At 39.6% G+C, this 121,896-nt stretch overlaps 6 protein-coding genes across 8 annotated transcripts; 4 read left to right on the forward strand and 2 right to left on the reverse strand.

Annotated features, from left to right (window-relative positions):
• The first annotated feature begins 4,063 nt into the window (after positions 1–4,063).
• On the forward strand, positions 4,064–6,791 carry zgc:171242 (uncharacterized protein LOC100126807 homolog). The gene is made up of 4 exons (XM_051423386.1): positions 4,064–4,087; positions 4,684–4,839; positions 5,015–5,107; positions 5,496–6,791. Exons 2-4 carry the CDS (start codon positions 4,735–4,737, stop codon positions 5,814–5,816), a joined length of 519 nt encoding a protein of 172 aa, XP_051279346.1. The 5' UTR covers positions 4,064–4,087; positions 4,684–4,734; the 3' UTR covers positions 5,817–6,791.
• Positions 6,792–19,183: 12,392 nt separating this feature from the next.
• Positions 19,184–30,440, reverse strand: prodhb (proline dehydrogenase (oxidase) 1b). 2 transcript variants are annotated; one of them, XM_051422903.1, is made up of 14 exons: positions 29,982–30,438; positions 28,860–29,068; positions 26,472–26,506; positions 26,235–26,384; positions 25,973–26,037; positions 25,759–25,875; positions 25,506–25,579; positions 24,942–25,023; positions 24,508–24,600; positions 23,874–24,020; positions 22,669–22,844; positions 21,759–21,857; positions 21,533–21,621; positions 19,184–20,457 (listed from the first exon to the last, which is right to left on the reverse strand). In XM_051422903.1, the coding sequence occupies exons 1-14, from the start codon at positions 30,345–30,347 to the stop codon at positions 20,267–20,269; spliced, it is 1,893 nt and encodes a 630-aa protein (XP_051278863.1). In that variant the 5' UTR covers positions 30,348–30,438; the 3' UTR covers positions 19,184–20,266. The 2 variants fall into 2 exon arrangements, with proteins under 2 accessions (XP_051278863.1, XP_051278862.1); XM_051422902.1 differs by having other exon boundaries at positions 26,235–26,506; positions 29,982–30,440.
• Positions 30,441–34,426: 3,986 nt separating this feature from the next.
• Positions 34,427–52,945, forward strand: scarf2 (scavenger receptor class F, member 2). The gene is made up of 11 exons (XM_051422808.1): positions 34,427–35,118; positions 37,194–37,252; positions 37,350–37,451; positions 38,075–38,594; positions 39,133–39,351; positions 39,596–39,724; positions 40,067–40,170; positions 41,579–41,693; positions 41,994–42,091; positions 47,702–47,857; positions 49,068–52,945. The coding sequence occupies exons 1-11, from the start codon at positions 35,009–35,011 to the stop codon at positions 50,303–50,305; spliced, it is 2,850 nt and encodes a 949-aa protein (XP_051278768.1). The 5' UTR covers positions 34,427–35,008; the 3' UTR covers positions 50,306–52,945.
• A 9,233-nt stretch (positions 52,946–62,178) lies between these two features.
• Positions 62,179–64,371, forward strand: selenoe (selenoprotein e). The gene is made up of 4 exons (XM_051422435.1): positions 62,179–62,354; positions 62,678–62,754; positions 63,023–63,101; positions 64,031–64,371. The coding sequence occupies exons 1-4, from the start codon at positions 62,250–62,252 to the stop codon at positions 64,172–64,174; spliced, it is 405 nt and encodes a 134-aa protein (XP_051278395.1). The 5' UTR covers positions 62,179–62,249; the 3' UTR covers positions 64,175–64,371.
• Positions 64,372–64,726: 355 nt separating this feature from the next.
• On the forward strand, positions 64,727–76,682 carry zgc:112294 (transmembrane protein 17A). 2 transcript variants are annotated; one of them, XM_051422451.1, is made up of 6 exons: positions 64,727–65,038; positions 65,467–65,573; positions 66,253–66,366; positions 66,649–66,910; positions 76,367–76,399; positions 76,510–76,682. In XM_051422451.1, exons 1-5 carry the CDS (start codon positions 64,912–64,914, stop codon positions 76,387–76,389), a joined length of 633 nt encoding a protein of 210 aa, XP_051278411.1. In that variant the 5' UTR covers positions 64,727–64,911; the 3' UTR covers positions 76,390–76,399; positions 76,510–76,682. The 2 variants fall into 2 exon arrangements, with proteins under 2 accessions (XP_051278411.1, XP_051278410.1); XM_051422450.1 differs by lacking the exons at positions 76,367–76,399; positions 76,510–76,682 and having other exon boundaries at positions 66,649–66,985.
• A 7,856-nt stretch (positions 76,683–84,538) lies between these two features.
• LOC127376463 (calcium-binding protein 7) lies at positions 84,539–107,999 on the reverse strand. The gene is made up of 5 exons (XM_051423383.1): positions 107,080–107,999; positions 90,920–91,063; positions 90,669–90,781; positions 89,136–89,286; positions 84,539–87,426 (listed from the first exon to the last, which is right to left on the reverse strand). The coding sequence occupies exons 1-5, from the start codon at positions 107,186–107,188 to the stop codon at positions 87,296–87,298; spliced, it is 648 nt and encodes a 215-aa protein (XP_051279343.1). The 5' UTR covers positions 107,189–107,999; the 3' UTR covers positions 84,539–87,295.
• Positions 108,000–121,896: the final 13,897 nt, after the last annotated feature.

A 121,896-nucleotide genomic window follows, 5' to 3' on the forward strand; every position in this document is an offset into this window, starting at 1 on the left:
GTTAAAACATGGCCACTTTGGCCGCAAACACCCTTATCCATGCACATATTCAAATTGCCTGTGCACATTTAAAACTTGGAATGCACTGCGAAGTCACCTGTGTAGATCACATTTTGATCAGACCTCTCAGATATCAGTAGATTGCACAACATTCAACTGCCACCATTGTTCAAATAGCCACATTGCTTCATTGAAAGAATTTTTAACTCATGTTAATAGCCATCTAAAAAAACACGAAACTATATTTTGCATTTTTGAGAATTGTTCCTTTCAAACAAATATTTACGGAACATATCAAACCCACAAGAACAGAAAACACAGGACATATACACTGAATGATTTAAAAGCTGGAATTGTGAAAAATGCCACAGCAGATTCATTAAATTGTTCTTTTGGAGGAGCATGTCTGACAGATAGTAATGAGTCACTTGACAATGCTGAACTTGAAGATAATGAACTGATCCCAGAACCTGAGGATGTGCCAAAAGTTATAGAAGAGAAATTGGCATCTGTCTTATTAAAGTTGGAGAATTGTTTCCATGTACCAGCCTCAGCTGTTGATGAGCTGTTAAATGAGTTGCATTATTTAGTTAATTCTGCCCTGGTGCCTGTAGCTAACAACATTCTTGCTGACTTCTTTAGTAACCGTAATTTGCAGGTTGACCAATTACTCATCAAAGAGTTAAAGTGCACACTTTCTTCATCTAACCCTTTGTCAAAAGCTTTAGGAAAGGAAGGGCCGTTAGCCACTGCATTTAAGCGGAAGCAATATTATAGAAATCATTTTAATATTGTTGATCCAGTTGAGTTTATACTTGATGCAAAGGCTAATAGAAGTTTTCAGTATGTCCCTTTGCTAAAGGTTTTACAGCAGCTACTTAATCAAAAGGATGTGCTTAGCAAGGTTATCGAAAAGAGAAGACTCCAACAGAGAGTGAGTGACCAGCAGCATTACAGATTCTTTGAAGATGGCCAGCACTTTAAGAATAATGTATTTCTGTCAGGAGAGGAACTAAGAATCTCTCTCTGTTTATACATAGATGATTTCGAAGTTTGCAACCCCTCGGTACATCACGGAAAACACACAAACTGTGTGCTGTCTATTGGATTTTGGGAAATTTGCCCCCTGGCAGCCATTCCTCTTTGGCCTCAATAAACCTGGCTCTCCTATGTAAATCTGATGATGTAAAGATCTTTGGCTATCACAGAATATTTGAGCCACTACTCCAAGATCTTGTTACCCTAGAGCAACAGGGTGTTTTTGTCTCACATCTGGGTACATTTGTGAAGGGGACACTTCAGAGTGTGGTAGCAGACAACCTTGCAGCACATGGAATAGCTGGGTTTGTGGAAAGTTTCTCTGGCCAGTATTTTTGTAGATTTTGCACGGCTCAGCGGGAAGAAACTCAAGTCAAAGAAGTAAAATCAGGTGCATTTACCCTCAGAAACAAAGAACTTCAACAGTTACATGTTAAGACTGCACAGGCAAAAGGAGGTACTTTTTTTGGTGTGAAGAAAGCTTGTATTTTCACAGAGAGACTTTCCCACTTCTCTGTCACATCAGGGTATCCCCTGATGTTGTCCATGATCTTTTGAGGGCATAGTCCCTGTTGAGCTTGCACAGTGCTTGGGGCTTCTCATTTCCAAGAAGTTATTTTCACTTGTTGACCTTAATAATCACATTAAAAACTTTCAATACAGGTGGGGTGACAAAAAAAATCGCCCTCACTTGTTGCCACATAATTTTGCATGTCGCAAAACAATTGGTGGTAACGCACACGAGAATTGGTGTTTGTTAAGATTGTTACCATTTATGATTGGTCATTTGATCCCTGAAGATGAGCCAGCCTGGAAAGTGATTTTAGACTTAAAAGATATTGTCGAGCTGGTGGTTGCACCTTTCCACTGTGATGAGTCTGTGGCATATTTAGAGTATAAAATCTCAGAGCACAGACAGCGATACCAGGAGGTATTTCCAGGTCACAGACTCCTACCAAAACATCACTTTCTGGAGCATTACCCAGAAATGATAAAGCTGTTTGGCCCCATTGTAATGTTTTGGACAATGCGTTTTGAGGCCAAACACAGTTTTTTCAAACAGGTTGTCAGACACACAAAGTGTTTCAAGAACATCACACTGTCTTTGGCAAATAAGCACCAGCTGATGATTGGCCATCACATATATACAGGGAGTTATGCAAGATCAGCCTTTGATGTGACACATGTCTCGTCAATTCCTGTAGATGTCATGAAAGAGGATGTGGCGCTTCATCTATGTCAAAAATACCCTGATCTCACAACAGTTACTCTAGCACAGAGTGTCTCTACCAATGGCATACAATATAGAAATGGAATGATTATTGTGCATGGATCAGTTGGTGGATTGCCTGAATTTGTGGAGATACTTCAAATGTGTATATTGGAAAACACATTGATCTTCATATGCAGAAAATTGGCATCATGGTACAGAGAGCACTACAGCGCTTTTGAGATACAAGCATCCTCAGCAACAGAGATTGTGTTGGCTGAATTAAGTGAACTGATTGACGACTATCCCCTGGTTGACTACAAGTGTGGAACCCGCCGAATGGTAACCCTTAAAAGATACATACACGTGTCTGGTAATTATTCTTGATTATTATTTGATGTTGACCGTTTTTATGGGAATACAGGTTAAAATGATACACAAAATAACTCTTCAAAGACAGCTATTTTTATACAGGAACATGAGTGCCTCTTAATGTGTCAGAAGTAGATAAAGGCTTTTTGTGGCTTCAGGAGGAGGTTATTTGAGCCAGAATGAACACTACAATGACACTACACTGCACTATCATAAAATAATGTTGACGACGACTTTGTAAATTTATATAAAATCAAGATTCACAATAAACAGTAAGCTAATTTAGAAGCAAGTGTCTGACTTTTGTGCGTCATTCTGAGGGATACCTTCTTTACACTATCCCTATGCTTTTAATCCTCATGATAGTCATACTGATGATGAATGAATGCTGTCTGCTCAGACTTCTATTACATACGGTTTTAATAATTTTTTTCTGCTTTTTCTTCAGAATAACCTGTCAAGCAATATGGCTACACCGGCAGTGCTTCGCATCATCCTTGGACAAAATGACTCTTCCAAAATAAGCCTGCCTTCAGGAATACCAGATTCTGTTGAGGAACTAAAAAGTGAGATAAAGAGACAATGTGAGGTGGCAGGAGACTTCAGACTGCAATACAAGGACAGTGACTTTGATGAGTTCATAAACCTGAAGTCCACCTCAGACATTCAAAACAAAGCTACTCTCAAACTGATTTACCTCCCAAGTGCTTCGTCTCTAACTAGCCCCTGCCTGTCTTCAGTGGAACCCAGTCTGGATGAGACTGCTTCCATTTCATCTGTGGACACTGACATTCTCTCATCCTCTAGCTCATCATCATCGTCCCTCAGATGTGAGCCATGGCCAGATGTCTTTCCTGTGCCTGAGTTCGTCTATGATGTCGAGCTCCAACTCCAGCGTGCTAATACTGACTTTCAAAATAATGGTATCCTCTTCAGTCCAAGTCCAAGAATGAAGTCAGACATTCTTGAAAGTTTGGCATCCCAGATAATCAAATATAAAGCTTATCCGTGCAATGCTGAATTTGATGCAGTAGCTGAAGCACTCTTGAAGAAACACCCATGTTTAAAGGAGCAAGGTTCTGTTTCTGGCTTTTATGGGTGGAAAATAAGCTTGAAATATAAAATGGCAAACTACCGCACAAAACTGCGCAATATCGGATGTTCCGAGCTGAATGTGAATTCCTTCAAGCGTAAACAAGGTGATCCACGCACATCTCCAAATCAAGTGAAGAAAGCTAGAAGAGCAGAAGTGAACTACTGTCCAGATTATCCAACAGGACAATCCCAAGAGAGCCTTGAGGAAGAGAGACTGGCATTATTGTCCGAAGTAAGAAAGAGCAACAACCAACAGGTGGTTAAGGAGAAAATGGAGAAGACATTTGCTTACAGGCGGCATGAAGTGATTGAAGAAAAGCCTTTCATTGCTGAATTCAAAGAAGGTGGCCAGCTCTTTTCTCTGAGCAGGAGGTCAGTCATAACTAAGTTTTTACATTTTAGGGGGTGAAGGGATGACATTAAAAGGAATCTTCACTAGGGCTGCAACAACAGATTATTTTCATCAATTTGATCATAAAAATTATGTCTTCAAATGTCTGTTTACTCACAACACAGACACTCAGAGTAAGAGGGAAACTGGACAATTTTGGCATTTTTTTTGTCTGTAAAAAAATCTCAAGATTATTTGCTGCTCTAATCTTCACCCAAAGGTGAAAATTAGAATTATGAATTTATTAAATGCAAGGTGAACTGTCTTTATTCATGTGATGTAATTTTCCAGAAAAGCATTGTGTCAAATTTGTTGTACTGCAAGCATGTGGTGGTCATTGGAACTGGGTAACAGAATCATATCTGTGAAAATTATAACTTTTGGGAAAAATAACTAAGGGATATCCTTGTTGTAGTCCTATATTGCATTAATTTAATGATCCACACAATACCTGATCATGTGACAAAATTTTCATCTTAGGAAGTCACAATAACATTTAGTTAGTCCAGTAATTTGATTATTATTGCCTTTGAGCTGTATTGTGTTGATATTTTTATACTTTGTTAAATGTCTGTAGGTAGAAGCAGAGTTTACTCGCATCACCACTGTACCACTGAGATCAAAATTCATGCAACAGCTGGATCATCATTCTACACGGCTGATTACAATCTTCAAAAGAAAAGGAGGAGCAGCAGGGCGGAAAATAAGGACTATCATGGCAGACTTGGATAAGGTACTTTTTATTTAATTTATTTTTTATGATGAAGACGAACCAGCTGGCCACTGTAGGGCGGAAAATTAGTAGTCTGACCAGTTTGGCTGAGCAGTGATGATCTGTAGTGGTAATTGCTGCACAATGCAATACCAATATAACTACTCTTACACACTTCCCTTGTTCTCTGCTGTAGAATGATGCTGTTGAAACAAGAAGAGCCTGTGTACTGAAAGCACTAATGGTTTACCTCAATGAAGACCCTGAAAATCTCATAAGAGAGTACATGGTAAGTATTTTGGCCTTTGGTTTCTACTGTACTTTCTCTCCAGAAACTGAAAATGTGATTGTTATTTTAGAAGTTTTTGACAAGTCCATCACACAGACGAATAAGATATCATGCAGGCTTAGGGTACACACACAAAACTTCTTAGCAGGCAGTTCCTTAGTGTCTTGGATCCAAACATGACATTTATGGACAACAAGAAAAATGCATCAGATTGCCTGACATTCTAACAGACAGAAAGATTTGGGACATGCTTCCATAGTAAAATTCCCTCATTGAAATCACATTAAAAGCAGTTTGTGAACTACTGTCTTAAGGTATTATTGGAGGGTGGATGGATAATAAATGGTGTGTATATTGTAACTGAAGGTGTATTTGTTCTGTTTTTGAGGATGTTGAAGACAACCAGGAGGCTATGGACCAGACAGTCCTGGGAATCTTTGCCATAAAGATGGAAGGTGCAGAGTCTTCAGATGGCCTGGCAGATGTTGGAATAATCATTGAAGGTGTGGAAGTGCTCCATGACCTTGATAACACTGCAAATGCAGTCGCCATTTTGTTTGGCCTCATGTACTCACTGGACCTGAGCTATCCAACAAACCTGAAGTACACATTTGAGGTTCTGCAAAAACTTGTGATGGAACTAGATGGCAACAAACTTTCAACAAAGGCTCAAGTGCTAAAGAACAAACTATTTGAAGGAACATTTTAGAGTGTAGTGCTCCTGAGCAGCACAGAGGAAACTTGGAGGACAAATTCCATCCCAAACCATCTGGCAGAAAACTGATTTTTGGATCTGCATGTTGAACTGTGAACTGTGAAGAGTGGATCAGATGCACTAAATGTTTAACAGAGTTGAGAAAATGTTTACAAAAGAGACAATAACAAACTTGAAAAACACAAATGAGAAGTTTGAATTCACGTCAGCTGCAGAAGTGGAGATCAACAATGTGAAATGGAGAGTGATGGGTGAATATTGAAAGTTGTAGCAAGGAGGATGAGAGAAACAAATCGAAATCGTGTTTATGGTGCTGTGATCAAACGTTGACCAAGTTCCTGTTCATAAGATTTGGTACTGTCTGTTGAAAATGTACGTTGGACTACTTTTTTTATTTTTCCTTTTTTTTCCTTTGTGATTTAATTTTAGAAAACACTGCACTGATTTGTTTGTTTTTTTACCCCTACAATGCTGAAGTGGCAGGGAGGAAAAGATAATTTTGAAGTATTTTTACTTGACATTTGTTCACTCTATTCATGTAGATGGTTCTACATGAATAGGATGGATCTTTAAAAAATCAGTATCTAATGTTTCATTGTACAGTGTTCAGTAATTGTGAGGGGAGAAAAGCCATGTTCATTCTGCCTGCTTCTTAAAGAATATAGCTTTAAGTTTTGGTTTGGTTTTGTAGGTCCTGTAAGAGATTTTTGTTTTCATTGGGCATTTTATACAAATTTAACTGTAAACAAAATTGAGTATTTTATAGCATAAAAAACATTTTAATATAAACATTTTTATTTAGAAATGGGGAAATAAAAATAAGCTATACATGTTGAAAAATGGTTTGTTTGATATGCAGGAGCAATTTTAAGGTATAACTCACGCAAATTCAAAGTTTGTGGTTTAAAATTTGTTTGTTTGTTTTGTTTGTGATTGTTGTAGTTTTCCATTGGCAATAAATAATATTTTCACAGAACTAAGGTATTGTAATTTGATTTACTTAACTACATTGTGTGGAAATTGTTGACATAACTAGGTTTAGTAAGTCCAACATTATTCACTAGCTTGATAACAATGAAAACTATGTAAGTACTGATTATTCAAGTCAGTTTAGTTGGAACTACAAGGGGTTGTTCAATTAGTGTTACTCAATGCAGCTGAGTTACACATAAATTAGTGAGTTAGGTCAGTGTAATGAATGCCTGTTTAGTTAGCTGAACACTGCCTGATCAATTAAGGCTAACTTGACCAGATAATATTGAAGTTACTTAATACAGTCTTGTTGGTTTCACATAAGTTCATTATTTTCTCTGTAATTATAGTATTAAATTAGTTTGAACACAACACAGTTTTGTGGAAATTGTTGACATAACTATATTAAGTACATTGAACAAATTATTTTTTGAGTGCACAGCATTTGGTTCTCGACGTACAAACCATTACTTTATTTGCAAAAACCTTCAAAATAAAATGTATTTGTAAAGAGGATTTTCTAATACCTAAAAGCATGAAAGACCACTCAAATAGTAACTATAACTTAACTATCTGACTGTGTCAAATCAAGCTTTTGTGGCAGGTGATCCAAACTTTTAAATGGTACTGTAGGTTCCAAAAGTGACAAGGGATTATGTTTGTTTAAGTTAACCAGATAACTCAGTCCCCAGGTGTACAGAGAAGACAATATAAAAGCTATCATGAGCTAGGTTGACTCACCATTATGTATATCAACTGACAATAGAGAGAAGAAAGAGAAATGTTCATTTATAATCAAGAAACGTATACTGCGTAATAGATTCTGGTACATGTGGCAGCTGGTAATGGCAGAGAGGGACTCATTTCCGCTAGGTGTTACAATTGATGAGATTAGTGTGTGTGTGTGTGTGTGTGTGTGTGTGTGTGTGTGTGTGTGTGTGTGTGTGTGTGTGTGTGTTTATGAGTATGTGTGACAGGGGGAGAGAGAGGGAGAGATGGTATAAGAGGTGGATGGATTAGCGTAAACACTGTATACTTTTGTGTGCGAACGAGTTAAGAGAGGGAAATTGAAAAACAAGTAGGTGAGAGGAATGTGTGTGTGTGTGTGTGCGTATGTCTGCAGAAAACACAGAGAGAAAGGGGCCCTTGCTGAGCCAGAGAGGTAGACACCTTTCTATATCTCTTACACCACCTCAAGGTCGGCTGAGGTTGGGACTGCTGAGGCTGGAATCTGCGTCGACTACCGCCCAGCCAATAACTGCTCTTTCAATATAATATTTTTTTTTTTTTTAAACTTTCTATCAGCTCTGTGTCCCGCAATCCTCTGCAGTGATTAAACAACTGAAAGGGAGCGTGAATTGGGATGATGGGATAGAGAAGGAGATGAATTTATGTCTGAGCGTGCGTGTCGGTGAATATTTTGGGGACTGCTGCGGTGTGTGGAAAAAGACACCGAGGCAGATCCGCAGACAGAGACAGATACGACTCAATGGTCGTGAATGCCTCTGTTTACATTTAGAAATAGTCTCAGCCCCACCTCATCGCTCCTTCCCACTGGAGGTGCACCGGCGTCGGGAGAAATTTGTTCTTTGTCAAGGAGAATTACAAAAGGGGGTGAATACAACCGGATAAGTGCTGAAACACGTTCCTTCTACAATTATCTCTATATGTCATTGTCAAATGAACTGAGATAATAACTATTGTTGCAGCCTTCTTTGTGCCCTTTGGGTTCCTTTCTATTCTTGTGTGCCACATAACACAACAAATCAACATTTAAAGACTTTTTTTCCCCGTCTATTTTTCTGCATTTAAAAGGAGAGCAGCAACAGCTCCAAGGAAGTATCCCCTGGAGCATTTGTTTCTATGCTGATGGTATTGCATGAGTGATTGAAGTTCATCCATCAGATTCAGTGCATTAAAGCATAAGGATGTCTGAAAGTTTCATTGGCTACATGCCTTGCTGTAAAAAAGTTCTCATTAAGCTTTGTTGAAAGCACATGAAAAGCATTAGTAGTATTTCTCTGTCTTGCCTGTGTGGGCTGCATGGTGGATCTTATTATTCTCTGGGCTCGCAGCAAGATAATCAGAACTCCAACAGTTTGAGATGACACTATTCACAACCTGCCACCTTTCCTCAGTCAACATTAAAATGTAGGTGAAATGTGATTTGATGTGAATCATGAATAATAACATGGTTGTACTTGTAAGGACTATATTTCAACTTGCAATAAGAACTAGATGACAGCCTTCAGCTTTTCAAGATTACTTTTTGACAAATAGTAAAAAAACAGGGAAAAAGGTTCACTTTGTTGATGTGACAAAAGCCTTGCTATGTGGCATATTTCATAGTATTTATCCTCCTCCATGCTTCTGATGTGTAAGTTGCCAGTTTAAAATGGAATAGTAGGAATATTTTTTGCACAAAACTGAACCTAAGAACTCCTGGCATGGTCCAAAATAAAAACAGGAACCAGATCATGACAGTCGCATTAGTCATAGTTAAAATTGGATGATGATACGTTCACTGTAGTCACACAAACACTGAATTCATGCTTTAATGTATTTGTGCTGCTAGTTCGGCACACAAATATCTTCATCTGACATTTTGCCTTTAAACCTTTGAATCATTGTTGCAATGTTTTCATCACCACCTTGCCAGAAATGGGGACAAAACAATAATAATATAGCTGAATTCACATGTATGTGCAGTTCATTTAGAACATGCAGCATTTACATCACAAAGAAACAACAAATTCAATGCAAGGAGCAAGATCAAGGGGTGAGGTAGCTGTAATGCCGACATGGGACACAGAAGACTGAGAACAATGGGTGTGAGGGAGGTCTGTGAAAGTGAAATTGTTTTCCAGAGACAGATTTGTAAACCGCTGGAGCAGCTTGTAAGCAGCTTTCACTCAGACGAAACAATACCAACAGCAGCATCCGTCTGCCTGCTTTCGAGATGTGTGCTTTCTATGGATGAATGTGTTTGACTTGCAGCTAATATTTTTGTGTTATCTTGCATTTTTCCCGATGGAAGTAAAGCCTCCCTGCTATCCAGTCTCATTTTATGTACAGTACGTGCCCTTTGCCGCTCACTGCAGCCCACAGTGTGTCTCAGAGCAGTGTGGGTATTAGCAGTGAGTTACTGGAGGGAGGTAGAGGAGCCATGTGGGGCAGGCAAGGCTATAATGATGATCTCCACCATGAGTGATAATGAGTGCTAAGGTAATCCTCGCCTGGGACCACGCATTCAACCACACAAACTAACAAACACACAGTTATGCTTGCACACAGCCAGGGACAAAATGCCACCAAGACACCTCACAAACATACATCTAGAAGCCCCCCGCACTTTGCCTGTGTCTTATCAGTCTGGGTACAGAGCAAGCAGGGAAATCAGAGGCGCACAATCTTGCCCCCAGGAGCCAAACTTGTGCCCCCCCCAAAAGGCTGTTATGATGATACTCCCCCTCCTCATCCTCCTCTTCCTTTCCTAACAGCTTTATTCTTTTATCACACAGGCAATCAGACAGATAGCGGTGCTCTGAAATCCTTCCTCCAGCACATCGATGAGGACCATGGTACCAAGGACCTCGCTAATGCAACCCCGGAGCCCCGGGCTTGTTAGCTGGAGCCATCTCTGAAAGACAAGAAGGGGAGATAGAGGAAGAGTAGAGAGGAAAGATGAGTAGCAGCACGGCTGTGCTGTTGTGTGTGTAGAGCACAGAGAGAAGACAGTAGAGTGCAAGGGTGTTTTTACAACCGTGTGTGTGTGTGTGTGTGTTGTGCGTGCAGAAGAGACACTGTAGTACTTCCGTAGATAAAAGGAAGGAAAAGCGAATCTCTCTCCCATGTGTCATAAGTCTGTCCCTTTGAATGAGAGTTAAATCCATCAAGTCAAAGTGGAAGAGCTCTCCCTCCCTCACCCCCTTCCTCGTGCTTATTCTCTCTCTTACTTCCTCTTCCTCTTTGATCTGATTGTTTCTCTCTCGCGCGCTGGACCAAATCAATCTGCCACCCACAGATCATGTCATCACGGAAAGAAGACCAGGACACGTGTGTCTGAGCCGGCCCGCATGACACTTAATGGTTATTTGCGCATGCCGATTTGTGTGTTTATGTGTGTGTGTGTGTCCCTCCATAAGCACGACAGCAGTCTTCCTGCTATGCTTATGAATAAAGATGATATTAATCCTTAAAACATGGAGGAGGGGATTACTCTGTTTACTACGGTGCATGTCTGTGGAAATGGAGGGCTCTCACCCAGTGATGGTGGCATGTTTGGACTTCCAAGAAGCTTTATGAAATGGCAGAAAAGAGCGGAAAAGAAGAAAGAGGAAGAAAAGTGTTTCTCAGGGCGTGCATGCTGGCTATGTGTGGGTGCGTAGCTGCCATATGTTCTTTAGGTAATTTATGGAAAATAAGAGACGTATTGGGTATTATGGCTCTATTTTTAACTTGCCAATATTTCTTCTGTCTTCTCACAATCCTCATCATGATAAGAGAGAATATGGGGGGGGGGATTTCAGAGAAGCCAAGCAACCAATCTCCCAAAATAGGTCAGTTTGAAAGCACGATGAATTTTCATACAGTCTTTTAAAAGGACTTTTTAGGACTGAGGATTGTGGAGGAGAAGATGCTGCTGAGGATCTCTTTCTCACACACATACACACAGCTGGGTCGAGGTTCATGGAAGGGCCGTGAAGACTACTACTGCCCCCTGGTGTTTGCTGCAGAGTTAACATGTTTTTTTTACTTGGGCTTGATTCCAGAGGCTCTCCTCTACTGAGCATTTGGCGAGGCAAGAACGTGTGGGTTCAGTTTCCTCATATAGGCATCGTGATCGTGGCTTCAATGAAGATGTGGGTGTCCAAAACTCTGAAGGAGAACGGATGAGATGTCCATTTTTTCCCCTTCACACGCCCTCTTTCTGTAGCTCTCAGAGTTGGAGCCTACACAAGCACATGGGAGAGGGAGAAATCAATGAAGATGTGCCAGACTTGGCTCTCTTATCCAGAAAATCAGGTCTCTTATAGGCTGCCGCCTCACGTTCAGCCTTAGGTTGTGTAAGAATAGGGAGGCGCTTCTCTGACTCATCATCCCGAAATAAAACAAGCAATTATTCATATCCTGTTTGGAGAAGGATCAAATAAGTTAATACTGCTGACACTGCTCTCAGCTCACCTCCAACTGCTCTTATTTTCAACCCTATTCAATGTATCTACTGTATACCCTCTATAGCATGTCTCTTCATCCCAAAATCTGATTACATTGGGAAACTGGACCTGTGATTAAAGTGTCCTGTGTCAAATTAGTTCCATTCATTCAAGACACCTATGTTATCATTTCATTTATTCATCACCTTCTGAAAAGAACAGCTCAATGCAATTGTATTTTGTCCTTTTTAAAGCTATTTTATTGAATAAGACTGCCCAGTTAAGCATTTATAACTCACTAGAGAGGAGAAAAATGCAAGAAAATATAAAAAAAAACTGCCATTGTATCACACAGTGGATTACATAGTCAGATCACGTTTTCATTAAAACCGAAATGTGTTGTACAAATTAATTATACCAAGGAAACTGAAAGTATCTATAATCAACAGTTTTATACTTATACTATACTTAATAACATCTTATGATATTTTGCATCTTTTTTCTATACTGTAATATAAAGACACTGAAAAGTATCATACAATTGGTTTCAACTCCTATAAAGCTTATCAATTATTGCTTTAAAGGGTCAGTTCACCCAATTGATTTATTTATTTTTAATTTCCTGTATGGTGATATCTGATTAGGCAAGTTTTTTCCAGGAGTTACCTGTCTCTGTACACTTTCTGCTGTGATTTCTGCTGCATGCTTTGCACAGATGGATTTCCATTCACCTCTATTTTATTGGGGTGAAGGAAGAAAGCACAAAATACATCTCAAAATCTGAACAAATAAAACCACAAATATGTGCATGACCAGATAGCTTCTGAGGAAGGTGAGAAAATATGTTTTGTGGTGCGGGTGAAGCTAAAACAAATGCTAGTGAGAAAGAGAAAGATAAGAATATGTACAATTTGGAAGTGACTCGGAACTATAAGGTTCAGTTTAACATGGTTTACTTTGGTTTAGCTCTGCTGCTTTCACAAAAGCACCCCAGAAATATCTCCAACAAATCCAAACACCAATCTGGTCGATCACTGTTTGTCCGCTCTCGGCAGTTCAGCAAAACCAGCTCGGCTGCTATGCTCTCTCTGCTTTCATCTCAGCATCACTGGTTGGGTAAATTTTCCTCCTACCGTTCTGGCATTACAGTTGGATCCCCAAACCAAGGAGCATCATGCTGCGTTTGCCTAGTAACATGCTGCTTTCTATAGGCATACACACACACATATCCAATAACACGCATACATAGAGATGGACTGAAAGCCACAGGAGAACATGCAAGCATAATCAAATGGACAAATGATCACACACAGTGTGCATAACAGTGTTTGGATCTTTATGTGTGCATAAACAGTATAAGGAAAATTGTCATCCTAATGTAATTTATAGAAAGACCTTTGTACACATAGAACAAATTCAAGTCTGCATAACTTGACTTGACAAATTGAATGACAAAAGGCCTGTTCATATCATTTTCTGACACGCTATCTAACATTTTATGTTGAAACAACAGGGGAAAAAACACAGCAGTTACTTTAGGGTAGTGTATAGGATATATATAGGGTATACAGGTGTTACCTATGATACAAATTAAGGAACAGATTCCATTTAGTGTAGCAGAGCCTTTCCATTGAGCAAACATGTCTGACTCCAATGAATGAATGGAACACCTGTGTTTATGTCAAAATGGCTGCAGTGAAACTATGTATATTTATTGATTGTAATTTATATTGATCCTAGTTTCATTGACAATGAAGACTTTTTTATTTCATAAATCAGTAAAACAAATACTCAGAGGGGATAAAGAGGGGATTCCTATACAAATTTGGGGGTCTGTGCATCTATTGTGGTGGTCATTGACATGGAAAGGGTTTGGGACTGCCTGTGATACAATATCTGTTTGTGTGAGTTACGGATGGTTAAGGACACTGAAATGTCATGTTTAAAGGCATATAAACTAAGGCATGGTTAGGTTTATTCAACAAAAATACTTCATTAAGGTTAGGGAAAGGTTGTGGCTGCGGTTAATAAAAGCAAATGAATTTTGCACGTCTAAAATGACATGAAGTTGCAACACATCTATCCAACTCTCCGGCTCCCACATCCTTCTTTATTGCCTTCTCACATAGTCACACAACCGTTGGCACCGGATGTAAAAATGTAATTCTTAATTATTTTCTTTCTTTCTCGTGAGTGCCACCTTGTTCCATTGTGTTTGAGTGAAGGCACACATCTCTATGGCCAATATCGTCAAAATTTGTCAATTTAAAACAAAACAATATAGATGGATAAATAGTATTAGGATTACTCCAAGAAGATTTATGTGTTTTATCCCGGCTGCTGTGTAAACAACATATCCATAGACATACAGTATATAGGCAGAATTGAATTCACATGTATACGCACCCAGGCACAAATAAAAACTCAACAAATCGCATACACATACCAACATGGTTTTCTTCCCCAGGCATCAGGTAGCCAATCCATCCTGTGATGGGGAATTGTTCTTTTTCTTATTAAAAGAACAGGTGGCCATGAGATAGCAGTCTCATTTTTCACCGCTGCTGCACTCCATGAGTCCAAACTAATGATCAAAACATTGAGCCGCTCCAAATCATCTCTCACCCAAGACTGATAGATATGAGAACTGATGGGAGGAAGAGTGTGTCTGTGTGTGTGTGTGTGTGTGTGTGTGTGGGTGCAGGTGTGTTTGGAAGAGCCTGTATATACTGTCAACGCATGAATGTGTGACTGCGTACGCATTTATGCTTCCACTTTCTGAATGTTTAAATGTGCACGTTAGGTTATGCATTGGCGCCTTTGTGTGTGCGTGTGTGTGTGGGGGCAAAGGTAGCAAATCTAGGCCTTCGGGGTAAGTTTTGGAACAAGGATGTTTGGCCAGCGGCTGTGACGGATCGCTTGCTATGCTCCTTTTCCACACTGGTGGCATTCTCTAAGCAGTTTCCTCTTCAACACCCACCCTCTCACACAGAAACCTCCCGTCTTCTTTTTTTTTATCTAGTCGTGCCTCATTCGTGCTGCACCATGCTTATAGCTTTCAAAGGGGAAAACAGCATGCATCTCAAAGAGAGGAGATGAAAGAGGTTTAATGATCTATAATACATGGGCACCATTCACTGGCACAGAACAAAAGGTTTAGGTGTTGGGGGAGAAACGGCCGACAGTAAGAAATCGAGACAAGATTCAGTTTGTGTCATCCACCGTTAGAGGTGAAATTGAGGGAGAGGATTGGGAGGCCTCTGTCATGGCCATTGTATTTTTAATTCTTTCTGGACAGCTTAACTCGCCTCCAAATGAGATTACTAAAAACACAAACCAGTCAGTGATGACTGACTGACTGACTGACTGACTGACTGACTGGAAGAAAAATAAATTAATTTCAGGGATGTGTGAGGTGTGTGATATGTTATTTGCATTTTTCCCAGCTCTCCCTGTCACAAAACCTGTGATAAGTGACAACGCTCTGCCACACAAATCCACTCAGGAGATTTGGCAGATGATTTCAGTGATTTGTGTTTGATAGCACAGTGATGACACCGATGGAGGTGGCACGATGTGACACTTTGGTGTGTGAAATAAAAGTGTTTTCCGTCATGCACACTTGACAGCGTGCAGGACGGAAAACACAAACTTCACCATCTCTCCCCCCCCGGCTCTCCCTCGGCTTTTGATCATTTTGTGCTACGTTGTGCCACTCTATTTGGGCTGATGAGATTAGTCATCGCCTGTCCCATCTGTTGTGTTTACGACTCATTTGTTTACTCGCTGGTTCACATCAGAGCTTACTGCGGCCAGGGGAATTCCTTCAGTGCGGGGCCGGGTCCAGGCTCTGAGGTCAACTTAGCTCAATGATTCATCACATTTCTCACTAAGTAGCTGTGATGAACAACACAGATTCCCTTCATTTCTGATCATAATAAAAGGCAAAGTCATGGGGAAATGCCACACGACACAGCCAAAGGGGGAATTGCATACAAAGTTTTGACAGTGCTGTTTGGTCAGCTCAACCAACTATTTCACTACCTGTGGATCTACTGCGTTGTTGACAAACAAGTGCTAATTTGCCATGTTTGACAAGTCAAATAGTTTGCAGCTATTGTAGACAGCAACCACATTCAAACATGAATGTCGCTTGACAGGACGGGTGGTGATGTGAAGCAAGGCTGTAATACTTCAACATTATGCAGATGAGCATTACAGTCACATGGTGAAATTCAGAGTCAAATAAAACTCTGATGAAACCCAAAGTTGTCCACCATGATGTTTTAATGTATGCCACACTGGATGTAAGCTCGTTCTCAGAGCTGTTTCCACAGGCTCGTGATTTGTCCATCCGTCCCTGCATCCATTTTTTTAAAAGCCTTGTAGTACTCGTGGATCACAGCAAGCTTATGCTATTCATGTATTTTGTTATATGAGATAATCTTCACACATCAATTGCTTTTACAAGTTTTACAGCCTGAAATATCATTAGCAAAGAGCTAATCCTTGGTCAGAGGTCACATTCTTCATGTGCAAAACAGCCAAAGCTTCTTCAGCTTCAGGCTACAGTAGCTGATTCAGACAACACCCCTTCTACACACAACAAAGAGCAAACTACTGTTAAAGACTTGCATAACAACCTTTTTGATGGAGCGACTGAATGTTCCTGCTTGGTCTACAGTGTGGTTGTAGTCATCCAGCCTTAGTTTAAATTTCTGTCTGGGTATCACATTTATTTGGTTAGTCTCTAGCAGTCTGCTCTCAGTGACTTCCTGGAGTCTTGTAAAGCTAACCAACTGCTGGCTGTAGCTTCAAATGTATTGTACCTGTACAATAAATAATACATACATAGTAGAAGATAGAATTTAGACTATAGAGTATTTCCAATTATTCAGGAACTATTTGTGGGATACTTATGAATTTGCGCTGAGGCCTAGTTTCTGGTTTGTTCCGCAGTTGTTCTTTGGTAATTACTTGGGATTTTCTGTGTACCTTGTAAAGTGCTGCCAATTATTTTACTGGGGGAATGTCAGTGTTTCGCAGAAAGTTAACAAGCCTTTCTCCTTGTTGGACATTTGAGCCGAGTTACCCTCAGATGTTGTTATAAAATATTGACAACATGTCTTGCCGCATTTTCACTGATGCCACTATACTGAGTTATACTGTGCTCGTCATTCTGACTGGCCATGTAGAAATGATGTTGCGATTATGTTGCAATGTCAGGAAATACTGTCTGTTGTTGAAGGTCTCCTGGTTTTTGTCACTGTCTTGAAGTTATATTTATACAGAAGAACCCAATGACTTAAACCTCTCAGCCAACCTGTTGTCATGCAGAATGCTCCTCGTTACTGATGATAACTGAAAAAGAGGCAAAACTGGTTTTTCCTGTTAGGGTGCAGCCAAAAGTCAGTCAGCAGGCATTTAGTGAGTGAGTACTGCTACCATTGCTACATTCATATCTAGGAGTACACTGATAAGACTGTCGCTGATTACTCTGGTTCCAATTAAAATGGTTGGTGAAGTGAATAGATCAAATCGCTAATGTAAATGGTTAGGCGGGGTTAAACAGTAAACATTGTGTTGACGGATGAAAACCCTTTCAACTTTTGCAAGATGGTTATTACGAATCAGCCTTTACTGCATACTGCATAATGATTTATCTTTAACACTTTATTATAAACATACAAATCATATACCTTTATATCTGGAGTTAGCAGGATTTCTATTACATAAAACTATAGATACCAGTATGTTTATTATGTAAATGTTAGTATCTGACAACCAGTTTGATTAAAAACTCTATGAGAAAAAGTACTGTTCTGCTTTCAGAGAAGCTGAGCACATACGTGGATCTTAAATAGTTTTATGTGACTGGAATACAGCTGATTTGGTCACATATCTATTAATGTATGAAGAAACTAATGGTGAGCAACAGGAATTCACGATACATGCTGCATTAATTCATGCATTAAATAATCATGAGTCATGCATTAGTTCAGCATTACTTAAGTATATGATTTGTGCTACCCTAATTATGAAGTGTTAACGATTTGGGGCTTCTCAGCCCTCCCGGAGTGAAATAAAGTTTGAACATTATCATATTACTGAGGGTATGATTACAATGGTTGAACCGAATGGGCCCAGTTTTCTGTTTAATGCACTCTGAGCCAATAATCTCTGTTTGCTGTCAAACGATAAAAATGCACAATACTCCTGGGCAGCTCAAAGCCATCATACTCCTACTGTCAGTTCATCTATTGGCACACAAACACTGATTAGAGATTGCTTGCTGGAATGCAGCAGAAAGCCAATCCATCCATTGTGCTACAGAAAAACAAAATCTTTTTCAGATTTCTAAACCTAAAAAAAACACTGTTCAGTATGTTCTCAAATCAGGGCCTGTCACGGCATCTGTTGCTGTGCTTTGAAAAGCACCGGAACGCTGTGTGGTCCCACTGAAACCACAAAGCCAAGGGCACAGCCAAACAAACAATCCAAGATGTCAGACCATGTGGAAGCAAAGGCCGAGGAGCCCAAAGAAATCGTTCGTTACGTATGCCATCCTTCACGTCTTACATAACACAAAGTCAACATTCATTACGTAAAGTAAATTAGCCCCGGCTGACTCTATTACATGCCTGTGTGCTTTAATGTAGGGAGAAGTGTCCCATAGAACATGCTGAGCCAATGCTGGTTTTGACTGACTTGGAACTTTTGTAGAATTTTTCACACTATATATTGTGTCCTCTAAATCATCTTTGCAGCTGAAGCTAACCAGGAAAACTCCAGCGGCCTGTGAGAAGGATTTTGTTGGCAAATGTATACCCAAAGGCACATCTTACATCAAACGTATGCTTGATTCTTAATTAAACCAATAGAATACAGCAGCAGTGACAGCTCTGTGGTGCTTTGCCTCAGTAAAACTTAACAGCCACTAAAGTTTCTTCTGAGTAATGATTAATGCATCCAATTTCTGTGATCTGTATTGAGCGTAGCATCATGGGTAATTAAATGATGGTCTACAGAGCACTGACTTCTCTCATAAAATGACAAGGCCATAATTATCATGAAGCTTGGTTACCCTCTGACTCAAATACTAATTGTGTATCAATAACCGAGCGGAGGATGTCACAGAATTAAAGCCCCAAACAATCCAAGCTGTACAAAATAGCTCACAGCTACAACACTGCAGTCAATAACATCCGGTCCTTCTTTTAACAAAAAGTTGACTTTTGATATTCAAACAATGCATATTTATTCATTGAGCAATTTCACAGGTCCATAAAGTGAGACATGTAAAACCAACAGACGGCATTACCTGATTCAAACATATTTACATTGTCAGAGGTAAAAACTGCACAGTGTTGAACCATCAAAACGCAATAAGACCAAAACCAACCCTCTAAGTTATTATTTCCTTGCATATTATCTTGTCATGAAAAAAAAAACAACAAAAAAACCCACAACCCGCCAGTCTTGCAGGCGTCTGTATTAAAAGGAGATTCACTCACTGAATACCGAACGCCGTATGTTCTCTTGTAACACCTCAGTGACCAAGAATATAGCATCCTCCAGTAAATACAATAACAAAAGCATTGCGCACTCTTAGAAGAGGGATGTGCTGGATGGAAACCGTTTATACTTTCTCACTGATTCATAAACAGGCATCATTTTCAAACCAGCAATACAACTTCAAACAAAGTACAGAGAATCCTCCTTGGGGTACTGTGTGGCTGTCCAAGAGTCAAAAAAACATAATATAGGAGGAGAATATTGATGTTTCCTTTACTACCATTTAAATCAAGCCTGTTATTTTTATTATTGTTATCCCTCTCCAAGATAAATAGGGTGATAAAAACAGACGCCCGCCACGGTCTCGTTGACATTTTAGGGAGTCCTTTTGGAGCAGTAAAGATGCCCACTTGATGGATACCAGAGCTCTATAGACAACGGGAAGACAAAATGAAGGATACTTATGGATGCAGAGGCGGATAAGGAAAAGAAATAGAGAGAACATGGGCAGTGCAGAGAAGAAAGGATGAGGGGGTGAAGGTGGGTAACATCAGTGAAGAACAGAATGAAGAAAAACAATAGTGGGAAGACAGAAAAAGAGAGTGACATGCCGAAACAGTCCATCAGCAAGAAAACTCCAGGACAGGATAGAACAGGTGATGTACAACCAGGGAGAGCTGTGCTGAGGGAGAGACAGAACAGACAGCCACAGCAGCAGCCGTCAACCAGGGAAGATGAAAAAAAGTGGGAAAAAAAAACTTGACACGTTGACACACTCCTTTTGTTTCTTCTTCTGTGTTTTCAGTACGCTGGTCTGTAGAGAAGCTCCCCAGAGGCAACTCTGCGTTTCAGCTCCTGCCACAGCAGCTCCCTCTCCTTTTGGGCACCCTTCATGAAGCCTCGGTTCTCCTGGGCCCTCCGAGACAGGTAGGGCATCACCTCATTCACCGGCCCGTAGGGGACATACTTATAGACGGGAAATCCGGCCTGGCCTGGGGTTGAAGATGATTTGATGGGAGAAAACAAAAGAAAAAGGGGGGCTTTGTAGCATGATATGGATGAAGATGATAAATCTAAATGCATTAGAATATTTCATAAACGTTTTTCATGAAGAGACTGTTAAAATCTGATTTTTGATTGACTACTTGGAATTTCAGGAGCACATTGTTTTAACAGGTTTTTTCTAAACTCCAGAGAACACATCACAACTGAACTTCATCTCAACTGGCTTCCTTCGCTGAATGATTGCTACAATCCTTCTAATCAGTCAGGTTTCCTGCATTTGCACAGACACCCTCATTTTTCTGCATTTGAATCAGAGGAGCTGCTGTTATCTGCCAGTCAGGCTCACAAACTGTGACTGTTTTCGCTGGGGCTTTCTCTTCAAATCCAAGGAAATGAATGTGCTTTTAACTAATGCACAAGCACTGGCAAAAACATCAGAACATGATACGATAAAACAAAAAAAAAGTCATGAAACGATTTTCCTAAGCCTCAGCATACCTGAAAACAAAATTGCAAAAACTGAACATGGCACCTTTTATTAAGAAAAAAGATGGATTAAGTGACAGACAAATAATAAAGATCTCAACTCTAATGTGCTTTATTTCACAAAACAACTTCAAAGATTCAACGACGGCCAAGAAACACTTGTCGGTTTACATCAATACTGGTCAAGGCCGTTTCAACTTGAGCCTCACATTGACAGACAACTGCCTGCCGCCACAGTGTCTGTCTTTGACTGACAAACAAAGTGGTGAGAGCCAGCAGCAGCAGCACTTTGTTAAGACAGCTTGTCAATACCGAGGTGTCTCAGTTCATATGTCCTGTTATAGGCAGCAGACTGACTTCTACATGTGCATCTGATGCACTCCAAGTGGTCTGTGAGGTATGTATCTGAAAGGCCTTTAAGAGACACAGGTGACAGTTAAAGGGGAGCGCAGCACATACAGATCAGATCAGATCCGGCAGAGGCTGAACTTAACCTGTCAGATCATCCTCACGTGGGGGAGCAAACATCGGTGGCTTCTTATTGAGCTAGAGCATGTGTGTGCGTGTTTTTCTCACCCAGTGGAAAGCTGATCTGATCACACATGCCCAGTAGTTGACCGAAGTACACCTTGTTCTCTGTGGGTAAGAGACCCAGCTCATTCATTCTGAAAGACAGAGAGAGAGAGAGAGAGAGAGAGAGAGAGAGAGAGAGAGAGAGAGAGATAGACTTAATAACTTAGTTGACATATATGTGTGTATATATATATATATGTATATATATATCTAAAAGTTGAAACCGTACCTCTTCAAGGTGTGTTTCACTGTGTCCTCATTATGGGAAGCCACCATCACATTGGCATTCCTGTTGAGTGCAATCTCATCCAGCACATAGTCCAGACACCTTACACAAACGCACAGGAAGGCAAATTAACTATTAAACTGTTCACTGTATACTATTAAAATATAATATGCAATATAGTGTATGCATATTGTGGCTTACATTGCATCATAGCCCATCCAAACAAATCTTTCTCATTAGCATGTAAGATTTATCATGTGTTGCAGGACAGTCTTTACACAGCTTAATGGAAAAATGTCCCAAATCACTGAACATATTTACCACAAATCTGAACCAATCCATTCAGGAAGGACCTCTGCCTTCTGCTCTCCTGCTAGTGTAGCTGTGTTAATATGCATGTACTTAACTCACCACCACACCAACTCATGCTGTGCTGTAGCCCATCAGCCAAACTTTTTGTCTGTCCTAAGTTTATGTTTACCTCAAAATCTAATTGAATACTTGAGGGTGGTCTTTCCTCTTTTTGTGAAAAACATATTGATCTCCACAGGGTGATTTCTTTGATTGTTAAAATTGTTACAACACAGCACCCCTGGAGCTTCTGGAGTTTGCACAACTCAACAGGGTGGAAGCTTGCTGACATTAGATGTTGCACCCAGAAACTCCAATTGAAGAATCTAATAATTAAATCCCTGTGCTGTCCATTGCAGCAGGTTTGTGCCTAGAAGGTGGCCAGTTTAAATCTGGGACCCACATGGTAAAATCAGAGTGGCACAAGTTCTTTCCTGGGTAATCTTTGAACATGACATTTATCTTTAAACTAGCATAAGGATATAGTAAAAGCAGCTTCAGAAGAAACTTAGCTTGGCTAAAAGAGTCGTCAGTTAATAAACAAAACAAACAAGCCTCTTGCCTGTGGTACATCCAATTGGTAGTCTCATAATCAGGGTTAATAGGGTCCTCATAACCATTCTCTTTGGCCCTCTCTCGCTCCTGATACATGTAGGCCCCACGCACCAGCTTGGCAGCGAAATGCCAACCCTCACGTCGAGACAATTCTACATCCATAGTTACACTGTCATAGGCTTCCTGCAGAGCAAAAAAAGACGATCATTCACACTTTAGCAAAGACTAAGCATAATCAAGTCCTTCAAGTTTAAATACAAAAATGTTGAATATTGAGCTCAGCACATTTCCCATTTTTACCAACTACTAACTAGTCAACAATTACAGAACCAAATGATGTGTTACTGCACAATACACTGACACTTACATCATGTATCAGCCTATTTATTCTACCTGTCAAAGACTAGGCCACCTATCATAACCAACGACAAAAATAAGTATTAAATAAAAATTATATAAAAATTAAATGAGAACTTGCGTTACGTTAAATGGTAACGTCAGCAGCAAAGCAGTGGTGTATTATTACAGACAGTAACTACATGAGACAAGTGGGACCCACAATGACCTATATATTTTATATATATTTATATTTTATCCGACATATAGTATTTGTTATCTTTATTCTACAGTACTGCATGTATTAGCTGACAATATGGTAAGCCAATGTACTTTTGAGAGAATAATAATAAGGTTGAAAAAAGGATGTTAATCGCATGAATGACACTCTACTGTGACTTAAACAGCTTCTCATTTGAAATGGTGTATTTAAAAAAAAATAAATAAATAAAGCATCAAACTTCCCTCTAACATTATCCTCTGCTTCATGACGCTGTTATATCCTCAACTCAGCTGACTCATAGTAATCTCTTTACATGTTGACATCTGGAGTAACAAGCTTTGTCGTAGTGTGTTCTTCATCACAGGAATAGACCTTTTTCACAGCAGCCATTTCGACATGAAATAGTAGGGTAAACAAAAGTATAACTAATGATTCTAATTAAGGTTGTCTTTCCAGTGAGTCAACATTTACAATAGTAGCCCCCCTGACTGAAAATGAACTAGTATCATTGGTAACACCTGTGTTTACCCTACTATTTCATGTCAAAATGGCTGCTGTGAAAAAGGTCTATTATAACTGTTGTGTCTGCATGCACATAATTTATACTTTTGATCTGGCATCTCTGGTATTTTTCATGAATTGTGGATTCTGACCTTTAGGTAGCATTGGTAGGTGTTGAAGATGACAGGTTTTTCTTTGTTGTAGGTCCTCTGCATCTCTAATGTCAGTCTGCTGATAGCTGGCTGGAGGTAGGTTTGCTCTGCATCTACCATCAAGCGAACGCCATTCTCCATGGCATGCTGGAATAAAAAACAAAATAAAATGTATATAGTATAATATCGCCTAAGAGTATTTATTATGCATTAGTTTAACTAAAAATGAATTGAATTGTATACCTTAGATTTGTTTTTGTTCTTGTGTTACAGTTGTTGCAGTGGCAATGACAATGTATAATACAGATTTCACACAAAAGGTAGTACCACTTCTGTATTGACCTGAAAATTATCTATTCATATTAGTAAGTGTATGTATTCTGTTCAAATGATCATGATAACCAAGAAAGCACAGCTTGCTATGAATCATCACTCCACTGCTGTGGCATGTTAACTAATAAACATGGATAACTCAGACAACAGACATATTTAACCAATAAACATGCTGCAGTCGTGATAAAGATGCCACTCTTGGTTCAACTATAAGTGCTTGTGCCTTGCAAATTAACAACAAATTGTTACTGTGTGTTTATTTGTGTACAGTGATCAGCCCTTGTAGTAAATGCGCATTTACCTTGACTAAGACGTCCATGCGCTGTAAAATCCTCTTCATTTGGTTCTCTTCCTCTATAGTGAACATCTCCAGCAGAGGCTCCAGCTCACCTAGCTGGGCAAACAACCCAGGAGAGTGCACACTATGAGATGCTAATGAACCCAACATCACACAGCATGATACCTATTAGTGCTTCTCACTTTACCCACCCTTCAGCTGTCTTTAGTCCAAGGTCAAGAGATAACTTGCCTAAACACTTAATATTTACAAGGGCTTCTTGACAGCAAGGAATCAATCATGTAATTTAAAACATTTACTTTTAAATTACATCAGCTAGTAGCAACTAAATTATTGTCTCCTTTGAGTCTGGTTCTTGAATTATATTTAAAGAAATTCTTTAAACTGCATTTATTTACAGTACATTCCTCTCTCTTTCAGTGTTTCATGCTACTGACCTCTACATTTGGGATGACCAGCAGGTCCGATATATTTGTTCTATGATCTATCAGGCTGTTCCAGTCGAGCATGTCAATGGTTCTGTCATAGAAAGGTAAAGTACTTCAAGATTAACTTTAATACAATTGTAATAAAATAGTTTCTCGCTTTTTATGAGATTTATGTATGAGGTGTGTTTCTAATTCCTGTGTTGTTTTTGTATATTATGCCTCAAAATGAATTATACTCATACATTTCAGCAGTAAATGTTAGCAAATCCAATAACTTATTACTTTAAAAAACACATATATTGTACAATACTGAGCATGTGCTATAAAGTGAACTATGAAGATGCTCTATGATAAATGTGTTTTGTTATGCATGTTGGGGGAATAGTGGTGATTGTTCTGTGATGCATTGCAGTCCACCAGAACACAATTTGTTCTTTTTGTCCTGCATTTTATAATTGAATGAAGTTTCCTCTAAATTGCTTGGAATATAATGAAATATTTTCAATTTGTGCAACACTGACATTGTTTCACATATATTTCTTGTCTATTTTGTTCATATGTGTTCATGCTTACCCTGAAGATTCCTCTTTCCTCCCACTAAACCAGTCATAGAAGTCTCCTTTTGCACCCAGTTTGGTCAGGAATTCCTAAATGAACATGAAGATCTAAAGTACTAAAAGGCACATAGTCAAGCAACAGCCTCATATTGTGTATGGAACAAGAATGTGAAATTGATCTATAACATTGGATGTAGCATATGGTAGAGATTACCCATGTACCACTATAATTAAAGTTCACCAGGAGAACAGATGAGGAAAAACTCCACCTGCATTTGTTTCAGCTCCAGCCTCTGCTCTAAGGCCTCCATGCCATCTTTTCCCTGCTGTGATGCCAGGAAGGAGAAGAATCGCTGCCATTTCACCAGGACTTCTGAGAACTGAAGCTTAAAAAAAAGAAAGATGTCACTCCACCACACCCCTTTCACGATAGTATTAGCTAAACTAGTGCATTGACTTTTTAATCACAGTCTTGGTGCCTACCAGAAACTGAGGTCGTCCAAGAGCAGTCATTTTGACGGCAGAGAAACCGTCCATTGAACTCCCACCTAGAGGTCAAACATACTTATTTTCAAAATAAATCAAATGCATGTTTAAAGACTGCATCTAAGAAATTTTGTGGATAACAGAACCAGACCACCTGTCAATTGGTTGAGGGGTTACAACATTAACACAACATTCCAAAACAGCCATATTGTGAAGTTGTATTACTGATATACAGTAGTTAAAACTTTTGTAACCTTACCAGATGCTTTGATGCATTTGATGAAGGTCTCCATATGCTGGTCACATTTGGCCTCATCGGCGTAGAAATAAGTGCGGGCTCCAGTCACTCCTTCACGATGATCACCGAACTGTTTGTGCGCTTTATATTTTTTCTCTCTGTGGTCCCCGCCTGGGGGGGAAAACAAATTTGCATGCCTATTACTTCTAATTACATCATATACTGTGTCCACAAATGAGAACAAACGAGGCAGCTTACCTATGCTCTCTTTCTCTGCAGTGGATACACATGAGCTGAATTAGGAGAAATAGAAAAGGATAAGAAGAGTTCATTTGGGCAACGTTAAAAATGTTTTTTTTTAAAAAGTTGAATTTAGGAACTTGTATTCTTTCTGTGAACATTTTGGCCTTGTGGCAATAGCATGCCAGAGGCTGACATTGTGTTTAGTGACCCTATATAAGCTGAACTGTCCTGCTGTCATCTTGCTGACCCTCCAGAGAGGGCAGTTGTAGCATCACATCACACTTGACCTATTTGCCCCCTCATCACAGGGGACTGGGGAGCTCATGTAACCAAACAGATGACTAAACACTAAGCATGGTACACATCAGAGATGTCAATAGGATTCGAAGCCAGGAAAATAAAGGGAGTTGTCTTCTTTTAACATTAACGTTATTTTTATTGCAGGAGTCTGAATTAAATTGCAATGGAATCCCTTTGACACTGACTGATTTATTTAGTGCCTTGGGCCCCTTAATTAATATTTCAAACTAGTAGGGTGGAAACAGTTTGTCAGTTAATTCATTCAAGTCAAACAACAGAAAATTTTTATAATCGAACCATGTCTCAAGTAAAAATGCTTTTCAATATGTGAGGATTTGCTGCTTTTCTGTTTTGCATTATTATAAACTAAACATTTTTGGACATTGATTGGATAAAACACGTTACTACTAAGACGTCACCTTCACAATGACTAATTTTTCACTTGCTTCTGGCATATTTTAGACTAAATGATTAATCAATTAAGTGTAAAAGTAATAGCCATATTGATCTATTATGACTACAAACAAATCTCAGACTTCTAGCAGCATTGAATAGCTGGGATAAATAACACTGGTTCCAGTTTTTACTACACAATGATTTAAATTCTGTTTCAAACATTTTCTGTGTTAAACTGCCAAAAATGTGAATTGTGTTAGAAGCACTGATTATTGGTAATCTTTTTCATAAAAAGGGACCTTTTAATGGAACTTGACTACTGACACAATTTATTGGTTATTGGCAGCTGTGTTTAAATAATGTCAGTAACAGCCTTCCACATCCTTAAGTAAATCTTAACTGTAAAATCAGGTGTATATATTTTGAGTTAAAATGACCTACGTGACTACAGCTTGAAATTGTAAGTATCATGCTCTCAACATCAAGCCAGGACTTGCCTCTCTGTTCCTTATATCTTCTTTCTGTTGCAAGGAACTGACTAATGTTGTTGTTGCTATCTTAACAGATCACTGGAGCTCCTGTCAAACCCTGCTGTCTGAGATCAAGCTGGCTTAATGTGCCTTGTCCTACTGCTTTACGGTTTGAAGGTGTATGTTCACCAAACAAAAGCTTTCTAGGCTAAGGTTTGATACCGCTTTGATGTTTCCAAGCAGGCATCCCCAAGACAAAGTATATCAAAGCTGTGCAGAGATATCTTGTTACTAGTGACACAGTATAAAAAAACTGAGTAAGTACAAGAAGGGTCGAAAAAGTCATAGCAAAGGGCTTGCATACCTCACCTTACAGAATGTGATAACACAATGACACAATTATAGAGGGCAATCTGTCTGACAAAAGATGACATTGCAGTCAGCTGTCACTTTATGTCAACAGACTTAAACACCAGATACTTAAATATACTGCCTAACAGCCCTGTTTATTCACTGTGCCTGACCTTCAAAAGCCTAGAGATATTGTTTGAGTTTACCAAAGGTCAGTATTATGCTTAGTAAATCTGACAAGGGAATTTGTCTTTTTCACTTCAATGACATAGGCATCAAATAACACTTTAGCGATTTACTGATTCGACTATGAAGCAATTCCTCAAAGAGGCAGAAAAGTACAAATTTTATTTTGGACTATGAGATGTCCTAATTACTCACAATGCATGAATGCACAGATCTACAACTTAAGTGGCATTGCGGCTGCCGCTGCCTAGATGGACTGCTTGCATAAGGTTTGTACTGTCATCCAGTTTACATCAGCTAATAGCTCAGATAGCCACTGCCTTGTGCTACTCATGTGACAGGATTCCTAACGAGTGAGAAATTCTCTCCAGCCTGCCCATCCAGAATGAGGGGCCATGACTGAGCTAACAAATCATGTTGTGAGAGAGTGTTTACTTCCTGGTTGGGAGGCATATTAAAATAAACCTATTTTTGGCATCAAACAATGGGGAAAATACTCTGTAATGTACCCTGTCTATATGTCAGTTTACATTATTAAATTAAAACAGCACAAGATCTGTGCATTTATGTGACCATTTTTGATCTTGTGATTTTATGTTTTTACACCAATAGTTCGGCTAACTTTAAAAAAAAATCTTGAAAACATCTTTTTTGTATGTGATATCTACTGAAATGTATGAAAATATTGCAGCTTTCATACTCCATCTCTTTCTGCTCCGCCTCCTTCTGGGTGATGTCTTCCTCCACACTGTAGTCCAAGACAGAGCCAACGCCAAAGGCCTGATTCTTCTGGATCAGCGGCCTGATGGCCATGTGGTCCTCACCAGCTACAAACTGGCCATAAAATGTCATCTTCATGAACTGATTGAAGCCTTTTTGGCCCATGATCTTCTTACCTAGATCCATTATCTGAGCAGAAAAGGAGAAGACATTATAAACCTTTGATTTTTGACAGGTATATTATGTCCCTATAATTTAAAAACAAGGCTGTGTCTAGGCATGTTTCTGAAGGCAACAGGTCAGTTGGTCTTCCATAAGCAAAAAAATTCAAATGTTCTTACCCTCGAGCTATAAACAACACATGGCATGTAAGGCTAAAACAGGGACAGAGAGCAGCTACACTGAAAATCAGTCATACAAGATTAGATTACTACTTCACATTTGGTGTAGCTATACTTGCTCTCACAACCACAACCACAGCCAAGCTTTCCATAGATTCCACTGATTAGATTAGGACTGATAGGCAGAGTCCATTAAAGCACTGTACCGCCATGCATCGCAACATGGGCTGAAAGAAATACCCTTTTATGAATGAATAATTGTCGCCAATCCATTTACGTCCTGCTTATCACCAGATGAACATTAACATTATAACTTGATCTGACATCTAACTGAGGTTAGGTAACATGGCCTGCAGAGAGGTTCACTTGCAGGCTTGGAAAAACAGGTTGTAATTTGAGAGGTGGGTGTTACACATAAGACAGAGGCTCATGCCGTCAGCCAGCAATAAATATAGAGTTATCTGTGTGTATTAATACGGAGTTTGCCATTTAAATGTGCCTATCTTAATATACTGCTTGTTAGTCAGTGATAATAACACATTTTTTGGCGTCTGGTCAAGTGTAAAACCTATTTTTGTTTCTATGGCGACGGTCCTTCTACCCGCGTATGCAATAGGAAAAAAAATGTCATATAAGCGTTAACAATTATACCACCCTTTAATATACTGTCAACATAAAGTCGTCTGAACAAGTAAAATCCCATTAACAAACAGACTCCATGCTTAAAGGCCGGGCTTCACGGTAAGACAGCACCTCATTACCTCTTTATTCTTATCAACCAGGAAGTCATAGGAGCAGAGTTTAAAAACCACCAAACTTCTGAGCAGCTCTAATGAGTCTTTACTCTTATAAGCCTCCCGTGTCTGGTCAAAGTCTACGGAGATCTCATTAGCAGTAGCAGTGGTGGTGCCTCCTCTCCCTCCTCCGCTCCCCGGCTGTCCGGGACACTCCGACCGTGCCGAGTCATGTCGAGCGCCGCCACGGCTGCTGACATCGTCCTGCGGCTCCGTCTGGGTCACCGAGGTGGAGGTGACGGTGGACCGGAGTCTTCGGCTGGAGCATACGCGTTTAAAGGCAATGTCCGCCCCTGCCCGTGTCAGGGCAGGCACGGTTTTTACATGAAACATCAGCCTTGGAGGAGGTGGATGTCAGCGGAGCGGTTAAACGCAGGTCATTAGTTGGCGCTAGCTGAGCACGCTACAGTGTAAACAGTGTGATGTTAATGTAACATCAACATCACTGGATTGGCGCAGCTGTGACGCGAGAGTTTCCTACTGGTGCACATCCAGGTGTACTGTAAGACCTGACAGTAAAATTCATCGTTGAAGAAGAACAGTTTGTCGGTGTCATTTTTGTGTGGCAGCATTTTTTAAGCAAGCCTGCAGGCCAATTTTACCAATGTACAGTGTATGAAAGCTAAAGGTACTATAAGTAAATAAATCAAGAACATGTACTCAAGTACAAATGTAACGTAAGCACACATTTTTGTGTTGAGCTGTAGTTAACATTACTTTGATTCAGTTTGCTATGATGGAATGTAACTAAGTACATTTAATGAAGTACTACACATTTGAGGTACTTTAAGTGAGTATTTCCTTCTTATTCCTCTTTTTTCCTTACTTCTACTCCTCTCCAATTCAGAGGAATACTTTTTTACATCTGGCTTTAGTTGCTGGTTACTTTACACACAAACTACTCAATTGATTCATGGAGAATATAATCAACAGAGGAATTCATAATGAGTTATTAGTTGTAAGAGTTAAAATACAATAAGTAATAATTATAATATACGGTATATACATATATTAATAATAAACAGTCACAGAGGATATTCTTTCTGGATGGAGTACTTTTTACATTTAATTTTTTGTAATTATACTTACATACCTTTTAGTATCATTTTGAAGGAAGGAGTTTTACTTGTAACTTGTGTTTTTTTTCAGTACTTACAACTATCTGAATACTTTACTTAACCTTAACTGTAACGGTATAGTAGCTGTACCTCAGTGAGGATAGATGGATGGATAGATAGATAGATAGATAGATAGATAGATAGATAGATAGATAGATAGATAGATAGATAGATAGATCACAAAAACAAATGGAATAAGACATAATTAAATAATACTATATACTAAAATAACATAACTATGAGTTAGAGTCTGGTCAGAATATGCACTGTATGTGCCCAGTAATAACCCACTGTACATTAGTACAGACATTCTCTACAGGTAAACCAATAATATATAAGGAATAGTTTACTTTAAAATGGGACATTTTTTATGCTGAGTACTCTTGTGAAGTACATTTTGCTGATTAGATTATGTAACCTACTTTTACTTGAGTTACATAATATAACAAAGTAGGTTTGTTCTTTTACTTGTAATTGTGGCATTGCTACTTTTACTTAAAGGACCTAAATTAATTCCTGATTGTTTTCAGTCATTTCAGAAACCTTTCTGACATGGAGACCTTGCCACTTTGAGATTGGCTGAAACAATATTCATGTAAGTCAGTCACATAATTTGCTCTCACTTGGTGGTGACACAAGCAACCAATGACACTTTTTAACATAATCTCCAAGACAAACAATCTCATGCTTGCAACGTAGGACTCGCAATTCAGCCCTGGAACATTTTTGACATGCACAACAAAGCACTTTAATTTTGACCATCTGAATTACACTCACAACATCACAAAGCATTATTTATCATAAATTATAGTTGTCTAATGTTAAACCGTATATAAAAGACCTGTCAAACAAATTAGGGTCATAGCAATTTTCTGTTTTGTATTTTGGCAGTGGGTTTTGTTGACATATGGATCACAGGTTATGCCAGTAGAATTAAATTACAAACATGGCATAACATTTTATAGAAGGGTAATGAATGACTTTATTTCAGACAGGAACCTCTTCAAAGCCCAGGGCTGGAATGAGATGTGCTCCAGTGAGACCCCAGGCACATAGTATTGTGTAGCTATTAGTAGAAAAAAGGCATCTGATGTAATGAATGAAAAACATGATATTTCTCTTGGCTCCATCCTACAGCTTTCAATGGTTAAGAGGCCTTGTTCTTGCATTTATTTAATGCAGGAGGTGCCAAATGCTAAAATTACTCTGTGTTAACAGATGGGGGAGCCATTGTCTAACATGTAGTTATTACACTGTTCCCCCCCCCCCACACACACACACACAAAGGTACACACACTCTTCCCAGCCATCAATTAAAAGCTGCCGTATGTTAGTGTTTACTGTTCTTCAAATCATATATATAAATTATATATATAGCCTACATTCTGTATGACTATGGCAGATGTTTGAAATACGCAACTAGTGATAATTCTGACAATAGTGGTCATTTTCAAGACACGATGGAGCTGTTTTTTCATACTAATTGTCTATAATAAGTTGTTTTCTTTATTTCAAATTATTTAAAATGAGGCTGTTTCATAACCTAGGCCATTAAAACAGACCCTGTTGCACACAGGCCTATGTAAATTTGGTGGCTCACGCATGGCGCATGGAGCCAAAGATAGAGTAAGGAATCAGGAATGTATGGAAAGCCAGGCAGTTCAAATATACATGACTTTTGCGGTTGACAACGCAACCAACGCATTGTCAACGCATTGATATTTCACATGCGTTAACAACACGTTGAAAATGCTTTTAGGACGTGGGTTGCCTACAACTACATAAACATTCTCTGTATGTTCTTTGTCTTTTTCTTCATTTGTTGTGTATCCTGTACATATTAAGATTCAATCATTTATTGTCACATCAACAACAGTTGATTGGTATTTGATTTCCTAAAGTTTCGAAAATGTATGGTCATTGGGGTTTCTGAACATTTTCAAGAACAGGAGAGCTCGCTATCCAATCACCAAATAATGCAATTCTTACAGAAATCTGCAATGGTTAATGGCTGATTATCTGTTATGGTAAAAGTTGAAATCCAATCAATATCATCATAAATAAATAAATGTTATTCCAATATTATACTATCTGTGCAACAGAGTATGACAATAGCAATGCACAATATAACAGTCAGGTAAGTACAGTAGGGAAAACGTTAGCTGAAGAAAACGCTGGGACTGTAATTAAAAAAGTATTTAGAATTGAATTGAATGTTTAATATTTCAACATATTGAAAGTATTTGTTAGACTATAGCTTGTATCTTAAATTTTTGCACTAAGCACCTAGCTAAAATCTAGACATTCAACCTGCCTGTCATTATTTACCCATTTCATCTTAATAAAGAGTATAGTCAAGTATGCGCCCTGATGGTTATAGCTCTAAATTAAATTAAAATGCTGAATTGATTAATGGTTTTTAAGCTATGTATTAACGAATAGGTTTGTTTACCCATAAAAGGCATTAGTACGGAGCCCCTAAAGGGTATGGAGCCCCTATATAGTGCGCACTAGATCCCGTGTTGTGGCGAATCAACACATGGCTAATTTTAATATTCAAATGAGTATTAAACTAATTTGTCTGTAACTAACAAATAAATGTAAATTAATCTGTAACCTTTTTTGTTACAGTCCGCATTTAAATGCCCTGTCCTGCAGCCGGACCTTCATTTGTCCTCCTTTTGAGAAAATAACAAAAACGGTCCGCCTTTTGACACATTACCTTGTTAGCTTAACACTTATTGGCTTAAAATGTGTGTGTGTGGTGAACTATCAACACATGGCAAATTTTAATATTCAATGAGCCATGTGTTGATTCGCCACAACACGCGATCCTCTAGTGCGCACTAGATCTGTATCTAGTGCTCACAAGATAGTATCTAGTGCGCACTAGAAACGTTTCATTTATTTATTTTTTTTTCCTATGTCCCTTTAGGGGCTCTGTACATTAGTGGTGCAAAAGGGGGCAATTTAAGTCATAAACCTGCAATCCAAAAATGTTATATACGTAAAAAAGGAAGTAAATGACAAAGAAATAGGAGGATCCAGAACATGTTAACTAGTGGTAGGTGACCCCTAACCCCCCTGCTTTAACCTTAGTCCTTGGCAGCCAGCGGAAATTTAAGACACTCACCTGTATAAACTTGACAAGTGGCCTAGAATTATATTAAATTGATGCCTGGGATCACACATTGTCAAGGTCTTGTTTAAGTGTTGTCAACACTTCCTCAACCTGTGAAGAATGAACCCGCTAACAACACGTTGAAAGTCATGTATATTTGAACTGCTTGGCTTTCCATAGCATTTCCCTCCTGCCACTCCTGGGAGCGCAAGAGCGGACAAAAGTTACGGATTAAGCGCTTGTCCTCCAAGAGGAAAAAGCGAAAGGCAGCTAATTTGCCGTAATCTTTTGTCAAGATTATCATCGATCTACACGTTTCCAGATGCGTTGAGGACATTATGTTGGACAAAAAGTTGTTTTTATTCCATTATGAGTCTGGACTCATCAACTATGAATGATGGCCTCCTTTTTTGATGGAATAAACGGCGCACTGCAGGAAAACAACGTTTACCAAGAATACTGTGATTTGCGAGAAGTTTCGGTTTTATGACTTTTTTTTTTTTAGCTGTTCAGTTGGGATTGCTGTCTCTGGTCACTTTTCCGCTGCTGAGTTTCTCGATGGCGTAGGTGGTGGCAGAAGTTTTTTAATCACTTTTTTTTGCTTTTGGATTTGATATTTATGCAGACAGGTCTTCAGTATGCGCTTAAAACAAAGTGAACTGTTTAAATCCCAGTGAAAAGCCATCAATCATCACTTTTGGAGAAGGGAAATGCGGAGTAAAAACGGCGTCTAGAAGGATGCTGTTGCCTGTACAATGGAAGTGAAGAACTCTTTCGCTGTTGTTGCGGTGGTTTGTCTCTTGTTTTGCTCCAGTTTCAGCCAAGACCTCAACCCTAAAGGCAAGAATGTATGCAAAGCGCCTGGGTAAGCATCAGTGCCAAAGAAAATAGGATTTTGTCTACTATTTGTGTATTATTTGTGAATGCAAATCAATTTGTTTGCGCGTTTTCCTCGTGAGCTTTTTTATTTTACTTTTAGTAGTCTGATTGCATTGAACGTAAGTGGTATATCTCATTCCTCAAATATTTTACATGTGCTTGAAGAGTAACTGGGTTTAAACAGAGGACAAGACTTTAATAACTTGATAAAATGGGCATTGGTTTGCTGTGTTGGCCTTACGCGCGAATAGCGGTTCTCATTAAAATGAAATAGTCGTTGTTGACTATGAAATCAACCATTAACTTCACTCTCTAAACTTTTCATTTACTTTTACATCAATGAATCTTATTTAGACTGTGATATTCGACATAGTATCTCACTTTGAAATGTCTTTTCTACTTATACCGTGTTCCCTGTCTGCTGTATAACAGGAGGCGGAGTCCACTGAAGTAAGCAGCTATACAGATGTGTACATCTGGAACAGGAGTTATTATATTGCTCTATAGGGGGCGCTCTTACTGGCCTTCACAGCATTCGTGGCACCGTTTGATAACATTGCGATTCACGTTTTAAAATTAACTTCTTGGTGAGTTTGAGGAAGTTTTTAAATAGTTTAAAGGAATATTTTTTTTTATTTACAGTTGATATTTCAAAAAGTGATACAATTATATTCGAGGAATCCACATCTAAAGAGCCCCCTCTAAAAGGTTAAGATATCCAAAAAGCATTTCTTTATGACCTCTAGGATATAGCTGGGCCTGTGGATATCCCAGACCACAATTGTTGACTGCAGCATCCAAGCTTGTTGAATTGATGTCTTTGAAATGTAGTTCAGGGCTCGCTCTCCACTATGCTGTAAAAGATGTGTGATAAGAAATCATGTGCTTGTAGTTTGCTTAAGTAGGCCTATCTCTTGTTTCTTGTTACATAATTTCCTTTACAGACTTTGGGACAGATGAGAACGGAAACTAAATAAGTGAAAATGAAAGTTCTTAGAGCAAGACTGAACTGCTTTATGAAGTCTGATATATATATAGCACTGGCCTCCACTGCTCTACAAGTTTGACATTTTGCCCTCCTTCCGGCATTCATTGTAGTGAACTCACCAGTCATTTGTTTTTCCCATCATGCCCATTATGTCCTTATTTCCTCTAACTTGAATGCGATGCTTTCAGCACTGATTCCAAAAAAATTATTTTTGAATCCATGAAAGAGCAGCTATTGAAGTCCTTGGCAAAGGTAGTTGGTACATTATTTATGTAATAATGAAAGGCAAACAGGAGTGCAGCTGTACACCAAATCAGTTCTGCTCAACATTGAATGCAGCCTTTCTTCTTGAACGCTGACATGGATTGGAGGTGTTTTACAGATCAACATCCGTACATGTTGACTGGAACACCAAAATATGGAGCAGCACAGTTTCAGAAACATTGAATCCAGAAAGGCTAATTTAAATAAAAAAATTTAATCTTCCTTTCATAACAAGTGAAATCATACAGAGGTTCGACCTGTGATCTCTACCACGCGCCTATTTTGGCAGGATAAAAAGCAGCATTGCTCCCTGCTCACTGACTGAAAGCAAACTGCCATCTTCAAACAGTTAAGGGGAAGCTGACGTGTTGCAGGGGCCCCACAGAGGTCACAGGCGTGGGAGGAAGAGGAGACGCATCCGTCCTTTCCTGACAGGACTTTAAACTTGGCTGCAAAATATACTCTCTGAATATTCACATTCCTCCTTCAGTTCCCAGAGGCTTGGGAGATGTAAAGAACCTTATCAACTATGCAGATTCAGGGGTTAAGGACTTTAAGGAGTGTATGTACTGTGTACAGATGGGAATGACCCCATTCAGATAATTATACATGCATGTGCTAAGCATATGCGTCATGTACAATGCCCTGCATACGTTTGATTTGGCATCAGCCACATCAATAAGATGAGATCAAAGAGGCATGAGTTGGATGTTGGATGCTGCTACTTTGATATGTGTTTGTTTCACTGTATTTTAGCCAGGTTCTTCATCATTCCCCTCTCATTCTAAACTTCATAAACTCTTTTCCAGATCATCAGGATTTTTGTGCTGCAGTGGATGGGGGCAGCTAGGGGATGAATGCCTGACACGTATGTACCACACAGAGTGCTTACATATATCAGTACATATCATATAGCTCATTGTGCAAGCCCGTTGAATAATGTGGCCTATTCTTGTTCACCCAAGCTCTCTGTGAAGGCAACTTCACCTGCAAGGAAAATGAGGTGTGTGTCAGGCCGAATGAATGTCGCTGTCGTCATGGATACTTTGGAGCTAGCTGTGACACTAGTAAGGGATTTTTTTCATTTACTATCATCATTACTACCTTTTGACAATGGTGTTTAATAGTCAAATTAATTGAAAATATTTCACCTGTAAAATACAAAGCTCTCATTAAAAATCTAAAACTACAGTTTACTGCACTTGAAGTAGGTCGGTTGGTCCACCACTTTGCTCTAGTTGAAATATCTCAACCTTCATTGGTACTGATATCCATGGAGTCCAGGGGATGAATCCTAATGACTTTGGTGATCCTGTGACTTAGCCATTAGCAGGTTGACATTGCCATAACATTTGGAAAAGACATTCATATTCCTCTCAGGACAAATAAGGTGATCCCTTTTCATTTAGCATCACTATCAGGTCAAAATTTTTATTTTCTCAATAACTGCATTCCCATCAGCCATAGCCTTATGTTGTGTTTTGTGCAAATTGGCAGGTGTTGTAAAGATGGTGACACTGTTCCTGCAAAACATCAGAATGTTAGCATTGCCGTTGTGATTATGTTACAAACAGCTATGCCTAAGTACAGCCTCACAGAAGCACTTGTACACTCTTATTCATGTTTAAATATATTTGACAAGTCAGAAGAATATTCCCCATTTCCTGATAACTGCACTGTCTTTTAACAGAGTGCCCTGCCCAGTTCTGGGGCCCTGACTGCAAGGGGAAATGTAATTGTTACCCCAATGGCCAGTGCGATGACTTGACCGGTGAGTGTACCTGCAACCACAATCGTTGGGGACCTAACTGTGAGAATGCTTGCTTATGCCAAAAGGGCAAGTGTGACCAAGAGACGGGCAAATGCACATGTCACCCTGGCGTCTGGGGTCCCCAGTGCAACAACAACTGCTACTGCAGCATCAACTCCATCTGCGATGCCATGACGGGGCGATGCTTGTGCAATCCTGGTTGGACAGGGAGGAACTGTGCAATCCAGTGTAACTGTAACAATTCACCATGTGACCAGTTCACGGGACGCTGCCAGTGCCGGGAGAGGCTGTGGGGCCAACGGTGCGAACGATACTGCCAATGCATCCACGGCAAGTGCAATCAGGCAGACGGTTCATGTACCTGCACACCAGGCTACCGTGGGAAGTTCTGCAGGGAACCATGTCCTGCCGGCTTCTACGGTCAAAACTGCAGGAACAGGTGGGGGAAAGATCTTGGCAAGGAGCAAACATTTTCACTTCAAAAACCAAAGAAACATGCAGTTTTACAGACGTCTAATGTTCAGTTTCCTTGTCTGATCCATATTGTGGTGCGGTTTTGTGGTTTTGATAGGAAATAAGATTTGATATATGCTGCAGCTGATAACCCTTAAAATATCGGAACATGTTACTTAATGGAGCAATAATAAAGTGAGATTTGGGATTTGGTATTCACATTATCCCATAATCATCAGCCAACATGTAAAAGCAATTTAGGTTAAGTGCTTTACCTTCCATGGACTGTGCTGTTCTCACACGATACAGTTGCTGAAAAACCAGAAAGAGCAAAGTTAGAGTTAAATGTTGTTTATTTCCCTCTTTACATGGATCGTTAGAGCAACAATTTAAAGCATATACAATATTTTTTATCATGTTTCAGATCCTTTAACAGCTTCACTCCATTTAGATGAAATGGGGACATTTTTGTGTGAACAAGATGAAAGAGAATTATTTTTTCTGCTTTGCTCGGCTGACCACAGGTGTGGGCACTGCAAGGGCCAGCAGCCCTGTAAGGTGACAGAGGGACGCTGCATCACCTGTGACAGAGGCTGGAATGGGACGCGGTGTGACCAGCTCTGCTCCAAAGGCTTCTTTGGCGAAAACTGCCAGGAAGTGTGTCCCACCTGCAAAGATGGTCACCACTGCGACCCCATTCATGGCAAGTGCTCTCACTGTAACCCTGGCTGGATTGGAGACAGGTAAGAAAATACATACAGTCCAGCGTAGAAATGTGTAGAAGAAACATGCAATGTTCATATTTTGTTGTTCAGTCAGATCATTTTTCCCGCAGAGCTTTATAATTTTAAAAGTTAAAAACATAATGGCAGAGCCTTTAACTAGTAGCTACTGTAATAACATTTTCCACACTGTGATAATGTCTATGACTCACACTGCTAAGCTTGAAAATGACTGTAATCATGGCATTCCTTTTGTGTGTGATAGGTGCGAGGTGCGCTGCCCCAATGGCACATATGGCGAGAATTGTGAGAACAACTGCAGTCACTGTTTTAATGGCATCTGTCATGTTGTCACGGGAGAGTGCCTGTGTGACCCGGGGTTTTATGGCACCTAGTAAGTCATAAGACACCTCATACCCCCAAAAACTCATGTTTATGCCTTCAGCAGTTTTATAGTACACAGGCTTTCATATTACTTTTGTCATATATTTATATATCTTGGGAACTGAATGAGCGAGCTTGTGTTTTGAGGCATATTTTTACAGATACTGATAAAGAACACTCTTGGAATAGAAAACTGAAATTCCTACAAATTTCCATCACAGGAAAACTTTTGCCTGAAAGAAAGAACTGATCCCATTTATCATTTTCTCTCTTTCTTTGTCCTATTTCATACATCTGTCACTTGGAATGAACATTAAACAGATGTTGTTTTTGTCTTTTTTCTGTACTCAAGCTGCAATATGACCTGTCAGCCTGGCCAGTATGGAGTGAACTGCAACCAGACTTGCTCTTGCCATGACAAGAACTGTGATCCTGTGTCTGGTGCTTGCTATCTCCGTAAGGAAATCTCTCTTTTTTTAAGAGCAAACACATTCTTTGTGGTTATGATTTTTTAAAGGGTTTTTGTTTGAACAGCAGCAGAAACTAATGTTTTCTCTAAATAATGTACCCTTTCAGAGACAAAAAACAGAAATAATACCAACTCTCTGAACTGTTTATTCAAAGAGCCAGATGCCACTAGTGCAGCCCATGTATTAAATGTCTAATAGTTGGCTGTACACACTGAGTACCAACAAACACATCTATTCAGGTCAGTGTGTGTAGTGGGAGAGTTAACATAGCGAGGCCTTGATAGTGTTTCCAGACCCAGACCGGTGTCCTTTTTATGGCTGTGTTTGTTGGCTCTGTTCCTGTCCAGCCAGAGAGAGAAAGAGGAAGAGAGAGAGATAGAGTGTGAGAGAGAGAGAGAGAGAGAGAGAGAGAGAGAGAGAGAGAGAGAGGGAGGGAGAGGAAGGAAGGAAGAAATAAAGAGGGGGATGGAGAAAATATAAGAGAAAAATAGAACTTGGAAGGGAGACAGAGGGAGAGAAAAGTGGACTGTTTGGAAAGAGGAGATCATTGGAGGCAGGCAGGGAGAATATGTTGTATAAGACACAAAGGTAGGAGAGATTTTTGGCCATTGTGGACAGTGGACATTATCAGCAGCGGCAGATTGGTCATTGATATCATAAGACCTTGTCACTTTTACTTTACACACAAACAATTTTCTGTTCTTTATCCAGCTGTAAGCACAGAGCAATGACAACATGTCATGCCCAGACTGCCCAACCATCCATCTCAGCCTTATGTGACAGTGTAAAGACCAGAGGGCCACCTCTACTTACTCCTTAACTGATGGTTTGATTCTCTTCTGGTGTCATCTGCCCTTGCAAGCTCCAAATGCCATCCATACTTATGCAATACAGCACTTATTATCTTTGGGGTGTGTCCCACTTGAAGAGGGGTGCTAATAAATCAACGCTGAGTTATGGTGAGGGGCGTGTAGTAAAGAGGAGGTGGGGGGGGGAGTCGCTTGCAGGAAATCAGCAATGAAAGGGTAAGTGGTCCCATGTCTTGAGGGAGATAAGATTAATAGTGAATTATTTGGAGTAAATTTCAGCCTGTTGCAATCTCATTTCCCCAGAGATGCTTCATGTCAAGCAGAGATTCAAAATCAATTGTTAATGCAACACCTCGCTTTATCGTTATTATCGAAGCTAACGGTCATATTAATAAAGATTATACAGCTAACTAAGCCGTCTTCTGAAGTCATTTGAATGTATAAATCCTAATAAGTTGCCATATGCCAAGGTGTCTAGTGTTAGTGATGACAGAGAGAGAGGGTTGTGGAAATTAGCATACAGAGTTTTGCTGTGCCAATGTGGCAATGTGGCACACCCAGAATTCCCTGCATCTCTTCTTTCAGAGCCCAACCAGCGGATGGGTGTGATTGCGGCTGGAACCCTGGTCTCATTTTTACTGATTGTCCTGCTCTCGCTGCTGTGCTGCTGCTGCCTCTGTCGACACAAAGACAACCACAAGTGAGTGACAGATAGGTGTCTTCACCTTCACGATCCTACTAGGAGGCTTGCCCTGGTTATGAAAATATTTTCTTTTTACTCTCTCTCCCAGGTACAAGGTTGTTAAATGAATAAATGCATATAAATTGTATTTTAAGTATTTTTATATGTTGACATTACAGTGTGAGTAGCAATGTGAGCAGCCCCTGAGTTCTCAAAAGAGGCACAGGGCCAGGTTTAATATGCCTCTTTTGAATGATTCATTTGGATTTCCATGGCGTCATCCCTTTTCAGTCCTAACCAAGACATCTCTACCAACAGCAAAAAAGCCAAGCGGATCCTGTGTGGACGATTCAGCCGCATCAGCACTAAACTTCCCCGTATTCCACTGAGGCGACAGAAACTGCCCAAAGTAGTCGGTAAGTCTCATATTCCACCGCAGTGCTGCCAGCGGCTGCTGTACGTAATCAACCTCTCTGGGGCTTTGTACAACACAGTCTGCTAAAGTGGCATCACTCTTAGCTTCATTAACTGTCAATGCATAATTAGGTCTTAATGTAATGATATTCAGATTTTAACATACCAGGTGTCGGATATTATAAAAACTGGTTTTACAGGTTATCGCTGCTTTGATCTCTTCATCTTAACACAACAGAGACAATAACAGCAGTGAATGGCAGTCAGGGTGAGCATTTTCCTTCAGTGCTACCTTAGTCTGCCTTTTAGATGATGAATAGGGTTGAAAAGTGTATGGTGGCTGCCAGGCGAGTATGGGGTTTCATTTGAAAGGAATGCACTGGTTTTAGAGCCCCTTATTATTCTTGGCACTCTAAAATGCCATGTGTTCATATTATTACAACCCTAAACTGGGGCTTTTTTTTCCCATTTTCTTTACTCGTTTCCATCATCTTCTTCCCCAAGAAATTTTTTCTTGGGCTGAAGAGGAGGCTGTGTTATTAAAAGAAGGCCAGTGGTTGTCGGGGGGCCCGGGGTGGTGGTGAGTGACGTGCTATCAAAGGCTGTACTGTTTGGGTGGACGCTGCAGCACTGCTGCTCCATGTGGAGGTCTCGTGGTCTGTGACAGATCTGTCTGTGACCTTTTTTTATTGTAGACAGAAGAGATATGCTGATATTTTAATCCCCACAACACGGAATTTAACATGGCTGTTTTTCTTCAAGGTTCATAAACAATTTTAAAACGTAGAACAAATATAAAGATTCACGTTTGTGGAAGTCATTTTGCCTATTAGGGATTTCACTATATAATAATATATATGATCACTATACAAATAATTATTCTTGCAGTTGCAGGGTCAATGTTTAATTTTCATGTACTGCATCAGAACATCAATATTTATGTGTGCCTCACACATTTTTGTATGGGATTTTCAATATTTTCGAGACATGGAGTCTATTTCTCTAACTGTGCTAATGTTGTAATTTATTAATTGAAGTAGAAGATTAATAATGTTAAGCTAACTACACTGACAGACTATAAGGAAGACATTTGCACTAGTGCTAAAGCAGTTAGTCAATTCATTAATTTGTCTATTGACAGAATGTACAACAATTTTCATAATCAATTTATTGTCAAGTTATTTATAATGAAAATATACATATATGTGCATATATATATTACATTTTCTGTACAGCAGTTTCAGCTTAAGCATTATTATAAAACAATGTAATTTGATTCTTTAATGGGGCTCTGAAAGAGTTAAAACATGATGACCTGGTTTCTCGATGTCTGAGCAGCATGTGCCTCCTCGGCTATCCAGCTGATTATTTAAGCTAGAATCTGTCTGTATTATGCCTCAAAATACAACACTGGGACAGAGTTGCCTTTGTCATCACGGTTTGGGACATTGATATGCTTGTTTGTGAAGAGCTTGACCATGAAGCAATGTGCCAGTCCCTGAGGCATAAACTGCAACATAATCCTAGTCAAATGCCTTTAAAACAAATAATCAATTTCACATTTTTACATTAAGACATGTGTTTGCACTGCAAGCAAATGAACAACAATCAATGTTTAGGTTTTTACAGTTTAGATTTCTACATTTTCAGACAACAAATAAGACTACCATGTAACAATCAAATTTAAGAACAGACCTCAATACCCAGTCAAACCTATTACGACTAGCCTCTCTTGTCCTTCCTGGTTTGTCCTATCCAAATTGTTGCTACTCTGCTTTCTGTTGGGCTACCCACAGAAGTGTGGTCTGCCAACATTTGGAAACTCAAACTCTGACTGGGGCTACACAGTCCTGCACACACACACATTCCAGAGGGGGCCCAATGGGGCTGGAAACAGGAAGTGGTCAAATTTACCCCAGCCCGTGTCAGAACTGTGATTTATCCACACCAGGGTCAATGGCAACAGATGTGGCAAGACAAAATGAAAAAGGAACGGGGAGAAGTAGGGAAGGAAGACAACATTTACTCTTCTGTTAGCATAGTTAGCCTCAGAGAATTAGCTACATGAACACACTGTCACTTATTCGCTTCTTGGCAAAAACTAAGAATGTTTGCTTGTAGTTTGGCATTCCATTCTAAGTATATTTACTCCACGCCCTACAGATACACGTCTGTCCGGCATTCCTTGCATCTTCTGTGTCCAAATGCTTTCCCATCAGTGAGGACTGAGAGCAGCACCACCTGCTTTTTTCATCTTTATTTATCCCGGAAAATGTGGCTGGGAATACAAGTGTGTTTGCAGCAGGTCTCAACTTCACATTTGTGCAGTTGTGAGCTGCCTAAAAAAAAAACCTTCTCACACTATAAAGTCACTCTTAAGTTCATTAATAAAGATGAAACAAAGGGGAAATGGGCTGCTTGCCTTTTAGTGAGAACCAACAAGCTTCTGCTACAGTTTAACTTAACTTTATCAGTTCATTTTACAAATATTTGTAAATAAATGTGGTCAGTGACTGGTTAATAGGATCTGAGTTGGCCATGTTGGCTGTCACTCAGTGTAGTGTATTTGTTTTAGACTGCATGCAGTCCTGTAACCCTGACATATGCTATTTCAAGGTGAAACATATAGTTTCTTCTTATTGTTGGCACATAATATCCCCATTCTATGCCCAGATTTCCCAGGCTAGATCAGGCATTTGAACCTACTTGTCCATTTAGACTACCTCACACCCCTCACTCACCCACCCCTTCACTGAGCAACTGTGGTGGCGCTGGAGCTCTGCAGCTGGGATGTGTCAATAATGCCCCGTTGTGCATTGGCCTCTATGTAGGGAGGGATCACAGTGGCGTCCAGTCTGCAGAACAATCTGGCCCACTAGACCCACAGTCTGGAGGGCCAGATTGCAGAGCTTTCAAGGGCAGCAGTTGTTCATCACTGCATACAAGTAATGTCACAAATTCCCATGTGTTTTGCTTGTTGAGTAACTTAACTGAAGTCTTTGCATAGGTTAGCTGCTCTACATTCCTACAATCTACATCCATCTGCCTGCTGCTGCTGCACAGTAAAGAACAAGGGCAGAAGTGAAGACTCTGTCTTTTTTCATTTATTTATTCCTGTCATTGCATTTGTGGAAAATATTTTTTATCCACACCTATGGATAATTGTTTTGCTTGGTTCTGTATACAATATATATATTGTTATTCATCTACCACATCCACGCAAAGCTGATTTCTTTTTTACAGTTAATCCACTCAGAATAGTAGGGCCATGTTAGACTTGGAGTTAGTTTTGTAGCCACAAAAGTCCAACATTAACTACACCTGTTGGGAGAGCAGTTTGGCATTATTCTGGTAAACAGGATACCCTTGAATAGCCACATACAGTACATGGGTGCCCTTGAATGGTCTCTTCTACATACATATTGAAACGCTTGTCATTCTCGGTCTTTGTTTCCCCATTTTAACTCACATCTGTACTTGCTTATTGTAGACATGTTGCACCTGTGTTGACATTATCCACCCTATGTGTTACACAAAGACTTTAGACTCCCAAACTCAAACATGTAGGTCAGAGGTTAAGATGACTTGTTTTGGAAAAAAATCTAAAAACATATTTTTACAGAACATAAGGTTTTAGATCAATGTAGCAATACAGATTTATCTGATGAGTGCTATTTCTTAACATGCAAACATAACTTTAAAACAGATCTTCTATCTGAGGTAGTAACAGGCAGTAAAAATCTATAATTTATAATTTGGAAAACTAAAAACTTCCTCAAAGAAAAAACAAATCAGGGTTGTTAAAAATTGCTTTGTACAAACATGTCAGTACAAAAGAAATTATGTGGAACACACACGCATCCTCTCATCCTCTCGCATGACCCACCCACCTTTGATTTAACCATGACTAAATCTGGTTGTTGTTTGAGAAAATGTTGAAAGCAGTTGAAAGCAATAAAAGCACACCAGAAAGGCACATGATGTGAGGCAGATGAATGGACAAGGGAGGCAAACGAGACGTGTTTAGTTTACACTTTATGGTGAGAGGAACGTCTAAACAGATCATCTGCATATGTATTTGATTGTTATTAAGGTCAAGATTTTCTTGTTTTGTTGCATTTCAAAAGTTCATGCATATCAGACACTAACAAGCTGTAGTGAGAATTAAAACCAAGCTGTGTGAAATCTGAGTGACATAGGCTTCTGATTCTGCCCTGATTTTACAGATAAAGTACAAAGCAAATGCAGTTTTTCATCTGATAGTGCTTCTACAAGTCACCAAGTCTGCAAAAATCCGGCCGTAGATCTCTTAAAGTAGCCCATCTTTTTAGTAACAGTCAAACAACCACAGCTAAGGAGCTAGGATTTGTTCCTGGCCAGGGTCCTGGTACAGTTAGGGGATTTCTTCCATGCAAGGTTTATCTAAGGTCTAAACTAGCGGATGGACCCATGTGTCATCGGGCATGTAAACAAGAGCATCTGATGTGGTCGGTCACGTCGAGTTAACGCCCAATACAGTTTAGGCCAAAACTGCACTGTTCACGCCAGATGGGAAGATCAACCGCAAGTATCCCTCAGAAACCACAGCTGTCCTGAGACTGAAGGGTCAGCAGAATGCTGCAGCGTCTGAAGGGAAGGAAGGAAGAGGATTGAGAGAGAGGGGGTGGGGGCGACTGTGAGAGAGAAACATGACTCGACCTACATATCAGTAAGAGGGAAACATGACTCGACCTACATATCGTTGAGGGAGAGGATTCAGTGAAAGATGACTAAAGAACCATGTGGCTCATTTTGCTCAATACCCAAATACTAAAAAAAAAAACTACAATAAAAAATATCATGACATTAACATTGCAACAATATTATACTGTAGTTTTATTCTGATTCTCAATTACAGCTAGAAGGTGTACAGACTACCTGTTTCCCCTTGTTTCCAGCATTTATGCTCAGCTAAGCATATTCTTTTTAACTTTGTAATTAATAAGATGAGACTGGTGTCGGTCTTCTCATCTCAGAAAGAGGTATATTTCCCAAAATGCTGAACCATCCCATTAAAAAGGAATACTTATTTTTCAAGCTATTTTGCTTTATTTACAATGTATATACTAGCATCCAGTAGATTGAGAAAATAACAATAGAGTAATAAATCACATACTTCTTAATGCATAAATGTATTCATTTATTTGGTATCTATATAATATCTGCACCTTATTAGCTTTATGTGGTAATCTTTTAAAGGGCTAATATATCTCTTGATTCAACAACACAACAAGGAGCTGCTGACCCACCTAAAACAATGCATAGTCTTGGGTTGATTGAGAATTTCTGTCTTGTGTGATGGTCAGAATGCTGTGTTTTGGCATCAAAATATAAAAATACTTAAAGGGTTATACATGAAAATATCTACGTTCACTTTCCATAATATTGGAGCCTTTGTTAACTCTCATGCAAAACTAATAAAACACAGTTTTTCCACAGACTAACTTAAACCAACATTTTCTACAACTCTGCAGCAGTTGTGAGAGTGAGTGAGAACAGACTGTTGTTCTTGTAACACGGTATAATACCCTCTGGCTGACCTTTTGGCTTTTGCGTTTGTTTTCTGTTCTCAGTAGCCCACCATGACCCAGAGAACACCTTCAACTGCAGCTTCATCGAGCCTCCTTCAGTGGTCGAGCAGCCCTCCCCCTCCTCCTGGTCGTCCCAGGAGTCCTTTTCTTCCTTTGAGAGCGGAGATGAGGGGCCAGTTTACTGTGTGCCCAATGAAGGTGAGTCATCGTATGAATAAATAAACTGTTTAGTTATCTGGAATCACGCACATAAATACATGATTTGTCTTCGGCATGTAGGAGCCTTTTCACATACACACAAGTGCTGATAGACACACATTTCTGGAGAAGTCAAGATCCCGAGTGTGGTTGTGCAGTGACTCACCCACTTCTGTAAATCTCATTACAGAGATAATTTCTATATCATATGCCATCTAGGTCCAGATTTTGCTTCCAGAACAAGGAGAGTATAAACAGGAAATGGAATGGTCAAGTCAGCATATGGCACAAATCCAAACAGTGACTAACTCCTTGAAGTTGGGTGGAAAACACCCGTTCATCAGTTTCTATAATGGAAGTCTGCTAGTCAGGTTTTGTTTGGGGATTTTTGTGTGTCGTGTGATTGATGGATTTCTAGGGCTCCCTTAGTAGTTTGATTCAGTTCTCATTCTCCCCATGAATGGTTCAAGGACTTTGAAACAGCTGATTTTAAACTTGGGCACAAAATAATTACTGGAAACATTGTGAAGGGTTTTCAAATTAGAGTTGCACCGATAGGATCTGTTGCATTGGAGCTGCTCCAGTCTCAAGTATGTGTATACAAAATAGCAAATTAACTGGTAGATATAATAACATGTGTTAGTGCTTTTCTGGTTGGAAGAAGTCTCCTTGCCATTTGATTTCCACTTTATTATTGACAATGTAACATTTTTGAATTATTGTGTTGTATTCTCAATTTTATTTATATAGCTTAAAATCACAAAAAAACTATTTGCCTCTAAGGACTATACAATCTGCATAGCATACATATACATATCTGTAAAACCTTTGATTCAAATGAGGAAAAACACCACAAAATGAAATATTAAACTTATTTTATTAATATACACCGTCCACTGTGACTACAAGTGGCAATGACAGGGTAATGGTAAAATCTAAAACAGTGTAATAGTAGCACAAGTAGGGAATCATGTTGGCGAACTGCCATAGTAATATCAGTCACACAAGCAATATCTACTGTATTGAAAGTTACCATTATTAGCATTGAAGCCAAGGTTAGTTTTAGCTTATGAATTAAACTTTACATTTGTGAGAGGAATGTGTTCAATCATACGTCACATAATCTCACTTTACTTGATCAATGTGAATTTTGAATATTGAATAGATTCTTATTAATGCTAAACTAATGCCATCTTCCAATGATCCACAGAATCTGTGAACGAAAGCAAAGAGAAGCGCAGTCCCAGCCCAGCAACAGAGAGGCCAGAAGCTATCCTTAATGAGGAGGATGCAGGGGAGTACACCTCCCTGAAAGACACCAGTGTCGCAAAACCAGATGGCAATGAGCAGCCCCTGCTCAAGTCCTCTGATAGTGAAGGCTCCACAAGTGGCTCCGAGTCCACTACTGCAGCCGTCTACGCTCGCATCGCCCGCCTCTCCAAGCAGTCCAAGGAGGACGATGGCAGTGCCAAGGATGGGGATGGCACTCCTACACCAGAGGCTAAGCGCAATGGAAAGCCACCACCATCCCCTGGCAAGCCCAAACCTCGACCACCAGACCCATCCACTAAGCCCAAGGTATCGTGGATACATGGAAATACTACAGGGTCTCCCCAGCTAGAGCAGCAGGGACAGGGAGGAATGAAGGCACTTGCAGTGCCAAAGGAGAAAAAGAGGAGCTCCAGCGATGGCTCAGCCAAGAGCGACGAGCGGCAGAAAATGAAAGAGAAGAGCCGTGAGCAACAGAAGAAACAGGAGGGGAAGGAGGCAGAAGTCAATGGCTCCCCCAGCAAACAAAAGCCTCTGCGAGGTAAGAAGTCTGGGGACGAGCACAGCAGTCCCAGTCACATGGAGCACATTAATGGTGTGGTTCAGAATGCCCTGAAGAAGATAAGTAGCTTCCACAGTTCCTCATCTGAGAAGAAGAATGCTGATAGTCCAAAGGAGACCCCCAAGGATGCACCCAAGAGCCCCAAGGTCATTCACCCTCATATGAACTCTGAGGCTGCCACGCTCCTGGCTGCTCAACTTAAGGAGAAAACCCAAAGCATCAACAGGAACGAGGGCACAGGTCTGACGAAGACCAATGGTCTTTCCACACCCAAGGGACACCGGGAGAAGCCAACACCTCCGCAGAAAGCCAAGAGGACCCCTTCCGGTGGATTGAGCCAGCAGGGCTCCAACAAGCCCCTGCTGCCTACCTCGAGCAGCCTCCAGAAGATGGTGGCACCCGTCAGCACCGACCTTGGGACCCCTGACGCCAAGAGCCCGGAGAAGCAGGACTTGAACGGCTCAAGGGCAGGGGACTCAACGTTGGACCAGACACCAAAGAAGACTCCCATAAAAAAGCCACCCAGGAAGAAAGGCAAGGAGGGTACTTTGGATACATCAGAAAACAAATCACCCCAGCAAAAGACAGCCATTATGCCACCACAGGTAGTTAAATAAGTGTTTTTAAAGACAAATGGCTGAAGTTTGTGAGGAATTTCAAAGAGACTAAAATGGATTTGTTGGAAGGTGAACCACATAGTTTTTCAATCAAGGAATTTTAACATTTTTTTCTGTGTGAGTGTGCTGTGACTCCAGGACCAGTAAAGAGTGAGAAATGCTTTTAAACGGAAGGGCGCAGTTGAGTCATATTGGTGAGTTATATTATAATGACCTCTATACACCATTGTATTTCATTTCAAGAGTCCTTTTTTGTATAACAACTATGTATCAATCTCACACCACAACCTGTGGCTAAGCCAGACACAACTGTGAGAACAGTGGTGCACAGACATAATCCATAGTTCATTCATCTCTATTCATCAGCAGTATGTCCACCACTATATTTATACATGGATTGCTTTTGAGGTTGCATAACTGTAATTTGCTATGCAGGTGTCAGAAAAAAATATCTATTTTTTATGTACGCTCTCCAAAGGTACTAAAGGTACTTAAAATAAGAAGAGAATTAGATCCCCTGAGGATTGCAAGCTATTTGTTGTTTGTTTTGTTGTTTTTTTCTCATTTCTAAGGACCAACATGCTCAAATACAGCTTTATACCTGAAGCCACCCTAAATTAGATATAATCCTCATTCTTGATGTCAAGGCTATTCTTTGCAAATGAGGGTCTCCTTAATTGTCAATGAAGAGCATCACTTTTATAGTTTCAGTGTGATTTATTGGAGACAAAGAAAGCACCTTTTTATTTTCCTCCTCTGCTTTGCTACTAGAATTAGGACTTTCAGGTTGATATACAGCGTTATTTGGAAGCTTCTCTTTAATCAACAAGGTTGACACCCCACAGTATACAAGTTATGCTACATTTAGGACTTAGTTTGGCTTCTTTGCTTGTGAGTCACCTTTAATTGCTCACTGACTTTAGCGTTTGGTTTCAAGGCTCTTCTCTAAAGAAATGTTAGATTTTTGGATTTAAGTCTTAACTCTCTTTTGTCCAACTCTGTCAGACATGGTTTGTTGAAACCCAAACAAGCTCTTTGATCTTTTTGTAAAAAAAGGCTGTTTAAAACCTCTTTCATACTTCTGCTAAAACCAAATGACCATAATGTGCTCTTACTGTACGTTTTATTCAGTCAGTTAAACCACTAAACCAAAAATGAAATCCCAAGCCATCCTATGTCCTCGCTTGATGTCATGCTTATAAATCACTTTAAACTCACTTTCTTCCTCTGTAATACAGCAACATCTGTAGTTCCCCTATGCTGTATTCAAGAAAATATACTACAGGACAATAACCTCCCTGTAGATGGAATAGATAGTTTTGTTAAAGTAGTGGCTGTTCGTAGCATTCTCAACAGATCAGACTACAGAAAGAGACTGCCATGTGTCTTTATTTGCGCTTTCAGTTTAGTCGAGAAACTAGGTCAATAATGCCATTAGAGCTATTCTCATTCATTTGTTTATGCCATCAGGGTCTTGTGAAAAAAATAAAATAAATAAAAACTCTCAAAGATGTTTTTCCCTAAAGGATTATATTTTCTAAAACTAGTGGATGAATGCTGTAGTAATAGGGTGCTTTAATTTCATTGTTTTAGGGTAAGACTATAAGGCTAAATGGTACCATGCCTCAAGTGTTAAAATGTGCCTCAACTGTTGATCAGTTTAAGCAAAAGAAGCTATGTTTGCCTAAATGTTGTTTCACATAATAAGTAAACCAAAAAACGTGGTGGGGAGGAATACTTTAACTGTTTCTCAAAATGAAAACCTCTTTATTTCAGTTATTGGTGGATAGCTTTTTGAAAATAGCACTCAAAACATGAGCTATGTCCAACAAAGTATATATGCAATGTGCTATTGCCCTGTTTTGGGCTGAAGAATATTTTACATTCACAGGTAATTTGAAAATTGTCTTGGTTTTATTTGTTTTTTTCAAGGTACAACACATTTCTTTGGTTATTTTTTCAACATTTCCTACTTGTATACATTGTGTACTTTTTATTATCTTTGTAAGCTGTGCTTATATGACCTTTTTAGTTCTTCTGTTTTCCTTGGTGTCAATGAACTGGCTTTCATGTTGTATTTGCTTTTTTTTGGTATGTTGCTTATTTTTGGCTCTGAAGCAAACCTGCAGTATGAATACTCTCCTCCTGTAAAGTTTACATTGGCTTTGTAATTGTTCTCTGTTGATGTTATTGTTTGTGTAACACTTAACTGCATGACGCAGAGTGTAATTATATGGCATTAATAGCTGCACAGGAAATCTGTAACCTTATTGTTCCCTACAGTTGTTATTATTGCCTCCCATGAAAAATAAGTAATTCAGAAAGGATTGTACAATACTACTATGATACCACTGTTGAAACAATTGCATATACTTAAATCCATAACATTATGTTATTATGAAGTTGCAATTTTTATCTGACTGGCCCGTGCCTGTTTTTATAGGCTTACAGTGCATTTTTGTAAAGAGGGCCTGAAAAGCTGCAAAACGTTACCAACTGTAAGGTATATTTTGTCTGTTGTGGTTTGTTTTTAGCAACTTTGATTTCCATTTGTGTATGGTCATTAAATTGATGTGTCCTCATTTACTTCTTTGGAATAAAAAAGCAATACATGTAGCTAGTCAAACCAGAGCTTAAAAATCCGTCCTCACTTAATTGATTTAGAGTGACAGTCATCATATGCTAATCACCAAGACCCCCTTCATTCTCATGGGGGCATGACCTATTCTTGGTATTTTCTCCCAGTGTCTTATTCCAGCGTACAATCAACTACAACAACAATATGGGGGAAAGGGATGTATTAGGTAATACACTGCATAAATCTCTTATTGTATTCTTCGCACAGATTGATTTGAGTACTCATTGATATTTGAACCTTTCTTGTGACTTTGTGCTACTGGGCTGTCGAGTCCTTGGGACAAGGCAGGAGTCCTCCAGAGTCATTCAGTCAAGCGGCTCTTCAAAGAGCCCCAGGGAACCAGGGAACTGTTACTTTGGCTCTTTTAGGATGGGGGGGACAAGAGCTCCTTTCATGGGGGAAAAAACAGTGGAAACTCTGTGCTAAGGAGTTAATCACGCGCTGCATTAGTGTCCTCTCTTTACGGGGAGAAGAGGGGTATGGCAGGACTGGGCCACAGGGCAATGAAGGAGGACGAATGGATGGATATAAGGATGGATGGATAGGTCATATGATGGTTAATTGGAACCAGAGCGTGAAGTGACTGTTTTTGATTCCAAACTTTTGACATGGTGTTACTTACTGAATATGTGTAATTAATGCTATAGAATAAGTTGTATTAAGATTTTTCAGGACTGAAGAAGTTGAGTCTAATTAACATTCCACTTTTGTCGCCTTGTCTTGATGGTAATAACGAATGGATGGTTAGCTGACTTTTATAGATAATTCTAAAAAGATAAAAACTATTGAAAGGTTTGCCCAACATGGACTGCTTTTCTTTGATCAGACAATTTAATTAACAATTTCCACATTTCGACAGCAAAACATTTGTTGTCTTTTTAGCTACGCTAGCAGCATAGCTCAAGGGATGGCAAGGTTGGTTCACCACTTTGGTCTAGACTGAAATGCCTTAACGACTATTAGATGGATGGCCATGCAATGTTGTAAAGACATTCATGTTCATTAGAGGATTAACCCTGATATCTTTGGTGATCCTCTGACTTTCCGTCTAGCATCACTATGAGCCTGACTTTTTCGGGGGGGGTTCTTATTGAAATGTCTAAATACGTCTTGGGTCACCTTAAAGTTTATATTTGTAGATTTGAGTGGAAAAACTTAATGGATTGCCATTAAATTTGGTTTACAAATTCATAATCTCCACAGGCTGAATTGTAATACTCTGTTGTTCTTCTAACTTTTCATCTAAACTAAACTTTTATTTATGATCATGTACCTGCAAAATGAAAATGGCAGTCCCATCAGCCTCAGCCATCAGTTTTCTCGTAATTAGCATTCTAGCATGCTACATTTGAACATGGTAAACATTATACTGGCTACACATCGCTGTGTTATTATTGTCATTGTGAGCATGTTAGCATGCTGATGTTAGCATTTAGGTCAAATAGCCACTGTGTAAAGCCTCACAGAGTGGCTAGACCGGCTGTAGGCTCAGTCCCCCCGAAAATCATCCAATTTTTAATGTGACAATGGCTTGAAGTCTGATTCATTGCTAGGATGGAAAGGAATGTTGACACAACTGCCTCCATCTGCCCATCATCAACTTGCAAATGAAGAAGATTCTCAGCTGAGCATACCAACACATGTTCTCTGACTTTTTATCCTTGACATGTTGTGGGAAAGTCACAGCTTGGAAATGTGCATTGCGTGTCACCGCTGTGCAGCATTTCAGGATAAACTGTGTTGATTGAGCATCTGTACGACATGTGATGGATTTCTGTTCATGATGCTTTTGAATGACTTTAAATGGGAGAGGCATTTGTATGATAATGGAACTTAGCCTTTTCATATTCCCTCTGCATTAGCTAAAATTATTTTGCTCCATTTATTGACTTGGTATTGAAGACGTGTGAAATATAAATTCTCTTTGGCATTGCAACTCAAAAGAACACAAAGGAGCGACTATACAGGATAACGCAAAGCTTGGTCAAAAAGTCAGGGTTAGGAGTGTGGGAAGGGGGTTCAATGGCATGTCGCCTGCCACTCTAAACATGACTTGGAGCTGGGGCGCACTCAGTGTGCCAAGTCTATAGAAACAGCAAGGCTTTATATGACTCGGCCTATGAGGCCTATGAGTCAGCCAAAAGCCCTGGACCCAGAAATCCTATTCCAGTCCCTGGGTTTCCATGGCAATGGGAACAGATTGGAACCACATCTGGTAGCCATTTCAGTCCCTGCAAGGAGAGGAAGAAAGAAATTTATGAGTGAGGGGGAAAAAGACAAATATTTTCTGCAATGCAAAGCAGAAAGAAAGTGGAGTCGAGTTACACTTGAAAGGGGTTGAAAATATTAATTCGGCCGTGGACTCAGTCAAGAGCAGTTTTTCAGTGCCCATGTAGGTTCAGGATAATGGATTAAGCTTAACTCCATTTGAGTTAAAATCTTGTAAGGGGCCTTCAGTAGAAAGCAACTTCTGTTAGCATGCATGAATGGATATGCTTAAGAAACAAAGTCAAGATTTCATGTGGTCATAGAAAGCTATTTATCTGTGTGAATCCTCTTACTAGGTTTTGAATACCTATTGCTGAGATGTTATTAAAAGTTATTTCTTGAAAAACCTCAGTGTAACAGAGAGTCTGAGGTTTTGACGTTTACAATTGGAAAGTAGCTTTTTGTTCTCGTCTTCAAACCACCGACTGTTTCACTGTCTGACATAGATGTGTGTTTGTTGCAGCATGATTTCCTAAAATGCACTCATTTCCCTGGCTGATTCATTGCATCAGACACAGCCAGAAGAGATTTGAATATGCTGTTTTCATCTCCTATCCCTGTCGACGCGCTGTCTGCAAGAAACGCTGTCTAATTGCAGTCCTCCTTACACGTTAAATGTTGTTTCTCAGCCCTGTGGAAATGCAGTAACTATGAAATGACATTTACTGGAAATGGAGCTGGTTGCTTTTCTTGAGCCAAAACCACTGAGAACTGAGGTCAGCTTACAACCAGAATGGGGAGGAGAAACAGCGCCAGCATCAAATGTGTGTTTATAGATTTCCAGTGACATCTACGCACTCTGCGATTTAAGACTGCCATTATATTAGACCCAAAACTCTCTTGTTGTTGCAGTGAGCAAAATAAAAGCCGCTCTTAATGCACAAATTAAGAGCAACCACACAACATGCTGAACTCCCACATAGATGCTCAGACTAGCTGGTGAAGTGCTGAAACTAGGTCAAAAGAGCTGAAACTCAGTCTCAGTTTGGGATGGATACACTCATTAGTATTGCACTAATACTAAGTTAATGTTTGTACTATTTGCTTTAGTTCCATCCACTCTGCTGCATCTGTGACATTTTAAACTACTTTGAGCCAGACTTGATGCATCATTATTTTAACAGTGTTAGGACATAGAGCTTCTGGAAGACACATACAAACAGTTTTCATCTTAAAAAGTTCTGTAAATGTGGGATACAAATGAATATGTATAGCCAGAAATGTAATTAAGCCACAGTTGCTCTCTCTATCCAGATGGAGATTAGTCTATCACTTTTTTTCCTTTTCTTTCACATGGAGGGGTGTGCAAACAGTTGTCTGGGACTTCAAATTGCCCTGGATTTTCCCCCCTTTGTCAGCATAATTCTGTGGAACGAGTGTATCAGGGGAGAAGATTTGGATGGCTAATAGAAAGCAGATCAGTCAGATGCTCTTTCTTTCTTTCTTTTACTTTCTTTCTCTCTTCTCCCTATTTCTTCTAAACCTTCTCTCATGTTTTTTCTCTGTAGCCTATTTATCCTTCTCCCTCATTCACTTCTTCCTCCCCCTCTCCCTGTCCTTTATTCCCTCACACACCCATCCATCCGCTATCTGTGCAGTAAAGTGGGACTTCAGACTTCATAATGTGGCTTGAGGTTTCAGCTTTCACATAATTCCACAGGCTGACCCAAAGTTTTTTCTTCTTACTCACTCCAACCTGGAGCAGCAGAGAGAGAGAGAGAGAGAGAGAGAGAGAGAGAGAGAGAGAGAGAGAGAGAGAGAAACTGCTGCCTTATTCAAGATATTGGGACGGAAAATGATCACAAGACCAAATGTGTCTGCCCAAACCCATGGAAAATAGGCAGATGGCTTATGTTTTTATGCACTGGACCCCAACTGTCCCGACAATCAGTCCTGTCTGCAACCAACGAGCTGTAGTTTACAACAGCTTTGTTGTTTGAGACGCAAACTTTCACTCCAACTTTTTCGCCCAAACCAGTAACAGCAACACATGTCGGTGCAAAGTTACTCGCCTTTAGCCTGCAAGAACATTTCCCCGCATCAGATTTGCTTTATCATGTCTTTGTGACTCCGAGGCCAGGTCAGGATTATTTACACCCTTCTTATCAGTGGCTTATTTCCACATATATTCACTGTATGCGGTTGCAGTGCACTGGTATATGAAGTGTTGACTGTGTATTCACTGTCACCGCGGCTGTGTGATGGTGTGTACGCGACCCTCACAGCCCTGTTCTACTTCACAGGACAACACTGGAGCCATTATGGAGAGCCATGTGTTTCTGATTACCCAGGCACAGATTAGAAGGGAGGGGAGCAGCGGTTGTTGTCTGTTTACCCCCCCCCCCAACACCACCCTCCTCCTCTAATGTGGCCTGAAACTGGACATCCATCAGTGCAAATCCCTCTGCCGCCTTTGCAACCCTTCCCACCTCTATGCCAAACCTTCACTACCAGGCCTATCTATCACCATATTCTTCATTTAAATATGTAAACACTGGAATCTTTGTCAGTGACCTACATATCATGCCAAAAGCACCAAGCTGTCACTGCTGTATTCCTGAAAACGCGCTCTTGTTGCTTAATCATAAACACTGTTGTGGCTCCAGTGTGAGACCGCAGAAGACAGTGTTGTTTCTTTGTTGTTGCTTCAGCAATGTGATACTTATTTGACCTCCACAAAGAAATTCTCTTTTGATTTCCCTCTAGAGAGTTCAGAGGTCAGGATCAGCTTCAGAACAGTGTCCAAGAGAGTGCTCATTGATACAGCAGGAGGACTATGTGTCAGATGACCCAAACAAAAACAAGCAATTTCTTCACATCTAAAACTAAATATGCTGTTTAATGAAATCCTGAAAATCATCAATCAGAGGTGATAATCCATGAAAATCTAAGTTTAATGGATAATTTATCAATCAGACACCGTTGCCAGTAATTTTAGCATTTTATGTCAAAGGAGTTTGAGTTGCTGCAAGGTATCTTTTGTTGCCGTTGTTGTTTTTTTGTTTTATGTTTTGGTCTTTTCAGAAGTGGTCTTTATCATTGCTGATGCAGCCAATTTTCCATCGTCCTTTGTAACAAGCCAGATGGTGATTAAAACAGCAATGTAAAAGCTTTGTCCCTTCAACCATGTGTTTGCCAATTTCATCAAAATACTTTCTTCATGAAAGGTGTCCTAAAACATGACTAACCCTAACCTAGTCCACAAAAAAACAACAAAAACTAGCAAAAGCTTCTTCCAGTTCAACAGATCAATAATCTTGGTGCAAGTTGTAATTGTAATTTCAATCAGCAGTAGAAAGCAGTTATTGCTTAGAAACAATCACCTTTATAGGTATGATTATTGGGATAGTGAGTTGGTGCCAACTGTTGGACCATGTGGTGGAAGACATATTAAGATCTTTTATGTAAAGAAATATTTCAACATATGCTTTCTTGCCAAGCGTTAGATGAAAAGATCAATATTACTCTCTTATCAGTTAAATGTCAAGTTGGAGTCAACAGCTGGTTAGCTTAGCATAAAGACTGCAAACCAGGACACAGCCTGATGGAAAGTAAAATCCACCTACCAGCAACTTCAGAGCTCACCAATTAACAGGTTACATCTTGTTTGTTTAGTCTGTATAAAACGCAATCATGTGTAATAATGGCAATTCGGATCAATTTACATGGGACTGATCTGACTATGTAGGCTGTGATCTTCATTAAAAAGCAGCAATCTCCTCTCACCTTCATCATCAACATAAAAAAAGACATTGCAAACAAGGTCACAGGCAGCAAACCATCCTCATCATACGTGCCTGTACAGCACAGATCCTTGGCCAGGGCCAGTAGCGTCTCACAGCCTTCTGCGGCCTCCCTGTGTCGGGAAAATTGGAGCCACTTATTTTAGGTCGTAGGTTCAAGTCAACCGCGGGCTAAACTCAGTGACGTTCTCATTTAATCCATGAGCTGTAAATTTGCTTACAGTGGCTGTCACGCATAGACATCTCACTCCATTAGGACTCCACTCGAGTCAGGGCCGAGAAAGCAGCATTGTGGCAATAAAATTGTGAGGATTCACAATTTATAGAAAGAAAAAATATATATATTTCTAGGTACAAGCTCCCCGTGAGAGAATAATACAAGGGCAACACAGGAACGTTTGTTAGTTTTGTGCTGGACAAACTAATTTTCCATGTAGAGGAAATTATGTTTTGCACCTTGAACCCCAACCTCCACAGGGTTATGTCCACTTCTGTACAGTATACAGTGGAGCCCACTCATTAGCATTGTATTCTTATTGAATGAAGTCCTCCACATGGCCTTCACTTCTTTCAACAGTGCCTCTCTTCTTTATGAGAAGATCGGAGCACAGCAGGCAGACAGGCAGCAGGCTTCCCCCCCAGTTGCCCCGAGGCTCCAGACAGATAAGCACAAACACACACACACACACACACACCCACACACACGCACACAGATAACTGTTTATACTCAAACTCATACTTTTATTCATCTCCCTGGGTCATCGTTAAACAGAAAAATAGACACTGGAGCCAAATATTTCTCACCAATGACGTGCACGTCATAAGAGAGTGGACACACAAGCTTAATGTCCCGCTGGCTGGTGGGCAGCATCCGGTGCTTTGGAGAAACAGGAAGTGTGTGTGTGTCTTTATAACAAGCTCTCTAAGGGAGGCAGGATTACAGTGAGGTGTTTTAGCTTTTGATCTTTTACCAGCTGCAAGTGTTGCCATTTGCAACACTCTGACTGGAAAAGTTGCTCAGTATGAGTTCTGTAAATGTTTTCATCATCTACTTCTCTGTTCTGGTTATAAATTACTGCATTTTCCTCTTTGTCAGCAGATTAATAATAACAACATCCCCCTTTTGGCACACGCCACATGATGTAAACTGAATTGCAATTGTGAACACATATGGTATGCATCCACACATATAGACTGAGGAGTCAGCCCCAGCAAGATCACCCAACCTCCACTAGTCATTGTGTTGTTTTTTTTCCCCCACTCTCATCAACTCTTTCTTTCTCTAAATCAACTCCGGGCGAACATACATTGTAAGAAACAGGACTGGAACTTTAAAACACAAAAATGCAAAGCTCCAGCAAGAGAAGAGTACAGGCTTGCGGATTTACGATGGCTTCCAAGGGGAGGAAACCCTGTTAAAAAAGGGGGATTGTTTTACTGCCATTTGACACATAATCTCAAGCAGTACATGCAGAGCACAGGACTCTGAGCTGCAGAGCACTCTGTGTCTGGAAAAGATAGAGACAGAGAGATGGTTTTGCTTCAGCATTCCAGGCAGGAATGGTTTATTTTTGTTGGAAACATAATTGTCTGTGGCCAGGATTTGGAAGCACATTTTACCCGCCAAACTGTCAGAAAGTGCACATGTGGGTGTGACCGCCCTCTTGTGGTGACCTAACGTATTTGCTTTTTCACAACACAGAGGAACACGGAGTAAACTTGGACGGGAGATATGTTTTCCTATTCCAGGGTGTTAACACAGTGCAAATGTGCTGTGCTGTCATGAGGTCTGATTTCATACACAAGTACACAATGGAATTAAACACTACTTCTCATGCAACTACAACACAGTAGGAAAGAAATAAATGAGGGAAAGAAAGAGAGAAAGAAATTCCCTGGAGTGTTGTTTGTATCTGTTGCTGATGTTTTGGCTTGCAAAACTTATTTAGGATATACAGAATGTAACAGTAAAAACATGTGGGGAGGCATATTTTTTAACTTTGGAGATATTTCCATATTTCAAGTTTTAATAGAAATTTGATTTTTATCAGTCTTCTTATCTAACTCTCGAAAAGAAACAAAATAAGCTTATTTAGTGTTGAACTATTCCTTAGTTAGTGTATATGTTAAAAAACACACATAATGTTCAAATGTGCGTTCATAAGACTTCCATAAGAGTTTTTGTGTTTTGCTGTTAAAAGAAGTTTAGGATTTACAAAGGTTTATTTACATCAGTTAAGAAGTAAGTGTTTAATGTTTGTTTGTGAATATGAGATCCCATATATATACACATGTGACATTAAGGGTGATATTTTGATTTCACCCTGCATCAACAAGTGTGTAGGATTTAGTGGCATCTAGTAGTGTAGTTCCAGAGAGCAACTCCCCTGGACAAAGGAGAAACTACAGTAGCAATGAAACGTGTGAACAACATGAATGCCCCTATGTGCCAGTGTTTGGTTTGTCCAGGTCACTGTAGAAACATGGTGGTTCAACATGAAGGACTCCATGGCAGGCAATCCACAGCGTTTGTAGTTATAAAAGGCTTAATCTAAGGTTACAAAAACATAATAATCTATACTCAGGTGATACACTTATGAAAACATATGTATGAATATTATTTTCCATTTCTGCCAATAGATCCTCCTAAATGTTACACACTGGACCTTTAATATATAATCTCCCACCAGAAACTATCCCCTGACATTAAAAATACCTTTCTTTTTAGCACATAAGTCTTAAAAGTTTCTCAACAATTTTTTTTAAGCAAAGGGACAAATTAGGATAATTGCAAGTGTCTTTTTCTCCTTTTAAGGACACCTGTACAAATCCAGTTGAGCTAAAATGTGCTTTTCAGCAGCTATGAAAGTGTCGCTGGCTATCAGTGGCCATCAACCACCTGCAAGTTAACAGTATGGGAAAAAGTGATAAGAGCACAGATGTGCTGTGGTTTCTGCAGACCCCCAATGACATCTGATGTGGAAGAAACTATAGACTATAAGGCCAGGGGCCTTTGGGAATCCAAAACAGCCTAATAGCTAAGACTACAGCTGAAGAATAATATCTATGTAGACCAGTTGGCTAACCAGGGATCTACTTCTCAAATTAACACATTTCTGATAGAAAAACCACAAGAAATAGTAAGAAGAACAAACACAGGAGTGGCACTGCTCCCCTATAGGAATGTGTCATGGTCTTGTCCACCCTGTGAAACTGTCCAAATAGATTAAAGGGTTGCATATTGTTGGTAATAACTTAGTCAAAAGCAGTCAAAGATACTTATTTATCGTACAAAATGTGGGCCTTCTTGGTGCTCACTCTTGCCCTTACTGTTAGGGCATCGGACACCAACGAGACAGCGGTTGAAGAAAAGCTTGTTATAGCCAGAGGTAAACTGCTGGTGAGTACAGACAGAAATACTTTTAAACTTCATTTGGATACCTTTTCATGATTATAATATAAAAAAGCTTCAGGAATGAGTGACATCAGTGCAGAGTCTGAAATTAAATATAGTACACATGAGAAGAGGACAGGGGACACAGTGACAGCATTCAACAAGCAAATGGGAAAATGAGTAAGATGAGGGATAAGTGCTGTCATGTCAGTATGTATTCTGCTGAGATACGAAACCTATTTCTGGCACCTTTGATCACACAAACAACGAAGTGCACACATTGCTATTTGTCATGCTGTTTTAACAACTGTCTGTTGTCATCCCTGCAGGCTCCCAGTGTGGTCGGATGAGGCATAAAGAAAATGCCCGAGCTCCATCATTTTCTCCTGGAGCGCTGGGCTTTGTAGTATCCTTGTGTTCCTCAGGCTTTTTGGTAAGACCTGTCTTTTCCCCAAAAATCCCCAACACAGATTTTCTCATGACCTCTTTCATAAACAAAACAATGTTCCTAACAAGTTGCCAAGTCCAGTGCCAGCTCTGTGAGCTTTCCAAAACTCTTGCTCTTCCAAGTTAAAATCACGTTGAGTGAGTCTAAAAATAGCAAAACAGATGGATGTGCTTTATTCCTTCACTGCCTACCTGTTGTTTCCCTTGATCCGTTCTTTCCTGTGTAGCCACAACTTGGAATACGATTCATCGGAGGAGAAGAATCCGCGTCTGATATTCTATAACGAAAAGGACGAGGTTGTAAAGGTGAGATGTGAGTTCGGGGATCTTTTTACTCATCCGCCTTGTGATGGGGCTTATCTGGGGATTGCAAGAATGTCAAGACAGATTCATGTAGGGAAGGTTTAAGACTGCTGCATCTGATATCCCATCCTCTCTCAGATACCAAGTCAAGACTGAGTGTGTTTGAAAGACTGAGACTGAGTTACATAAAAAAACAGATGACAAGAAAAAGGGAGAAAGTATATAAATTAGGGTTTCTGACAGCCGAGCACTGAAACAGTATAGTTGGTATGAATGTTGATATGAATTTCAACAGTTTTATCTCCTGAAATTACAACTCTCCCACACACTTATATTTTTGTCAGCGTGGAAAAGCCCCTGAACCTGCATTTAGGCCAGCATAGGACAATAAAACTCCACTGAAACCAATGAATTTCTTTGGCATTCGCCTCTTCTAAGCGCACAAAGAGCCACTCATGTGATTTAAAAGTAAACTTTTTACATACTTTACTGCTTTCTTGAGGTTTTCACCTTTTATTTTCCCTTATGAAGCTTATGTAGGAGGTTTTCTTTTGTCACATTGGTTTTCATTTACTGTTTCATAATGTGGGCGCCCTTTGAGACAGTAATTTGACTTTAAACGAAGAATTATTTCGGAGGCTAAATTAAAATCTTAAATTAAAATTATTGAACAAATAAATGAAAACAAATGTGCAGGAGGAGCCTTTATATCAGCACTGACTAAACAAGTTTTCATAAAAATCCAATTTTGGTAAGCCAAACAAATGTATCAGCATAAACCTGCGTGAATCACAACACAGTGTGTGTCTGCAAACACACACTTCTCTGTACACATCTAATTTACACTGCATCACTGCTTTTAAGCCTTTAACCATGTGTCCAAATGCATGTGTGTGGGTCTGCTTGTGTGTGTCTCCTTCCCGACACGTCAGACTGTTCCTGTGAAGAAAATGAAGGCAGACGAGATTAGCAGCCTGTTAGACTCACTTGGTTTCTACAAGAGGTCCCAGAAAGGGGAAGAGGTGCCAGAGGAGTTCCAGCATTTCCCCCTGCACACCCCCAGGGACGAGCTGTGACGACACCTTGTGGTCAAACTCTGCCGCTGCACCCCAGCCACATTAATGATGAGTGGGGCCCCAGGGCCAAAACGATAAGCCAGGCACCATTCTGAGGACTCGCTGGCTGGGTGCCGCGTGCAGTGTGTTCTGTGTCACTCTGTTTATATGTTGAATTTAATAAAACAGTCAATAAATGTGTAAAACACCACAATAAATGATGGAGTGGATTGATGAATTTAATGTGCCTGATAGTAATGTAGGCTATTTATCACCTGGAATGGAATGGGATTAAAACATTGTACAGCACATAGTGCACACAGACATCTACATGGGAGAACAATAAATATACAGTATGTGTGTAGATTTATTTTTTTCTTTACTGAACATGCATTGTTTTGGTTCTAGTTTTGGTCCCATTTTATCCGTGCACAGCTTAAATAACTGCTAAATACTCTATTCAGATAAACAAAGGTACTGAGCATCCTGAATGGCCACTAACTTACTTAACAAACTGCCATGCCGCTGTCTCAGCCTAATCCTCAACCCGCCCCCCTTCACTATAATCTGATTAGCATCGGTGTCTGCCAGCGTGCGTCTGTGTGTGTCCATCTGTATCTGTGCCTTCATGCATTTGTGTACTTATGTGGTTTAAACACAACAAGGATTAGCAGTAGACGCAAGGGACACAAACACAGTTTTGGACTGTTACACTTCCTGATTCCTCTGCCTTGTCATGGTCACCAGCTCTACCCACAATGCCTGTGTTTTACTCACCTGTTCCCGAGAACCTGCAGTTGGGTCTGGCCTACATGGGAGGCTCTGTGTTCACCAACAACAGGACAGCAGACAGCGACTTCACCAGGGAGCAGGAGGACGCCTCTGGTTAGTTACTGCTTCCACAGACTGCTAAAATGTTAGATAACATTTTAGAATACATCATAATATAGTATAATGATTGCAAACATGTAACATGGGATTATGTGTAGCTGAAACTAATTTTGGTATGCTTCTCTCGACATATTGATTATATTCGTATTGAGTGATGCTATGCTTAATGTATGTTTTGGCCTTTTTAAAGATTTTTTACTTGTCTTATGTCGCTTTAAAAAGTCTTACTGGCATTGGATCTACCTTTGCAGGGCTGGTAATTGTGACATTAGAGGTTATGTCCCTTTTCTTGAGCTGTATACTTGGGTATTGTGCAAAAATATATTATTTTTGATTGTGAGTGTGTTCATAATAGTGAATCCTGCATGTGATGAATATTGTATGTAAATAGTGTTTACATAGTCTTGTTATTTGTCTTGCAGTGGTCAACGAGTTGGTTTCCCACCTTCCCCTGCAGATGCTGCTGTACTTCAACATGTTTTATTTCCCCTGCTGGTGGTTTTCTGCTGTTTTCATGTTGGAAGTAAAGGTTAGTTGGTGATTTATATTTTCATAACTAGATCCTTCATGTTTTTAGTTTTTCCTTTTAGTCTGTTCTTGGTTCAACTGACTTATACAGGAACCAGGAATTGCAAAAATGAAGTCACAAGGAGCTCATTCATTGGACAGTTTTGATGACCTGTCATGTTGTCATATGGACAAACAGTGAAATGAAAAGAAGGGTTATTCTGGTGAGCAATTCATGCTGTACTGTACTGTACTGAACTTAAAGGCTTTACCCATTAACCCAAAAATATATACTAAATCATATGAAAAAAACTTTTAGTCAGGATACTTGTTATGTGTTCAGAAGTAGTGTTAAATTAAATCCACTGCGCATCAAATAGGAATACCTTTGGGTCTGGCACCGTCTAGTGGTAGCAGCAATAAGGATCCCCTCAGATCTAACCAGGAAAATAATAGTGTGGAAGCAAGATATATAGTTGACTGCACCACTTTTCATTTGTATTATCTCATATTTCTGTAAAGCCAAACGTTATGCCATCTGAATCATTTGAAAGAATCACTTCGTTCTCTATCACTTTTATCCGTCTTTTTACGTATGTTTTGCTGCTAAATAGTACACTGTTTGAAGTCCTGTGAGCTGCAAGTAAAAAGATTTCATACCTTCCTGACATACTGACATTCCAGCTCTGCTTTATTTCCAGTTCTATTATCTTCCCGGGTACTACCAGGCTCTGCTCATAACTGGGATGATCCTCCTCACAGTCATTGAAGTGGTCCGACTTTATCTGGGCTACATTGGCAACCTTAAAGAAAAGGTAATTCAAACCAACATCTTCTCTGAAGCACAACACAGAGCTCTTTTATGGACCCGTCTCCTGAATAACATAGAGGAGGAAGTGGCTGCTTAAGTATTCTGCCTGGGTGTGTAAACAATCAGCTCTTGGCTACAACTGTCTATTGAGTTTGTGTGTTTGTGGCTGTGTGTCTGTGCTTTCATGTGGATACAACCGAAACACTTGATGCCTGACTGCTCTATCTTTGCATCGCCTCCATCCACCAACCCAAAACTTTCTCTCCCCTTCTCTCCCTGTCATCAGATGCCAGAGCTGGCAGCCTTCTGGATTCTGTCTTTCATGTTCCAGCTGCCAGTGCTGCTGTTCTTCCTGACCGATGAAGGAATTATCATCCTGCCTCTAGAGAGAGCCGTCCACTCTCTCTACCTCCTCTTCCTGCTAGCCCAGATCCTGGCCTCCTTCCTGGCACTTAGGACAATGACACGAAAGCTCACCTTGCTCTTCCATCTGCGCCAGTTTGGCAAAGTGGAGAGCTTCCACCATGCAGGGCTGAGCCCTGTCTACGGTCAGTCCTACCACCGCAGCGTGCTGCCCATGTCACCCCCCCACGAAATGTACAATTAAAGTAAAAACAAAATCAGTTCAGTTAACCTTGAATGTTTTTATATTTTCAATTTGGTGTCTAAAGAATTCTAATTTTTCATTTACATTTAAAACTGGGTGTCATTTATATATATTGTACCTGAATTGCATTCTGGTCTTTTGAGGCAAGAAGCCTTTACTATATGGCTAAAAGAAAAACTGATGCATTTTCTGGTGATATTTTAAAAAGATAAAAAATCATTTTAGCCCCTCTCGAAATGTCTGAACCTGTCAGCCAAACTGCCATGGAGCGACATGCCTTCACAGGGTAATAAAGTAAAATATGCCATCAAACAACAAAATGGGCTCAGAAATACAAGGCAGTACATTGCCAATAGCTGCTTTCATCAAAGAGTGTTAAAGGGTTTTCATTTTTTTCTGTTCTTTAATGATGATGGATGATGCAGGCTGGAGTGTTGGTGGAACAGAGTCGTTTTTGCAGAGGCAGATTCAATTGTTTGCCCATGAGACAAGATTAGGGTTTTCCTAGGTATAAAACAACCTGTTTTCCTTTTGTTTCTATAAGGAACAATGTCAGACTTGCATTCAATTGTTCCAGTTTATCTTTAAGTCGTTCCTACAGTATATAATATTACCATCACTGTTTGATAAGTGTGATGTGGGAATCAAATTCCATAAAGCTTGTAAAGTGAAAGAGTTTAAATCTAACTGCAGAAGAAATGTGTTAAATATTTATGACCACACAGTGGCAGTCAGCGACCAAAAGAGGGATGGGGAGCATTTGACAGTGCTGCAAAGTCCAATGAGAACAGATTATCATGCAGCACATGTCCTGGTCAGGAAACCCTCTGGCAGCAGAATAAAGGTTAGGCATGTCCACACTTGAATATTATTTGATAATCTATAACTCTGTGTCGTGTCTACATGGAAATCTATTGCATATTTTGTTCTCTACAACTGCCTTTCCTCTGTTTGGATATAAACTGTAGCCACTATGGATGTCACACTTGTTTTACAGCAAGCTTAAAGTCACTATTTGGTGCTCTATTATATATTTGCTGTTGAGAAACTATTTTAGAATGTGGTGCACTAACTTGTCAACAAGCTGGTTATGTGAGATACATAGTTTCTGTGATATCCCGGTCTACTTTACATTCAGGAAACAACAAGCTGCAGTGGCTGCTGCACTGTTCATGGAAAACAAAAAAAAAAAAAAAAAACATTGGAGGAGTGGAGGATGCAATATATGCTCACCACTTTATGTAGAAGTGGGTGCTCAAAAGACACCTTAAACATGAAGTCACATAGTGCTGCAAAGAAAAGAAAAGCATGAGGAGTCTATTTACTTGTCTATGTATCTATTGGTAGTCCTTAGAGTTAAAATCCGAAGACTGAAAAGGTTAAAACATGCTTACCTCCACTTAATAAGCAAAATGACACCAAACACATAAAAGGTCTCAGATGCTCAATTATAAATTATCTTGAATTTTTACCTATGTGACCTTGTGGACTGCAAGAAACTGCCACCAGTACTGATGATAAAGCAGATTGGTTTGGAGTCATTCCTGTTTTACTAGGATCCCATGATCCCAGAGTCCTTTGATCACTTGTTCTATGGCAGGGGTGTGCAACCTTCACTATCAAAAGAGACATTTTTGCCCCAAAAAATAAATAAAAAATCTGTCTGGAGCCACAAAATATATAATTTTAATTTCTGTCCACACATGAAGCAAGCAGCATTGGCAATGAAGCAAACAATTCTGTCCACATCCTATTAAATTCTCGTTTTTCTTTTGACACATTTGGTTTTTGAATTTGGAGTCCATGGCTAGCCTAGCTAACAATAGGAGATAAACAGCAGTTTACTCACAGTTTTTTAATGCAGGTATGTACCTGGTATATGTAATGCCACATTTAAATATGGAAGTTTAGTTAGTCTTTATTGTCCCAGCAGGAAATATATTTCCACTGCCTGCACTTGCAGGCACTGCACTGCTTGATTCTTTGAAAAATATGCAGACACGTACCACACATACACATTTGTTCCCCCTACATATATCTAAAAATTACATATATGCATGTACACAGACATTTATGTGAACAGAAGAGTCTGCAGACTTATACCCCCAAGGTGTTCCACTGAATGGCACAGGAGATCATTCCCATCAGTGGTCATTAAACTGTTTAACTCATTCCCACCCTGTTGCAGTATGGGCATCAGTGGACTGGGAGGATGCGAGGACTTCCTCATTGGACTTTACAATTACATTTCTGACAATCGCTGGCACAGTTCAAGACATATTTTTACATATATCAACTCTCCCTACCTGCCTACCTACCTACCTACCTACCTACCTACAGTACCTACCTACCTCCCTGCCTATCTACCTTCCTACCTACCTACAGTACCTACCTACCTACCTACCTACCTATTTAAGAGAGCCCTCCACCATTTAAAGTCCTGTACCTGTGATCAGACAAAAGTAACGTAGGATGAGTAGTGGATTCACAGGGAGGTCAGTGTCATTAGCTTTTATCAGTGCTATGCATGTAGTTACCATAAAAAGAATGTGCAGATAATGTGTGTGTGTTAATTTGGCAAGAAATAAGACAGAAGTTTAGTGTATGATTATTTCCTATTTTCTCTCCTCTTTGCGGTTTCTTCCTTAGTTAATCACCTGATTTTGTTCACCTGCCTGCACAGTTGCACCTTGTCACTCATTAGTTCTTTCAAGTTTATATATACAGGGCAGTTTTCAGTTACTAATTGTTTGTTGTCTGCCTGTGTGAAAACAGAGCTAAAGCTATATCATAATGGCAGATGTTTAGTGAAGTGCTCATGGAAAAGTCTCTTTCAACATGTTTATCCTCTTCAGTAAAGCCAAAGAGAAGACAAACACATGCAGACAAAAAGAGGAAATTCTGAGAAAGATTAGCTCTAAAGCTGAAGGCATCAGATACAGCTATGGTCCTCTCAACCTTGTTCTCATTTGCTAACAGTAATTATACCAAGGAGCCACAATTAATCGTATTGTCATGTATTAATGCTCTAAATGCTACTTGAAGCAACTTTCAATGTTTAGTCTGTTTTCTCATTTATGGTCAAGTGAAATCTAGTGCTCATATGCCCAATGAGAAATAGCAGTCTGGGTGTCAGCTCATATCTTTCTCAGAGTGACAGTATGACATGCATTCTGTATTCTAGCATTGCTTTCATGCTCCCCACTCTCCAGAGAGTACTGTATGTTCACCAGGATGCTCTGACCCATTTGGCTTCTCCTATATCTGGTTTTAAGAAGTATGAACTCTGTTAGGTGCTGAGGAGAGAGAAGATTAACCAGTTGGTGGTGGAAAAAGGAATCGAAATTCCCCATGGAGACATAGTGGTCACATCTGAATCGGCTTTTGGCACCTTTCGCCTCATCAAATTGCCTTTCTTGGGTAGAGTGTGGTGAATAATAGCCTTGGATAATCTGGGGACATAATGTTCTCTATCTCGCTAAACATATTGTTTCCCCCTCATGCTTTCTAGTATCCTTTTGAAAATGTACTCCCTGCTACTTCTGATCAAGTTTTCTTCTTCACGTCATTTTACCACAGTAAAGCAGCGTAGGTGGGCTTCGATGAGTCTGTCATCACCTTAATTATGATTGGGTGCAGCTCAGAGGTAATCACAAAATGTGACTGACGAGGCTGTCCTAAGCAGCAGCGGGAAGCAATATCCAAGACATCACAGCGACATCCTCATCCCTTATTTCAGTAATCCCTCATGGTGGCGAGCTCATGGGCCCTGCCAAGACGCTTGGAAGTGTTCCCATTCTTTTAATCTAAGATGGTTAAACAATGACTCTTAACCCTCATGAATTATTGTAGTTCAGTTTCATTCATAACCTGTGATGACAAGTTGCTAATACACACAATTATTGTTTAAAGGGTTAGTTCACTCAGTTACAAAAAAATGTTTTCTCACTTAAAGAATAAGGCTGGCGACATTTTTCTTATCATCAGTATATCCTGTGACAAGACCAAAACTGACACTAAATTCAGTATTGCCTATATAGCCAAAGTAGTAGGCAAGATATTGTATATATTAAAATTTCTTGTACCTTCATTATGAGGATCAACATGGGGACTGTAGTTTTAAGTGGTGAGTCAATCCTACATACATTGTCGTGCTGTGAATGATAAATGGGGATCAAATCTGCAGCTGAAAATACATCAATTACACTATTTACTCCTCTTTTAAGTAATTTACTAAAAGCTGCTTTAGGAAATTAGTTGTTTTTGAAGATTTGTGTCTTCAGTAGCAAGTATAATGATCTTGGGGCTGATTGCCAGGTTAGGGAACTCGTAAATAATTGAGAGAAACAAATCATTGGTTTGGATCTTTTCATGTGATTTGTTGACAGCAATAAAAGACCAGACTTATCCTTTAAAGAAACAATGACTGTAGGATTTAGTGGCATCGAGTGGTGAAGTTGTTGACCAACTGAATATCGCTTGCCTTTGTAGGAAAAACTATGGTGCCCGCAAAACACGAAAAATGTGAAAGGCCCTGAGCTACTGTAGAAGCACGGCAACAACAACAATGGGGACTTGCAGAAAGTGGACGAATCAGACCATTAACTACCTAAATCTGCTAAGCTAATAGAGAAACTCATTAAACCAGTAAGACATCCAAACTGACCAACCTCTGCAGGCCACTGTTATTCCTCCATAACCTATTTCCATTAGCAACTGAAGGAAAAGACTCCAGAGGCCTGCAGGGAGTGTCAAGCTGCGAGCCTACCACAAAATCCTCTGGGATATTGTTCAATCTTTCTTACTCATTTCCCCACATATGGCTGATAGAATAGGACCCAGCATCGGCAAAGAAATGGTAATATGATAGTTGATGGAAACACATGTATGACTCCATTATTTGATGCTATTCCTATGACCCAATTGCTTCCCCACTCAAATCAGAACAAGCGGTAGTGCCTTTTAAGGGTACAGAATACATATTGTCCAATTACTGACTCTAAATGGTATTGGGCCATGAAATTCAAATCTCATTCATAAGCCACTTATATTGTCTCCACCTTTACAGCCAGCAGGCTCGGTAGAAAATGCGACATCATACTGGCAGGAAGGGAATATTGAAACTTGGACTGAAATTTGTGGCTGGATATTTTCAATTTGGGTCTGATTACCTAGGTGAGGGGGAATGGCAGGGCAATTCACTTCTCCCGGTGGTTTAAATAGCCACTCACCATACAGTACAGATGAATATTTGATCAGGAGCGACAGTATTAAATCTGCAAAGCTTGATGACACAGGAGAATGAACTGCCTTCAGAGCAAACCACTTAAAAGCCGCTATATGGAGTTTAGTTTTTTATCATTTTGCTATAATTTGAGAGGATTTCGTAAAGACCCATTTTCATGTTACCTGAATTTGTTCTTCACATGAATGGGAGGCTTGTTTCCTTCTGGGAGCTGGAATGCTAATCTTTTGAAAGGTTCAGGCTGGGTTTGTTACCATGGTGTATACGTATGCAGGAAAAGAAAGTACAATAGACCCCTTCTCTAATGCACACTGCACAGTTTCTGAACAAAAAACTTTGACAAATTCTGTAGCTATGTTTTCACAAACTCATGACTTTAATGACGACTGAATTTTTCCAACATAAGGATTTTTGCAGGCATCTGTAATGTGAGCAAAAATCCCAAAAATGTAAATGATACAGTATATGATTTCAGTATACTAACATCAGTCAAGTATACATAAGAAACAAACTTAACTAATGTGTAACAAAATAATTTGAGATCAAAGGTCCACTTACATTGTTACACAGACTGCTTCTTCCTGTTCATCATCATCAGTCACTACTATTAGTGTAGTTGTTGCTACTGTTGTTAGCTGTGCACCTCTGTCTGTGTCTCTCTCTCTCTCTCTCTCTCTCTCTTCCTCCCCAACTGGTCGAGGCAGACGACCACCCACGCAGAGCCGAAGGATCTGTCCTCGGTTTCTGCCTTTTAAAAAGGCAGTTTTTCCTTGCCCCTATCGCCAGGTGCTTGCTCATGGTGGTACTGTTGGGTCTCTGTAAATACTGTTATAAGGAGTTCGGTCTAGACCTGCTCTATTTGAAAAGTGTCCTGAGATAACTTCTGTTATGAATTGGCGCTATACAAATAAAATTGAATTGAATTGAATTGAATTGAATTGAATTGAATTGAATTGAATTGAATTGCTTCCCAGAGGTCAGGAATGAATCGCCACAATCAAGTATGTTAACAAACCATTGTATAGCATCTTTGTCTTGGCAAAGAGGTGCTGATTTAATTTTTTTATTTCACCATTATCATTTTTGTATTAATACCTGGTTCATATCTTTCAGTTTAAGTCCAGCCTGTCATGAGACATGCCAGTCATTAATTAGGGTATTCACTTTCATCCAAAGACCTGCAAAGATTAGGCAAATTATTCCACTGTCCACTACTATTCCATGTATTAACAAAACGTTTGTTTTATGCATCATTTTTGGATCCAACTACGCAACAATAATGCCTAGACTTCATCATCAGCCCATCTGTTGTATGCTGTCTTCTGTATCTCCATGTTGATGTGTCAAAGCACAATGAACAAAAACAAACTGCTTTGCTGCTGCAGATTGTTTTTAAAATTGTGGCTGAACTAAAATAGTGAGTACTCGTCAAATCAGAAATTTTCAGTGCTGTAAGCCAAACCCCCAAAACTCCTGTGCTTGTGGAATGTATACCCCCTGAGCAGGGACTTTTTGGGGGGTTAAATCTGCGAAAAATAATTTAGTTCCTCCAAAGGTTCCTAGTCTCTGTACTCTGCAGCAGCTGGGATCCTGGCTGTTATTATTGTTTTATTTATACTGTATATGCACCCAAGACTCCCTAGAAAGTATTGATATTGTGTGGATGTTATCTTTTTGAAATACAGTGAATTGAGCTGAATTGAAAAATGTCCACATCCATCTACAGTAAGTGAGTAAGGAAACAACCAGGATTTGCTCTGTGTATTGGACCCAGTTTATACATTGTCAATCTTTATGTATAAAACATTACATCTGAGAGTATGAATGAAGAAATAAAATGCAACATGCAGTGAGAAGGGTGCACAGCCATCCCATAAATGTTCCCATGAAACAGACAAATTTTTAGGCAAAACAAGAAATCTTACCCCAGTCTGGCTACTGCTATTTTCACTGCTCAGAAAAATCTTGCCAGGACTCTTGCCAGCAAACATAGTCCTTCCATCCATCCATCCAACATTAGAAGTTGTATATGCCCCACTATTATAGATTAAATTTAACTACACTATAAAAGCCCTCCATCTGCCTGTCAAATCCTTCGGCCTTGGTGAATTCTACAAGTAGCAGTTATTGCTGTGATACAAATGAGGCCTATCTGAGACACAGCTAAATCAAAGACTAACAGTCAAGGGCACTGAATACAAGTGACAATCTGATAGATACTTTAGCTGTGGTGGATATTAGCCTGTGACTCTTCAGTCACTATTACAACAGTGTGTTTACCAAAGTGAGATATGATGCAGAAGGCAACTTTATGAAGTGCAAAAGAGTAACGCATGTTAAATGAGATCCAAAGGAATTTGCCTTAAATCAAGCAAAATACTGCAACCAAGCATTTCATCCAAAGAAACCTGGGCTTTTGTCCCTTTTGGCTTCCCTAGTCATAAAATGATCCCAGACTAGCCAGGCTGGTGGACACAAACATGCTGTAGTGAATTTAGTCACATTTAAATTATACAATTTCTTTCTAGACAGTGAATTCAAAACTGTTCTCAGTAGTCTCTGTTACACTCATTTTCAGCTTTCAGATTCAGATTTGACAGTTTGACAGTCTATATCGCAGTTTTGAAGTCATTTGCCAGTTTGTGGATTTGTCCTCCTGACCTGCTGTGAGTATCGTTCAACCTATAATTGAACAGATGACAAAAACATGGTGCTTGAGCAGGTGTGAATTACAGTTTAGCCATTTTCAGTAGGGTATCTGATGATCAAGGTGTCACTGAATGAGCAGGTGGGGGTTAACCATCTCTCTCAAGGACATTTCATCTTTCATCACTTGATACTGATCTACAGCAACCTTGACTGTCGCAGGGACAAAGCACACAATTCGTCTTTCTTATGACCTTAGAAATATAATCCCGCCCTCTACCTGGTGAGCTACCAAGGCGTCCCCAATGTATTCTTTTTCTTCTGTAAGCAGTTCATTCAGTTGTTCAGAAGATGGACAATATCCCAGTGGGTGAACCTTCATTTTGGGGGCTGGGCACAGAAATTAGGCATTTCTATATTGGCTATTTGTTTTTCTTCTATGTATCACACATCAGATTACTTTGGAAGTAAATTTTGCTGGTGTTCTATGATGGAATATGTGATGTTATGATGTGTAGGTAGGCTGATAAGGCATCACATAATCTAATTTTTACATGTCAATATATGTTGTTAATCTACGATATGGACAACTATGTTCTCAATCCTCACATTTATGTTGCATATTATGTATGAAGTTAGAAGTCTTTAATTAAATCTCCTGCCATTTGTGGCTTTTGATTATTTTTTTCTTTATTCTCAAAATAAATTTTGACGATATGAATATGAATGTAAATATGAAGGCTCATTTGGGCGCTGCTATTAAACAGCAACAGAGTTCCACTTCCAAGCTGGGATGAAGCAGTCACAGGCCCGCCAGCCGTTTGTTTCAGAAGGGACTCTGATATCCGTTTGAGGTGTGTTCTGACAAAAGTGTTAAAGCCTTTGGTCTGTGAGATTTAAGGAGGATAAGTGCAGTTACGCTAATTGATCAGTGGGATGTGAGCATGCGGTGTTTGCAAAAACACAAAAATGATAATTCATTCTGGAATAATAATTAATTCAGGAAAAATTTTACTCATTACCCACAACTCCCCAATAAGCACTCTCATGTGAACTCCATTTTATGTGTGATGTTGTGTGTTTGTGTTTTTGTCGGGGGCAGCAACAGCAGAAGCGGAAGCCCCTGAGCTTCTGAGAATTCTCCACATGCGCTTATGGGAAAACATGTTTTAACTGTGATAGTTAGCCAGATGATCGAGCTGCCTCCAAGCTGACAAACAGTTGAGGGAAAACATGGCGGAGAATGATGCCAGGCTTTTGGGAGAAAAAAAAAAAAGCCAAACTACTTTCTCAGCCTGACTGTTCTTCATGTGAAGCCCAGCACATCAAAGAGATAAAAAGCTGAGAGTTTTTGACAATCAAGATAAAGGGATAAAAAAAAAAAATGTATGATCAGAAGAGGGCACAACTTCCTTCCACATTCATCTCCACATTTTGTTATGAGATATTTATCCAAATTGCAGTAAAGATTCCAAAGTAATGGTTTGTTTACATTTTCTTTTTCAGAAATGAAGCCACATAAAGTCTGACCATGGAAATGTAAGAATAAAAAATATAAAATGTATTGATATTCATTGACTATTAACCTATTTAAAGCCTCCAGTTAATGCACCTAACCATCTCATGCATATTCTTAATGCTCTGCTTAGTATTTTCTACCCAGGGGCCACTAGTAGATTCCTGGGGAGAGAGCAGCTTCAATTCAATTAAAACTGGAAGTTCGGTGACTCCTGATCCAATCAAGCTCTTGGCTCCAGTCCATGACCATGACGTGAATGATAATGCCACTGAAGACAATTGCAGAGACAGACAGAAACATGACACACTGCAATCTGGCAGGCAGGACCGTGATGGAAATTTATAGCACTGAGATAAATTAAAAAACAGTGAGGCCGAGAATATGTCCATAAGTCATTGCGGCATGAATTCCAGATGTCTAGAGACTGCTGTGATGTTTCAGTTTGAACACACAAACGGCTGGTGAGGAAAAGAGCTTCCCCTAATGCTACGCTGTGTGCCGCACTGCTCCGTCTGATGGGGGAAAAGAAACACAGCATTAATAAGGACAATGGCACAGATGTGACTACTACTTTAGTATTTGTTTGAATCATGTGAAATGTAAACAGAAATTAAAAAACAAATAAAGGAAATAATAATAATTGACATGGGTTGATGAGAATATATTTATTAGCTATATTTATTAGAAAGCTATTTATAGAAGCAGCTTCAGAATTGAGATCATAAGACCAATAGTAAGAGAACAAGATTATTTTATAAAAGTTACTATATTTGTTGTTTATTAGAAAACGGAGATTGACACAATTTACTCTGACGATACTCATCACAGATACCTGGCACTAGAGGTGGCTAATGTAGCCTTGAGCCATTATTGTGTGCTGTGTGTTGGTGTGTGCGTGTGTGTGTGTGTGTGTTATTATTATAAGAGCAAATGTCTTCATAATTACCCTAGAAAAAGTCTTCGGTTTGTAGAAATGTATGCTGTGTTTGGGATTAGGTCTAGTGTGAGCGCGGGGTTAGGCTATAATAGGTTTTATAGCATGCCTTCACATGGCACATTTCAGCCTTTTTTAGATGTTTTGTCTCACACTTCCTGACTTTCACGCCTAACATCTTATCAATACAGCTGTCTACACGGGCCACAAAATTATATACATTTCACTCGCACTTTACCCGCCTAACCACGATTCAAAGTGTTGCAGGCAGTCATTTTATTCACATCGTCATTATAAAGTATTGTTGCATTTTGTGCTCAAGTTAAGAGAAGACATCATCTTACTCTCTTTTCAGCTGCTGGTGTGGTGTGGTCTCATTATTTGAGACACAGTAGTTTTAAGGATATAAGAGGTTGTGCAATAACAACTGTACAGTCTGAATCTGTGGAGGAAGCATACATAATACATAAAGCATTGTAACTTAGTTATCCTTCAGTACCTAGTGTGACCGCCTCCTGCAGCACAGAGCCAGTGAGCCTCTGGATCTGCAGTTATGGGATATTATCCATCCCTGCAGAGGGACCTGTCTGGGTTGATGTCCTCAGGCAGGTATGGGTCACGTCTCTAAATGTTGAGACCCAGGCTCCCTACATTTGAGGCATTACAGACTGCTCAGGAAATTGATTAACTGTGGCCCTTCTCTTGCTGTGACCTTAAGCTTTCAATTAAGAGCTTTGTAAAGGTGAAATGGTTAGGCATTTTTCCAGCTAGATCTCATTAGGCACAAGAGCACCTTTCAGCCTTTAGTGTGAATGGAAAGTTACAATAGATCATGCACAAGCACTGTTGCCAGGGTTTACAATGACTTTAACGTCCAGTTGCTTCTGCGACAGCAACCCTAATCTGAAATCTACTGTTTTTACGGATTTTGACTGATACTCACTTATCATGTTAATGAATACAAACAATAATAATAACAACATTAACATTGTGTAGTTTTATGCATAGTAAAAACACCTGATTTGTGAAGCTGTGTAAAGACTTTAACAAACTGGAACTATAGTGGGTGGGTACAGGCTCTTGAATTCGGTTTGGTGCACCTCTTATCTGGGGCAGCTTTCACGTTTGAGACTTTTTAGAAGCTGGAGAACTTCACACACAATACTTCTTAATTAATGAATACGTCTTAATTTTTTCCTGCCAGAATAGCCAAAGTACAGTATCATGGCTGTGGAGCCTTTATAGACGGATACACACAACACTGCCCTTTAGCATCACTATGCAGTATTTTACCTGACTCACTTAGTTAAAATTGAGTTAAATACTGAACTAACAGACATAAATCAGGTTAATAAAAATACAAAACCCAATTCATTCACAATATTGTCATTAAAGGCTGTTAAAATGTATTCAAAGGTGACAAGTTCTCAGAGCCCATCAGCATTAGTAGTCTTCAGGGCTTAAACTGGACAATTCATAGGAAATCTAGAAAATGTGTATTTCTGTCAGTAAAAAGGATACTAAGCAAACCAACACACTGTGTTCCAATGTAATACTTAATTAACAAATAATCATATTTATCAATTTATAGACACACAAAAAGTGTTAATTGGACTTCATAGTTGCTTCTCCTGACCTCTGAGTAACAGCACTGCTCATAACGTGGGTAATTGCTTCCTGCTGTCTGAAGGAGCAAAGTCAGAAAATGTCTACAGGACATTTCTTGTTTGTTTCTGTTTTGTTTGTTTTGTTTGTTTTTTTTACCCACTCATTAGTTATAGAGTAGTATGAAGTGAACTCGTGTACCCTCAGCAGATTTGCATCTAACTTAAACCTGCCAACCTGAGCAAAGGTCTAAATAGCTATAATAACTAACTCCTGTGTGGGTGTCCAGAGCCATTCAATTGTTTTTTTTTTTTGTAATCACAAAATTTCTCATGTATGATCCTACTGCAAACCATTCACTAAAGAGCAGTCAGATTGCAGCTGAAAAATAAAAACACTAAAGCTCTTTCTCGTCAACAAAGAACACACACTCAAAAAAATAAAACCATAAATAAATAAACAATAATAAAAGAAAATACAACTTGAAACTGCTGGCAGCTGCAGCTGGCCCAACATCAGCAGCGAGCGCTCCATCTGCTCCCATCAAGTCCAGCACTGATGGCATCAAATAGGTCCCCAGATCCTCACTCACATAAGCAAACTGGCCTTGACCCAGGGTCGGCTTGAATGACATCTCTTCCTGGCAGGAAATATAACATTGTTTGATTTTCTGGAAGTCTGATGATTACTCTTCATCTCCTGAGCTGTGAACGTGCTTGACGGGGCATAGGGTTGTGAGGGGGCGGCAGCCTAAGCTGGACAGACATGTTGTTCCAGTGATATTTAGGGGTGAAGTGGCTGGAGATGAGCAGTTTTACTGTTTAGCAGTGTCGAAGCTTTAGAATTTGTTTGTTATGCAGTTTTTGTGGACTTACTAAAAATGCTGATGTTCTTGTATTTTTAGTTGAAAATCTGTGTCCCCTTTCATGGTCAGGAGCAAATATTCCAAAAAAGACATTAAGAAAAAGACACGGAATTTGAGGCCATTTTGTTCAGTTGTCAAATTTGACCAAGTCAATTGCAGGTTATTTTTTGTCTAGGGTTATGCTTGGGGTTTAGGGTTAAGGGTTTGCATACATTTTCAAGATTTTTATTATTTTTTTATTTTTATTTTGCCATTTCGCTTTATTCGATAGGATAGAGAGAGAGAGAGAGGAAAGGCAGGGGAGAGAGAGGATGACATGCAATAAATGGCCAGTTACCACTGCAGTAATGACCCAGCCTTGACACATGGTACACACTCTACAAGGTGAGCTACCAGGGCATCATTTGTAATAAGGCATATAGAATTAGGGTTGATTTTTAGATTTTTATCAGACATAGGATTAAGTGTCTAGAGAAGCATGAATCCACAATAACATTATGCCCAATGATTTATCTCAATGTGAAGGTTAATATCAAAAACTCAAAACAAATGTTAAGGTTGTGACTAAAAGCAAAGAGAAGTTTTGCCTTATGTCATTTGAGAAAATTTGACAGCTGAACCATGCAGTCCATGTTTATGCCTCCCAACCGATATACTGATTGTACAAGCTTTAGCTGTAAGCTAGAAGCAGGGGGTGTGCCTGTGTGCCTGTGTGCCCGTGTGTTTGTGTTCAGCTCAGCATCTGACTGATCTTTCTGTCATTTCCCTCTAGCCTCTCGCCTTTTCCCTCTCATCTCTGAACGTTTATGAAGCAGGTTCATAAAGCCTCGGGATTAGCATGTTTTTTCTTTGCTCAGGTTGAAACATTTTGAATGCACACACAAGGCTTTCCCCTCCAATTTCGGAGAATTTGTGTTTTATCGTGCGCCTTGAAAATTCTTGCTGAACAGAGTTAGACAGTGTTTGTGTGCAGATGTATTAAATATTTGCCTTGAGTTTTATATTTAACTCAGACAGACTGGTTTATTGGAAGAAAATGTTTTCCCTCGTCACTGGGTCAGGCAGGATTAAATGGCTAATCAACAAAGCATGATCAGCCCATAGTGCAACAACTGTGCCTTTGCTGACGTCCAACTTTTTTCAGCATTGTTTCAAGCCACTGCTGCATTTTTGTGCACAAGCCCACAGAGGAAGTGTTTGGCAGAACTGTCTCATGCTTCTCTCCTTCTAACTTTTGGCTGATGTAAGAACAGTTTTGTGACTGTGGGACAAAGTGTAGCGAAAGTGGAACTATTTTACCGAGATGTGTATTCATCGGTGGCCCATAATAACTTGGGTCAATTCAATTTTTTGTTGTTCTCTGCACCTTATGTGTACTCTTATTTACAGTGGATAATATAATGACTTGAAAACGCTCATTTAAACAATTTAAACTCTGTCCTCGCTCAAATTTAAGACCGAAAGAATAAATTATTAATAAGCTCAGATCCCGGTTTTCATTTATGGAGGCTAAACAGGCTCATCAGTAATGGATGAGAGATGTCTCCATTTTTCTGCCGCTGCTGTGAGAACCAGTCCTTTTAATCATTCGCTCTCCATGGGAAATCATAGTGTGGCCTGATGTGACTGCTAATGTCCCCGTTAAAAACAATGTGATCTGTTGCTGCAATATGCACAGATACAAATTACAGTGTTGTTTGGGAAAGCTTGCTGCATATATAGATTAACAAACCAGTTATCTGTATGCAGGCTGGGCAGCCCAAATTGATGGTGATTGGCGAACACTACAGACAGGTCCTTGATGACTAAAGTTGGATAGCACAAATGTGTTTAGCACCTTATTGGGAAATGATAATGATCTGTTGTGCACAGATGCACAGGTGAGCAAGGAGGATTGGAAGAACTGGCTGAAACAAGAATATGCATCCTTTAATTTTGCGATTGAGCTCCATTTTGAACCCTTACTTTCCAAATGTTTGCATGCACATCAGTGTCTAAAAACAAATACACATTATGCACCTGACTGGCAAACAATCCAGCAATTAGCAATTTAACATTCAGTGTTTTCCTACATGAACATTGTTGTCCTCCCATGTGAACATTTGCTTATCCATTTAAATATGCTTTTTATGGAGTCACAGATCCCCAGAACAAACTTTTATATGCTCTCTAATTTGCTCCCTTCCATAAATAAATTTGATTACCACTGGTACTGCACCATATCAGCTTAGCTCTAGTGCTTATTTAGGTATGGTAGAGAAGAAAACATGCTCAATTGCCCATTTTGTTTGTGCAGCTGTGATGAGATTAAAAAAAACTTCCTCTAAGGGTTTACATAGATCTTAGGTATTATCTTGATTATTTTTGAAACATGTTCTCATGTCCTTTCTCTACCACCCATTGGGTTCATGCCGTCTCTGGATTTCAAGTCACATTAAGAACCGTGTCCAACCTTGGCTTGTTCTTTTAAAGCAGCATCAAGATATTTTTTTAAATGAAAAGCCTTTAAGCTTTGCCAAGGAGGGTGATAGTCCCTGGGTGCACGAAGGCTCTGGTGATATGCAGAACTTCAGTGAAAGCCCTTTACGGACTGATGCAATAGAGCTCTTTCTGAACCCTGCAGTTGAGTAATAAAGTTACCGTGAGTCACTGATCCCACAGAGGAATCTGGGATAAATCTGGCTTCTCTCCTGAAAAAAAACAAGGCTTTGGCGCTCCACCGTGTAGAAACAGACAAGTGCCTCTTCTTCTTCCATTATGATTTATGTGTTTATGGGGAACTTCATTTTCTGACCTCCATTGATCATCAGGTCACCGTAATGGTTTGTTGGTCATTGCTTGCTGAGTTTTTTTTTTTTTTTTTTTCGTTTTTTTCTTCTTTGTGTGTCTCCAAGGTTTTTATGCAGCACACAAAAAGATGAATGTAAAGCCAGTTATTTCCTTTTGATTACCAGTGTTCACCTTGAGACATTCAGTAACTGATTAATGTTGAGACAAAAGAAATGAAATACTTTTCCTATTTCCTCTCCCTCTGGGAATGACAAAACCGTTACTCATACTGGCAAGGGCTTGTTCTGCAACTTGGAAACTCGTAGAGCATATCAAGGTGAAAAAATGTGGTAACGGACGCAAAATAATCATTATTAGTAATCTGTTCTTTCAAAAACTTGTCCCTCCTGCAATTTCCGTTTTATTGATGGGCAGGGATGCTTTGGTTGTTAGTATTTCATTACATGTGTGATGTATCTGCGATATCTCAGCCTTTTTCAGAAGTTCTTAGATTTTTGTTTTTCTTTGTTTAGCTCTTTGTATTTGAGCCATCAATGACATGCAACATCAATCATCGTGGTGTTGTCTGATTCCAGGATTGTTAGTTTCTGACTCTCAGTGTGAATCCCTTTTTTAATTTTAGAATGCAGAACTGACACTTGAGAAATGTGAATGGACAAAAGTACATCCGAATGCAAATATGCAGAGGCGATGCAATATAGCCAATGCAATTGATGGTTTTATATGAAAACACGAAAGATTTTCCATTCTGTCCATTTTGAGTTAGGATATCTTGTTGAAAATGTGTTGAAATTGTTGAAAGTGTAACCCAAGGTTTCAGAACCAGATGTTTTTGTATGCTTCACTCCCGTTAGTGGCAGAATAATCACTCTTGCAATGTTTATGTTGGAGATTCAAAGGTAAATGTATTTTTTATGTTGTTTGTTTCAGAGGGTTCACAGAACGGCATGATGAATATTCATTGCCAAAAAAAGACTAATCTATTGTCACAATATTTTACAAAGGCATGTTTTCAATATGATATGACCGTTTCTTTAATATGTTTTCATGATCTGATCAAGGCTGCTCAACTTCAGCCCAAAAGGTGTGTAAAAAGAGGATTGAAAACTCAGACGAATATGTCTGATTTGCATTTTGTTTTTGTTTTCTTTGTTTTGTTTTTGTGGTTTATGGTCTATGTAAAGGTTCAGTACTTATTGGTTGGTTTTAACTGGTTTTGGGACACAGACTGTCTGCCTACTGGCAATTCAAGACACTGGTAATCTCTTCTTACCACCTACTTGCATTTTTTTGCTCAAAGACGGAGCATGGTGCTGTGGGCAAGAGAGCATCATCACAACATATCATCACAACATTTACCATAGAAAAAGGCTGTAATGTTACCGTCTTCGGCTGAAAAAGCAAATGTGCATGCGATTTGTATGTGTTACTGCCTCCCAAGAGGTTTCTCTTGGATTTTAGCTACCTTACTGGCTATTACAGGCCATTGTAGCTCAAGGGAATGGCACAACTGTAGTGAATGCCTCAGTCCTTGATTACTTAATGCACCTTTTGCCATTATACTGATGACAATAATCTGTCTAGATAACTTAGCTAGACAATTGTATGCAGTACGTATAATGCAGCTAGTGAATGACTGCTGCAAAAACTCCTCTCTGTCTCCTTAAGACTGCCAGAATTGAACAGCCTGACCATCGCTAGTGGACAAAACAGATATGAGAGGCAATTTTTTGGGATGCATGTGACAGATGGGGCCAAAAACACTGAACAATGCCAAAGGGCATCTGGAAATGGAATAAAGCAATCCATGGACTCAGCATATCCATCATTTTCTATGGATTTCAATCTGAAATGTCAGGATGCCAATCAATACAGCGGAACCGATCCTCAGCATTTCATATAGTCATCTCAAGCTCAATGACTGAGGATTTGACGAATCAGGAAACCCTTCAAAGACTCATAACATGGTTGTTATATGATTTTATTAATGTGAAATATCATTCCACAGACATAGAAGAGGAACATTGGGTGGAGTCAATGAACAGATATCACATGGTTAATAAACATTTTTGCAAGATCCAAAGACAGGTATCAAAGTACAGTACAATGGAAATAGAACATTCAATAGACTATCAACATGTTCATACAGTTTTTTTCATCTGCAAAAAGAAAATAAATATTGATTTGTACATTTTGCTCTGGTGATAAATTATAAACCTGTGATTGGTGTATATCTATGCACAATGCCAAAGTGTCTCAAAGAATAAGGCAACAATTCAAATTATTATAATAACTTTATTCTCCATGGAAATGGCCCTCAGTAGTGATATAATAGAAAACTAATGAGACAATATCATTTATCAGTCAGTTAATATTCTAGTCCTTCACATTCTTATCACAAAAATAGATACATCTATGATAACATAATTCTTTTGCCTAAACTATATCTGGAAATGGATGAACAATCATGGCGGTGAGTTGTTGTTGTTGTTTTGTGCGCTGCAGCACATCTTAAAGTGCAAAATGGAAACAAAAGTATTTGTTAATAAATGGGCTTTTTCTCTCTCTTTTTTGAGTGTGTTCCCCTCAGAGTTGACACTTTTGACAAATTGCCCGAGTGCATCAGATAATCGTTATCCCGCCTGGCTCTGGGCGATAGGGTAGTCTAATTTTGTTGCCTCTGTGAGGTTCTGGCTCTTGTGTGAGATCCAAGTTTGGGGAGCTGCCAATAGCTATCCTAAAAGGGGATATTCATAAGATGTGAATTATTTAGATCTCTATTCTGCAGTGTCTTGTTTTTGAGGGTGTGCTGAAGGGCTTTTTTTTCTATTTACCTTTCCAAACATGTCTTGGCCCTGTCGAAATTTCAAGTTTGGTTTTGAAACAAATGTCTTTTACCTGATTTCAGGTAAGGTTGAATCTTTGATTTCTGTCTCTGGTTCTTCTCAATTACTCTAATGTTAATTTAATCATTATGTGGCCCAGTCACAAATCCCTCCAAAGCTTTGGTTGAAGTTGGTTTATATGTACAACACACATTGACAGTGACAGACCTTACCCAGATGCATGCACAACAATCTAAACTACACTCGATCAAATTCATGTGGTGCTTCACAGATATTAATGTTTTATTGCAACAGTTTACACCATTTGGCCCGTGTCAAACACCAATGCACTGGGCAGCTTCTGACACCCAGGTTTCCAACCATCTGTCTGATCTTTGTATCTCACTGAATAAAGAGGGTTGTCTTCTGTTTGAACATCAGAACCAATGTCTATCTTGTATTGCCAAAACATTAATTTGAAAAGTGCTATAGAACATTTTCTGACCTCAACAGTTCAGGTCCATAGATGCTAACGTTTTTGAAGCTTCATGTCTGTTCAAAGCATTGTTAGATTTTGTTTACACACATTTATTGCTCCATAGCAACAACAGATGGAAAATAACTTTTTTTTTTTTTTTTTAAAAGAACAAAATACATTCCTGCATGTTTGTATCAACGCTACCAATTTCCCTCGGGATAAATAAAGTATCTATCTATCTATATAGATCAGTTTTGATGCATATTCTTTAAATGGTTCAGTTGCACACGTCTGCACACGGTATGCTCTTCGGTGGCAGTGAAAGATGATCATCAGGCGCCCAGGGGCGGAAAAAGGTCCTTAGTTTAGCAATCCTGCAGCTAATTTTTACGAGCATGTACTAAAGCAGCCCTTCTTTTTCATGCAGTTGTATGCTTTACTTTTGTTGTGATTGCTGATACCCCCGCACCACACACAATTGCTCACAGTTGTCATTAAGTAATTTAAAACAGTTCTGTTACACAGTCATAATGATTAATACACGGATAAGAACTTTTACAAATGTGTCAAGACAACTGTTTAAATCCATGCATTTCATGCATAGATGATGGTCATCACTGATGCCTGCAAAGCCTCACTGTGGAGACAGAGAGTCAAGTGTTTTCTGCATGTCCAGCCACGTTCCAGCCAGTTACCTGTCCATACACTTTCCTTCTGAGAGCTGTTAACCTGCTTCACCCTGTTCTATCCTCTGAAGCTATGCAGCCTGTGAATGAGTGAAACTATCCACACAATCATATGCGCCTCCCTGCAAACTCTTTTATCTGTTTCTTACCAAGCTATTATTATTCCCAAATGGTTTTTGAACAATGTTGCACCACATACAATATCTCCACAAGACTGTGCACTCAAGACCTTGCATGAAACACTTTCCAGCCTCAGGAATACATTTTCTCCAATGTCCCTACAATATTTCATAGATTTATTTCTACTTGTTTTATAATAAATCGCATGGTACACTGGACAAATACAAAACTGAACACTACAATTCTCTCTATAGCTGCCACCATACTGAATGCAACAATGCTCAAATGCACATAGCTAATGAATACTAAACGTTGTATTACGAAGAGTGATATGTATAGTCAGTTGTCCAAGTCGAACACACTGCTGTCTCTTTGTATGTGAGGTCCTGTTGTCCTTGAAACTTTGTATGCTGTCAGCATGTCTCTGACTCCAAGACAGATTCCTGCACATAGTGTCCTTGGTGAATCCAATTATTCTGCAGTCATATGTTGGCCTGTTTTACAGCTGTGTGATTGTCTGTTGTGTTTGTTTGTTTTTTTAGCTTCATCTCCTCATTCATTTATCTGTGAGGCAGCCTTTAGTTGGTGGTAGAGGCTGAAAGTCCCACTGCTCCTATTTCATGCCACTCCTCAGCACCTGATTGGCTGCGATGAGCATGACGCTGATGATGAAAGCGATGGCAAAGGCGCATATCAGGCTCTTGCGCACACAAGTTTGCTTGACTTGCTGCGTTGGGCTAGAACCTGAGAGAAACAAAGAGGTGAGAGAGGAACGAGAAAAAATATTACCTGACGGTCCATTGAATCAGGTGTTATTTACTGCTTGAGAGATATCTGATACTAATTTCCACCACAAAACCTTACTATTAAAACAGAACACAATTATAAGGGATGCACACTGCCAAGAAGATTTGTTTTCACACCTGTATGCTGCGTAACTGCATCTAGATTGAAATGTTAATTGGAGTTTTGGAACAACAAACAAATGGATTGATGCCTGACTGGCATATTAAGGGCTGCTCAAAAAAACACCAGCACTCCAAGAAAAGGTGTAGAATACCTTAAGAATCATCTGAAGTAAGGACCAGGGCTGATAGAATTTCAAATCTGTTGTACTTTTTTGTGTTCTTTTTCCAAATAGAAGATATGTCAAATTACTTAAAATCGATCTTGCTTTTGATTTATCTTTGCTGTTTCCTGAGAGAAACAAGTGTTTTTCCAACAGAAAAGAAAATATTGTAATCCTTGTAAATCATAGAATAGGTTTGTAATGGTCCCAACAATCATTACACCTAAACATTAGATAAATGACCATATAAAAAGCAAAGCATCCTCATTAACAGCCCTCTGTAAATGAACTATTAAAGGAAAATTTCACCCTTTCAGACGTAATTTGCCATCACCAGTGAATCCCAGTTATTTTGTAATGAAGAGGTGTAATTTACTTTTTCACTGTGGACATTTTCCCTTAACGTGCCTCTGCTTCTATACAGTTAGGGATTTCCTGCATTACTGACAATTACTTTTCAAATTAGCTCCAGATAATGGGGGGGGGAGGTTCTGCATGCAGTATCTGTGTAGGCGGATAGAGCGTTAGCAATAGTGTAGTGATTTTTTGTTGGGGTTTTTTTGGGTGAGACAAAAGTGAGAGGGGCCATTTGCTGTGCATGGCCGCTCAAATTACAAAACAGCTGCCTTAGAGGGCACAGCATTTCATTCGCTGCTGATAACTGGCTGGAGTACATTATGATCTATGGGGGTTGATGATTGGAAAAATTGGTATCGCTGCAGTTTCAACAACACAGTTCTCCGTGTGTGATTGCCGCATATTGGCACAAAATGGTGAGAACAGAAAGGAGGAATTTGTGTGGTGAAATCTGTAATGTGTTAATTGAAAAAAAACATATTTATTTATTTATATATTGTCATTTTAGTGTGGTGAAATTATATCTTTTGTTTGCTCAAGTCCTGACAATTCAAAAGCCATCCTTACCTCCATAAATAATATATTATCATATATGGTGGCTTGCAATGGCCATATAACCTTTCAAACACACCACTAGAAGCTATACAATTTTGATTCAGTTTAAAGGTGAGATGCTGCTTCTTAAAGGATAAATTTATCCAAATCACAAACCGCTGTTCAAAGTCAGATCTGTGGAGAACCAGGATATTATGTATGGAGAAACACATTACTGTTTCTTTGTTTTTCAAATTTAAATGTTCCAAGCTGAAACCCCTGCTAAAAAATTACAGTCACTGTATTGGGGTGGTGGCAGAAATCAGGTAAGTGTTTTTTAGGGGGTGAAGTGACCCTTTAATGTGTAACAAGCACTACTATTATATATATATATATATATATATATATATATATATATATATATATATATATATGTATATAACAGAAATAGATCATAAACAATGCTGTTGAAGTATAGGAGGTTCTTCCTTACTGTCTATATCCACCTGGCATTCCCCAGGGTTCTCTATGTGGTTCTCCTCAGTCATGATGATGTTCTCGATGTCTTTCATGGAAAGGTGATCGCAGAAGGTGTCGTACAGAAGCCTCTTCAGCTCTTCAACCGTTAACTTCTGCATGTCACACTGGAGATACACACACGCATAACTCAACATTAACATGGACATGGGCTGGCACACCACAAAGGCACACACACACACACAGGTATTTGCACACACATGCATACGTAGGCACACACAAATAACACATAAAGAGGAAGTGTACAATAACAGCACAATGTGGAATAATTTAAGTTGAAAAGATTTGTGCTGTGTATATTTAATCAGATTACGAAAATAAGAATAAAATAGTAATAATTGATGTGTTAAATGTCTCACTAAGTTGACATCCAATGAAAATACAAGGTTCCCCCAGTTGAATTTTCTATTAGACAATTATTTGACACAGTGTAGTTAACAGAGTTCCTAATTTTCAGTCAAACTGGCAGCACAGTGGAAAATTTCACTTGTACTATTCAAAGTCCTCAGTTTGTTCACTCACTTGAAATGTTGATATTGGATCACCTTTAATATTGGATTACTAATATCATGGAGAAACCAAATGTAATTTCACATCTGACTAAAATATAAAGTTTGATTAAAATTCTAGCTAAAACGAAAGAATACATTATGCAGTTATATACATATGCAACTAGTAAGCCAATAATACTTCATTATAAAGTATATTCCTGCAAGTATTATCAAGAAAATGTTCTTAAGCTATCTAAGTAAAAGTACACATTATGGAGTATGGAGTCAGGATCTGTGCCTGTTTGGAAAGCTCATCTATGTTATGCATTTTCTCAGCCTGAGCTGAGCTCACCAGTGTGACCGGAGGCTCTGTGTGATCAATCCAGCAGCACATGCTTGATACTACTATTCACATATAACATTATGTGAAGCTATGCAGCCTTTGCAACAGCCCCTCGGGTTTCTTGACTTTCCCAGCAGGTGTTTTTGCTTGCGATTCTTTTTTTTTCGTACACTGACTACAGCATGAATTCCCATAAATACCCCCCTCTGTCACTCAATTTGGAGCCTCACTTTCTGACAACCACTGTAGCGCTGTTATCTCCTAACTGCAACAATGGCAGCATTGACACAAGCTCCATCCCATTAATTTCATCCCACTTTCAAAGTGAGCAGCTAATTATCTAATGAGGTGTCTGTAAATAAATTTATATCTATTTTACATCAAAACTAAGTGATAAGACTGGTGCCACACACAAAGAGGCGGAGAAATATCAACTAAAAGTCACAGGACACAGCTCTTAAGGGAATCCAAACCTCTCCAAGATTAAAATCCTCCCATTAACGACCCAGTGGATGTGGCAATTAAAGCTGGTTTTCCTTCAAAGTTGTACAGTGGCAGTCTAAGTGTTTCTGCACTTGGAGGTTTGTTACAACTGTAACTCTGTTGTCTATCTTCTCTCTAATAGGCAGGGAATGAGTGACTGAATAATGAACACCTTCCAAAAGACGGAGTCAAAGTCAGTGCCGTTGAATTTATCTGGCATCCCAGCTGCTGTTAGCTTTGGGCCCAGAAGAGTGACAAACTCCTCAAAGTCCACCTGGCCATCGCCTGCAGAAAAGAGGAACAGTTGGTTTTTATTGTCGGTAGTTTAACTGCCTACTACACTTTTGTGGGTGAATAGAAAGCAAACTGCTTCTGTGCTTTATGGCTTAAGATAGTAAAATCCAAGCTGTGTGTTTGCCTCACCGTCCATGTCCAGTCTCTGGATGATGACCTCCAGCTCCACTTCGTTTGGCATGTAGCCCAGAGAGCGCATGGCCATCCCCAGCTCCTGCTTTGAGATGAACCCATTCCCATCGCGGTCAAACACTTTGAAGGCCTCGCGGATCTCTGCAAATAAGACACACAAGCACAAGCTAAAGTCTTAGAGCAGGATATGAAAGTGGAAAATGTTCCACACACCAAAGACACATTTGTTATGCCACATCAATGCTTGAGTCATAGTTATATGGGGGTTGGCAGCTCAGGAGAACAAATTCCACCAGTAAAATTACAAAAAAAAAGAGCCAAAATAAAAGAAATATCCATGAACAAAGAGCTGAGATTAGAACAACTTATCACCATTTTACAGTACAGTATTCTCTGCCTTCCTTGTATTTAAAAATGTATGGGGATAAATCAAAGCTATGAAGTCTTACTTTCTTGGCTGACAAAACCTAAAAAGCTTTAATGCCAAAAATAACCCAACAGGAATATGTTATGCTATCATACAAGGTCGGGGAAGTGTAGCATTCTAGTGGTTGACTTTCCTAGATTCCCATCAGTCCAATAATTTCTTCGAAAGACACATTAATGACAAAAAGTTTAGAATAAGATCACTATTTGAAACAATTACTGCTGTGTAAGAGTTGAAATTAAAATGCAATAATAATGTAAAAGGATTACTCATACTATCATCCACTGACAACCTGAATTTAAGTTAGCTCCATTGCAACGTCTGTAACAAGGAGGAATTACAGTTAAGTGTCTTGTGGTTTTGTGAAAAAGACGATATAAAAAGTCCTTATGCATCTGTAGCACATTTGGGGTAACTTCAGTGACCTTTTATATAATTTTAAGAAATCCTTAATCATAGGTTATACCTTTGTTGCACAAAGTCATGATAATTCATGTACTTATAAAGACACCACAGACACATAGTGGGGACCCAGCAGTAAAGTATCTCCATCCACTGGAGCATTTGAATGCTAGACAGTTGTCATATTTCTTCTTTCATTTTGGACTGCCTTCAATTGGCCACAGCATTCAATACACTCAGCCCTTACTTACCCCAGCAAGTAACCACTGTGGTCAGCATCCACTCCAACACCTCAACCCGCCCCATAACACTATAGCTGTTCACCGACTTAAGGGGCCAAGACCAAGCATCCCCTACTTCAGTCACTGGGACCCCAGTGACTTGGCACAACTCAAGATAACTCTGGCAAACCTTTTACCCCCAGATGAAACTGAACTATTCAAATTCAGATCTTGGTTGACCACCTGAAGCTGGAAGAGGCCAGACTACAGTACCCTTCCCATAAACAAAAGGGAAATATATCTGAAATGCACTGGAGTAGAGCCTGCTGCTTGTGACTCCCCAAAATGTATGGAACTATAATACTAAACTGCTGGACTAGTACACCTTTAATATAACTTGATAATGAAAAACTGGAGTAATGTGCTTTATGTTATTAGAAGCAGCAACAGCACATAGTCTGAGATAAACATAAGAAGGGGAACTAGAGGGCCGCTATACCACATAAAGAAAAACAGCATCACCCACATAAACTCAAACCCCAGCAAAAAAAAGATCCAATCGAAAAACAACCTTACTGGACACAGTTTTTTTTAGCACAGCAAACAAAGTCTCAGTCACTACAGGAAATCTTGTTAAGATGTTAATTCCGCCACACTTCATATTTCCCCTCATTCTCTGCTTGCTTACTCTACATGAAGGACTGGATCCCGTCATTTATATGCAATAAAATCCACAACAAAGTCACCTTCAATTTTAGACTCATCCCATGTCACACGCCTGATTTGCACACAAAAGAGCAGAGCAGGAGATAAATCTTAAGATAGAGATGATGTAAATCTTCAGAAAATAACATTAAATATCTGAAATCTCTCTAATCTGACATTTGTTTGAATCAGCTACCTTAAATGCATCATTGAACACGTTACGATAGATTCATATTCAGTTTTTGTCATAAGGTTTAGGGAAATAAGGCATTTTACAACTCTGACTGAGCATTATTGATGAGGTGTGAAGATATGTTTGTAAATTGAATTGAACGGAAATGAATTGTAGGCTGGGTTTTGAATGAATAATGGAAAAAAAACAATAACTGAATGATGTTGCTAAATAATGCATAACTTGTCGCTGTTGCAAAATGCATTGCCAGTAACAGCCTTCTAGGTAAGCAGAATGACTTTCCCCTCTCAGTTTACAGCCAATTAGTGATTGTTAAGTTACTGAAGTGTAATACTAAACAAACTTTACCAATCCACTGGAAAGCCCAAAGTCTTGTAAATAAGAATTGCTGCACCAGTGATTTGCGTCAGAGGGGCAACGAATGGCCAAACCTCAGGCCAAAATCCACAGCGTGACAGTCTGTGACAAATATTTCAGTTGGAAAACAAAACATGAAATATCGATGATGGCGGGAAACAGTGTGTGTCATTCTGTGTATTATGTGGTAGCACGGCTTCAGGAAATAGTTGGTTGTAATCAAGTACACGTCCGCAGAATAGAAACCCTGCCACAGGGACAAGGGTACTTGGCAGTCATGTATTACAGTGGATTACATCTGGGCATGCAATTTATAAAACTGAGCAGAGTGACATTCGCTGCAGCTATTTTTCACGTTGCTTTTTCCTACAAAATGTCTTACTGGAGGTACAGTTTGAATCATTGAGAGCCTCCAGCTGTGTTTTTTTTTCTTTCCCTGGGTGTGATCTTATTGTTTATAGAATAACAATACCTCAGTAGCCACCTGAGGTCCCACTCCATCTGTTTACTTTAGGAAGAGGGGCTTTCCAGCACAAAAAAAAAAAAAAGATGTTGCAGCCACGCAGGAGGCAAACACACTCTTAAATAAGGTGCCAACACAGTTTTAGCAAATACTCTGTCTCCCCTGTAAGCTTTATTTATTGATCAAAGGCCAAGGTGAGCAAAACATCCAGAGTGGTGAGTGGTATATAGTTTATTTGATGTAAAAAGGTTTGTATAGTGTAATGAAATATGGACACAATTGTGTTGTGGGAAGATTTTATACTGCTGCATGGGCCCGAATGAATTGGTTATCAGGTCTGATGAAATTTATAACTGTAAAAGTGGAATATGCATAGCTATTACAAATTATTTTGCTCTGCTAGAAATCAGGACAAACAGAGTACTACTAGAATTAACTAACAAATCTCTAAAGTAAAGCAGACCATACATAATCCTCTCTCCATTTTATCAAAAGAGGCTGACTAATCATCTTCTAAAAGAATTAATTTCTCTTTTTGACCACACGCCATCCAGATAGAGTGCTATCTCATTGAGGGTTTATCTATTTTAATTGTCCTCAGGAGAGACAACTGCATTCTCATTTTCACTTCACTCTGTGAGCCCAAAATGGGCCAAATTCACGTGTATGCCACAGTGACTCTACTGTAATTGAGCAACTGCCTCTGTCAGAGTCCAAAAAATTCTCTCTCTTCCTGACTGTGAATTAACACTCTGGCAAGAAAAAAGAAAAGAAAACTGAATAGCCCTGATATTATGCCTGTACAGATGACCTGTATTATTCTACCTAATAAAAGAGAGACAGTTGGCATAAATGAACCACTGTTAAGTCACGTAGCCTTGAAATAAATGGTTCTAAATACGGGGCACACATAATTAAAGCAAAACAGGGTCAGTAGCCACAATCCACTTTTGTGTTCCCAAACTGAATTGTGGAGGTAAGAAACTAATAAAGCAGAGGACAAATATCTTCATTCTTTTTGGAACAATGACAGGGGATATGACTTCACATTTGACTTCATAATATTGGCTAATTCCAGATATTGTATCATATCATACAATTGTTTCACATAACACCTGATTAATAAATACATTTCCATTGGATATAACATAATTAAAAATAATATGGTTTAGGGAAGCAACTGAGGATTGTTTTCATTATTCATTATTCTGATGACTAATATTTGTAATCGTGTATTGTATAAAATAAGAAAAAATAATGAAAAATGCCCATCCAAGTTTCCACTGCCCAAGCCCACATTGTCAGTTTGCTTGTTTTGTACAAATAACCCTTGAAAACTGAAGAATAATCACTTTACAATTATATAATACAGAGACAATCCACAAATCCTCCCATTTGAGAGGCTAAAACCAAAGAATGGCTGGATTGATTAATATTTAAATGATGAATGTATTATCGTAATTGTTGTTGCTTAATTTTCTGTCCTTTGGCCTTATCAATTTATTGACTAGTCGTTTCAGCATTAATGTGGTCTTCTGCAGTGTTGTGCATGAACACGCTAAGAGAGCATGCTCATTAAATGTGCTCATGTTTTTTGTAAACGTTGAACCGAACGGCACCCTGCATGCCTACATGGCAGCATGGCTAGTGCAACTGGCATATTCAGACACAGCTACCAGTACTGCTGAAGCTAGTTGATATGAATTTTTGTTATGAGTTTAGTAATTTTTAGTAATTAATTTAGAAATTAGTACAGATTTTTATTTTTTTTATTTGAAATGACATATCAAGTTTCCAACCAGTCTTTGGAAATATCTGCGAGTGACTGATGATCACAAGAAATCAGAGGGTAAAACCACGAGCCAAAAGCTGAAAAGTTTCTCCACCCAAGTCAAACTCAAAGCATCTAAAATGTATTTATGAATTAAAAAATTCCCTGCAGGTTTTTCAGCAAGAGCAACCACTTTCACATTACACATAATTAATATACATGTAATTTCATCCCCTCTTAATATAAAATCTGAATTGGAGCCGCTTTAAATTATCAAAGTGTAGTATTTGCCAAATGGCAAACCAATAAGTGTGAATAATAATTGCCATCATATTGTTTGCAGTAATCTACCTTTTATAAAAAGCATGAATGGCAATAAATAATAACATTACAATTTTGTGTGTTAAAACCCAAAAAGACACTTTCATCTTACCGGCTGGAATTTCTGGAATTGGTTCATTTTGAATAATCAGGACTAAGATGTGCAAGGCGCTGAGTCATTTTCCACGTTTGTCGAAGGCAATTTTGACCTCTTTTGAACTGCATAAAAGCAGTACATATATAATGAACCTGCCATTTCATTTAAATTGGAGTGTCACCATTTTAGATTTTTCCTTCGTTGTTGCAGATTTTATTATTGCTTCAGGCCCCTTTAAACTCCAGCTACTCTCACTTTCAGCTTCAATTACATTTTACTGTATTATCTTATTAATATGCATCAGATTTTATTTTTATTTTTTTTTAGATTTAAAAGCTGCTGTTGCATCTTCCACTCAGTCTCTGGGACCATGCCTCCACCAGGGAGGCGTGAGTATTTTTGTTGAAAGCATGTGGTATTTGCTTTGATGTAGAGAGGTGCTTGTTGGCCTTCAAAGATGCGATGCCATGCAGTCCCCTGTGGTGTGATCTGACAGAGGATGAAAAGCCCAAGTTAAGATTGTGAGCTGCGAGAGCCAAGGATCTGAAGCTGAACTCCCACAAGAGAAAGGTGCAGCGCGGCCCCATCGCACTGCTCTCCCCATACACTGTTGTGTATCAATGAAGTGAAGTGGATCCGTGCTGCAGCACAGAGATAGTGAATAGTCTGTGAACTGTACGCAGCCATAGACAAAACCAGGAATCGCTCTAAAAATGGAGCTGATTCATGCAGACAAACAGAAAATACTTCGATTCATGATGAGGGTGAAACATCAGTGACATGGGACATGACATCCACTTTCTGTGTTATGTTTTCTATTAGAAGAAATAGGTGAAATGAACTCCCCCTTGCAGAACAGAAATACAACACTTGGCAAATATTTACTTGGATTTTTGAGGCATCCCTGGAGCAAAGCTTTACCCCTTTTCAAGCTAAATATAGCATCAGTAAAAACGTTTGCTAATTACACGCGGTGCACTTTGAGTATAGCATGGTAATGCCGGGGCCTTTGTAGCAGTGAAGTGTCCGTGAAGGTAATCCAGGGCCTGTCTTTCAGAGCCAGAGATCCTCTTCGCCTCAGTCAGACCTGCATCTGCTTAGGGCTGCTTTGGATCGGTAATTGCAGCACACCCACTCTTTATGTAAGACCTTATCACTGGGAGAAAAACACAGCTTTGTGTGTGTGTGTGTGTGTGTGTGTGTGTGTGTGTGTGTGTGTGTGTGTGTGTGTGTGTGTGTGTGGGGGGGGGGGTGTGTGTGTGATCTACTATTTTTAAACACCCATAGCAACCTTAATCCATCTTTAGCTGGATATGGGCTGACTTGGGCACCCGGAAGATTTGAATATTACCCTAACAGGCTTCTAATAAGGCTCTGGAGTATTCAAAGGGGGTATATGGCAGAGTCTAAGTCGTCTGTGTCTTAAGGAAAATCCCATCTCTGGGTTTGGATAGAGACTCCCTCCATTATGCAATTTGAAGGGGTTTAACCTCACCAGTGCAACACTGACACGACCACAGGGAAAAACTGGAAGAGAAAAAAAGTTTGAAAGGTCGAGGTGCTTTATCCTCAACAAAAAAAAAAAAAAAAACACAAAAAAACACAGCCAACTTCTTAAACCCCACTTGACCTTGAATGATTGAAGTCAGTGAAATTTTAGCCCATCTCTGTTGCGCCTTTCGGTTTTCTTTTCCAGCAAGGAAGGGGAGTCATTGATCTGTCTCCATTCTTTTCCCCTCCCTCGCTCTTATGTTTTCTCAAAGCTGCAAGTTTTCATCATCACAGCCGATACCAAGCTGAGACGTGGCCAATATCCACAAAGCAAAAAGCCGTGAGAAGCACCTCAAACAAAGGTCAAATGTGAGCAATCAAAAGCCTCCACTATGCGTTACAGCTTATTCAACACTCCCTCATCAGTTCCACCACGTTAACAGTATGCACTCACTTATGGATACTGTTTTTTTGCCGCTGGATTTAGTTATTGTCTGGTGTAGACTTTGCAGTATTGCTCATCAAAGGGAGGAAATATTACCCAGGGGAAAAAGCACTTCACCTTCTAGAACTCATCACAGTTAATTTCACAGGTAATAAAGTCTGCTGGATTCACTCCTTCATGGCAATCGATCAAAATGAAAATAAATGACTTAACTTTAACCCACCTGACAGCCGTAATCACAGCATTTCATGATATTCTACGCTAATCTGCACCACATGCTTTCCATCAAAAGCCAACTTGGCAGATTACAGCAACTGATAAACTACGAATTTATACAATTCTATGGTTGTTGTTGTGATCTGAATGTCACAAACTACATTAAGCAGTCACAGTAAAGAGACGGGAAAATATCAAACACCAATTTCAACTTTTTTTATTGCTGATTCTCTGTTTAATAGTGTACCCTATTTCAAATGAATGCAAAGAACTAAACATTGTTCCTCTATGTTTATTTTAAAATAATACTTTAGTATTGGAAAATATGCTGGAGAATTAGATGAGAAAATTAATACCCCTCTTATCTGTACAGTAAATATGAAGGTAGTGCAAGCACAGGGTTAGCTTAGCATAGCTCTGTCTAACAGTTACACAATCCAACTACCAGCACCTTTAAAACTCATTACTTAACATGTTATATCTTGTTTGTTTAATATTTACAAAAACCAAAGTGTAAGAAAGACAAATCACTATTTCACAGAGTGGTCTATTATTTCTTTCCTGGCACAGTAACTCTGCTGGTTGCCCGGCAACTGCTCAGATCCAAAGAATAGTCCACTTACATTACTCACCGTAAATTTTAGATTTGGGTTTTTTACAGGTTAAGCAAACAAGATATAACTCATTAATTGGTGAGTTTCAGAGGTGCTGGTAGCTTTTGCTACCTTTACATACAGCCAGGTTAGCTGTTATTTCCCTGTTACCAGTCTTAATGCTAAGCTAACCAGCTGCTGCCAGTAGCTTCACATTTAGCAAACATTAAAATGGTATCAATCTTCTCACTTAAAGGTCCAGTGTGTAACATTTAGGAGGATATGTTGGCATAAATGGAATATTAAATCCTGAATATAGGAATCATTGTGTTTTTGTTAACTTAGAATAACCCATCTTTATCTACATGTGCTGCAAGTCGCCGTCCATGGAGGCCGCCACGTTGAACCGCCATGTTTCTACAGTAGCCCAGAACAAACAAACCAAAGAATGCAGGTAGGGCATTTTGGGTTTTTTGTGGTTTCTCACTCCCAGGTCGTCAAATACAGACACCAGCGGTGTTGAGTTAGTTGCAATCTGTAACTTCACAGCTAGATGTCACTAAATTCTACACACTGGTCCTTTAACTCTCCTCTAGAAAGTACACAAGTGTATTTACTAAAGTGTCATAGTTTTGCTTTACATTTTTTTAACATAATTAAAAACAGCAAAATATCATATTTATATAATATATTACAGAATACCATTAAGTTAGCATTACATTTTAGCCAATGACATCATCACAAACTCGAGAAAATTTCCACAAAACCACTTTTGTTATTTTTTAAATCAGTTTTACCATACAATGTGGCTCATGGGTTGAGGTGCTAGGTCACTTCACCCTCTGAGTAATGGCTCATTTCTGCTGACATCTTTATCACCATCTATGTCAAGTAGAGCTTTTTCATATGCCACCTGTCTCATCAAGGTAGGTAATACCATCGAGAGAGCCATTTTGAAATCCATCCCTGCCTGCCTGTCTGTCTCTCTGGCAGATTGTGTAAGACGACTTTCCATCATCCAGGTAGAGCCCGCACCGTTGAGGATTGAGTGGAGTGATGGGAAGATGTACAAAGTGAGATTTATTGTTCTCAGCCTGATTATATACAAGCAGGATGCTTGGTGCAGCACATCTGTAATGACATAAAGTATGTCCTTCTCCAAAATGGATGAAGTTAATCTTCCTGTCCTGCTTGTGTTTTTTCTTCACCCAGGTGGATTTTTCATTGGTGTTTTTTTATGATAATCAGGAAAGTCTCTTAGACTTTTCAGGCACTTAAGTAGAACAAACTGATATTTCACTGCTGGACACCTTCCCTGCACACTGATGCAACATTTTCTCACCATCCTTATAGAATAAAAAGTCACAGATTCAACACCACTAAAGTCAAATTCTAACAAGGAACTCTGAATAAGTCACAGGCCTTATAGGCATTTAATGTTGCAGTAATCTAACAATTACAGCATTCAGTGATGTTGATGTCGCATGTCTTTCTTCTTTGTAAATCATTAACAAAGGCCGTCTGAGTTACACACTGACGTTTGCCAGATTTGTAACATTGTCAGAAGGATTTGAAAGGCAGAAAGTGGAAATGTAATGATGTTGGCAGTGGAAAAACACTTTATCTATTAGCCTGATTCTGTATTTGTTTCAATATTGTTTCAGAACGAGAAGGCTTTGATGAAAAGCAGGTTTTTTTTTGTAGGAAGGTATGAAAAGCTTTCGTCTATGCAAGGGAAACAAACTGTTTCAGGTATCCAATTTAAGGGTAAAGCAGGGTGTTTTTTTCTGTAAGAGAACAATAATGGAACTAATTCTCGCTTCCTAGGAGAAAGTCTTGCTAATAGCAGTCAATAGCTGAAGTGAACAGGAGAGAATAATAAGTGTTTGGTAAACACATCTGGATCGTTTGCACACTCCACACTCCTGAAAATGAGCCAGCATATCCGCTACCATCATGATTGGTCATTTTGTTATGTGTTGTTGTTCAAATCTTCTTAGCAGCATATGCTTTAAAATGGTCTCAGTTGACCCCTTGGAAGTACACCCCCACAACACCCACTGATTTTGCACCAGCAATACGTTATGTGCATAATTTCTGTCTTGCCAAGCAGATGCCGGTGTCTTTAAATATCTTCATTTGTATTCATGTAAGTATTTCCAAAGGAATGGAAGTCAACCCTCCACCTCAGGGCGAAGGAATGAGTCAATGTTTTCTGCTGCAGCTACAGTAGGAGTCGAGCAGAAACATCAAGATCGCCTCACAGGCAGTTTATGCCATTAGGAACACAGTGTTGTCAGAGTTTTTTTGAGCAGCTGTCAGTCAAAGCAATTTGCAAAGTCCCAAAAACTCTGCCAAGGGAATGACTGAAAAAGTTTAAAAAGAAGCCGCAATAGCATTCGTTAATTTTTTTACTACAGAGAGCAAACTACTTTCAAAAACAAAATGCAACATGGAAGTCAGAATATCTTCAGAAAATATTGTTACATGCATATTCATGACTCAAGGAGACATACGAGGAGAACAAAACTCCCTAGTTAGTCTTAGACGTCCAGAAGCCAAAGGCACTGATGTTCATCATCCAAATATACCGACTTTACCTGTTTGAGTGTTGCTGGATGTTTTTGGCAGGTATCACATCCTACCTAACATTCCTGTCCCCACGGAGCTTCTTTTTGTCTGACAGACTTCAAATTAACCCTGATATGTGATCAAGGTATAACTAAGACAGCTTGTGATAAATTGTCTAACCAAAGCTACTCAGTGCCTCCTTTGGTGGATTGATTTCAGTAATTTATGCACAATTATCTTATGTTGCACATTATGGAGCCTGTGCACATGGACACTTTAGCCACACATGCTTCTCTAAGCTTCATACAATGAATATATAAATAAATAAATGAATAAGGCTAAAAAGATTCCAAGTGGAAACCACAAGAACTGTGATTTTTCTGCTTGGCATGCTTGTATTTTCTCCTTCAAGTTCTCAGTGCAGGTGGAGATTGCTAAGAGTGAAACAAGACTGTACTTGCTGCACAATGGTGCTTTGAGCTAGATTTTTAAAACAGTATGCTTACACGCTCAAAATGACAATGCTAACCTGCTGATGTCAAGCAGGTAAATTAGTACAGCTTAGGGTTAATGGGAATTTATGATGGCTTTAATTTGCAGGAAATTATCTCTACTTCAAACCTTCTACGCACTGCAAGTGTCGCTCTCTATCAGAGTGAATGAAATACCTGAAAGACTTTGATTGCATGCCAATAATCTCTAATTCAGTAATGGATAAAAATCCTGCTTGAAGCTTCTCTGACTTATGGTACCATTATTACGATCACTTCCTGTTTGCAACATCTCAGTTTCCTGTCTCTTGGGCAGTGACAGCCCAATCCGTGTTTGATCTGGAGACTAGGAAAGCCCCCTCACTCTGCCACAAGCATTAACAAATGTAGAGATACCTTTTTAGGCCACGCTGATTTCGATTACCACAGTTACTCGGTGAGTTTAAAATGCTCCTTGAGAGAGGCTCTGTGACAGGTTGGCTCGGGGTACACTTTCAAGTTTCTTTGACAGTGATTAAGGCTTTCATGCCCAAGCAAACACACTGGAACTGGAACTGAGAGAGGAAAAAAGAAGTACATGTTTATGGATATGAAACCATAATTTTGGTGTACAATAATATTTTATTCTGAAAAATATTTGATATTCTTCAGAAAAAGGGGTTCTTGTATCAGATAAGATGTGATAAAATATGGTTGCTATGTAAATAAAGTGAATTCCCATCTGCTTCTCTCTGTCTTGTTTTATTTGTGCTGCATGCGAGTAATGTTTGCAAGCTTATCAAATGACTGTCAATACAAATTATTGCCTCATTTTGCTTCCAAAAAGAATAAGTAGCATAGATTGATATAGCTTTAATAGATAGCTTTTTGATATTAATTCATTTATATTTGTGGCTTCTGTACTTCCTTAAATTGCAGCTATAATGTTCCTGTTTTTAGGCATAACATTTCAGTTATTAGACAACAGGTGAATTGCATTTTTGTTCAGCCTTTTCTAGGAGTTTACTCATGTGTGACTAATTTATCTAAATGTCAGAATGTATTGACTATTTATGAAAATATTTAGTTTTCACACTTGGCTCCAAATGAATAAAGGCGTTTTAAGGTTTTTGGGACAACTCTCCTGGGAGTCTGTCTGTAACAAACATAATTTGGGCCTAATTCATTTAATAAATGGTAGAATACAACTCCCCCCAGGCATTCTTCAGACTTAACTTCTATGGACATAAGACAGAGTGGATGAACAAAAGGCAGACGTATGAATATGTATCATTCTATTTTTGTAAATTGTTTTCTATGTAACTCTACAAGTCTAAAAATAACAGAACCGTGAAACAATGTAAGGAAAGCCAGAGCTGAAACAATAAATAAAGTGCGCTAATGACAATCTTGTCAGAAAGATGCAAACATTCTGCTTGAGTCTTATCTTTTGCTTGTGTCTACAGGAAACTACTGGCATCTGTTTACATGAGCCTCACTCTGGGACCTGTTACAAATGCTTTAAGCTCAGCCCAGGGACTATTCTGAAGCTGCTTCCAATAGGGCTGTTAGGCAGTGTGGAAATGGGCTACCCACTTAATTCCACTTGCAGTGATACTGACATTGTCTGTGTGTGTGTGTGTGTGTGTGTGTGTGTGTGTGTGTGTGTGTGTGTGTGTGTGTGTGTGTGTGTGTGTGTGTGTGTGTGTGTGTGTGTGTGTGTGTGTGTGTGTCTTTTAGTGGTGGAGGAGGTCTAAACTATATTGAGCTCCTGTAATATGACCAACTGTTTTTTTTTCATCCCTCTTGTGTAGGAGGGGAAATGGAGAATATGGAGTCCAATTCAATTTATGCTTGCATCATTGTACATTAAGGTACTTGCTACCACCCCCCAACCTTCTACCACACACACACAGGCTTATCGAGCATCAGAAAAATAGCGTTTTGTTCCAATTATAGCTTTGACAGCCCTCTCAAAGTATGGTGTCGTTGGTCCGATCCCTGGGGTGTCCAAGCCAGTAATTGAAATTCAAGTCCTTGGCTACGTGTGCCAAAAGGGCTTGAGCCTCCTGTCCCTATACATGCACTCGCACACACATATTCACTTATATGCAATTTCGTTTCATGACAAAGCCTTGTCTCCCTGATGGCCGAGCTGATGTATGTGACACTTCAGACTTCCAACCAATTCTCGTCCATCTCTCAAGAGATGAGAGCAGTGACGAGCAGCTTGCTTCTCATCTGATCAACATATACTCAAGATTGTTCAGTGCATATTATAATTTAGAACTTATCCGCCTTTACAGTATCTGCAATCCAAGAACCACAATAACATTAACCCATCTGTTTTGTTGAAAGCGGCTTTACTTCCTCATTGTTTGGGGTCCTACAAACCAAGCAACTATGTTCCTATAAACCTTGTTTTTTTTCTCTTCTGATGTTTATAAAACCCAATTTGCTAAGTTGCCACATATTTGGTGAAGGTAATAAAATGTGGAAATAACCAGAAGGCATTGTTAATACATTAAATTAGGAAATGGAGGGTGACATGCAGCAAAGGGTAAGAATGTAAGAATTGAACCAAGGCCACTGCAGTCTCAGTCTTAAGGTTACACAAATAGGTGTACTGTACCTCGTCCTACATAGTACCATTATGTCCAGGCCAGTAAGATCCTAGAGAGGTCTGACTCTCTGTTATAAAACTCAAAACACAGAAATCCACACCAACAACAGACACAGAGCATAAATCCATTGTATTTAACCATGTTTCATAGTTTAGGTCTCTAATAGTGGACTTATGAAACATTCTCAGTTAAAAGTCATGTCTATAAGGAATTCTATTAGAATTAGAATCATGCAGGCTAATAAAACAATTTTTGTATGTTGTTAAAGAGGGCCTGGTCCACAAAAATTCAGACTTAGGATGTCACTAAATCAGAGCAGAAATCTAAAAAGAAACGTCCAATAAAGAGGTGTTTTGACAATGAAACATAATACTGGGAGGAACATGCGTATGCTCCCACTGTCCTCCATCTTCGAGCAGCTGAAAATATGATCAGGGTAAAGCCAGGATTTTGTTTTTAAAGCACAAATCTTGGCATGTAGTAAAGTATTTATGCAGTGACTTTTTTTAGCTATTATTCAACAAATTAATCAGCTCGTTCATGTTTATATTATTCCCATTTTGTGCTATCTGGTAGGAGAAGCTGTGAATCGTTACACTCTTGACAACAACAACAACAACAACAACAACAACACTCAATCTCCTCAGCGACACTGCCTTTAAAGTCTGCCTCTTTCACAACCTGTAAGACATCCCTCACATGGGAACACTAATGCTCCTCAGCAGCTGAAAAAGGCTCTGTCACTGTTGTTAACTGTGCTTTACCTCAGGCTCTATTCTCTACCCCTATTCTATCCACAAAGCATCCCATTGCTTCCCCAGTCAAACTGCCACCATAAGTTGAGCTGTAAAGCCCAAATGGCTCACTCGGTCCTGCGACAGAACAACTGCAGCAAGACTGCTATAGTGGATCAAACTAATTAAAGTCAGAATTAAGTGTTCTCTGTTCAACCCACCCAAAGCTGACCGTAAATTAAAGTGGGAGGGTGAGAAGGAAACTGAGATAGCTAGTCCTGCTGCTGTGCACAAAATGTATTTCTGTCAAGCAAGATCCCTGTAGACTGGAAATCATGTTTGACAATAAAGCCCTGAGTGATGCAATGCTATAATCATGGCCAGGATATGACAGGTTTGCTCTTCTCTTTTATCACAGGCTCAGTTTGTTGGGTGTCAGGGCAGAAAAGGATAGGCAATGGAGTATAAAATGCAGAGGGCAGAATTGCATCTTAAAACAGCTTGATCTATCTTGCACCCATTATTGGGTTTTTTGGATGTTTCTGGTGCTGTGGTGCTGTGTGTGTGTGTGTGTTCTGAAACAGGTAGTGAGACCAGTCGTGGAAGACCTTTTGAGAGTCAAACCTAATTCACATTTGGCTGCTGCTCCCACTCAGCTTTTCTAATTAATATCACCCTCATCACTGAATAGCATTTATCTGCCAAACCGTATGTGTGCGAAGGTGTCTTTGCATGTACTGCAGATGCAAACCTCTGTCTGTGTGTGTGTGTGTGTGTGTGTGTGCGTGTGTGTGCATGAGAGAGAGAGAGAGAGAGAGAGAGAGAGAGAGAGAGAGAGAGAGAGAGAAAGGAGTGTGTGGCTGTGTAATTTCAAATGTGTGCAATGGGGTTCAATTAAAGGTAGATTTCTTGTCTGGATTTGACACATATGTATTTCATCCAACAGCTTAATTAGGAATGCAAAAAACATGTATGCACACTGATGTCTCTGAATCTGCCCCGCAAAGCTGTCAAATCTGTCCAAAAAAAAAAATGCCTTTGTTTCCCTAACAATGTGTGCATTATTAAGGTAGCAAGAATGAGAGGTGCACTGAACAAATCATTCAGCAGGGATACGTCAGCTACCTTCCAGCGTCACTGCACTGACTACACAGCAACAACCCAAGAACTTACTGTCATCACACATGCTTTGGGACTTGAACAATGTCCCAGGGGCTGCTGCATGACAATGTGCAGATGTCGCAGGTTCACATCACAAGTGCTCCAGGCTTGAATATTCTCAGGATACTAAAAAACTAAATTGCTCAGAATAGTTGTCATGTGTCAGCATTCTTGTTGGGGGCCTTTGCTGTGTGCCACTGCAGTGCTGTAGAATGTGTTGATTGATGAAAAAGATGATTTTTCAGGTAACTTTTTTTTTAATCAAGAGAGGATTTACATTGGATGTTCATTTAGTAGCTGTGGTATAGAGATTTCACAGTCCCTAGAACAGGTAGAAAGAAAGGTGAAATATCAAACACTTCTGGACCATCTCGTCTTCAAAACCGGGCTCCATGAACCAAATTTCCACCAGCCGCTCCTGTTTCTATTTAGACCCAATGTCCCCCAGAAGCAACAATTTATGGCAGAAAGGCGGCAGGGTCGTCTGCGTCTGGGGTGCATATGCAACTAACACTCTGCAAGAGCTGCAAATCTGAATTTGGAATCAATGAAACTGAAACAAGACAGATGATCTTTAAGTACCACTGGTGACAAAGTGGGTGAATATTTTTGCACATTCTGTTTTATATATCAAGATTAAAAAAAAGGCGTATTTTGAAAGTAAACCAAAAAAAAAAAAACAACAGCCACCTTTTAAGCTGAAAAAATCAATCTCTTCAAATCTCTACCCGCGTCATGAGCGCTGTCCAAGGTGCTGACCGCGCGTCTGTTTGAATGAGCTCCACAGCTGACCACTGCCACGTACACTGCCACTACATGAGCTTGTTATAAATAAAACACCTTCTCGCCAGCCCTTGAACACCCTCAGGTATACACGTTACAGGTAACATCTCACCTTCAACTTCGTCTTCGGGCAGGTTCACCGGGGCGCTGTAGGAGAGGATGTCGGGGATGGTGCAGATCCCCCGGTACATCAGCGTGGAGGTGACTGGATGCATCGGCATGACTGCGACCTTTGGCTGCCACCTGCGCCCTTGTCATACAGAAACGTCTACAGAGAGGATCCCAACTTCCCCCCGCGGTCACCGAGGGAGCGGAGAAGCGAGTCCATGGATGGGGGGCGAGGGGTGAGGTGGGAGACGGTGGATTCCGCAGCGTGTCCGCCGAAATCTGGCTTTTGGTTAACGACGGGGAAAATGTAGGAGATGTCTCACCTCATTGCAGTTTTGTTATATGCTTGAAAAAAAAAAATCTGTTAATACACAAAGTCACTAGATACAAAAACTACCTCAGACCGAGACAATGCGCACATATATACATCACCGCCAAACAAGACAAGCTCCACATCTGAGCTGTGCGGGTTATTTGTCTTAGTTGTAAAACGATCAATCGATACACAGATTTATAGGTTATCAATCCACCGACTGCCTGTGTGTTCAGTCCCGGCGTTTGTCTGCCGCGATCAAATTCATGCATCCACTTGTTGGATAGGTGCGCTCACTTGACGCACTCCGTCCTCAAGATCCAGCCACCTTCATATAATCCACACAAACGACGTGTTACACTTAAAAAAGACGGACGAGGGAAAACAGCTCAAAAATATCTAAATGTGTCTCTTTTGAAAGCGTGAAAAGATGACAGGTCAGCGCGCGTCCGGATCCTCAAAGACAATAATTGCTGGCTCGCTCTTAATTGGTCATGGGGTACGGGGGCGCATTGCGATCCAGTTGTTCCATCTTCAGTGGAGGAGTGAAGGAGTGTTTTTTTTTTATTGTGAAAGGAAGCTTTCCGTGTGGGTCTGATCTCTCTCTCTCTCTCTCTCTCTCTCTCTCTCTCTCTCTCTATCTCTCTCTCTCATACATACGTCTGCACATACACACACTCTGTATGGGTGTAGGCAATCCCTCCCGAATAGCACACAAACACACCCACCCCTCCCTCCCTCCCTCTCTGTGTCTCTCTTTCTTTTTGTTCAATTACTCTCCCCGTGCGCGTTCCGGTTACTCACCGATGTTAGACTAAAACCATAAAGTGTGATTGATGACCATGTATGGTAGGTGTATGGTTGAGTTCCTCCTACTGTTATAGCTTTAACACAAATTAATGCCTTGCAGCGCCACTTATGCATGTGAAGTTTTGTTATGACGCAAAACTGCATCTACTGCTGATTTAGTTGTCTAGGATGAGGTGACATACAGTAGGAAGTATTTTAAAGATCGTGAGAGAGGAAGAGAGGAAGAAGAATGGGAGAAACAGAGTAAAAATTCCCTCTAGCTTTCTATCTCATCATCTCCAATTGTATGCTTTGCTGCGCCACAGAGCGACCCATTTGAATTGAACGGTTGTACTCTTTAATGGATATGGCTGGCTGAGCAGTTCGGGGTTGAATGAAGCCACTTGAATTTTTGATGACCATGAGCTGTCTTCTTGGTAATACTGACATGTATCCCATCTTTTGTTAGGAGTCTGCATGCCAAGTAGATTTCAAAAATCTCTTTTATTCTCTTTCTTTCTTTTATTTCCATCAATTACAGGACAGGCCATAGCCTTTCAGGGGGCCTAAGGCAAAATTAGGTTTTTGGGGCCTTCGTCCACTGTGTTTGTTTCTTTTATAGATTTCTACAATGTTCTTGCTTCATGGACAAACCAATTGTTGACCATAAACTACAGCGATGTAAATGGACTCACCCATTCACACACATCCACACACTTATGGCAGAGGCTGCCATGCAAGGGGCCAACCTGCTCATCAGAGGCAATACAGTGCTTTCTCTGAAGCGCTTGCGATGATAGCAAGTTCACCCATCACACACACACACACACACACACACACACACACACACACACACACACACACACACACTCACATTTGGGCTTAAGTATCTTGCCCAAGGACACTTCGACTGGACTGGGGGAGCAGGAAATTCAACCAGGAACCCTCCAATTACTAGACAACCTGCTCTACCACCTGAGTACATTATAAAGTATATTATTTAACCAGTCTATGGGGAATGTTTTGGGGAACGAAGCAATAAAAGTGATTCATTATAATGCAAAGTCTTTATGGAAGCATTCATAAAGTCAATTTACTGGCTCCACAGTAACATGTGTCTTTTTTTTAATATTGGCTTTATCATTGTTTGGGGAAACTACAGAGAATTATCACCTGAATCTGTAGCTCCCCTCGGCTTTACAGAGCTGCATAGTGAGTGTCAGCTCATAGTTTAACTGTGTGGGCTGAGAGTTTTATGTTTTGATTCACTCTCATCGCTCTCATATGTTAGTTTTTATGTTTTGCCACAGCAGGCAGCTTTTTTGAGAGAAAATGCTCCAACAACCCATTGTACACTATCTGCTCATCACCAAACGGTAAATATTATCTAAAATTATCTAGTGGAGTTGGTTAAAGCTAAAACAGAGCTAAAAGAGAGTGAATATTGGACTTGATGGCCAGAAGCTGAAATGTGAAACTTTGCTGACAAGTTCGCCATATCAACTTGATATTTCACTGTTGTGTTCATAACTTATTACAGATTTAAGTATGTTTTTTGAGCTGTTGAAGAGGGTCTGGGCTCTCCAGGATCCCAAACAGTACATAAGGGTTAAGAGGATAGCTCCATTCTCTGCACACTGGATTCCATTCCAGAAACACAACTAAGTAATCTGTGAAAAACATTTGAGGACAAAAGGCTTAATGGGAACACCAGGAAAGGTGGGTACCCTGCTGCAGAAATGTGGCTATCTATGCCACAGGCCAGTCCTGATCAGTTATAATCTACAATGTCTGAATTGGTTATATAAACCCTGAAAAAAACTTTTAAAATTCCACCTTTACACGGTCACTGAGTTGCAACATTCTCCACACATGAAAACATCCACTGTGCTGGCTGGCATTTTCTAATGCTCCACAGACCATTGGTCAGTCTGACAGTGTCAGCAGTGTCCAACAACCGCTGGCTAGACACAAAAGGGCACCACCAACTTTGTATCCTTGGGTGACATGTGGCACCTTTTTTTTCCCGCAAAAACAGTCCACCTAAAGCCCTCTCAACAGGAGGAAACTTTGAAGGTCAGACCACTTTCAGAATCCAATAACCGCAGTAGTGTAGAGTCCAATGTGTCACAGGGCTCTTTTGTCACTGAAAATGTTTAATGATTACCCCCTGCTAGGTTAAGGTCTCTCAGATTCTGCTTATACACAGTCTGTGTATGTGAGAGGTGAGCTGGTGTTAAGGCTGGCACTAGATGGCAGCTGATCCTGCCAGCCCAGTGCCTCCTCGCTCTGTTGTTAGGTTACTAAATGCTGCTGTGACTGCACATGAAAGGAAGAGTAAGCTTAAGTCAAGGTGATATCCACCTAGGAATAAAACACATTTATATCAGTAGAGGAAATGCAGGAACAGTAGAATAACATGAATAATCCAGTAATTAACATTTTATCCTTTTTCTCAACCTCAAGTAAATCTAAAAAACATTTAATGTCCACATTGACTCAGCAGGGGCAACTCTGAATGAGCTGAAGTGACATGAACATGTTCCTTTTGAGTTCCAAAAATACTGAAAATGACCAGCAAATTACCCGAAAACAGTTCAGCAGCATTATCCAAGTGTTCTGAAGCCAAATGATTACGCTGTAGATTCAAGAGTCCAATATTCCCTCATTAAGTCTTAGACTTTCCTCGCTCACCATGCATCACCGTTCCTTTCCCCAAGACTAAAAGTTAAATGCGAGCCTAAAACGTATTGTGCATTCAAGTACTTAGTCTCTGAGTAATCTCTGAATGATTACTAAAAAGCTATTTCTGCATTTATTATTGACTGAGAAGTGCAGAGCTACTTGTGCTGCAGAATGAATCATTTGAATCATTTTGTCAGTGGTTTCAATAAAAGTGCATTTTGTTGCACAAGCAAGGCAATATGAACAAAATTGTCTTGCTTGACCATAAGACTTAGCTTCCAGTCTTTCCTCTTTCTTATTGAGCAACGTTCTTGAATTAAGCTGTTAGTTCTTTGTGTTTTTTCTTCGACAAATATAATTATATGTCAGGACTGTATAATTTCACTCTTGCCTTTCCATAAACCTGCTGTAAACACAATACTGACATAATACATTTACACATTAAGCAGACACAAAGCAACATTGGCATTTATTTGGAGTCAATTCTCTACCAACTCCAGAGGGCTGCTGGGAAAGTACTGTACAGTGGGTTTACCTGTGTTTTTAGCTAAAAACCGGTGCCTGCTGCAGGAGGAAACAAGGCTGATAAGAGCGTTGAAAGTAAATCAAAACAATAGAGTTACAGGATGTAAAATCATAACAATGAGCTGAAAAACACTAAAACCGTCCATAGAGCTGAAGGAAACTGCAGAGTTTGGTGATAATGTTCTGTGGATTGATCACTGCAGGGGACCCCTTCCACACTGCACCAAGTCATTGTTTCCAACATATTGATTGGTGCAACTTGAATTACTGTAAAAAAAAAAAAAAAAAACGATTGAACTTCCAAAGTGTCCGAATCTGTTGTAGATTTCAAGTAGAAATTATTTATATTTATGTCTTAATAAAATGTTGCTGCTGTGCACACATTCTATCCGCTGCAGCTGTTTGACAATAGCTTGACAGTGGATAGCCAAACTAACTGCACATCACATGAACATTAAAAACATGAGTAATTTTGATTTCAGAGTGGGTAGATTATGTCAGCATTTTTTATTATTGTCCCCAGACTTTTTTACAGACAAAACACATTACATCTTGATTTTGTCTTTTATTGTATTAACCTAATTATAACACAAATGCTGTAGTCTTAGCATGAATTAAATAAGGGATATTTGACACGGTCGTACCTTCATGCCCCTCTGATTTCTAATGATGACTTGGCTTGGCAGATTTTAAAGCTGTCATCCTCAGCTTATCTGACAGTAATCAGAAAAACCTGAAACCTTCACCCTCTTGCTTAATTTTTTTCCCATGTCTCACCGTCATATAAGCAACGAGAAAGCCTTGATGAGATTGTAACAAGGACAAAGCACAGAGAAGAGCCCAGGTACACACACAGGCTGCCTGATTGAATTGTCGCAGATTAAAGGGAAAAGGAAGAAAAAGACAATTTCATGTGAGACTACCTGCCAGAAGTTATTACTTCTGAGGATTTACCATATTTCAAAATAAATAACAATTCCAAATTGCCAGGATGACAAATAAATAAATAAAGCTATATGTGAAAAATATGTTGACATTTTCGCTATAGAGAAAGCTATAGTCCATAGGGGGAGGGCTTATAGTGACGCATCCCCTGTGGTCAGATCCATCTGCCTGCGTGGAACAAATAAACCTTTTCAGTTCTGACTACGTCCTAGGCTATTGACCAGCACAGAGAAAAAGTATTGGGGTGAATAATGGCCCATACTGCAAGCCCATTGAGCTGCCTCAGGATTATAAGCATGGAGCCAGAGAGAGCTGGAGACTAAAGGGGATAGATGGAGGAAAAAGCTTTTCCTCTCTGTTTGAGAAGAACAGGAAAGACAGATGTGGTCATTTCACAAACCCCTGAACAGACTTATGTCATTAAAGCTCTGCATTACAACTAGTTAATGTCGTTAGGTAATGCATTCACAGAATGTCTGCATGACAAGACGGATGTTTTGGGAGTCTGAAATGCTGACAAAAGTCTGCCATTACTGGCTAAGCTCTACCTTGGATCAGTCCACCATCCCACAGTCCCATTACACATCCAGGCATCCTCTGTTGGGAGAACTGGCGTCATCCCTCCATTGCGCCTCTTAGATTATGCCTCTTTCCTCTACAAAAACATGGCTGTCATTCTTAAAAGTTTCTGGCTGTGGGAAGAGGCGTTCCAGTCTATGAGGGAATTATGGATATGCCAGTGGGCATCTGCGCTGAATTCGCCTCTGAATGAAGCTGCAGGATCAACATAAGCTGCACTGCAGGCCCAAACATGTATTCCCAGAGTGTTTTGGCTTGTGTTTATAACCATGATACGCCTTCCTCTCTTTCCTTCCTCCTTTCCTTGCTGGGCAGCCCCAAGCTGGACCCTGTCGATGCTTTTTAGAGGATGTTGGTGCCTGTTTGAAGTGCTGCTTTGCTATTTGGGGAGTTTCCGCCGGGAGGAGGTGTAGGAAGAAAAAAGATTGGATTTAGGACCACAAAAAAAAGAACTCTTTATTTGGGGAAGAAACGAAACAGCAACCCCTGGTGGCAAATAGATGCACGCTGGTTCCTCCCTGTAGTAACAGGCTCTTGATCTTCCAACTAAAAATCATACAAGCCTTTGCAGAAGCCGGAGACTTTGAGGGAATTTGTGGTACTGTTGTGAGGGAAGGAGTCTTTTGTTTAATCAAATTGGCATCATTCAAAATATTGTATGCCTACTGTTATGCACTGATATTTATGTTTCTAACATAACTCTATATTCTCTTATAGTATATGCAGCCTACTATGTAACACATGAAGTATTTCCATTGATTGATGCTTATATTTGCTGAAAAGATGAACAACCACAATAAATGTTCTTTGTTTTTACAAAATAAAGTTTGTGCAAGTGATACTGTATGTTCCACACTTCTTAATTACTATCAATAATCTAGAGCATCAACCCCCATTCACAGGAAAAGTTGCTCTGGAGGGGAGAGGAGAAGCAGTGCTGTTTCTCATGTGGGCCACACTCTGGCATTCTCAGCTGCGCTCAGTGCCACGTCACAGTTTGACCAGCTGATATGTCTCTCTCTCTCTCATGTGGAGCTCCCTAGACTTGGTTTGTCACATTTCTGACTTTTATAGCTTTTGTCACGTTAGAAACGCAGGCATAGAGCAGCCAGACTGGAGCAGATTTCTTGTAGGTTTCTTTCTTTCTTTCAGAGTTTGTAGTTGAAGGCGTGCATCTATTACCATACAATCTTTAGATGCAGGAAGAACATATAAAGGAATGCACATAAAGGACTCTTAGTTCCTAGATTAGTGTTTAGTTTTTGATTGGCTCCATAGTTCCTAGAACTATGTGGTAAAAAAAAGTGTTTGATTTGCCTAACCTTAAGTGTACTGTAACCATAGCTTATTGGCCATAACCATGATCTTTTTTTTATTTATTTATTTATTTTTAAAATTGGACATAAGGAAACGGTTGGCATTGAACATTATCAAATTTACGAGAGTCATTCAATATTGATGTTCTTGTTCTTGGCAGTAGGACTGCGAAATAAGATGCCTCTGGCATCCAATAATTTATAGTGTGCTCCAAGGAGGCCAATTCATTTCTATGCCCTAAGGGAGTTTATGCAGTTTAACGTAACTTTTATATTGTTAAAGTTTTTAGTATTTAATAAATCTTTTATTAACTATTGGTTATTGAGCAAATAGGCACCCCAGCACTGCAGCTGTGTTGATGGCAAATGAGCTCAAGCTAACTGCAACGCTGCTATGTGAGCAGTTTTAAATGCAAAGATAACACTGTGCATATATCACCCAGACCACTGCTCATTAAAACCAGAAACCCTGTGCTGCTGGCCAGCGCAGGGTTATCCCCCAGCCATTTTATGAAACTTAATGTTCCATTAAGAGTGCATCAATCAGATTTTAAATGATTTGGTTGCCCATTAGTCCTTGCAGAGACTACTGAGACCACTCACAATGAAATGATATTGAACAGATGCAGGAGACATCATCTTTTAAGAAGCTATCACACATTTGCCCCCAGCTTCTACCACAAACCCCTGTGATGTCAGAGTGACCGTGTTACCAACAGCCAGAGGCGTTTGAGCAGCAACGGAATAATCCGAGAACCTCTCAGGATTTAAAGAAAAATTCTTGGTAGACTTTCCTGCCTTAAGCTTCTAGTTTGAGGGATATCAGATGAACGCAAGCACCGAGCTTCCTCTCCCTACAGAATGCTAATGCCATCTCCCAAACATCAAAGTTGTGGAAACTAGGGTAAGAAAGCAACATCATGTTTACCTCCTGAGTGAGCTGCCGAGTGTTTACACACCTTTATTACAGGAATCGTTTCAACACATCAAAAATGCCCGAGTCTGTTTTCCCTCTCATGACCCAGAAATGAAAGACAACACTGAAGGCAGTGGAAAGAGAAACCACAAGGGAATTTAGCCTTTTGAAAAAAGTTAAGCAAACTCACAGTTCACTAAGGGTGAGGTGATAACCGTGACACTGGCGGAAAATGTTCTTTGTTGTCTATTTTGCACCAGTGTTCCTGAGGGCAGGAAATGTCCTCAAACATGAAAACACTACACACAAGTTTCTTAAAGGATCGGGTGTATGTCATCTGCTTAGCATATTGCATGCATATGGGGGCTCCATGTTACTTTAAATTTACATCCAACCTGTCAAATCATACTTTTTTGCTCACATTTCTCAATAAAACATTACATCCCAACATCTTTAGGGACACATCCCAGACCTACAAATTATGCTTTCTCTAACTTTTCCAAAGTGTTGCAAGTATCAGTCAACTATTGAATCACCTCCTCAAGACTCTCCTCTATATGGAAATGGGGGAAAAATGCAAACGTCTCCCTGGTTAAAATCAATTATTCACAGTCATCTCTAGGGATGTGCAGGCATGGCAGTTTCCTAAGATGATTCGAAGTGTGTGTGTTTGAGTATGTGGAAGTTCAAGTTAAACCCTTTAGCATAATGTGAGTAACATCCAGGATGAGGACTGTGTCCGAGCAAACCCTCCCTGCCTCCGCCATCTCCTCCATGACTGAACCCCACTGAGAAAATGGGCCTTTTAGACAGGTCTGCTCGAGCAGATAGGAAAAGGTTACAGTGTCTCTTCAGTGTAGAGTCTTATTGGCTATCCCACTGCTGAGAAGTTGTGAATGTTTTATAAAGTAAGAGGATGCACAGTTCCTCTGAAGCCCTTTTGTGACTGGAACTCTCTCTCTGTGTGTGTGTGTGTGTGTGTGTGTGTGTGTGTGTGTGTGTGTGTGTGTGTGTGTGTGTGTGTGTGCGTGCATGCACTTCATCTGTTTTATACCTTTTCATATCTTCTTTTCGTTTCAATTTTCCCTTTTTTTCCCCCTCTCCCATACTTTGTGTCCTTAGCAGGAATTATTATCACATACCCAATAGCAAGCCAATAGCTATTTGAGGAGGAGATTATGTCCACTATAGTAATTGTTCAGTTATGTTCTATATGGGTACACATTTAATATTTCCCTGGTGTTCGGGTAATGTGAGATGTTGAAAGTATTGGTTCAATATTATATACAGCAAAATAAACGGCACATGTAGCATTTATTTTTAGTACTATACTAGTACTGCTTGTTCCACTGGTAGTATTACAACTAAAAGTACAACTAAGTATTACAACCAGATAATACATCCACAACTTTATGTAAGTCTAACCCTAAAAATAAAACAATAATAATTTTTCATTTTGTTGTCTTGTGTATTCAGGAAAAGACAAAGGATAGACAAAAAAAAAAAAACGCAAACACATTAAATCTGTTCACAGATACTGGGGAAAGTGTCCTTGAAAATGTTTTCATGTCTTTATTTATTAGACATGTCCTTGGGGTAAATTTAAGGTTAATTAGCTGCCACATAGCTTATTGCTTCCAAATTAATTGATATTGATATGGTGAATAAACCGAACCGAGAAGCACCTGATTCAGCCGCCTACTGCTTAAAGTTGCACAAAATGCGTTTTAACATTAATAAATATCCATACAGGTGAATTTTATTATGTAATGAAATTGAAAGACGTGCCCCGTTCAGCTGATCATTTCAAGTACAATCACTGGCATCACTCACAGAGATAAAAATCAAACAGCCTTCATTCAAAGCTACAATGTTACTTACCAGCATGAGTCAGCCGTGTGTGCTGGTCATGCCCTTTTACCTATAACTTAGTCCGTTTTCTACCCCCGCACTTGTCACCCACTTTGATGAGCTGTCCATCCCAGAACAGCATCTAACTAAAGACTGAGGTAACTGCTTATTTAAAGACACCACAGGAACTGGGGAAGATGATAAATGAAGTCAATATGCAACAAAAAATTACATTAATAAGGCATCTGACATCTATTCTTTCTGCATTGTATTGCTGTTGTGAAGTTTCCTGCATGTGCCTGAGTTTCATTATCAACCTCTAACAGAATCTTTTAATAGCCTGAGGCCCTTGTTGAACTCCTCAGCTTCAAATCAAAGGGAATGGACAAAACAAAACACGAAAAGTGCGATGGATAAATTGAGATTAAGACAGACTGCGAGTGTTTTGACTCTGCAGACTCCAAATCAGATCAAGGTTACATTAATTTCTAGCCATTGCTTCCACAACTCGAGCTAGATCATAACATTCATTCTGTTTACTGTTCCATTCTCTCTGCCATACTAACTCTCATGTCATCACATCCAGCCACTCCCTCCTGCCCTGCAGTAACCCCTTTTATGATTTTCTTTTTCCTAGGATGGTGACAGAAAAGTCACATTGCCTATCCAATCATAGCAAACAAACATTCTTGACGTCAAACCCAAGAAGGTTAAGGGTTAGGGGCATGGGATGGGTGTTAAAGGGTTCACTATGAATAGATGATTCTGTCGCCATCCTTAGAAAAAATATATCGCGCCCCTTTTACGTCGTTTGCACCACCTGAACTTCCCCACCCACTCACTCACCTGCTTTCCCATTTCCCCTAATCAGCCCAGTAGTATATAAATACCAATTTATTTCCACTAGTACGTACTCCACCAGATTGTCTAGTTTGTATGCGTCATAGCTTTCCAGCATTCTTTGATTCTGCCTGCCTGATCCTCCTGCCTGTTTCCCAGGTTGATGATTCTTCACCTGCCACCTTAAGCTGGCCTCTGACTGATCTCCTGGTTTCAACCCGTGCCTGGCTTTTGATTAAAACTTCCAAGAACTTTTACTTTACAACTGACTGTCTGTGTGTTGTGCTTTTTGGTTCAAGTCAGTCCTGTGCCACAACCATTACACACACAAAAAAATATTTACCTTTTACAACATAGTTGGCATGGCACAACAGCTCATTTCCCTTCTTTGGCTGAGCAGCCCCCCTGGAGGAAAGTTTTATTTTTGCTAATTTGGCTGCATAAATACAGGTAGCTATCAATTGCTGAAGTTATTCAAAATTAAAATAAATAAATTAAAAATATCATCCAAACTTTGATTACTTGACAGGCATGCCTCCATTGGACTTGGAGATGAGGCAGTCCACAGTGGGGGGAAAAATGTGGTGCAAAGCGATGTCTTATGCCCCTTGTCATTGTCCTTGAGCATCCAAACTTAGCATTGTTGCAGTTGTGTGAGGGCACCAGTTGAGTCTTCAAGTTATGGAAATGATTAACAATGAACGGTATCACCTATGGGATGCCTTGTGAATAAAACATTCCACATATGCTTCCAAAAATGAGGTTACGTCACGTCTTCAAAATGTATTGGCTATTGTATGTAGCTGAGAGCACTTGATTTAATAAGTGCTTGATACAATTATCTCAATCAATTTACCTCTCTGCTTCACTCTAACTAATGTGTGTATTTACAGTATACGCCTGAGGTTGATCACAGCAGTCAAAAAGGTCTGATAGTCAGATGCTTTCACTAGTTTTTGTAGGCTGTCAACAGCTCGTCTCCACCTAACCGCACTGGGTTTCCCCCTGAATACCAAACGAGTGATGCTCCATCTTCAGCTTCCTGTGTCAGTATCTTAACGGTACATTACTACATTGCCGTGTGACCCAGTAAGAAATATGAAAAAAAGTGGATCAGAATGCCGACCTGCCATGCATTCTTCTTTAGCAGCTTTTCTTAGCATGGCCCTATCAATGTGTTTGTTGAGGTAGAATTGCCAGACCATGACCAAAGAAATGGAGAAGAAATTTGAAGCCAATGATTCTGATTATATATGCATGCAATCCAACCGTCAGGTTCACTATGCTCATCATGTCATGGAACAGCAGAAAGCTCATGCCATAACTTAATTGCATCATTTTTAAATATGTGGTTTTTATGATTAGATATAATTTTCCAATCATTTCTTATTTAATGATTCATAATGGAAGTGATAAATTAATTTCATTTTAAACTAAATAGAGCAATTTAAATGTCAATTGTATCCTACTTGAATAAATTATTGTTGTAGCTGTAAGGAATATGCTGTAAATATTAGAATAAATCAACCTGAACATGGGTAAAATCCTTCACTTTATTTGTCTAATCCTTTGTCAGACATACAGTAATGCCATGCTGCTTGGTAATTCTGCCATTCATACAGAAGCCTCTGGTCAGATTACTCTTGAGTCCTGCATTACTGCATGCATACATTATGAAAACGAAGCTTTTTAAATGTAAATGAGAAACATATCATTTAATGCCTTTCAAATTCAAAATGGAATGAGTAATATTCCATGCTTCTTATTGTCATGAGCATGCTCTCACTGCAGGATTCTGACTTTGGCTTCCTGAATTAGTTTTGTTGAATCAAACTTGCAATGACTAAAAGATACAAAGGTGAAATCGGTCTCAAAAGTCTCAGTCACAGGTCCGTCAATGGTAAACAGCTGGTGTCAATCAGCTGTTCTTGACTCCTATGAAGGGCATCCTGGTGTCCTTGTTGTGAGTGGATGTGTTGACAAACTGGAGCCAGATTCCATCCAAATGTAGTGCAATTTTAAGAGAACATCAAGAAAAGACGAAAAAGAAGGGCCCACATAGGCCCAAAATACAATCCACACACACACACACACACACACACACACACACACACATACACACACAAGGCCTATAGACACGTAAATGTAAAGAGGTAGTGGTATCGTTGGTTCATCGAGATAAGAAGTAGATGGTGCTGATACTCCAGTCAGGTGTCTTTAGACAACTGCAGAAAAAGAGGGCACCACAAGATGATGTAATTAAAAGACAGACAGTCAAATCTCAAATGATGTAAGCATGGCATTTATTTTTGTTTTATGTATTAATTTGAGCAAGGTTACTGTCTCCTTATTGCTTCACACAGATCTGATGTTTTTGTTTGACACAAATTTTTATTTCTCAAGCACAGCAGGTGTGACAGACGCATGGGTGCAGCACCCCTAATTTCTGCTCGATTTTCAGGGAGCCCTTCAGACGCCCCTTGTGCAGATACACTGTTGACGACTGGACTAACAAAGCAGTAGTTCGATGGAGCCGCTCAATGGGTCCTGTCTATCAATCAGTCCCTTCCCCCTCCCCAAATCTCCCCTCACAACAGCATTTCTCCCAGGTAACAGCCCGTGGTCGATACTCCCCCATTGTGCAAGACTCCATTTCCCTGTGACACTATGGCTGTGTGTTCGCAGCCAAGTATTGACACAGATGGACCCAGTGTTATTTCCTCTTCCACTGCTTGCAGTTCAATCTGTGCTGGATAGTAACATGTTGTATAACTGTGACATATTTGGCGCAGTAGAAAGCACTGCATTCACTCATTACACCAATGTCATGACTTCAAACAAAAAGATCTTTCTCTGCTTGTACAGTGAGGAATACCAGTTGATTTCTCCTGAGAAATGTGAGGGATCAAAAATTACCTTCACACAAAAAGAGTTTGTCCCAAGCACAACATTTGGCGTTTGAAAATATCAACATAGGTCAACTTGTTTTGCTTTGTTCTCATTGTATATTGTATTAATAGTGAAGGATGCCAGTTGTTGCACTACTAGCTTTTAGTTTCCTCTTTATTGACTGACCAATGTTAAGAGTGCAATAAAATAACAAAATCATGCAGCATGCAGTCAAATACCTGTGACATTGAAGTCTCTGGACAGTAGATGAGGGGCCACATGAGCCAATTATAATCTTGAGGTGGCTCACCAAAACCAAAAGCTAGGGAGTCCGAGTGCAAACCAGTGATGGATGCTCAAAAGTGGCTGGCTTCTTTCACATGACATATAATATACTATGCAACTCATGACCGTCTTGGCAGCGCCACTGCCCAAATATCAGGTAAAAAAAAAAAACCCTTTCAGTCTTCTTAAATAGCCTTCTGTCTTTTACAGAAGAATTTGTTTCTCTTTTTTTTTTCTTATATTTCTCCCCCATCGGCTTCAGTTAGTGTATTACCGTATAAAATGCAACCCGCAGAACTCCATTGTCAGTGCAGTTACAGTATTTAAGTGCCAGAGAGCTCAGATCGTGATGGATGATATAGAGAAATAACATCTTTATGTGCCTGTTATACCTTTAAGCAATAATACCAATGTAATTACTTTTATACATGTGTTTTTACTTTTTTCCATCGTTAAATTATCAACTACAATACACCTGAGCTTCAATACGTATGATGCCTAAGGCAGCCATTTGAGCTGTTTATAATGGACCCCTTCAGAAGCAGACCTCCATTAAAGACATTTGACAATGGACAATTTAGAGGTATATTTTATAAGAAGAATAAGATTCTATGACTTATTTTAGATCAGTAAGAATTGTGTTTAAGGTAGGCTTACTCATTTCTATTTAAATAATTTATAAATGTATTAATGTAAAAAAATTATTATATACAATTTGTAAAAAAAAATAAAAATAAAAATGTCTTCTTATATTGTATATCAGTACACAAGCTTGTCTTTTTGAGAGATGGATTAAGAGACTGTAGGGGAGATGAAGGGTCCTCATGACCACAGAACCTTATCTAGAGCAGCTTCACAGCAGCCTTGATGAGCGGGAAAGATAACAGC

Source organism: Dicentrarchus labrax, unplaced genomic scaffold, assembly GCF_905237075.1.
Source record: "Dicentrarchus labrax unplaced genomic scaffold, dlabrax2021, whole genome shotgun sequence".
NCBI lineage: Eukaryota > Metazoa > Chordata > Actinopteri > Moronidae > Dicentrarchus > Dicentrarchus labrax.

Excerpts from the sequence above, each read along its gene's own strand:
- zgc:171242 (XM_051423386.1), top strand. The coding sequence starts at position 4,735 with ATGCAACAGCTGGATCATCATTCTACACGGCTGATTACAATCTTCAAA. Across the intron at positions 4,840-5,014 it reads TCATGGCAGACTTGGATAAG|AATGATGCTGTTGAAACAAG; the intron begins GTACTTTTTATT and ends TCTCTGCTGTAG. Across the intron at positions 5,108-5,495 it reads ATCTCATAAGAGAGTACATG|GATGTTGAAGACAACCAGGA; the intron begins GTAAGTATTTTG and ends TCTGTTTTTGAG.
- prodhb (XM_051422902.1), bottom strand. The coding sequence starts at position 30,347 with ATGTTTCATGTAAAAACCGTGCCTGCCCTGACACGGGCAGGGGCGGAC. Across the intron at positions 29,069-29,981 it reads TGGTTGATAAGAATAAAGAG|ATAATGGATCTAGGTAAGAA; the intron begins GTAATGAGGTGC and ends TTTTCTGCTCAG. Across the intron at positions 24,021-24,507 it reads GCATGGACGTCTTAGTCAAG|CATGCCATGGAGAATGGCGT; the intron begins GTAAATGCGCAT and ends TTTTTATTCCAG.
- scarf2 (XM_051422808.1), top strand. The coding sequence starts at position 35,009 with ATGGAAGTGAAGAACTCTTTCGCTGTTGTTGCGGTGGTTTGTCTCTTG. Across the intron at positions 37,253-37,349 it reads AGGGGATGAATGCCTGACAC|CTCTCTGTGAAGGCAACTTC; the intron begins GTATGTACCACA and ends TGTTCACCCAAG. Across the intron at positions 41,694-41,993 it reads CGACACAAAGACAACCACAA|CAAAAAAGCCAAGCGGATCC; the intron begins GTGAGTGACAGA and ends CTCTACCAACAG.
- zgc:112294 (XM_051422450.1), top strand. The coding sequence starts at position 64,912 with ATGCCTGTGTTTTACTCACCTGTTCCCGAGAACCTGCAGTTGGGTCTG. Across the intron at positions 65,574-66,252 it reads TTTTCATGTTGGAAGTAAAG|TTCTATTATCTTCCCGGGTA; the intron begins GTTAGTTGGTGA and ends CTTTATTTCCAG. Across the intron at positions 66,367-66,648 it reads TTGGCAACCTTAAAGAAAAG|ATGCCAGAGCTGGCAGCCTT; the intron begins GTAATTCAAACC and ends CCCTGTCATCAG.
- LOC127376463 (XM_051423383.1), bottom strand. The coding sequence starts at position 107,188 with ATGCCGATGCATCCAGTCACCTCCACGCTGATGTACCGGGGGATCTGC. Across the intron at positions 90,782-90,919 it reads CCAGAGACTGGACATGGACG|GCGATGGCCAGGTGGACTTT; the intron begins GTGAGGCAAACA and ends TCTTTTCTGCAG. Across the intron at positions 87,427-89,135 it reads ATGCCAGGTGGATATAGACA|GTTCTAGCCCAACGCAGCAA; the intron begins GTAAGGAAGAAC and ends TGTTTCTCTCAG.